Source organism: Phaethon aethereus (genome assembly GCF_964289735.1).
Source record: "Phaethon aethereus genome assembly, chromosome: 19".
NCBI classification, from domain to species: Eukaryota; Metazoa; Chordata; class Aves; order Phaethontiformes; family Phaethontidae; genus Phaethon; species Phaethon aethereus.
This window is the reverse complement of record NC_138595.1, coordinates 6,334,713-6,458,312: the sequence shown is the minus strand read 5'-3', so window position 1 is coordinate 6,458,312 and position 123,600 is coordinate 6,334,713. Positions and strand designations below refer to the sequence as shown.

The window sequence follows — 123,600 nt, the reverse complement described above, 5'->3', positions numbered from 1 at the left end:
CCAATACAGTAAACTTAGTTTGGGTCTTTCTGCTCTGCAAATGAAAATTCAGAAGGGGAGTTAGACAAAATATTACAATTTGGACAAAAATTAATGATTCGGTACATTTTCTCTGCATGTGTAAGGTCCTGTCTCTGTTTATAGACTCTAGCAAAAGTTCTCTAGATCCTGCAAGAATCAAGTAAAGAAAGGAGTCTTCCAGCCTCCGCCCTTAATGCAGTTGTTAGGTGTTACTGACCACAGGATTCTTGATGCAGAAGCCTAAAGTGATGTAGGCTGCTTCTGGGATACCATTGTGAAGGTAGAGGCATTTGGGGCTAGGGATGGGGTAAAGGGGGATCTTTAAGGCTTCAGCCTCAGTTTTGAGAGTATACGCAAGGATGCACAAAGTTTGATCTGTGGGCTGCGTTACAACTCCATCCACACTGTAATTTGTTGAATTCAAATATTACTGGAATTAAAGTGTAGCGGTGTATATCCTGCCAAGGGGTGCGGGGAAAGAAAAGAACTGGTTTTATTGCTTATCAGGGTTATTTGGCTGTGCTAGAAGTTGTCCTCATTTCTTAAAATCTATTCCTAGCTGGCAGTTTCAGGTCTGAGGAGGTGAAGTCAAGCATGTTTTGATATGTGTTTTATTTAAAGCATACTGAGTCTGTGTTCAATGAACAGTACAGAGTCGTATAATTGAATCTCATTTTAGTATATGATTCCATTTTTTTGTTGTCAAACTCTTATCTTATGTGATCTACCAACCCCCATGCTGTAACACACACAGCCCAGTCACTCGGTTGTAATATTCTTTGTTTTCAGGTGAACAATCAGAATAATGTTCAACATAAACCTGTTGGAGAACCTGAAGGTTTACATCAGCAGTCGACCTCCGCTTGTGGTCTTTATGATCAGTGTAAGTGCTATGGCAATAGCTTTTCTGACACTGGGTTATTTCTTCAAAATCAAGGAGATCAAGTCACCGGAAATGACAGAGGTAGGTACAAAAAGTTCCTGAGCTAAACAGTAAGAATACTAATTTGAAACACATGCCCAAAGCTAATGAGTTGGTTTTCTTCCCCCCAAGAACCCTCTCATGGGAGTAGGCAGAGTCTTATGGGAGATTGTCATCTTTTATATGTGCTTCTAATTTCATAAGGAAAGAGGCTATTAATATGAATGTTTGAATAATCTTGGTTTGTTTCAAGAATGAGGCCAAATCATGATATGGATCTTCCCTACTATGGCTAGAAGCCGTTCTTTTTGTTATTCTGTTCTGCCAGCTAGCTTGTTTGTGAAACTTCTGATCTCCTCTAGTAGCACTAGTCTGTACTGAGGGAAACCTTGCTAGAAACCACTCATGCCCCGAGCATGGTGAGAACAGACCAAGTTAGTATATTCCTCTTGTAGTTTAAAGAAGGATATTCTGCTGCCACGCTGAGCCGCTGTCAGGCGGTGGCTGGGATTGAACACATCTAACTTCTGTAAACAACTTGCCCCGTTGTTGAGATAGCCATGGGGGTATTTGTGCTTGCTTTGTGAGCCATGTAATTTTTGTTAAATGGCTTGGGACTGCGGGCAGGATGGTACATAGGCCTGCGCTGCTCTAGAGAAGTGGCAGCCAACAGTTGACTTGCTAATCTGGTTGAAATCTTCACGTTTGTTTTAAGGACTGGAATACTTTCCTCTTGAGGTTTAATGATTTGGACTTCTGTATATCTGAGAATGAAACCTTAAAGCATCTTGTCAATGATACCACAACTCCAGAAAGTACCGTGACTAGTGGACAGGCGAGATCTTCTACACAGTCTCCACAGACTCTTGAGGACTCTGGTCCAATAAACATCTCTGTTACAATCACATTGACGCTGGACCCACTCAGACCATTTGGCGGATATTCTCGCAATGTCACACATCTAAGTTCCACAATTTTTGGACACCAAATTGGGCTCTCAGGTATGAACGACTTGACCTTTATAAATTTGAATGATGACTATATAGTCAAATAAAAATTTACCAGCTTGTTATTGGTGAGATAAATCTTTTGCTTAGAACATATATATGTTTCCAGGTTTGCTGCGAGTATATTCGTGTATAGAGCCCTTCACTTGTTTGCTAGAAAAACTTTTCCTTGCGTTCAGAATGGAAAAGAACCTGCAGGTTTGCCAAGATTAGTCTTTGCAGTTTTAAATGATTAACCTAATGACAATGGAAGGTCATTTCTAAGCCAACAAAATTCCAAGCAGCAAAAGCTTCTACAGTGACTATCTTCAGTTCTATCTTGATACATCTTCAAGTCCTTAACTCACATTTTAAAGGCATGAATGTATATACATTAGAGATCAAGTAGCATCTTGTCTAAAAAAGTAGTTTCTCTAAAATGAATAAGCATGAATAAGCTTTAATATTGCAAACAGTAACAAATGAGATAGTTACAATTTCTGTGGTGTGAAGAGATTGATCTGCTATGTAGCTGCCCTGCCAGTAAGTTTTGACAAGAGACTGTAGAAAATTAGTAGAAATTGATAATAGACCCTCACTGAGTTTTAGCTTTTAGCCAGGGTTGCATTTTATAGTAATGCCTTGAACAGAGACCTGTGAAGAGACATTTGCCATAGCTGTAAATCTGTATTACTGTATTTTATGTTGTTGTTATTTTGTTACTGCTTTAAGAGCTATCAAATGCAAGTTCCATTTCTAGTAGCCTGGATTTATTTTCAGTATGAATATATCCACGTGGAATTAACATACACTACTTAATCTGCAGTTCAATAACTGCTGGCACTTTTTTGCCTACGTGACTATCTCAAATTTGAAAAGTAAGCATCATAAGAAGCAAATGTGCAACAAAGTTTTTGGGAGGAGAAAGGCTAAAGATCTGTGACTTTACTTTCTCATAAAGTTCTTTGAACATGCCTGAATTCACTTATAGTGAATTTTGCATTTCTGAAAGGAGCCTAAGGATCCCACTTCTTCTCAGGGCAAGGGAGATGAGAAAGACCAGCAGCTGGGGTTTTGTAGTTTGGTTTGGTTTGTTTTTTAACTTTCTTTTTGCTCTCTTTGTTGATAGTAAGGATCCTGGATGACTTCAAGGGTACAGATTCAGGGTGACAGTTGCTGCCTTAGTCATTTGCGTGTTGTCCATATCCTAGTGATTGTTGCTCAGATACTTTTGTGAATGAAAACCAGCTTTCCTTCTCTCTCTCAAAGGCAGAGAATCCCACGAGGAAATAAATATTACATTCACCCTGCCGGCTGCCTGGAATTCAGATGACTGCGTTCTTCATGGCCACTGCGAGCAGGTTGTGTTCACAACCTGCATGACTGTGACAGCAGCCAGCAATGTATTTCCTGTCACAGTGTAAGTGCATTTTAAACACTCCTTCACAGACTGGTTACTGGGTGATTAATTCCTCAGCTGGTTCTCTGAGGTTGTTGCTTCTTGATGAACATTAATGTTGACTGTGGAAATTATGTACCTGCCCTCCTTCACCCATGGTAAAAAAACTCATCTTGAGACTTTTGCTGTCTTTTAGCAACACTAGATTTTTCTGTGGATAATTTGAGCTATAGCCCCTACCTGCCTTTCAGTATGCTACCTGTGATTTAAACTTCACTGGGAACAAAAGAATCCATGAATATTTAAGAAAGATAGGCTGTAATTTAGTTTCGCTACCTTGTGTGAGAGCTAAGGCTTGACACTAAGGTTCTTATCCTCTTCCCTGCCGAGAGATCAGTATAAGCCGAATGCTGCTTTCCTGCCATACCCCAGCAGGTACAGACCTTTCATCAAAATGGTTTCCCTTTGTCTTCTCTAGACTCCCTGTCACTATTCAGTACACCCCAGAGAACCACCAGATAGATTCACGTGACTCTCTGAAGCCTTATGAAAACCAGTGTTTTTCTAGTTAAGTTGTGGGCTGTTGACTTACTGGAACAACGTGCAGTTAAATTCTAATCTTAGTATAGGAATCATATGGTTTTTATACACCCTTTTGGTGAAGCTTTGGTTTTTGTTGTTGTTTTGGAAGATCCAAACTAAAACTGTGGTTTATGCTGCTGTTGAAAAGACTGGGCTTGACTCTGGTCTAAAAGTTAGCCTTACTGAACATGGAGAATGGCAACTGCGGCGCTAATTATTTCTGTTTTTCTGCAGTCAGCCACCACATTGTGTTCCTGAAACATACAGCAATGCTACACTTTGGTACAAGATCTTTACCACAGCAAGGGACTCTAATACAAAATATGCACAAGATTATAACCCTTTCTGGTGTTACAAAGGAGCAATCGGAAAAGTGTATCATGCTTTAAATCCCAAACTAACTGTGATAGTTCCAGATGTAAGTGCCACGGTGTTTTTATATGTTATGTTGAATAAATGCTTAGCTTGATTTAATTGAATATCGTTCTGTTCATGTCCTAAAATAGTCATATTCAAGTGCTGGTTTATTATGTAGTGCCAGGGCTGAGACAGGGTCGGGTATGGTTTAGCCCCGGTGGGCGTGATGGTCTTCATGTAATCTCTGTGTGCCTCGCAGCTTTTAATAACTACCATTTATATTTTGAAATCATTTGACAAAAGGCACGGCCAGTATATAGTTAGAGGTCTCTAGTATAGATTTCTAATGTGAGGAACATTTTGGCTCTTTGTGCCACAATTAGGAATCACTTTCATTACTATGCCAGCTGCGTAAAGGGGAGAAAGTTGATACATGAAGTAATTTCTGTGCTGATCTGATAATTATTGCTTTAATATAAAAGGCCAACTATTGGTGCAGTGTCAGTAAATGGCTTTAATTCTCTGTGCAGGATGATCGCTCTTTAATAAACCTGCATCTCATGCATACCAGTTACTTTCTTTTTGTGATGGTGATTACAATGTTCTGCTATGCAGTTATTAAAGGCAGACCAAGCAAACTGAGGCAAAGCAATACAGAATTCTGCTCTGAAAAGGTGAGTCTGCGTAGTAACAAAATATTGACTCTGATAAGAAAACATTAAAACCCTCCTCTTTTACATAGTACAGACTGTTTTTTCTTATCTCTGGAGATGTAGATTTAATTCTCTTTCAAAGAGACGTGGGTGTTTCATTGTGGGCAGTACAGACAGGTGCTACAGAATACAAATACGGGCTTTGTAGATCCCCAGAGTTAGATTTCTCTCCTACAGAAGTGGATTATTGCAGTTCAGTAAGTGCTATAATGCAGCTCTTCTGCCATAATTCTGATATTGCTTGCACTGTTTTGTATGAAGCATTGAATAGATGGCATTGAGTAGTTTTATTTATCTTTTATTACAACAGACTGAAAACCTTGAATAAAACATGATACGTAATTCTAATGGTTGTTAATCAGAATTAAATTAAAACAATGATGGAACAGTCATTATTCAGTACTGCATTGGAGACCTGCACTTTGCTTGAAGGATTAAATATGAATATATTTAACTGTGAAGTAGGAAGCTAATGTTGGCACCTTTTGATCGTAGTGATATTTTGTAGTATAAGCTGTTTTGGGTTTGTTGGGGTTTTTTGAGTTGTTTTGGTTTGTTCTTTTTTAAATTGATTATGCTAAGTACAAAACACCTTCAGACTTACTTTGATTTCCTTTCCAAGTTAGACTTTTCAAGGTTCTTTGAAAAGGCAAGGACAGATATGCCAGCTGCATGGAGATAAGTAATATCACCGTTACGGGATTAAGAATTTGACTTTAATTAAATGTTTTCTTTTTCTTTTGTTTAGGTTGCTTTGTCAGAAGCATAATCCATCCTCTCCTTTTACTGAGAATGACTGAGAACCATAATCATCGCCTGCTGAACCCAGACTGGGTCTTAACACTCTGTGAATACATTATCTTGCAATGTTGGTTTATTCCAACCAAAGACATTTCAAGTGCCTGTAATTGATTTGTACATATTTATAAAAGTATATTCAGACTAGGTGAGATGATGCACTTGTTCCGCATTGTAGTGCGGCTGGAAACTTTCAGTCTTTACCTGTGGACATAGCCGAATGTTGTGTAGATATGTTTAGTGATATGGCTACGTATAGTCAGAGCAAGATATTTTTGTCTAGCTGCATCTGGGCAGGTTAAGATGCCTTTGCAAGTGTCTCAAACAAACCAACAGATCTTTGTTTTTTGCCCAATGATAATGTACAGTGTGTTTGAAACAGTATGCACCTTTGATATAATACTGCATTTCCAAAGCCACCAATCTACTACATGAATTAAATGTGTATTTGTGTGGCCTAATACTTTTTTCCATTTGCTCCTTGCTTGCAAGAAAAGATATCAACATTTTAGATTTTTTTTTTTTTTTGAAAAAAGAAATACATACTCACATTTTAATAGTGCTGTATTTAGGAAAAACCTGTGCTTTTATTCATAGTAAAAAAATTAAGATGTGAAGTCCCATTTCAAAATGTTTCTTACTGAAAAGTGCTAAGTTTGTGAGGTTTTTTTTCCCTTTTTTATTTTTTTTTACTTTATTTGGCTTGCTGAATGCCAGAGAATCAGTCAGCATAGAGACTATCTGGAAAGCTTTCCACTTGGCCTCCCATCCGCAGCCCTCAAACCGGGATTGTGTGTCTCTGCTGCAAAGCAGCTTTCTGTAAACTTTTTTTTTTCCTTTCTAGAAAGTGAAACTTAATAAAAAGATGTATTGTGTTAACAGTCTGTCGGGGCTCTGCACAGCCTTGGGCAAGTGCAAATAATGAAGGAAAGAGAAATCCCATAGACTGGTATAGAGCTTCACTTTGGGACTCCCCATCCATCTCTGAAGGGCAGCTGAAAAACACACTTTTATTAGCTTTGTCTGATTTCCATTTAATGCTGTCTGCTCAGGGGAAAATGACAAGGAGAGGACTAGGGCTGTTGTGATTAAGGTCAAAGAAACCACACAGTCAAACACATACTGTTCTCTTGTGTCCATTCTTAAATCAGAGGTTTTATTCTGTGCATTTCTCCCTTTGCCATTCTGGCTTTTGCTGTTTCTTTCTGGCTTTTTATTGAGTAGCCTCCTTAATTTTCAGGAGTCAGAGTTTTCCTGCAGACATTTCCACCACTGCTTTTAAAATCTCACTGGTTGCCTTAATTGACCTTTCATCTTGTCTTTCGGCTTTCTTGTCAGGTAGTGTAACTGTAGGTCTGCACACATAAACATACGCTTTTTTCCCCTCCTCCTTTTGCTCTAAACTACACAAAAGAAGAAACCCAAGTGAAAGTCTCACAGTCTCAATTATGCTGGCGTAAGATTCTTAGTTTATTACCTATAGACACTGTTGAGTGGTACCCTACTGGTCTGTGTGGATGGGACTTCAGGGAGTTCACGAGCCTTTAGAGCGTTTGAAGCAAAATAGTCACACTTTTCTTCAGAACATGTTTCCTTTATAGAATTTCAGTTACTTAAGTGGTATTCATTAACATGCATTTTTCTCTGGAGATGTTAAGGCAAAGCTTTAGACATGGCCTAGTTTGAAGTCTAGGGATAAAATGGAGCTTCGAGTTTTCTCCTGATGCTGCTATGGGCTAATATGGCTTCACCGAAATGAATCGGGGAAGTCAAAACAGGTAGACAGCTTCTCATGAAAGCGGTCCGAGCTGTTCCTAATTCTCCCAGCCTTCTGCATTAATACTGACTTCTAGAGTTGCCTACGAGGGTGGCTTGATCTGGGGACCAAAGGCAGGAATAGGAAATGGATTGGGGTAGTGTTGCAAATTCCGGAAAGACCTAGAAAACACCCACCATAATGTGACTCCTTTAAAAAGGCAAAGCGAGTCCTTTCTGTTCCAGCAAATTAAAAACCAGGCTCCAAATGTCTGAACTAGAATTTGGTCTGTTGGGGAAAACATTAATTTTTTTTTTGTTTTGTTTAGTCTGGTTGTGCTATTTGGTAATTAGAGGAGCCTGCTTTGCAACTTACCGCCCACCGTACTGAAGTACCCAGAAATAGCTAAGATTGTGACCCGCAAACACGAAAGGGGAAATGTGAGAGAGTTGTATTTTTTGGCCTTAGTTTATCCCTTGGCACGCCTGTATTGCAGCGGAGAGGTAAGGGTGTCCATCAGGTTGAAATGCTGTAATACTGAGGAATATCGGATTGTTCCTAGGCGCAACGTACAAAAGTTAAATGCAGCCAAACAAAAGAGTAAAAACTTTAATATTAAAGTTCAGATCATATTGATCTTTCCTTTTTTGTTTTCTTTTTCTTTTTAACTATGACTTGAATCAGTTTTGATTCTATTTGTACGTGTTTTCTTGTTCTTAGAAAGCTGCCATTTTCTTTGCATTTTTCTTTGGCATTACATAGAAAATCTGAGCCTTGGTTTTCAACCCTCTGCAGGTGATTGTAGGGTTAAGATGGCTTTTTTGTTTTGTTTTGTTCTTACATTTCACTTGTCTTGTTGCATGATGGATAATAGCCAATTTGGAAATGACATTTCTCTCCTAGATTAATTTTGTGTTTGTAAGATGTGCATATTGCTTTGCAGAATAAAAACGATGAAGTTTATTCTGTTGTCTTTATTTCTACTGCCCAGTTGCTGGGGAGGTTTCATAAACCACCTAAGTTGTATGGACCGTCGGAGGAAATTAGTAGTGAAAGTCCACAACAGATTGGAATTTCAAACCCTTTGTGTACCTACGGTGCACTGAGCACCTTACGTAGACTTTTCTGTATGTATTATCGTGTAGGGAACGTAGCTGGTGCCCATCGTGAGAGATGCAGATTTTGTGACCCAGACCTGTCTTTCCTGTTGCTGTTCCTTGACTATGATCATTGCCTTCTGCTGCCTCCTCACTGCAAGTGCTGTGTAACTTACTCAGCTGGACCAAGAGCAGATGCGGAGTGTTTCAGAATGCCGCAGGTGGCTGGAGATGGTTGGAGGACGTGTATGGGTGGCTGTTGAAATCAAGATAATGTGACTCGTTCAATTCTAGCTCCAGTTACTGGGCAGCTGGAAGAAGTTGCACCTGCATGTTGTCAGTGCTTGAGAGAGTAGGAAAAACACACTTAATTTTGCTCTTGGAAGCTTGTTAAAAGCTAGGCGCTGCGTGTTTGACAAGGACAAGAAGGCTGGCCTGTCTTGCTTCTCTGAAAAACAGTTCAAAGCATCCAAATGGTGCCTATTCAAATCCGGTGGCGAAGGGGAGCATTGTTTAAAAGCAAATCTGTGACATTGTTTTATAATTTTTACTGGGGAGAAGGACTCTGAGAATTAATGGGAAAAAGTGATTTTAGTAGCATAGTTTTTACAAATCCCCTTGGTATGGCTCTAGGAAACCTGGCTGGTTCTGAAATGTCTGCCCTGAGGGAGCATTAATGCCCTGAGTTAACATGGTCTCAACTTTGAGTGAGCCTGTCACTATTTTAGTTAGGAAATCAGTCGTCTTCGGCCTCCGCTGAATCCTGTCCCTCAGCCAGCAAAGAGGAAGAGAAAGGCAGTGGGACATGTATTCACTTGTTTTCTGTTAAACAAACTCTCTTTCATAACTCGAGCAGCCACTGTTGGGCAAGCACATAGCTTTGTTCGATGAGTTCTACAGAAGTGCAACTTCCTTGAAGAAAATCCTGTTTTCATAGCTCTTGCTGCATAGAGTTACACTTGAGTAAACTTACAGCAGGATCTACGGTGAGTTCCCCCTGGGGGAAAAGTACTCTGCAAATCGATACGTGATTTGAGTTCATTTTGTTCTAAAGTAAGGGTGAGCAACTTACTGCCTGAAGTATTTCCCAAGCCTCTTACAATGGGAAAGTCTTGCTGTAATTTAGTGCATGACTTTAGCCTTAAGTCAGGTTCTTTCAAGGTCCCCCCTGGCTCAATAGTATGAGCAGCTTAAAACTGGGTGTTACAAGCAGGTAGTACAAAGGGGGGTGGGAAGGCTGTTTTGCTGATATAGCAGGACATTTCCAGGTGCTGGAAGGTTGGAAGGGTGGGGTGAGCAGAAGGGATTTAATTGTTTACACTGTAATCAGGCTGTTTGCTCATAACGATGATGTTTGTTAACAAACTAAAATAAGGGCAATGAAAAATTATGTAAAGCTTGCTCATCTGGAAAAAATGCACGCGCTGTGTGTTTGCAATCAGATTACCACTAACGTTAGCAGGCTGCTACAGATTGGGATGAGAAGTACCATCTGCCGTCAGCGATGGCATTTCTTTAATCGGGTGCTTTGTGCCAAATATTTTGGTATTACGTGAAAGTATTGCTGAAAATGAGGAACAGCATCTGTCTTCTCGCAGCGTCTTTCTGCAAGAAAATTGCTTTAGCCCTCTTTTTATAGAGAGAGTTTCAAAGAAATGTTGATCTCAAAGGTTCATATGAATGAGTATGCTGGCAGCTGCTGAAATTTGGATTGTAAATTCTCCTTTTCTTTTCCCTCCAGCTCTCATCAAAATTTTGCTAGTGATGAATTGCCTGGCAGAGTGAGAAAATAAAGCTGTAGCTAAAGGTAGAAACCCATGTTTCTGTTAAACTCCTGCAAACTTGTTTGTCTGCTGTTAACCAGCTAACTCGGTGACTTTTGATTTCTGAGCCTCACAACTGTGCTGGAAGATTCCCCGAGAAGTTGCACACACGAAGGTCCTTTGTGGCTTCTGTTGCCTGGGTGTCCTTTCTGTTAGATTTGCCAACTTTTCAGAGGTAGCCTGGGGACTGACCTTGAGGTGTCTGTTGACCCCGGGTTGAAAACAGCTCTGGGGAGCAAGGTGCAAGCTTGCTGGATGTGGGTCGTCCTTCGGCACCGGTGCTAAGCGGCGTCCCTGTCCCTTGGTGCACCGCACTGGCTCTCAGGAAATCCGCGTTCCTTGCTGTGCCTCTCCGGGTGACTCTGGCAGCTTGCTTTGTCTTTGTAGGTCTCAGTTTCTCCTTTACAAAGAGCTTTTACAGCTCTACTAAGTGCTATGACCTTTACTGATAGAAGTAACGTATCCTTGGCTAGAAAATGCGTCCAATTGACTCTGCTGCTACAGGGAGGGGGAGGCTATGTCCTAACCTGCAAGGCTTCCTGGCAGAACCACTATTCCCTATTTCCCTTTTGAAAGTGATTCCTTACAGGATGTTGAAGGAACAGTTGGGGACCTAAGCATAGCTTTTGTTGTGCCATCTCAATTGTTAGCTCCTTGAAATATGATTCTTGCACCTTGATGAAATAAGCAACATAAGATTTAATCTGTAGCTAAAGGAAAAAAAAAAAGTAGGGCAATTCATAGACCAGCTTTTTCATAGGCCTTATTAATGTTTGCAAATAAAACATTTCACAATAAACTACATTATAATTTATCCTTTGAAAAGATCCCTTCTGGCAATGGCGTTTATCTTCTAGCAAGAGGTGGCTTTACAGCCAGGGGGATGGCAATATCCTCTCTATGGTCTTGGTATAAGTCACACCATAGAGCTGTGCTGTCTGTGGGGAAAGGCTGGGAGCCCAGGAGCCGCTCCGGCAAGGTGAGTGACTGAAGAATGTGTAAATGGGTAAACCCATTACGTCCTTATACCTGTTTCACCCCAGCGCCCCATATGAACAAAATTCACCTCCTGGCAGGCACGAGCAGGTAAGAAATGTGATTTTTGTGACCTGTAGACGGTGCATCTCCTCCCAGCAGCACTCACCACGGCTCAACACCCCAGGCAGGATTTTCACCCTGGAGTTTAATTCTGTTTTCCCTGGACTTACCCTCTCCTTCCTTTGGCAGCAGCGTTTGCTGAGCAGCTGGGGCTGGGTTACTGCCTGCTCTGTTATGGAGGGTCCCAGCTGGGTGGATTCACCATTTTGCTCATCCTCCTTACTCTGCAGGCTCATGCACGCCACCGAGGGAGGGCTGCTTAGGTTTTGCTCTGGTGTTTAGGTAGAGCCGGGCGGGCTGGGAGCCCTGGCCCAGCACAGCTGGAGGAGGTTGTGCCGTTACCCACAGGAGATGCTCATCACCCCGGATTGCCCCTCAGCTGGGTGGTGGGAGGCTGGGGCTGAACTGGGGCAGCCACCACCCGGCACTCCCTGTGGCTCCCTGGCCAGCTGGGGTGACTTGTCTCCCCAGGGGACCCTGGAGAGGTATTTCGGGCAGTAAATTGATGGTTTGGGTGTGATGGCTTAGTGCCATAGGATTAGCAGCTTGGATGAGAACAGGCTGCACTGGAGCTACTGGATTCCTCCGGCCCCGGTGAGTCCCTGCCTGCCTGTGGGGAGGGTTGTGGGGTGGGGGGGCTGCGGGGGTGTCGTTGTTTTGGGGTGAAACTGGGCTTCAGAGTGAGCTCAAAGGGGCTTTAGGAAACATTAGTCAGTGGGCTAAGGGCTTGCTACAGGGCTCAGAGCAACGGGGATGGCTGAACTTGCTCCTAACCCCTGACCCTCACCCTGATGACAACCTGGTTGTGTTCATTAAGGCTCAAGGAGGGACCAAACAGCTCGAAAATGCAAATTTCTAAGGAAATCCTCAGTGGTGTGGGAGCTAGTGCGGGCGGCCTGGGAGAGCCTAGAAAGGAGGAGACACCGAGAGCTGATCCGGGTCAGGAAAAGAAGCCCGAAACTCCAGCAAGCAAATCATTTGAAGCACTGAGAGAAGCTGAAAATTGCTAGCTGGGGAAGGGGGGCTGCGCCCCGAGCGGGCTTTGCAGGGCGAGGCGGGGGGGCCGGGGGCCCGGCTGTGCCGCGGGGCACCGCTAGGTGGCGGCACGAGCTCAGCCTTGAGCCGGCGCGGAGCAGCCCGGCCCCCCCCGCTCCCCCCTGCGGAGCCGGCGCGGAGCAGCCCGGCCCCCCCCGCTCCCCCCTGCGGAGCCGGCGCGGAGCAGCCCGGCCCCCCCCGCTCCCCCCTGCGGAGCCGGCGCGGGTGCGGCGCTGGGGGCGGGCGACGGCCCTGCGGGGGCGTGGGGTGTCGGGTACACGGACCTCTTTCTGCCCCCTGAAAGGGCGGGGAGGAGAAAATCCGCGCTGGCAAAGCTGCACGCGAAAAAAGCAGAGAGAGAGGGTGTGAGGTGTCCTGAGCCCCGCTCAGGGCACGCAGGCTGGTACGAGCTGTGTGTCTGTCCGTCTGTCCGTGCTGCCACCCCACCTGCTCAGAGCAGAGCTCAGCCAGAGCCTTTGGGCGCTCGGGTCGGCAGCAAGGGCTCGTGGCTCTGCCGGGGGCTATAAGGGCCCGTTTCCCGGTGGAAAGCTCCAGCGCAGGGACCCAGCAGCCCTCCTGGGGTGTCTGCGACCCCGAAGGGAGGTGGGGGGGTCCCTTGCTGGCACTGCTGGGGAGTCGGGGTCCACGTCTGTCGCGTGTTGTGGCCGCGGCTCCTGAGCGAGCGTAAGGAGCAGTGGCGCGAAGGTGGGCTGCTTCCCTCCTTCCCCTGATAAACATTTCCTTGTCAGATGCTGTGGACCCCCCAAAAATAGGGGGGATTCATTTAGGAAGGGATGGAAAATTGCATCAACAGCAGCAGTTCTCCAGCCCTTTTCCCTGATGTTCCCAAGTGGTTCATGTGCTCCTTTGGACTTGGTCAGCACCTGGATTTTTGTGCAGTGAGCTCAGCTGTAGGAGCGAAGATGGGGATTTTTCAGGGGGGTTGACTTCATCTGTAGCTTCCAGTCAAGGCTGTGTCCCTTGGCGTCACCTCTTGCACCAGACCCAGCCACGGTGCTGCTGTGGAAAGGGAGAGCAGTGAAATCTCCCCGTGGAGAGGCGATCCCCGCCAGCGCACCGAGACCGCTGGGCGTCCTGGTGCTGGGGTCAGGGGGGCTCTGGGTGCCAGCCAGCACCATGCCCGTGCTGCTCCCCTCCCGCAGCCCCGCTCTCCACCACGTCCCTCAGCCGCCACCGGCACAGCAGGAGACCACACGGTGCCGAAACACCTACTACCTGACAAACTGCCTTGTGTCTTTGCCTCCATCTGCATTTTCAACAAATGCACCCAGCCTTAGCACTCACATAGCAGCGGGCACATGGTGTCCCCTGAGCAGCATCCGAGGCCACGGATGCACTCCTTTCATTAGAAACAAATCTTTTCATGCAACAGAGGTCCTGTAGCATTCCCAGGGCTGCTGTGCAGGGCTTTTAGGCTGGCTCAAAGCTGGTCCTAGAAACTGGTGCTCACTCCAAGTAGGAGAGAAGCAGCTCCTTGATACGTTTGATGCGGCAGAGACAGCCCAATACCTCAGTTCAGTTCTGCTCCTTCAGGTCCTTCTGCGTCTGCAGTTGCTTGGGGAAAGTCTGGGGAATTGGTTCATTTTTCCTGGGTCTTGCTCCCAGGCAGGGAAAGGGAACGGCAGAAAATTTGTAAGGAATAAATTGGGCTTGTGGACCTCCCCTGCTGAAGCCCAGCCTGGTGGGAGGCTTACTGACCAAAGGTCAAAGCAATTAGACGAGCCTGTTCCTGCCGTTGATTAACAGAGGTATTGCAGAGGATTTGCCTTCCTCTGTTGTGACAGTCATAAACCTCAGCCCCCCCGTCTGATGTTGGTGCTGGCAAACAAGCGCAGGGTCTGCCTTAATTCAGAAGTAATATCAACAGCAGTACGGGGAGGAGAGAGGCGATGTTTCCAGGAAGATGTCTCAAAACCTGCTGGCAGCAAGACATTGTTATCTCTTGACCAGGACCCGCCTCCTGTGCTGGAATGGGAATTGGGTACCAATTGTTCTCAGGAGATGGGGGAAAGCTCAAATCCTCCGATTTTAAATAAAGCTGCAGTCCCTGTGTTTCCCAGCTGTGGTGGATGAGGGAACCCTTCTCTTTTCTCCCCTTGAATGAAGATGCTGCCTGCATGGTTCCCGCTGGCTGTTAGCAGGCGAGGCAAACCACGCCGCACTCGGTGCTCCGGGAGCACAGCCTGCCTGTAACTATTTATGACTCTCCCTTGTGCATGAATAAAATGGTTTGTAGGAACACAGGAAGCCTTCGTTGCGGGAGATCTCCCAGAAGCGCCAGCCCCAGGCACACCGCTCGCACGAGGATGCTCTGCCACCGCCGCGGTGCTCGATGCAGCCCTCCCGCAGGGGTTAATGTCTCCCTGGCATTTTGTGTGCAGAAGACCAACACAAAGCGTTTTTTCAGTGGAAAAGCTCCCTCCACCAAGCTGTTGCCCAGGCATGACTGTACATGCGTAAAACAAACAAGTGGCTGTGGCGCGGGGGGAAGCCCGTACCCTGGCACGCAAGGCGGCCGTCATCTTCTCAAAGCCCGGGCACAGCCGGAGGCCGGCATGGACACTGCTGTCAATTAGAGCGGCTTGAAAGCTGCTGTGTTTGAGCTGACTGGCTGCAGGAAGGAGTCCCCCGGCGTCCAGGGCTTGTTGGAGCCTCGGACTTGCGGCTTGCAGGCTTTTGCTCGGCTGGGGTAGCTGAATACGTTGGAGTGGATAATGGCCCCCTGGAACGGTCGCCCTGACAAAGTCAAAATACTTGGAGAAGCACTTCCCCCTTGTTGAGAATTGGGGTCTGAGCAGATCCGCTGAAAACTGGAGGGCTAAGGACGAGCACGCACTGAATAATACAACCTCGGCTTGATGTGCCAGCTCCTGCAGCACCAAGATCTGCCCTCGAGTCGCTCATGGCATCACAGCAGCAGATAGAGCTAAATTTGAAGTTCATAGCTGCCCAGTGATGAAGCCCAGGCTGCCGTTCCCAGATGGGGTGGGATGGAGAGGATGTGGTGATGCTCCCTGGGAGGAGCGTGCGGTGCAGGGAGGGTGCTCGCAGCCCTGCTGCCGAGGGCGAGGGGCTTCTCCCATCACCTGCCGTCTGCTGCCGGCGTCTCCGCTAAACTCTCACAAGCCCTAAGTCCCTTGAGGCCATCTGGTGCTGTGCTGGTCTGGCTGCCTCGTGAATATCTCGGCCGCCAGATTAGAGCTGGGTGGTCTTCACCCAGGTGTGGGGAGCATTAGCCCCTGGGGGCTGACTGGGATGGAACAGGTCTGGCGAAGCTTTTGCTTATGGGTACAAGCTGCTGCATGCGAACAGGGTTGGCATTTAAGATCACAGGCAACAGGAGCTTGCTGAAACCAACGCTTCTGGTAGTGTTGAATTCTTCTGTGTGTGGCTCACAACCTGCTTTGCGCGGTAGCCGAGTGGCGCGCGTTGACCCGCAGACCAGAAACCTCGGTGGCTTGAGAGCCGCTGCTTCCCCGTGTGCTGGTGAGACTCGGGCACGCTCGTGCCTCCAGGTTTTTGTTTGTTGCCATGCTTAGGGCAAGATGGTAACGTGTTTTCCACTGAGAGCACCTCTCAGAGGATCTTCAAAAGCAAAGAGCATCTCTCTTTGCCTGTAGGCATGACCTTGAGCAGCTTTTAGCACTGGGTCAGCTCTGCTGTGGTGTGAAGGAGGAGGCTGGTAAATGGAGGAGGAGCTGCTGCGGGCGCTCTCCATGTGAGTCCCACGGTGTGACCTCAGGGAGGCCAAAAGCTTGTGACTCTTGAGGTTAGCACAACATGTCTGCTATTTTTGGCCGAATTTCCTGAGAGCAGCTTGCCGATGTTCGTGTTGTCGGAAGCACGACGTCTCCAGGAGCTGCCGTATCTGTATGGGGGCAGCCCAGGAGAGCCGCTTGCTTCCCGCTGGAGAGGTGCCTGCGGTGGGGTCTGTCTTTTCTGGGGCTGCTTAGTAATGCTGGCAACGCCGCCGGACCTCAGCCGGATTTCGAGTGACACACGCCTTCGCCCATAAGGAACCAGGTGGTACCTTGCTGCCAACAGATTTTGGGAAACGTTCCTCCCTGCTGCCCTCTCCGCAGGGAGAGGGTGCTCTGGGCATCGTTCTGCTCATTTCCCCAAAACGGGTCACTTCCAGCCACAAGCACCTGGGGTTTCTGCTGTTGCAGGAAGCTGCCGGGAAGACGGCAACCTTGGGCCTGCGAGCGAGCCCGTTCCTGGAAACGGGAAGCCCTCCGCCGAACCGACCGTCCACCCGTCTCCTCACACCAGCTCCTCCGCGCCCAGCGCTAGTAGGTGCTGCTTTTCCTTCCGGCAACTGGAAGCGTGTGGCTGGGCTGGTTTGTTTGAACCTGCCGGGAGCAGATGCCAAGGATGCGTTAGAGAAGTTTAGTTTAATTTCTCGGGCTTCCAGAGGTGCTGAAACCAGAGGGTGAACCGCTAATCCCCTCCATGTGGGAGAAGGCAGGGATGTGCGTCGTGCCAGCGCGGGTGTCTGTAAGTGCGGCGCGGGCATCCTCGAGACCGGCGTAAGGAGAAAGCGAAGCGATTGATTTATTTGCTTCCGAAGCCACAGCGGAGGAGAACCCCCTCGGCGGCAGCAGCAGGATCATTTAAGCCAGAAATCTCTTTGCTGTCTCTGGGTCGGTTTTGGTGTGTGTGTGTTTGGGGTGGTGGTAACGGCGGGGAGGGCCGCGGGCGCGTGGGGTCGCGTTCCGCGCCTGGGCGGACGGAGGGCTGGCGTGGGAAGTGCCGCGTGTCAGGAGGGGGTTGGCGGTTTCACCGGTTTCATCGGGGGTTTTTTGGGGCTTTGATGATAAATGCCGATGCAGAGCGCCGAAGTCAAGACACCCTGCTGTGACGTAGGGCCTGACCAAGACGGTTTCTACGTCGCAGGCAGCTCCACGCTCTCGGTGGATGGAAGTAGCTCTGTCGGCTTCTCCCGCACCCACCACGGCCATTGGCTGCGACTGCGTTAAAAAACCAGTAGCACCTCTCGTCTTGCAGGAACCTCGCCCGTCTCGATGCCGTGGTGCTGAGGGATTGGGTTTGCCTGTATTTCTATTAAAATTCATGATGCACGATAAAAATTGTGGCGAGACTAACCGCTGTTCATGAAGAATTGAAGATTGCTGTTGCGGGTTGGGAAACGCTTTACAGAGCTAGGGGTGCGTTAAGAGAAAGCAGGCTTGAATAAGTAGCATAGCTGTGCCTCTGCAGTTTAGGGTTTTAAGTAAAAAAAAAAATAAAAATCAACTATCTTGTTATGGCAAAGATATGAGCTTGGGTGAATCTGAGAGAAACAGTGACCTTGGTGTCTGGAAACCACCTCACGCTCCTGCTCCAGCCTGCCTCTTGCTTCATGCCCTCATCTGCAAGACAGGGATAAAACCTCTCTGTCCCGATGCCCGAGAAGATCGAAAGGGCCCCGGGTTGGGACAGCCTCGGTGCTCCCCGCAGGGAAGAGCGTGGGTGTGAGGCTGCCGTAGCCGTAGCCGGCAATCTCGCGTCTCTGTGTCAGCGTTTGTTAAACGGGAGGTTGTGTTTTGGAAGGATTTCACGGGGGTGGCAAGGTCTGTAAGCCTCCCTGGGATGGCCAAGAAGAAAGGCAGGGCTCGGCGCTTCCCGCCGTGCTCCGGGTTAATGCCGCGGGTGCTCGCCGCCCTGCGCCGCGGCTTGAATCCAAAATCAGATGTTCAGAGCCCTCTCTGCAGGAATTCAAAGCACTCCTGGATTATTTCAACGCCAAGGGTTGTAGAGAGAGGGAGAGCTGCAGCTTTTAGCTTTGATTTGATTTCTCTTTCTTGTGCTTTTGAAGACTTTCAGGCCCGTAACTTTCCCTGCTAACCCCCGGGGTCCACCTCGCCACATCCATCTGCTCAGCCCTTATCTGCAGCTGCCAGACAGCCCGCTTCCCCCCCGTCCTCTGCAGCAGCAACGCGGCTGGTTTTGTTGATGGCCATCTCGATAGCAAGAGTGAGGACTAGCAGGTGCCTGAGGGTGGAGGTCTCCCCATGCTCTCATGAGTTTTTCCTCCTATTTATGGCCAGTGCATTCCCACATGACAGAACAGGGAAACCTGGTGTGTCTGTCGCCCATCCATGGGTTGACCTTCCAATGCCGGATCAGCCGCTGGGGTAACGTTGTCCAAGCACAGGTTTCCTTCTGAAGGAGTCATATGGGAATCCAGACTCCATGCCCTGCAAAGAGCCTTCGGTGTGATCCAGAGAGACCCGTGCTTGGCTTTCCCCCGGGGATCTGCTTACAGGTGGGCTTACTTTAGCATTTGGGAGCCTGTATATCCTTACAAACTCGGGTCTAAAACATCTGAAAATGTGAACACACATTGGCAAAAGAGTTATTTCAGGGGTCCGAGCCAAGGTCACAAGTAACTGAAGTAGCTTTGAGAAGCTTTGGCTCTTTTCTGATGGGGGTGTAGGCTGTCCCAGGTCATCTACTCATTTGCCACCACTTACAAAGAAGGGCGAGATTGGGAACGTTTAGTGCAAGATCTGAGGCCACTGCGTCCTGGGATGTCTCATCCCCTCCTCCAAATAGCAATGCTCCCCTGGCTCTCCAAGATTTAACACTCTCATCTTCTTACTGTGGAAAATAAGCTCTTTGCTCAAGAAGTGAGGGCTTTTATCTAGATTAGTGCTGAGAAGACTAAGCGGGGTAGAGGCCTTTGAATTTGGGCCGGATTGCTACCATCTGGCACTTGGATGAGCTTTGTCTGTTCTTCGATGAATCTTTTGGGGGCTTTGGGCTAATTTGTGCTCCTTATGCTGGGGGGAAAAAAACCCAAACCAATTCACCGAGTGCCTGAACTCAACCCCTGGTTGTCCCAGGGCAAGAGCTTCTCAGCGCTGGGGCTGCTCCTGCCCCTCTGATGGCAGCTGGTACTAGCAGAGGCTCTGGGTCGTTGAAGGGCTGTGAAGCGATTGCTGTTGTTGCTGTGCTGATGACAGAGAGTCCTAAAAATGCCGCTCTCGGCATGGCCGCGTGTTGGCTCTGCAGAGGAGCTCTGCGCTTGATGGGGTTTGGAGGATGGCCTCTGTGTTGAGTGTCTGCAGAGGCGTGGGGAAGGTTGGATCAATCGGTGGTGGATTTCTGTGATAGTTTTTAATGTTAATTTTGCTAGGTGATGGTGGCTGTTGCTTTTAATTGCTCTGACATTAAGTCCGGTGGCTGCATTTGAGAACGTTCTTTAGATCCTACGGTACTTTCATGTTTGCATTCCTCGTACACGCAGTATCAGATGCTGAGCAATGCCACAAAAGGAGCCCTGCGGTAAAGGGAAATTAGAGCCGCACTTCACAACGCTGTTTCTCAATTTTCCCCAGATTTTAGGTCTAAATTTTGGGTTGTGGCTCATCTGCACAGCTTGTCTTTTCTTTCTAAAGCGCCCTAAACTTTTGATGCTCCCATCTGTGGAGAGGAGAGGACTGTGCACCTGCATCCTCTTCCTCTAGCCCCATTTTCCTTTTTCCTTAAGCAAGCTGCAGTTTCTTTCCTTCCATTTACCGTCATCAAATGGTTTGTGCTGGGGTTTTTTTTGTCCCACCTCTGCTTGTCATGATGAGAAAAATAATCCTGTTTGTGCTGTGGAAAAAAATAAAAATAAAAGAAAGAGAGAGGAGCAGTTTTTTTTGGATTTCACAGGACTGGGCATCACCTGCAGTGCAGAGGCTGTGGGTTGTGCTGCCCTGGCTGTTTCCCTTCCATTCCTGCCCTTCTGCATCCCCCCCCCAGTTGTTTCGTATTTAGCGTCTGCCTTTTATGAACACATTTTCCATCTGGGCTGGATTATTTAGGCATCCCAAGGAATGTTTTCAGCTGCATCTCACCTCCCCCTCTTCCCAGGAAACAAATATTTCGTGCAGAAGACTTCGCCAGCCCCTGGTACGGTGCTGGTTAAGGAGCTGCCTTGCAGTGAACGGGGCTGTCGGGTAGGGACAAGCCCTGGAGCTGGGCGAGCTCCGGTGCTGAGCACCAGGGCTGGGCCTCCCTGCTGGGCTGGAAAAGGGAAAATCCTCAGTTCTGTCAACTCTTCTGACCCGTCGGGGGTGAGCGGAGGAAGAAGAGGAGCATTTGCCAGCGAGCTTAAAATCTGAGCCATACCCACTGCTGCGCCGATGGGGGGTCTTGGGCAACTTGGCTGGGAATTCGGGCTGCTTACCTGGGGATGTGCTCGGGGACCAGGCTGAGGGCGCGTCGGGATTTTTAATGCCTGAATAAATCCGTTTGAGATAATCTAAAATCAGTTTTGCAAAGCCCTTGGCCACTCTGCTCCCCTGCTGTGGCGGGAGGGGATGGGGGGCCGTGACCCCGCGAGCGCTCAGGATTGCTTGGCGAGTTCCCGCGCACGACCGTGTGTTCTGCCGGGGGAGCACGGAGCGAATATATCGTGCTGGATCGGGTCAGCCTGACTCGCGTTGCTGTGGTTTGCTGAAATGACCCCAAAACCTTTGATTACTTCAGTGAACCGAAATTGAATCTTTCTGCCGGTGCGTTGTATGCTGCAAGTGTTTTTTTTATTGCCTGTTTTATCCCGTGGATGAGACTTCCCAGCAAGGTCTACCCCTTCGCTGCCAGGCAGGCACCCTCTTAGGTCGGCGTGGAAAGAGGCGTCGTGCCGGGCTCATCCCTGGAGCCCGGCTGGGCCAGGGCTTCGTCCCAATAAACCAGTAGGAAAATGAGCGTTTCCAAAATCAGAAAGTTTTCCTTGCACACATGGATGACAATTTTGATTTATAATTATTGGTTTTGAAACATTAACTTTTTACTCCAGGTGGAAAAGAAACCTGTGGTTTAAGCCTCTCTGTGGCCGGAAAGTCTTGGATTTAGGTCAGTTTTACCCCACGCTTGAGAGATTTGAACTGCAAACACAAAGGTCTTTGCTGATTCCTTCTCAGAAGAAGGGTCGTCCCGGTTTTATGAATAGAGGAAGTGCCCGAGCTGGATCATAGTGTCACTGTGGCCTTTGGGAAGGTCCAGATCTTGGTGCAGTCCACGCTGGGGGTCTTATTCCCACTTGGAAAAACATGCCATGCCACTCTTTCCTCTAAATAGAATATAATTCTTTTCAGTTTTAACAAAGTTAAAACGAGGAGGGGAAAACTTAATTTTGCAATTCAGATAAGAGCGGGCTGTTGTGCTGCACAGGGTGGAGTTTGCCTCGTGTAACTCTGAGTTTAAGCCTAAATTTTCTGCTCTTTTGAATGCCCTGAAAACAGTTCCCTCATCCCCAATAAAGCCACCGATGACAGCACAGCTCGCCGAGGACACATCCAGTCAATGAACATACGCAACCCAAAAGGGAGATGAAATGATGAGGATTTATTTGTGGCCCTCCCACTCCCATCTGCACTTATTTTCCTCCCAGGTCCTGTTGAGCAGCAGGTAGCTGAGCCTAGAATTTCTAATTTATTTATTATTTTAATCCTGGAGAGCTGCGCATTTCCAAGCCGTGTGAAATGGGACCCTCGGGTGCTGAGGCCGACGGCAAACCCAGGCTGCAAACTCGCTTTTTTCCCTGACCCTTACCAGCACGCACGCCCAGCCGCTGCACCGGGCAGACCGAAAAGACTCCAAACAAATAAGGGGGTTTAAGCAGCTTTGCACAAATAGGATTTGCACCAGTTTGTTTCTGATAAACAACCCCCCGAGTTCAGCCGCTCCTCGCCCTGGGTAGCTCGGCAGGACAGAGGCGGTTGTGTTCCTCCTCTCCTTGACAAAAGGGGTGTTGGGGCTCGTGGTGTGCGAAACTTTTTGCCTTTGGAAGCCACCGATTCCGACCCGGGGACTGGGCAGCAATGGCCGGCGGGCAGTGGCCGTGGTGTGAAAGGGGCCGGCGAGCTTGGCTGGTGTCCTCGTGGCCCCACGCCGTCCCCAGGAGCCACCGCAGCCGGGCGCTCGCAGCAGCACGCCCGCCGCGCCGGGCCAGCCCTGCCGAACGGGCGTTAGTCCCCAGCAGAAGCTGGAGAGCAAATAACCGGGGCGCTTAATCCAGCGACGCCGGCACGAGCAGGACAGGCTCGCGCTCCCGTAAGGACTGACGACCCCCCTTCCCGGGGCCGAACGTGGCCGGAGTTGGGCTGTGGCAGGGACGGATGGGGTTGGCCCCTCCAAAACATTCGTCTTCACGTCGTGGCTGGGTGCCGGGAAACATTTGGAAACCATCAGGAGCGTGAGTCAAAGCGACTCGTGGCTCTCGGCTCCGACCGGGCGCCGTGCTCGCTTCTGCCCCGCCGCAGGGACGGCGCGGCGCGGCCGGCTGCTGCGGGAGGGCCGGGTGCACCCCCAGCCAAGCGCTGCCCGGGCGCGGGGCTGGTCCCGTGGGGGGTTTCCCCCTTCCCCGTGATTCACCCGTCCCACCGGGCAGCGACCGGCCCTTCGCCCCCCCCGTCGCTGCCGACGCGCCGACCTCGGCTGGCGGCGGATCGACGCCGCTGTCGCTCCTGCGGGTTCGCACCCCGTGACGCGCCGGGTACCGGAGCCCCGGCGGGGACGCGGCTCTGCGGCACGAAGCTACCTGCAGGGAAAAGTCAACACCAGGCTCCCAGAGTTTTGACTCCCCAAATCCGCGTTCGAATTGGCTGTTTCCCTAATAGCACAAAAGGATAATTCTCCATAAAAACGCTCGTTGATCTTTTTTACTGCTGAAGCGTCTCAAGGCGATAATTTTCCCTGCAGACTGAAGCGCAGAAAACTATCCAAGTCGTCTTAGTATTGCTGGAGGGAAAGCAAAGGGTAGTGTTCGAGATGACTCCAGAAAAATATTTGGCAGCTTTAACCTCTTGCTAAACAACTTTTGGACGATGTGTAAACAGTCTTTTGGTTTTATAAACACGGCATCCAGATTGTTGAGTGGAAAAAATGCTGAAGCCGTCACGGGAAGGGAAGATGTATTGCTTCCGGCAGCTTAAGCATTTTTATATTCTCTCAGGGTTAAGGGTTTGAGTTTGGACATATTTTGCATGGGAAATCTGGGAGGAGGGAGAGGTGGCACTGGAGGGGGAAAGCACCTGAATCTGGAAAAATTCAGAGCGTCTCTTGACAGCAATCCCTGACACCCAAGCGCGGGGGGAGGCGCGGGGGCATCGGTTTTGATGCAGAAGGGTCCATCCTGATCCCTCCTCCCAGCACCTGTGGGTGTAACGTGGGCAAGCACCTCTCCAAGCCATCCCTTTTTATTGAGGGAATGCATCTGGTGCCTAACAAATATTTTTTTCTACTCTTCGGATTGGGTTAAACTATTAAACACGTGCCAGTGGTACACCCCCCCCCCCAAAAAAAACCCCAAACCAATCCACCTTCAAACAAATAAAAACCTCAACAACACCTCCCCACACACCCCCCATTCTCTGGGAGATGAATGTAGCCTTCGCTGGATTTTTTATTTAATGCCAAAGGCCCCGTGAACAAGCACTGGAGGGACCTTCTCCAGGGCGGTGGAGGAGAGGCGGCGGCTGTTGGTGGGATAAGGGGGTGACGGCACGTTTTGGTGGCCCCCCAGCGAGCCCGGCTTTGCGAGGGCAATGGGGCATCCGGAGGTGACGTGGTTTGGCTAAGGGTGTTGCATGAAAAAATCCCAATTTCCTTCTGTCGCGGCAGAATCGCTTGGAAGGGGTCCGGGGTTTGATTTGAATGTGAATTCTTTTCTTCTAAAAGCGCTTGCGTAGGTGCAGTTATTCTAGTGTAATAAAAATGATAAGGTACAGCAAATTAACAATTAAGAAGAAAGCTTCCCACGCCACGGTTTGGGGATTTTGGCAGCTCTGTGCTCTTGCTGCAGCAACTCTTTTCACCCTGGAGCCCAGGCTCGGTGGACATGTCTCTGGCCCCTCTCTAACCACCTCTCCTGAGCCGAAAACAGACGCCGGAGCTCGGGGCAGGTTTCAGGCAGCAAGGGAGAGCAGGAGGAAGGTGCTTCTCTCTATATTGCACCAATATTTCTCAGGCTACTCGGGTTGTGTTCTCCCTTGCTTCGGGGGATGAAGACAGGGATTTTTAAATTTTTCTTTTAAATCCTTTTCACTTGCCTTTTCTAGCTGAGCCCAAATGTTGGAGAATTAATTCAAAGGTGAACATGACCATCCATTGCCTGGAGGAAACAGAAGTGCTTCTATGGGAGATTCTTTCATTTCTCCTTAAAAACCTCTCTCAGTACATGTAATGTTTCTCATCATTATATTGCCCCATTTGTCCTGGAGTTTTGTTCATCTGCAATTGCATCTTGCAGCATTTCACGAGGCCCTTCAGCCCTGTCTCGCTGCTGTGCCTTGTCAAAACCGAATTGAATCAAGCTTAGGATATGGATAGCCTTTTGTTCTTTTAAAATTGTATTTTCCAATTTGGCCTTCTTCCCCAGAGATTGTCTGTTGAGACTGACTACTATCCTATTGTTAGATTTGGTGTTGTCTTACAGTAAGGCTGTTTAGTTGTTTGTTTTGTTTGGTTTTTTTTTAAGCAAGAGACAAAAATCACATTAACTCTGGGATTCCTTTAAATGCCATCTTGAAAGTAATATTTCTTACAGTCAGCTTAGTCCTTTCCACATACTGAGTAGTGCTAACTTGAATCTGATGCTGACATTTAAAATTAATCCTAATCATTACATCCCTATCAAGAAAAATCAGCAAGTCCTGTGCTGCCCTCCAAAACAAGAGAGTTTGATGAGAAGCAGAGCTTGGTCCCAACTCCATCTCTGGTTTGAAGTCCTTGAATGTTTGGGGAAGGGATGGATGTAGATGAGATGGTTGGTGTCCCAAGGGCTTTGTTCAGTCCTGCCAAAATCTGGGTTGTGGAAAACATTTTTGGGGTGATAAAATGGTTAAATGCTGGGGGTGTGGCACGCAAAATGAGCAATCGTCCTTGAATTTGGGGGTGTTTCTTCTCTGTTTCTTAGACTAACAGTAACTGTGAAGTTTAGACCAAGACCTGAGCTGCCAAGTAAACGCCCCCCCCAAGACCTGTCAGGTGAGGAAGAACTCATAAACTCCACAGTCTCACGGGGCCGGGTGTCTTGGAGTGTGCAAGCTCTCCGATACAGAAGCGGTGGTGGGGATGTCTTGCAAAACACCCCTTCACGGAGGTCTACAAGTGTTTTGAGCAATACGCCACGTTGGACCGTACTCATCCAGAGTGGATTTTCCAGTTTAGGATGGGAGTCCTAGGCAAAACCTGGGATCGTAAAGGGGGTCTTCTACCTTAGGCAAGCTGTGAAATCCATCTCCCCATCTAAGCCTGTGAGTACATGGGGTAGCTGCAGCGTTTTAAAAAGCACATTGCAAAGGATAACACAAGTGGGCTGGCAAGAGAGAAGCGTAACTAGACTGTGATCTTCCAGTAAAACCAGTCGGTCCTTCCTGGAAGTGGGAAGTTAGTTTTATCTGTGACTAGTCTGAAACCAAATGTATACGTGTACGTGCGTGCAAAGCACTCTGGCGGTGGGTACCCACGCCTGGGGTGGCAGGGAACTGAGAGCGAATGTCTCCGTTTTCAGGTATTTGGTGTTGGATCTCCTGCACGCCAGCTTTTATTCCATCAGGTTATTGACTCATGTGGTATAGATGTTCCCTGGTTTCTCCATAACGCATTGGAAAGCTTGAGTTTCTTTTTGATGTAGAAGTGAGAACGTTCTTAAATCTGAGTTTGTGGGAGAGAAGAAACTCTTCTCTTTCACGATCTCACAATCTGAAGTTATTTCCTTTTAAAGCAGTGGAGTTTTCCAACACACCCTTAATGTTAGATATCATAAAGAGGATGAACAGAGCGGGGAAAAAAAGCGATTTCCCTCAGACAAACATCTACTAATTTGCAGTTTGCACACATCTGCACTAAGGAAAAAATGCATATTGGCCACGGATCCACTAATGACTTTAGCAGAATATTTCATCAGTCAGAGAGCTGCAGAATGAGCTCCAGCCCACAGAGAGCTGTGGGGCAGAGCCGGTTTCCAGCACACAAGTGCTGGGGTCAGGTTTTTTGGTGCTGGGTGGGCTGGGTTTGTACGCGGGTATTTTGAGCGAGTATGGAAAATTGTGTGTGCACATGGAAGCTGAGCGTTGCCGTGGGGTTGGGTCTGTAGCCGGATGAGACCCTTTGGAGGGTGTAGGGGCGAGTAACGCTCCAGGATGGAGCATTACTGAGGGATCTGCACGTCTTGTACCATTGAGCCACCAGTACTGAGCCTGGAGGTTACTCCTGAGTGGTCACGGTGCCTTTGCATCTGCTCACAGGGAGCGTGAATCCAACCCACAGAGCTTGGTGTTTGCTTTGCATCGATGTAACAAGAGCACGCGCTGCGCTCGGTCTTTCTTTCTTCCCGGCTTTGTCCTGTGTGCTATAAATAAACCTGATCAGGAGCAGCCGATGAGCTCTCTGCTCTGCTGGCAGAAGTGTCACAAGTCCAAAGGTTGGGGTTTATTTATTTATTCGGGGCCACGGCTGCTGTGCAGAATCGCCTCCTCGGCCAGGATGCGGCTCTGCTCGGCTGGCTCCCCGCAGGCTGAGCTCCCCTCCCCTCTGGGAGAGCGGACGGTGAGCTTATAGCTCCCGTTCCATTGGGATCCCCAGGGGACGGATACGGTGGTCCTCTACAAATGTGAAATGGCCCACTGGATGGTCCTGAAGAGGTGGAGAGATGTCTGTGTCTTCCCGGCGCGGTCAGCGCCCACAGCCTGTGCCAACACAGTTTGCCCCATCTCGTGGGGCTCGGCATGAGCAGCCCGTGTTCAAGCAGGGAAAAAATCAGTGATGAGCTGAGCTCGGTACTCCACGTGCCTCTAGAAACAAGGCGTGTAGCCTGATGTGGTCTTGGAAGATCAAATGCTGAACTATGAAAAGTTTTCTCCCTGTGCCCCTCGATGGCTTCTCTCTTCAGACCAGGTTATACATCTTGATTTTGCAGGGATGAGCAGTTCCCGCGGGTGCTTCTTGCTGCGAGTAAGGATGCTGCAAACTAGCCTTGTGTTGTGCCCGTGGAGCATGCTGCCGGGTGGGTTCGCTCAGCCGACCCGGTGTGAGCATCCTCCTCCCAGCCCCGCTGGGAGGGTCATGTCCAAGTCTTTTTTCCTGCAGGACAAGCATCTGCATTGCAAACCACTACCAGAGTGGGTATGGACCAGCACGAAGACTGTAATGGGCACAGGACCCACACTGCCTGCTCCCGGCAGAGACAAGGCTTCGTGAGACCTTTGGGGTCTTGGCCATTGGCTGAACGGGCTGCAGGTGACTGGTCTCCTGGCATAAGGGAGGTGGGGGCTTTTCCCTGCATCCTGGACGAGATGCTCCCTTCATATGGTGGTCTCTTCAGAGGATGCCCCATGGCCTCCAATTCTGCAGGAGCGAGGGGAGCGGAGCATCCCAGCCCTGGCAGGGGTTTCTCTTCCTGCTTCTTTTCCATTATTTAATATTTTTATTGGAGAGGTGAACCAACCCGACCTTGCTGGCTTCTTGCTGTACAACAGACTTAAAGATGTATGTGAAAAACAGGCTCCAAGATGAAACTCGGGGACAGGCAGAGGATTTTATGGCTGGAAGCACCTTGCCTTCCAGCTCCTGTCAGGCAGCGAGGTTGTGCACATTGGCAGGCCCAAGCACGCAGTTGTGGCTCAGGAAAGGACTGACAATGCTCAGTCGATTCGGGTGGGAAAACCACCTTATGCAGGATGAACGCGTGAGGTGCCTGGTCCTGTTTCCACTGGCTTTGGGGCACAGCGTCAGGCTCCGGGTCTGGAATGAGGCTCCTTCAATTGTTTCTTCAGACACGGGCCCTGGCAGCGTCTTGCAGGTTGATCGTTTAATGTCGTTATGCGTTATCACCTCACGGCATGGAGAGGTCTGACCCTTCAAAGGGAGGAGGCTGTACCTAGGATGGAGTCTGCAGGGGAAGGTGCTGCTGGGGGGGCCTCAGGCACCGCTTCCCGCTGCCTCCTGTTGACATTGGCAAACTGGCTGCCCCTCCCTCGCTTCTCCGGGGAGATTTACTGCCAGGTGAGGCCTCTGGTTAACCCAAACTTGCGGTTTCTGCAAACCATGTGGCTGCATGTTTCCTCATGTGACTTTACTTGATATGGCTGAACCAGTGAAATGCGGTTTTTGGTTCATGGCAGCGGCCATGAGCTGTCTTCCTGGGGGAAGACACTGGTATTTGGTCCTGTTTTGGATCCCCCGCAGCATGGCTCTGTAAACCGGAGCCAAACCCTGCTGAGGTCAGCGGGGGCTCTGTGCTGTTCTTGTGGTCCACATATAAAAATGCATTACATCAGCTGGCTTTGGAGTTTTAGAAACAATTAGACGGGCTTCCAGCCATTGGGCTATCGATGACAGCTGCCTTTTATTCATCGACCTAACAGGGTATTTGTGTGTTCGTGGATGTGCCATTGCATGGGATGCAGAGGAAGCAAAAAGTTCTCACATGTTGCTTCGACGTTACTTCTCACACAGTTGCAAGATGCCCCCATAGCACATTCCTGTCGGAGGAGGTGATGCTTCCCCAGCCTGGACACTGCGCAGCGTGATGGCTGCCCTGGGTCTCCGGCCCCGGCCAAACAGAGGCGTGGGACTGGACGCAGAGTTTGCTGCACGTCTGCGTGGGAAAACAGCCCCTCGCATCGGGAGAGGGTCTGAGGCGGCCGCTGGGGCCTCGACAGCCCAAAGCTTATTCCTCCCAGGCATTTCTTGAGCACTCTGTCTCCTGCAGCAGGTGAGCGATCCCTGTCTGGAAGAGAGCTGTTCGTCGTGATTTTTAGCCAAGAGTGGCAATCCGTGCCCTCAGCCCTCCGGCGGAGTGCCTGGGAGATGAGGAGGGATTGAATATGGGATGGGGAGTTGCTGGAAGGGGCAGCGTGTGCAAGGGGCGGTTGCAAGCGCTGGATGGGGGTGTGTGGGGGGTGGCTTTAGCTGGGGCAGGGCACAAGAGGTGACTTCCAGCTGGGAAGCTGGGGATGGAGGTGAGGGAGGAGGCCAGGAGGTGCAGGAGCAGCCACGGTTTGGTGTGGCCCCAGGCCGGAGCTGGGAGCCGCGCAGGTTGCCCCCGCCAGCAGCGGTCTCCCCGCCAGGCGCTTTAGTCCGCGGGTGGGCTCCACGCAGGACTCGAGGGGACGTGCCCGCCCCCCCCAGGGCAGAGCGCGTCCCTGCGGGGAACGGGCACGGCCAAGTGCCGGCAGGTCCCTTGGGGTGAGAACAGAGCGGGACCCTCCGTGCTCCTCCCCGGGAAGCACCAGCGGGGATGCCCCACGCTGCCTCCCGGGGGCTGCCTGCAGCCGAGCCCCGGTGCAATCCCCGGCGCTGCGGGGCGAGACGAGGAGGAGGAGGAGGCGGCGGCGGAGGAAGGAAGAGCCCCGTCCGGCTCCAGCTTCCTCCACAAGCCCTGCCTCGGTGCACGGTGCCCGCCCCCGGCCCTCCCCGTTGCATGCACTCCCCAGCCGGGCGAGCCGCGCCGCCTCCCGGGGAGCCTCCGCCGCGCAACAGTTGCCCCCAAGTCGTGGCCGCCCCCGCCGCTCCCCGAGGGAGCCCCCTCGGTGCCGGGAGGAGGAGGAGGAGGTGGCGAGGGCTGCTGGGGGGGGGCTCGGGGGCTGCGCGGAGCCGCCGCTGTGCAGCGCTGAGCACTGCCGGTCTCATCGCTCCGCTGCCGCCGCCGCCGCCCGGGGCCGGCAGAAGGAGCTCCCCGGATCCCGGCTTCTCGCCTCCCCGGAGCGATGGGGCGGGACGGCGGGGCCACGGCTTTGCTGCGCTCCGCCGGGCTCGGCCGTCCTCTCCTCCGCCTGAGGGAGCGAAGCAGCCCCGCCGCTGGGCACCGGCCCCCCTGCTAGGCTCCCGGGGGGCGCCGAGCTCCATCCCGCACCCCCTGAACTTCTCGCGCACCCCCCCACCCCTTTGTGCGTCCCTTTGTGCATTCCCTCAAACCCTCTTGTGCACCCCCCCCATTTGTGCATCCCCCTGTGCACCCCTTAAACCCCTTGTGCGTCCCCCTGTGCACCCCCCAGCCCCCTTGTGCCCCCCCTCCCGTGGCTTCCAGCCCCAGTCCGTCCCCCCCCCCCGCCTTGCATGCAGCCCCAGGGCGCACCATGGGCACCAAGCAAACCAAGGGCTGCCAGCCGGGCAGCGCCGGGGAGAGCCCCCCGGCCCACCACCGCAAGAAAGCCCCCCCCAGGGAAAGGGGGGACTTCCTCGCCTCCCTCGTGGTGAAGTCCGGCGAGAAGTTTGGGAAGGGTGGTGGCAGCAGCTTGCCCCCTTACCACCGGCGGATCTGCATGATCCAGGACATGCTGGTGCTGGTGAAGCAGGGGAAACAGGAGGAGGCCACCGAGCTGCTGAGGCACCTGCGGCAGGTGAGGATGGGCAGATTTCTCCTGGGGGGCTGCCTGCTGGCGGTGGGGAAAAGGTAGTCTAGGCGTGAAACACATCCCGGTTTCGAAAGCCTGCTAGCAAAGAGGGGGCACGCTCTGTTTTTGCGGTGGCGTAATTTTGGGGAAGTGGCTGAGGAGCTGCAGGGTGGTCATGGTGTTAGAGATGGGAAAATAACCCCGGGGAGGTGCTTTGCATTGTCTGCAGTGACAAACCCTGCCGGGTGGATTTTTCTGCTTCTCTTCATTGCTTGCGCTGATAGCTCTGGGGTTTGCAGCATGCACAGCCCACTCGAGGAGGTTCCCACTCAACTTTCCAAAAGTTCGGTGTTTAAAGCAGATCTGTAAAAGCGCTGAGGCAATTGGAACTAGCAGCTTTTGAGAATCGGCTCTTTTCTTCCCGGCTCAGAAATACCAAGGGTTGGCAGCTTTGCTTTTTATCTTGTTCTTTCTGACGCACAATCGCACGGTGGAGTTTTGCTGGTGTTGACTGGGGCTGGTAGGAATGAGGGTGCGAGACGCTGGGTGAGAGCAGGGAAGTAATCGTACGGAGCCCGAGACCTTTCCCCTTGAAAGTCTGTTTGAGCTGGGCATTAGCTGAGGAGCAACCCTACGGAAAGTTGCTGTGAGCAAACAGAAAGGCAGCTGAGGAGCACTGCTCTATATCCAGCAAATAGGCGTTTAACCTTTTCTACTGATAGACCGAAGTGCTGGGCATTTTCAAGGCTCTGGGGTACAGAGGGCTTTGAAAAACACCAAGTTTTCCATGCAAACTGAAAACAGACCCGGCTTCAAGCTCGGTTTTTCGCCCAAGGAGCCCGCAAGGCACCCAGCTCTTTGGCGTAACCAGTTCTACCACCTGGGGAAAAGTTGCTCAGATCTTTGCTGGGCATCGGGAGCTGCTTTCCGGCCCCGTAGATCTGCTCTGTGTTAGTCTGTGTGAAAACACAGCTGGTCCAGAGTCTGAGGGTTTTCTTCTTGTTTGTGTTTGGGTTTTGCTTTTTGCGTTCCCCCCCATTTTCTAGTCCTGTTGGCTTTTAGCGAGTCAGATGTGTTGTTCGGGGCACGTCCCTGACCCCTTCAGCCCACCCAGCGCACCCCTCCCTTTACCCACCAGCCAGGGTCCCTCTGCCCAGCCGCTGTACGTGACTTTAGGACTATCTTTGGAGCGATCCAGCTGAGACATCGGGCGCGTTTCATACGTGTTTGCGGTCCTTTATAGAAAGCTCTCATGACTTACTCTCAGCCTTCAGATAAGGTGCTTTTTCTGGGATGAACGTGCACCCTCCCTGGGAGTTGGGGGTACGGCTCTTTAGGACAATGACCTCTCCATGCAGGATCTGTGCGGCCGTGTGAGTCGAGCATGTGGCCTGGAGAACCCCGTGGGGCAGACGCGGCCGTGGGTTAGGCTGCAGATCTGTGCTCAAACGGGGCACCCTCTCAGCCACGCCAAAGCTTTATCGTGGCACCAGCAGCCTGTTGGAGCTGGCAGAAAGACCGATGCTAATTTTAGAAGGTGTTTATATCACCCCCCTCCCCCCCTCCCCCCCAAAAAACCACCCAAAAAACCTCGGTGCCTGTGAAGTACCGTGGGTTGCTCCAAAGTTCTCTCTGGCTTCAGACGCTGGTTTTTCTTAGCGATGCCCTGGACCGTCCTCTCCCTCCCCACAAGTTGGTCGTGCAGGGTGTGAGGGAGCTGGGACGTGTCACAGCGGCTGCCCCAGCGACAAACCTGACCCTGGGGCCATCCTGTCATCTGACGAGGGTGAAAATAAAGCTAGGAATTAATTTTAAAATGCTGAGGGAAGCGAGGAACCTGTTACAGTCAGATAAGTCTTTGTGAGTGAGTGTTTCTGAAGAGCTTGCTCTGATAAAGTATGTCTTAGAGTGTCAAAATAGGGAACACTTTGTCCTAGATACTATAATAGACTCGGAGCACATTTTTAATGAGACAGTATTATTCCCTGCCTTTGGGTAGCGAATGTGGGATGCCCCACGCAACAAATCCCAATTGCTGTGGTTTTCCACAGGCTGGCTTTTGGGAGGTGGCGTTTTTGGGGTGCGTCGGTGGCTGCAAGGGATGCTTGGTTGGCTCCCAAGGAGCTGGGGCTGCGAGGCGGTGGGAGCCTTCGAGAGCTGATTTGGGGGGAAGGATGAGCTTCCCCCTGCAGGGAGGGATGGACGGGTGAGCCCGGAGGGGCAGGGACCTCCTCTCGTGAGCGCTTAGTACAGCATCCACTGCAGAGGGGCTGTGGTGTTGGTTGGTTGGTCCATGTGGTTGCTAACGTAATGGGTGATGATGATGCAAAACTGGGTTTTTTGAGCAAACCTAGTGACCTGCTGCCCAGCCTTCGTTGCATTTAGACTGTTTTTAAAAAAAAAAAAAAAATCCCAGCCATTTAGGTCACTGGGAGCCTTTCCACTGACTTCACCAAGCTCTGAAGCCAGCCCAGCGTGCAGCGAGGGGGTAGGTGACAGCACCCCTGTGGTTTGGAGGTGCTCCATCCTTTTTTTCGAGCAGGATGAGAATGTTGCCAGACCTGAGGCTGACCGGCTTTTTGGCTGTCCTTGACATAACGTCCTGCCTGACCCACCCGCTGCAAGATGAGGTTTGGGGGGCTTCTCCTCCTGCCTGCCAGCACCCCCAGAAAAGCTGCCTTTGATAATCAGCCAAAGGGCAGGGCAGTGAAACCGGATTTTAGGTGCCGTGCCAGAGCACGGGCAGGTCCTGCCCTTCCAGGACCAGGCAGCGCCGTCCAGTGTGGCCGTTTGCATTTCACCAAATTCATCCATCCTGCTTCCCTCCCCTGAAATCGGAGCGATGCCGTTTTCTTTACAGGCTCTCATAAGGGTTAATTAATGCTTGGAGGTTGCAAACAACTATAACAGCGTTAAGATATTAAGCAGACTTTTTTTGTTGTTGTTTAAAAAGATAAAAAAATGCGAACAGCGGACGGGGACTTCTTTGCTTCGAGGCTGCCGTTCAGAGAGGTCAGACGCGGTCTCTGGTGTGGAGGGCGACTTGATCCCACCGCCTGCCCTCCAAATAACTCCGATGTTATTGCTGCGTGTGGCCGTTCGAAGGGGTACGTGCTCCCTCTGCGCAGCCAGCCGAATTTAACGCCAGGCTCTTGAGCGAGAGGTACCGCTTGCTCTTGCCTTTCGCCGTCAGCTGCCTGGAGCCCAAACCCCCCACCGCAAAATTAAAATCCCCTCTCAAAAAAGTGCCGTCCGCTGCCCGCTGTGGATGAGGTGTCACCGCTGCTGCATGTAGGAAGCTTTTGGCAGCTAAATGCATTGGAGGGTAAGAGGAAATACGCCGAAGTACTGAATATTTTTTTGAGGCCAGAGTTTGGGGTTGCAAGAAGCTTGTTAGTCGCCTGGATGGAGCCGGTTGCCTTTCATGAAAGTAATGCTTGCGCTGAATAACTTTCAATTCTGTTTCTCTGCTATAAAGTGACTTCCTAGATTTACCCGTTGGCATCTTCTCTGCCTTCCTGCAAGGAGCTGCTGCAGGGCCTCACCCTAAGAGAGGGTGGAAGCTGAACGAATTAAGGGTGTCCAGCGCTCGGAGAAACCTGGGACCCTGTACCCCAACCCTGTGGCTGTGATGGGTGGGAGAATTGCAGCTCCTCTGTGCCGATGAATTGCTGTGGCCGATATCACCGGTTGCAGAAATGGATAGGTTTTAATATCATATAGTGTATCACTTTTTTTTTTTTTTTTTACTTTAACGCACTCTTGAGTTTCAGTGGTTAAAGCAGCCAAGCGCTGTCAGTATATTAAATTCTGGGAGTGTCTCTCCTGCTGGGGAGAGGATTTGTGAAACAAAGCATGTTTTCCTCCTCCCTGCTGCCAAACGGATCGTTTTCCCCAGTGAAATGGTGAAGCGCTTCCCAGCACATTACGTTTCACTCGAAGAATTTGCCATTGGTTATGGCTCGATGTGGAGTTTTTGCTGGGCTGTTGCTGCTGCTCCGGCGGAGCTGGGCTGGTGGGAGGGAGGAGGAGGAGGCACCCGCGGCTCTGGGCATCACCTGCATGGGGCAGGAGGTGTACCACGGTTCCAGGAATTAAAACAAAAAAAAAAAAAAAAAGTTGGGGCGGGAGGGGGAAAGAAGATAAAGTATTGTAATAAAACCTCCAGGCGCGGAAGATGGCCAGAAGCCAACTGGCAAGGTCCAAGGTGCGGCAAAGCTTCACAACTTGTAAGGTGGCTTCTCTGCTCGTGCCAGCCTCGCCTGGGCGGTGGTGGGGTGCGAAGGGCCGGTGGGAGGGGTCTGGGCCCCAAAGAGAGGCAAAGACGCCATGGTAACTCTGATGTGCAAGAAGGGGCCGGGAGCAAACGTGCTCTGACGCCCACTGAGCGGCGCAGACCCTGCGTCCATGGTGCAGGCAGCCGCCTCTGCCGTGGACAGCCTGCGATTCCCGTGGTCCATCCCCGAATGCGTCCCTGCCGTGGGTGCAGGCATCCCCCCGCCCCGTCTGAGGCTGATCCCCGGGCTTTGCAGCCAGTGGCTGGGGGGAGCGAGGCGCGACATGTCGCGACATCCGCCCCGCTGGGTCGGCGATTAAATGCCTGCTACTTCTGAGCAGCTGCCTGGTGCCGAGGGGACTGCGTGGTGCAGGGATGCGTTGGTAATTAGATGCTGAATATCGTCCTCGTAAGAGGGGGCTTGGCTGGGAGGAATAGTAAAGAAAAATTTGAAAAAAGCTGATGCAGAGACAGTTCACTTTGGGCTCCCGTGGCCTTCTCCCTGCTACGCCGAAGCACAGAGCTGCGTGATAAAATTAAAAAGCAATTCTTAGGGGCAGTCTGCTTAATGAACATTGGTAAGTGCATTAAACGGCAGCTGATGTAGTTGGAGGGCTATTTATCCCAGTTGTCCCTGTGGTTTACATCACACCTTTCCCTATTTTCCTTCCCCCAGCGCCCGGGATTTTGCCCTTTCTGGGGAGGCAGGAGCTGTTGGGGAGAGTTTGGCGCGGGGCTGCGAAGGCAGCGAGCCACGGCCGACGGCTGGGGCAGCCCGTGGGGGAGCAAAGAGACCTCAAAAGGCTGGCAGCCTGCCTGGGGAGGGTAAGCACCGCTCCCGGAGCTCTCGGAGAGAGAAACGCGGGCGATTCCAAACCGTCCTGGGAAGTCGCCTCCAGCGTCTCATGTGTGCTCGGGGCTGCTGAGATGGGAAGGGGAAGGTTTACCTGAGTTCAGACCAGCGTTGCACCCGGGCAGGCTTGAAGTCACCCACGAAGATGTAATTTGGCCCCTTGGCATAACTTTGTGTGCTGGGCAGAAGCTCCTGAACTACTCCACGGCCCAACATCAGCCTGGTCGGTGTGTTACACAATCTGTACCTTGCAGTGCCCGCTGCGGGTCAGGAGTGCTTTCAGGGTTATTTATTTCCCCAAACTACACTTAAGAGACAGGGGTGCGGTTGCGTAGTAGATGCCCGTGGAGGTGGGCGTGTTGTCAGGCGCGTTTGCGATGGTTGCGGTGTCTCCGGCGGCTCGTTCTTCGCCGCCGCCTTGTCTCAGATTCAGGCTTCCTCCTCGAGGGATGCCGGTCCCTGGCTTTGTACCCGCCTCGAAGCGCGCGCTTCGGCCCCGCCGATGCCCAGGCTGCTGCAATCCTCCCTCTCAGCCGTGTGGCCTGACGTGCCCGCTGACGCCCGGAGCAGGCCTCGGGGAGCGCTGCGGTCTGCTGGAGATGAGGCAGCTTAGGCGCGGCCTGCGGGCGCCTTGCAGCCGGACCGTGCCGCTCCGCGCTTGCTCTCGGCCCCGCGCACACCGGCCGAGGGGCATCGCCCCCGTGGAGACGGTCCCCTGGCCCCCGGGATGCCGGAGGACCTTCGGCATCGGTTCTGCCACGCAAGCGAACGCCTGGTCCCTCCTCCTGAGCGCTAAGAGCAGCCGGTGCGTCAGAGGTTACCGGGGCTGGAGGTTCTCAGCTCCCTCGCGGCCTTCGAGCTGGGATAAGGCGGTTTGTGGCGCTGGGCTTGGTTTTTTGTGAGCCGGAGTCCCCGGGGCCGGGGGGCAGGGGCTGGGTGCCTGCTCTTCCACCCAATGGTGGAAGTTGAGTAACCCAGCGGGGCGGCTTCGGGATTAGTACTTGTTTCCTCTGGTTTGGGTTGCTGATAAAACCACCAGCGTGCCCCACAATTATTTTTAACCCTTAGGCTGCCGGAGGCACGACTGTGCCTGGCAGCGGTGGGGTGTTCTCTCACCTGAACGGGCAGCTCTGCGCTCCTTAATCCTGCTCTGCTGCCAGCTGCTCTCTTGCAGCATCCTTCCTCTGCTCGCTTCCCAGGAGCAAGAGCTTTCCTGGCTCCTTCTGCTCTTTTCTCTTCTCCCGTGGCATTCACAGGTGGATGCGTCCCGGTGTTTCTGGCATCAGAGCAGCCTGGTTTTAATTAACTCTCTGGAAGGTGGCTGCCGCTGCTCCTCCCAAGGAGAATGTGTCTTTGGGGGATGCTGAGATGCAGGGAGGAGAGGGAGGGCAGGGGTGGTACGTGCTTGGCAGCACGGGTGCAAGCCCCCGAGCCCCTGCGCTCCCCGCGCCCGCAGCCGCAGCGCTCGCCCTGCTGCTGGCATGGAGCAGAGTGGGTTTTCTCTGCGAACAGGGATTTCCCCCCGGGACCGGGGAACGACACGCGTAAGAAATCAGCGTTGCTAGTGGACGCGCGCGTGCGGTACACCCAGCGCGGCCAGGCGGGCCCTGCTTGCCGCAGGGACAGCCCTGAGAGCCTGAGCAGGGGAGATCTGTGTTCACATATCTGCTTGCATCTGAGAAGCGTGTCCTGGACTATCTCCCTCCACGGCCAGTTTTCCGAGGGTCTCCGGCTCAGCCTTTCCCCCATCCCAGCTGCTGGAAGCGCTGCCGGCTCCGAGGGCGGCGTGCCTGGGGAGGCGGTGGCTCCCACGCGTGGGATCTGGGGGTGATGCAGCACGAGGCTGCCTCGTCCGAAAGGGTCGGAGATGACACTGCTGGGTCAGACTTCGGGTTCCTTCCTCCGGACCTGCAGAGCTGGGCTGGGTTAGGCCGGGCTGGGCTGTCTGCCGCTGGCCTGGGGCAGCGGGCAGCCGGCTGCTCCCAAACAGGGGAAGAGGTCTTGCCTGTGCCCTCTCCGGAGCCAGCAATCGCCCAGCTGGGAGAGGTTGATGGCTGCAGTTGGCAAGCCAGCCCCTGCTCAGCACTTTTTCTGTTCGTATAACAGCAGGAATGTGTCTTTTTGCTCCCCGCAGGCTGCTGCTGCTTTCACACCTGATGAGAAATGCAGGCAGCTCAGGACTCCAGCCCTCAGGCAGGCTGGCATGCACCTTTTTTTTTTCCCCCCGCCTCCTTTTCCTTTCTATCTTGCTTCCAACTGTAAAACCCCTGTGCTGAGGATGTCTGCTGTCTCTTGCCAGCGCATGGGTGAGATGGCTGAGAGGGGAGAGACCTCCCTGCAGATCCCAGCGCTGGGATGATGTGCAGGGGTCTTGGCGGGCGGGGATATAGGAGAATGCACTTGAAATGCAGTATATTGTAGCTTCTTGATCAATAATAGTATTCCATGTGTTGGGGGGGTTCGTGACTGTGGCCTACTCTTAGGTAAGGGAAATGGTTATCTATTAATATTGATTTTATTCTCATACAAAGAGATACGGGACTTTTTTAGCATTTAACTTCTGCAGGTCCCAGCTAAATGCCTAATGTAATTAAATGCCTAATGTAATTAAATGCCTAATTTCCTTTGTCTCTTTTGTGTGTGTCAGCCTCCTTCTCCTCCAAATTTTGGAGAAAATACCACTGAACGGTAAATTTAATCTTGCCTCTAAACACAAAAGCAAATTGTCCTTTCCATTCTTCCCCGAGCAGAAGGCTTTAGCTCCAATTACTCCCCGCTTTGAGCTTGCCGCTTTGGGAGCAGGAGCTGCTTCCAGCTCTCTGGTTTTTCTCAGATCTTTTTGGGACTCTCTACCTTTCAGACTTCGTGTCTTTCAAAGCCAGCGACGCTTTTTTTGCGCGAGGGTCTGAGCGCACGGCGGCGGCACCCTGAGAGAGAGCCTCGGGCGCACGCTGGGGCTGTCGGGAGATGTCGGCTTCCTCGTGCCTCTGGGTGTCTCAGTGGATATCTTGTTCCTTAGGGCCTCCTTAGGTTATACCTTCCTAGCGGTCTGGATCTCTTTCCATTACAGAGCAGGACTCAGGCTTGATATTGGTGGAGGAGTTTCTTTATGAGATGTTTCTGGGTTTTGCACGGGTTCCAACAGCCTGAACATCCTTGTCGGCGGGTTTCCTTGAGGTCTGCTTTGCAGAGGTGGTGGGTCAGGCTGCTGCTTTCAAGTCCTTTAATGTACCCTTTGCCGTCGAGGTTGGTTTCTGAGAAACGGCAGCAGCATTTTCAGGGCTGCTTCGCTGCAGACCTGCTCCTGCTTCCCACTCGGGCTGCCCCGCCTGCCCGTCCCTGCGAGGTTTGGCAACCTTCGTGGGTGTGCTCGCAGGGCATTATGTTTGCGTGTTGCACAAGAGACTATTTCTAAGGCACTGTCCCTACGCTTGTAATAGTAATTGAGTCGAAATGAGCGTTAGTTAATTAATTAGAGTCCAAGCAACCAGCCTGCGCTCTGAGCAGGACACTCGAGAGCCGGGGACGGGTGTGCGTGTTTCTTTGGAGGATGGGGAAGCACGTGCTGGGTTTCTCAGCTCCTTGCTTTCCATTTAGCCACAGAAAACGAGAAAATGAATGTTAGAATGGCAAGTCAGAAAAGGTGAGCCGCCAGCATGGGCTGTAGGGTGCAGGGCAGCTCAGCTGAGCTGGGGGGGGACAGGGCAAGCGCTGGCCCCCGCCTTCACCCAGCCGGGGGGACGCTGCAGCGCCCAGCGGGGACGGGGCGTCCGGCTACGCGGGAGGTGAAGCGCCGGTCCGTAAACCCCAGCACGCACAACGTGCCAAGGCGCGAGCGCGGTCTGTGCCTTCCTCCTCCGCCGCAGCGTGATGAGCTCGGAAAACACGATATTAAAAACCGAGAATAATGCCTTTAATAGTTCTTGTGTCTTCATCTCTTGCAGGCAGCAATCTTTCCTTTGCAGAGGCAGAGATTCCCCGTGGCTGCGTGGCCGAGCAGCGCGGGGCTTTAAGCAAATCCGTGCCCAGCAGCTGCCGGCGCTGTGGCCGGGTACCACGCTGGGCAGTGCTCCTGGAGCCGACTCTGCCTCTGGGGATGCTTGCGCTGAGCCCGCACGGGGGGTGGCTGGGAGCTGGTGAGCAATTAATAACTATCTCGTTCTATGGAGCTGTTCGTTCGCCCCCATCCTCCCCAAGGCCAGGCAAATTGTTTTGGCACAATAATTAAATCCCAGCAGGGGAATGTAAAATCTGCTGAGGAAGGAGAGCAGACGTGCCCTCAGCCTTTTGCAGTCTATGGTGGGAAATGGTTATTTTAGCTGGCAATGTGCTGAGGGTTTTTGCTGGGACACCTCTCTCCTCGTTCCCACCCTGCCTGCGGAGCATGGTGCTTGTCGTGGGGACCGGCACCGTCCCTCGGACTGTGATTCGGGGGACCCTCACCTCTAGCGGGAGGTGGAAAGCAGGGGGTTGGAAGGGGGTCTCGTGAGATGGCAAGTGTTGGGGTGAGAGCCTCAGGTTGGACCAGAGTGCAAACCGCAAAAGGGAAAAGTGGGGGCAGGGCCCCAACTCCCGCGCTTAGAGGATGCGTCCTACTCGCTGCAGCAGCTACCGGGGGTTTTGCTCGTCTTGCATGAGCCCCAGGAGCTGGTCCAGCCTGAGCTCTCTGAAATCAGGATGGCAAAGCACAAGCTCTCGCAGAAGCAGGACTCAATCCTGTCCCAACAGCCCATCCTTGATGGTCCCTTCTTGGAAGGTCCCTGTTGACCCATGGTGGCACGTAGAGAGAGCTAACGAAGCTTTCCTTCATTCTGGTGTTCCTTCGTAGATCTCCATGTATCCCATCTATTTGGATACAGCTCTCCTCACTCCAGGGTTGGCAGGAGAGGGGATTTGGGGGAAATCTCGCTCCCGATAGCTGCTGTGGCCTTCCTGAGTGAAGGCGGAGAGCGTGAAGCAATTTGGGATGCGAGTGTGAATAACCTACATCCATGGCGGTGCCTGCAGCCAAAAACAGCAAGGAGGGAATCTTGATTTAAGTAGTCTGTTTTTGTGGGTAGGGTTGTGTGGGTTGGTTGTGTTTTTTTTTTTTTTTCTTTTTTTTTCGATCATTCTGTAAGAAAGAGGATGTTTTCCTGTTTGGTTGTAAAAAGCTGCTTCTGCTTGGTGTAATCGGATACTTCCTTTCCTGAGCAAGGGGCCTGGTGGATCTGGGGCATTTATTTAGGCAGCTATTCGGCTGGGTGATTAACTTTGTATGGTTTTATTTTGGTGGGAAATGGTGAATTTTGGGTTTACATGAATGATTTTTTTTTTTGTATTTCTGACTCAAGTTACATGGAGACAAAAACAAGAGTTTAAAATGCAGAAAACTAGTATTTTAATGTTATTTGACCAGTTAATAAACTCAAAATATGCTGGATATGTAAGGCAGACAAAGTAAACATCTCAAAACACATTTTACCTGTAAAACTAGTTGATTCATTAACTGGAGTATTAACTGTACATAATGAATTACATTTCTGGTCACCATAATTAGCGATCTTGACCTCTCAGGTTGCAGTTTTACTTGCAGATTGGAAACGATGCATTTCCCCGTGGTACCCCTGATTTGTTCCTTGGCTTGTTGAAGTTAGGTGCGGAGCCAAACTGGGTGAACTGACTGAAATGAAGATGTTTTCTTTGTCCTTGTGAGAGAGCCAGACTCCCCCAAAAGCTATATTTGTACTTCAGTCTTTTCTGGTTGTATTTTCATCAGTGACTTTTCTTAAAACTTTGGCAGGCGGCACGTCCCGCGTACCCAGGCTAACACAAGCTGTTTGATATTAAAGCATGACCGTAGGTTGGCGTCACCTTAAATCGCTCGTTTGAAGTGAGCATTTTAAAGTAAATGTATGTAACGTTTAAAGCTATTTTAAATAGCAGTATTAACTGAATTTTAATGTCATTGAATTGAATCCTTATGCAACCCACTTCTTAATTCTTCCTTAGCAAGGTTGGGCGTCTACTGATCTCTTTGCTGAGCCAAACGCCTTTACCGCTGGGTTTCTTGGAAGAGAATGAGCGGTCTGGGATCATCCCACCCCTGCACTGCCGTGCCTTGCTTACCCCCAGTTTGGAGGCACCTGCCAAGGTGGGTCTTCAGAGGAGCATCCCAATTCCCTGGTGCCAGATAGGGAAGTTACTATGAAAGTCTTCAAGAAAGATTTTACTTTCCAAGCTTCTTCCCTCTGAGCCAAGTACCAAATAGCAGATCCCAACCCAGAACAACCTCTGCTCTACCTAACGGTTAAAAATCTTACGCTGGAAATAAAAACACACACACAAACATGGGATAAAACATGGGAAAGGCTTAATTTCTTCCCTTAACCCCCCAAAATTGCTGACTTTCCGTCAATGATATATTGCTGTCAGTCAGGGACAAGGTTCCCGGTTCCCCGTGGTGTAAGTCACAGTGCTGATTGAGTCGTGGGGTGGGAAGATGGGAGGCACCCTGTGAAAAGTGGAGTTAATTTGCCCCAACCGATGGTCTCATCCATTCCCTTCCCAGTCAGCATCCCATGTTTCTGAGGGTGTTTTGGGAGGAAACCCTGGTCTCAGCAGTTCCCTCCCTGGGGCTGCCTGGCAGCCTCTCGTAGGGCAGACAAAATCCATGTGTTGTTGTGTGTGCCATTGCCACCCCGTCAGGCTGTGTGATGGGAATCACAGGCCGCCAGCCCAGCGAGCAGGGCAGCAATTCGTACAGCTGCTCTGAGCGGCAGGGGCTTCGGAGGGGGGATCGGAGCCTTCGCGTGGCCCCGTTGAGCGCGGGTACGGAGCCGTGCCTGCTGCCCTCGCCTCTGTTCTCGCCGTCGCCGGGCGCGAGGCTGTGCTTTTCATCTTCTCTTCGGGCTACGAGTGCAGCTCTTAACCGCGCGCCGAAGCGGGTGATGCGAACGGGCTCCTTCCACGTCTCTGTGGCGTTACTTGAGGCGGGGCTGCGATGTCCGCGTTGCGACAGGCTCGGGGAAGACCCCGACCCAAGCGAGCGCTTGGTGGACGTCGGTGAAAGCTCTGTTTCTGCCCAAAAGGAGACGGCGGTGTGTCACGGAGCAGTTGGGTTGGGAGGGACCTGTAAGGGTCCTGCGGCGAGCAGGGGTGTCGAACGCGCCGTGGCCGGTACTGTTCGTAGCAGGGTGCTGTAGCTCCCGCTGGCACTGCCCGGGACCATTCGGGGAGTCCCTTCGTGCCTCAGCTTCCCGGGGGGTGAGGCTGGAGTGTGCTCTGGAACCGCATCCTCGGGGTGCGTGAGGACTCGCATTAGGAAAAGCTCCTCTTCCCCGGGACTTGCTAGTGCAAGCGTGCTTTACGTATTCAGCGGGGTTATTTCACTGATAGCAAGTAATTTGGCTTAAGTGGTGGTGGGGGGAAGGCGTCTTCCAACTTCATGCACACATCTGCTTTCTGACATCCCCTTTTTGAGTGTAAAAACCCCCTCCTTTCCATGGGTGAATGCCGGAAGAGGCATTTCTTCCCTGTCGCCTCGTCGCTTTGGGCCGAGGGCATCAGCAGCTCCGAGAGCTGCTGGGACTCCCGGCCGTCCCTGCTTTTGGGATGCGTACATCCCCGTAAGCCTCCTGGGTGCAGCGTAAGCAACACGGGACCGTGTGTGCGCAGCGTGGGGACCGGCTGTCATCACGGTAGCATGAGCTGACCTTCGGGTATATGGCGCTGGTCCTTAAGTGGGTCGGCTGAACCGCAAAAAAGAAACGGCATCGGTGCTTCCTGACCTTCTGCGTGCCCGGCTGGGGGCTGGCTGCTCTCCCCTCTGGTTTCCTTCCCGCCCTGTTGCTGTCCAGGGAAGGAGGGTGGAGAATCTGGCACGGTGCGGGTGACGGGGTCGGCCTGTCTGCTCCAGTGAACCGCTCCATCCCTCTTCAAACAGATGTAAAGCAGTTCTCCGACGAGATTAACACCCTGAAACGTGGTAAGACATCTATGCTTGGGCTGCTTTCATCTCTTGCCCGTCAGCTGCTATTCTCCACCGACACAAAGAAAATAAATAAGCTAAACTCCTCTCCTGCAAGCCATTTTAAAAAAAATTCTCTTTTAGTGTTGCCGCATCGTGCAAGTCAACTGTGTTTTCTAGAGGGATTTGTGTTTGCTCGTGTGCCCTCCCTTCAGAGGGGACAGTGCTGGGGAAAAAATAGGGAAGCCTGAAATAATCCCAAAGGCGGGAGTAAAGTGCTGTTCCCGCAGGTTTCGTTCATTCCACAGTGCTGCCCCCGCTGATCGCAGAAGGATGAGAATGACGTCTGGCCGCTGAGCACCACGGGCGAAGTCCTGATGGGACCCAGCGCTGACCAAGCTCCATCTCTGGATACTTCAGCTCCAACTGACCCGTCCAAGCACCGGCGGGATGCCGCAGGGCTGATTTGCAACTCGGGTGCTCCAGGCTGTGCTGCTAATTAAACGGAATGGGTTGCACAAAGCAAAAAAAAAAAAAAAAAAAAAAAAGAGTTGGGAGAAGGAAAAGTTGGTTTTGTGGTTGGGTTCTGGGAGAGAACCTGGGGGTTATGAGCTTCTGCTGTGTGCGCATATGTGCGATGCATACACGGAGGCATGCTTTTTTGGCCTGACCCGGCTTTTACAGTGGCTGAACGTGGAACGGAGGAGGTGATACGGGGGGAGCAAGCAGCAGGAGCGTGGGGAGAGACGTGGCTTCACTTTTCGGGAGAAGGCCCTCTGCAAACCTAAAGGGGCTGGTTCGTGGGTGAGAGCAGCTTGGCCAGAAGGGTTCCCAAGGGCTGAACTCTAATAGAAGAGCAAAGGTGTATCACCCTTGGGAAGCGGGCGGATGGGGTCTCATGGCTCCCCTTTTGCGGCACTGGGCATCTCCCGGCCTTTGTCTTCATCGCCCCTCCAAAACCCACATAGTGGGGGAAGGCGTCTGCCCTACTCATTTTGCAGAGGGGCAGGAAGGCTGAGCATCCCTGGCCGCAGGGGAAGGGGAGAACCCACTGGGGCGGGGAAGTGCCAAGAACAGGGACAGCCGTGTCCGGAGGCTGCAGAGCCACAGGGAGGGCTTGGGGCAGCTCTTCCCTCTTGCTGAGCAGGCACGTTGGGGAAGATAAAGTGAAAAAGGAAAGTGATAACACATACCGAGTCTGCTTGTCAGCCTGCCGGCCCTCACGAGTAGGTTTTTCCAGCCTATTTACTTATCAGCAGTGATTTTGGATCAACCCGTGGCATTTCCAGAGCGAAACTAGTTTTTTTCTTCTTGTTTAATGTCTTGCAAAAAGACTTTTTCCTTCAAGCATGAATTTCTGGCATTTCTTGGGGGAGGAAGAAGGTCCCAAGACTTGTGTGGTGTTACTGTGTGTTAAATGCCACCCCAGCCCATTGCAAATGCCATGGTTTACCCACATCTCTTGTGTGGGAGGCTGTAGGTGTCTGATTCGGCACAGGCCAGTTGCTTCTACGCTTCGAAACCAGCTGAATGACTCTGTTAGTCATGTCTCGGTGCTGCCTTGATATTGAAATCAGCTGTTTCATGGCCAGTTGAGGAGTTTCAGCCCAGGGTTGTGGATGTCTCGGTGGGACTGTAGCAGGGAAGGGAAAGCTTGGCTTGCCGGCAGACGAGGCTGCGCAATGAGCTCATCCTGGCTTTGCTCTTGCTCAGCTCATTGTCTTGCATCAGGTTTCAGCAATTATTCGGCCCTGCGGTTGTATCTGGAAAATGATATGAAGAAGTTGGTACTGTGTCCTGAATGCTTCTAGGGTTCTTCTTTTTCTGCTGTTAACTTCAGGACAATCAAAAATATTAGTGTTGGCTATTTTGAAGTCAGAAAATAAACGTTCCTGGCTTGTAACACCGGAGCTGTGGTGGGAGTTTCAAGCCGTAGACTTTGTTCTAGCACCTGTGGAAATATTCTTTGGCCATAGCATTTCATGGGATCTAGTTTAGTTTTCCCAGGAAGGCTCGGCCACCCATGGAGAAGGACAAGGGATTAGCAGGGTACTTCGTTACCGCCGGCATTTCAGGCCTCTGCTTCTGGCTGGGGACGCTTCCTGGGGTGGTGTCGCATTGTAAGGAAATAGGGAAATAGCCCGGGGCATGGAGACAGAGGCTTTTCTTGCTGTGCGCTTTGCTGATGTTCCTCCGAGGTTTGTGTACGGGGAGGTTTTGGCTCTCCCTGCAGACTACATGAGCAGAACTCACAGGGCAAGTTTCCCAGGCACAAAAACCGCTCCAGAAATTGGCTGCTTGTAGCGAACAAGCAAAACCCAGTGTGAGCCATGGGGACACCTGCCCCAGAGGCTGGTGTGCCTTGGACCCCGCTGGAGTTGGCGGCAGCGTTTGGGGTCAACAGCCACATTTAGAGGGTGAAATTCAAAAAGATGTCAGGCACTGCTGAAGGAGGAAGGATCTGCAGCAGGATAAATTGAGGAAAAGCCAACCGCATGTACTGATAACCTGAAGCCATTAGGGCTGGGATGGAGGGGCTGATCTGACTTGCCCGTGTTGTGCCGAAGGGAGAGAGCAGCCCATGCTTGTGCTGGATCACCATGGTAGAGGATGTGGTTTCTCCAGCGTGGTGCCTGAAGGTGTCAGTGTGCAGCTGACAGCTTGGACCTTGCAGGACTGGAGGTGACAAGAGCTGGCCAGTTGGGTGACGGGTGCCTTTGTGCTGGATGTGCAGGCTACAGGTCTTGGGCAACTAATCAGCCATTTGGAGCTGGGATGGCTGAAGGGTTTATCTAGGGCCAAGTTGAAGAGAAAGCCTGGAAAGATGTGCTTGAAATAACACTTCTGCTTAGTGTCGATCCTCTTTAATGAGCCCTCAACACTCATGTCTAGTTCAGTGTGGCTTTGGAGGCTTTGCCAGGTTGGGACAAGGTAGAGGGGAAGACTGGGTAGGCCACGTGTTAACTGAAAAACTGCTTTGCTTCTCTGTGGATGAAGACTGCAGAGTGTTAAGATGAAGGACCTGAGGGTTGCCCTGACCAGCTGACACGTTGGATGCTACAAGCCTTCATCCCAGAATCGTCCTGTGGAGGTTTATGTCAGCATCTTCGTTGGAAGCGCAGGCTCTTCTATCTGAAAGAAGAGCAGTGCCAAAAATGACAGAGTGAAGCACCAGCTGTCCTTTCATCCTTTCGTCCCTCACTGTTGCTCTCCAAGAAGGAAACGCCTGGAGCCTGTTGGCATCTCCATCCCTCAGTAGAAACTCCTGCTTTGGCTGGTTCCAGGCTGGATATCTAATGGTTGAGTCAGCAGTGCCCATTCTGTGCAAACAGCGACTCTTTGCTGATGCGAAGGCTTTACCTTCCTAATGAGGGAACCCGTTTGTGTGGAGCTGGGAGTTTGGGAGATGCAGATTGGCCCCAGGTGGAGGAGGAGGCATGGTGCTCTGGGCCTCGCTCAGTGGACTGCTGTGAGCCACCACTGTCTTCTTGCATCTTGGCCTCTCTGACCATGCTAAACTTGTGAGAACCAACTGTGCAAGTCCAGGCTTTTCGCCTCAGTGCCAGGGCATGGAGCTCAGCTCTGCTCCTGTGGGTGTGAAAATATGGAATAGGAGCTGACACGGGACCCGTGCTCTCCAGCGTAATCCTCTTCTGCAGCTGTCTTCTGCCTTGTAACAGGGACTGACCGGTGGTCCTTTTGGTCCTCCTCTTGGACTCCAACAGTGGAGGCTGGGTAGAAGTCCCTGCTGGAAGGAAGGTCCTAATATGGTTGGGAGTGATGAGAAGCAAAAGCCTGTCCTGAAACCTGCATTGCATCAGCTAGAAGGGCAGGAGCGCTGGCATGACTCGGCAGCGGAAGCAGTGGGGTTTGGATGAAGCCCTCTCCTGCAAAGTGAGCTTAAGGCGTGGTTATTATCACGCACAAGCGTCGGCTGATAGCGTGCTGTCGTCTGCTGGGCATTGCACTGCTGCAAATCCATCACGTGCTGAATTTCCTTCGCGGAAGCTTCCCGGGCAAAGGTACGTTTTCTGTCTCGGTCATCCCGAGTTCATTTGGCACGGCACTGCCGGCATCTTCGCTGGGAAATGAAATATCAACATGAGCAGCTTAACGGCCCTGACTGTCAAACAAAGCAGAAATATTCTCATTTTTAGTCAGGGGGGGACTTCAACACCTCTCATTGAAGAACAAGCCGTTCTGCCGCTTTTGCAAGCAGGAGGCGGCTCCTGGGTGGGCAGGAGGGGATGTTCTTGCTTCCTCCCGCTGCCACCTAGCCTGCCCGGCTTCGGGGTGCTGCTGAGGGCTTGGGGGTGCAGAGAGCACCCCATCCCCCTTGTAGAGGACCCAGAGCCTACAAACGGGGCAAGAGGCGTGGAGCACAGCAGAAGGGCTGTTTATTTTCTGTGGCCGTTCAGCATCCCCAATGAAACCTGGGATGACCTTCTCTTGGTGGCTGCGTGCCGGGGCTCTCTGTCCCCGTGTGGGTTAATCTGTCACATCCCGGACAGCCACCACCCTCAAGCCCTTCGGAGCGATGTGTGGTGAAATGAAGAGGAGGATCTTAATAGCACTTACTGGAAATGTCTGCTGGCGAGTTAGTGCTTGGGCTCTCGAAGGGCAGAGCGCTTCTCGCACCGGCCCAGCCTGCAAACTGCCTGCGTCTCCTGGGGCCTCGCTGCCTGATTTTGTGCAAAATGCTCTTCCACTGATCGCTTAAGCTGCGTTTCGCTCTGAGGAGCTGATACTCGTGTCGTGGCCGTCGCTTCTGCAGTCGTAGCCCGTGCTGCCGTGAGGGCACCAGGGTGCAGAGGGCAGTGGAGGAGAGAAGTTTTGCTTTTCAAAAACCTGTATTAAGTGCTCTGCTAATCAAAGCCCTTTGGCTTCAGTGGGACTTAAACATGTGCTTACAGTTAATCAGGTATTTAAGTGGTTTTCTGACTTGGCAAGCATGAGATAAGAGATCCCAAAGGCGAAGGAGGAGCGCAGAGCCGTGGCCTCCCAACTAAAGGTGTTTGCGAGTGTGGACGTTAAAGGCAGAAAGCAGCAGCCTGTGAGTCTGGGGGCCTGGGTATAACTTGCTCAGACTCAGTTTCTCTGGTTTGTTCAGGGGACTACTCGCTGCCTGTACCCCACAGGGGCTTTGAGGCATCAAAGATGACGAGAAGGGCAGTGGTTAAGTGAAAGAGGAGACGAGCTGGGGTCGGTGTGTTGCAGTAGATGCATCTGAGCCTGCAGTGGAGGACAGAGGAGAGATCCCACCAGCGGCTAATGAGCTCCAGGAGCAGGCACCTCCCGGAGAGAAGGGCTCTGCCAGGCACCCAGGGAGAGACCAGAGAGGTTTGAGGAGGGATTTTAGGGGAAATCATCTCCCCTCTCCCCTTGAAACGCCGCTGAGCATGAGGCACTCGTGGCTGTTCGGTAGAGCTGCACAGGAGAGGCTAATGCAGTGCCTCGCCTGCGGCTGCTCCGTGGTGCACGGAATGCTTTCCCTGCCCTCCCTGGTGTCACCCTGCAGGGCCCAAGCAGTGTGGTTATCGGGATGAATTCAATCAGCTCACGCCGCCCCAGGCTGGGGACCAGGCTCTTCAAAATACGGGGGGGAGCTGCCTGTGTCTTCACACCCGTTTGCACCACGGAGCTGCTCAGCTTTCCACTGGATTCGCCTCCATCTTGCTGCTGGAGAACCTGAAGAAAAGAGAAATGAAATTGCTTGCCCAAGACCGCGCAGCAATTCAGCAACTAACGTGAGGAGCCCTGGCTCCTGCTGCTGCTAACGAACGGCGTTGGGAGGATCCCCCCAGAACCAGAATAACTCCGTCGTTTGTGAGGAGCCTTTGAATTGGGAAAGTCACTTAATAACCTGCCCGAAAGGAAAAAAGAAGCGGTGGGGCAGCGGGTCGCAGCTCTCCATCAATGCCTCTCTGCCTGGAGTCGGCTCCCACGGCTTCTCAGTATCTCTTTGTGCAGGCGTGGGGCTCAGCGGTGGTGGGAGCATCGCAGGCAAAGCAGCGCCGGTGGGAGCCCCTCACCGGGCGCGGGTCTTGGTGCCCCGCATCCTTTGGGGCTTCAGCTGGAAGCAAGCGGTATGGTAGCCAGCCACGGGTGTGCATCTCCGTTCAGCGATGGAGGCCTTTTTTTATCATAATCACAAGGATATGATGGCACACCATATCGTTTTTTCTTTTTTTGGGTGAGGTTAGGAGAGTGCCAACCCTCTGTGTTAAATAGCATCCTCCCCGATTTCTTCTCCCTGCTGCAACCGCTTCGTGCACACGTTTATCTGATTTTTTCTTGTTGGGTATTTTTGCTGCAGCCGCTCAGCCCCAGTGCTGGCTGCATCCCACCACAGGAGAACAAACCCCACTGAGCTCATTAGGTGGCTTGGGCTGGTCTTGAATATGTCTCTGATATATACACAGCATTACAGCTACTGTGATTATTATGCGAAACATAGATTATTCTAGCAAACGACTGTGTTATGTATTGATTTGCCATTGCTTTGAATTCCATTACATGAATCTGCTTATTAATGGACTTTGTCCATGCTTGAGATTAACTGTGATGCTGAATTTGCAAATGAAAGAACTGAAATTTATGTTGTCCATATTAATTACTTGTGCGATGCTGGCCTTCTTGGCAAGCCGTTAGAAGCTGTGGAAACCTTTATTTTTATTCCATTCCCATTGCTCTGTCTTAAGTAAGAAAATGAGTTCGGTGCTGTGGGAGTTGTTGGTTTTGCTCCTTTGCTGGAAGCCTCTTTTAACTGTTGAGAAGGTACCAAGTGTAGAAAGAGGCTTTATGCTTGGTGTGGAATAGGCTGCTGTTAACTCGGAGTAAGCCTCAATGCAGAAAAAGGCAGGAGGTTTTATTTCAATGTTGAGTTCAACCCTATTCTCTCATCTCTTGCTTTGAGCTAAAATCTACCTGTATCTTGTTCCCTCTAAGGTTTTACAGTGCAAAATCTGTAATATGTGTCTTCTTGCAGTGATACGTAGCCAGATTCTTGTGTTTAAGTGCAGCCAGGTAGCTGTAAGGCATAATTCCACTCTGCTCGCTGGGAGGAAACCAGTGATGTACCTGGACTTGGGATGTCTGTGTGCCTGCAAACCAAGACTGAGGTGAGAAGACTTGTTGTGGATCAGGGAATCCAGATTGCTCCTTCAGCCACATTCAGGTGGTTGATGCTTAGGTCTGGCCAGTGTGGGGTTGCTAGTGCAGTTCACTTGGGGTGCATTCAGTTGGGGGGAAGAGAAGACGACAGAACTCTGGTTTTGGGAAGAATGAGGTCGGGAGTGACACGTCAGTGCAGCAGCAGGACCAGCGTGTGGTGCTTGGGGAAGGGCAGCAGCCCTTGTGCACGTTGCGGGATAAGCACGTGCTCCCGCTTCTCCTCCTGCGGGGTGCACCCATGGGTGCCTGTGCAGAGGCCGAGGTGCTCAGGCTAAGACGGGAGAGGAGCATACCCATTGCCTTGCCTACCGGGGCTTGGTTTTGGCTACGGCGTAACATTTCACCTTCTGACTCAGCTGTGCGTTTGCTTTCTGGAGGTACCGATGGCGGCCCAAGAGCGTGACAGAGCACTGGAGATGCGTGTAGCGTGCTTTGCGTAGTGCCAGTGGTGCACGTTGCAGCGTCTGGCTCTTCCCTTGCTGTTGTCTATCCAAACTCATTCATGTCCCTGCTCTCCTCTCAGCCAGCCTTCTGCAGTGGTATTAATGGCACAAAAAAAGGCTTGACGTGTTCTCTCTGGAGTCAGCTGCAATTCATTTAAATGATCTTTTTGTAACATTCGCATCGTTCCACAGAAGCCGGTTTAAAGAGTTAATTGAATATCTGTCTCTTTCAAAGATGTCTTAAATTGATTCCCTTGAATAACCTGCTCTGGAAAAGAGCTGTGTTGAGGAATCATGGACGCTTATTTTTACTAGAGCCTGTGTCAGTAAGATCTTAGGTTTTATTCTAGCACCTATCTGCTTTGGAGGATCCCAAAGCAATTGTCGAAGCATTTGTGTAGTCTTACACCACCGAAATTCACTCCCTTTGAAGTAGAGCTTAGCATTCATTAAGCGATAACAATACGTCCCTCCGTAGCTAATGCAATAATAATCAACCCAGGGCTTGGAAGTGAAACCAGGTTTTAGATAGCAGTTATTGGATTGCAAGCTCTTATTGTATGTGCAGTAACGGATTGATTTCTTTTGGGCGCTGGGGGGGTCCGGGAGGCTTCCCGGTGATACGCTAACATCATTATCAACGCTGTGGGTTCAGCGTGATGTGCCTGGGAGCTTCGGTACTTGGGGATGATGTGGGAGTGTCTCCCGGCGGCTCACACGGCTGCCTGCGTGCTCGCTGCTTGGCAGAGCTGTACAGAAAAACAAAGCCCTGTATCGGGTCTGTGTGGGTAATCCCCGTCTCGGCGTTTTTGGCAGCACTGCTAACACAGACCTGATTGATCCCCCGAAATTATCAAGTTTCTTTTTCCATCATTGGATTGCAACAGCTCTCCTGGCTGAGGAGAGGAGGGGAGATCTTCTAAAAGCAGCATTTTGAATGGGTAGAAAAGCAAATGTGACTTTTCAAGCATGATCTGCAGTTTCTTCTGTACTTGGCTGTACTGGGATCACCTTCTCCTGGGAGCAGCTCATTATGCTGTCCTCGGAGAGGACTTTTCACCCGGCGGGCAGGATTGCATCATTGTGCATCAGAGGGAGACCTGTGCTGACCTCCTCCTGAAATCTTGCACGGTGGCAGCTGCTGGAAACAGGAGATGGGGCTCAAGTGGGCCAAGGCAATAAATCCTGCTTTCCCACTAACCGGAGGCTGGTTCAACAGAATTAATGCCAGAGCCGGGCAGCTCGTGCTGTGTTGTGTTAATCTGTGAAGCGAGGGCAACTTGGACAAAGCGGCTGGATTAGAGCAAGGAAGAGTTAGTGGTGAGAACTCCTGTTCTCTCATCTTTTCTGTTAGAAAAGAGGGTGGTCCCCAGTGCAGGGCCAGGTGAGGCTGGCTTTCCTGCAGGCTTCTCTTGATTGTCCATCACATCAGCCAAACTTCAGCTCTGGGAAAACCCAGCTTCTCCCACTGTCCTCCTTGAGGTCCCAGCTGGGAAACCCTGATGGCAGCTGTAGACCATCTGGCCCAGCTGCAGACCATCTGTCCTCCTGTCCATCCATCCGTCTGCTGCCATGTGGGGTGCACTGCAGCCAAGTCCTGGTCCTTCCTTTACTGGGGTCTCTTCCTTCCCCTGACACCGATTCTCTAAAACTTACAGGACCTTAATTACCCTTGAGACTTTTGCCCCTGTATAGAGTTTAATGAGACTGGCTGACACAGAGGTACTGGGGGAAGGATGGAGCAGTGGAAGGACGGAGAGACAGCACAGTCCTCAAGCCTTGTTCCCTGTTTGATTCATTATTAAGGCTGGGCCGTCTGAGTCATGATTTTTGGACTCTCTTCGTAGCGTATCCCTTAGCAGAGATATTTGCAGAGATGTGTAAAGCGAGGGTGTTTGGCTCATTACTGTTAATGATGCAGTACGTGCAGGTGGGGGATAAGGAGCAGATTGGGTGAAGTGTGTGCAGATTTGGTGCTGCTCGAGGAACTCTCATCAGTTGTAGTGTGTGTGGGGAGACTCGTCTGTAATTTCAAACAGGGAAGGGTGTGTGATTGCGAATGCTGCTCTTGTATCGGGAATCGTTCACTCGCTGCGTGCCCAGACACCGGGGCCGTCTCCGACAGGCAGTGGAAATGATGAAGAGGAGTGATTCTTCCCTGTCTGAAAGTGTCACCTTCTCATTGGAAATCTCTTCCCCTTTCTTGTAAGGGTCTCAGTTCTGCCTTTTTTTTTTTTTTTCCTGTTCCTGTAAATACTTATAAAGATGTGTGTGTGTATTTAGAGCATGTGAACACAACATGCTACAATATCTGCGTGCACGTCTTTAGTGCCCATAAAGCATCAACAGTCGCCTTCCAAGAACGAGAGTTGTTTGAGCTCCTCCAACAAAACAGTGGGGGCCCTAAAACAAGACTTAAAAATGTAACTAGTATTGATGAATGATAACCTGCAAAACTGATGGGGCTGTTCTTTGGCTGGAAGAGTGGGTGCGAAAGCCACGCAGAGCTCTGGGCTTGCTGTGCTGGAAAACAAAGGTGCGAGCCGCACAAGTGGGGTTTTCCTGCTTCAGTTGCCTAAACATTCAATGTCTAGGATCAGCTAATTAGGGGGGCTTTTCGTGGTGGATGACTGATAGAGACAGCCACATTCAGAGACTGACTCAGCCCAGCTGCCTTAGAACAGGATGAATCATCATCTTTGTATGAATTGGCAGTAGACTGAGCTTAGGTGACAAGCCTGGGATCCTTCCTCGACAGGACATGAAATGCATCCCGTCTTGTAAGTCCATTTTCCGACAGAGATCTCAGAGACTTTTGCAAGGGAAAATAAGTATTTTTCTGCGTGTGGGGTGGCAAGGGGGAGAGGTGCGTAGCCTTCGTCCTGGGGATCAGCCACCGACCCGTGCTGGGGCAGGAGAGCCTGTGCAACCCCTGCTGCCTTTAATAATCAAAGGTACTAGTCACAGAGCAAAAGGAGTGATAAGTTGAAGTTCTGCTTCTGACCTGTGGTTTGGACACTCCAGTTGGCATCTGGGTTGCTCCAGTAAGCTCCTTTCGCAGACACGCGAGGATGGAAATGGCAGATGCTTGATTAAATTTGTCATATTTCCTTTTCATGCTTCACCCTGGAGTTGTTAATGGGAGTTCCAGCAGCAAGAGTGGAGTTAATAGGGTGGGTGTCTTGCAGGGTTGATGCATTAACCTTTTTCTTTGGATTTCAGCCACGTAGTGTGATGGGCTCTGGGAGGAGTTGTCTAGCAGGAGGTGAGGAGGCCACGAGAGTTGCCCTTTGGTGTTTGCACTCAGCTCTCTGCAAACTGGAGAGACCGGTGTGTTTGCTCACAGCCTCCTCCACATCTTGCCCTTGATGCACTGGGTTGGATGGGCAACTGGGATGCAGGCAGCTCCCACTGGTTTAGAAGGAATGCGCGAATAACGTTTTGTGAGCTTAAGGCGAACACTTGTGTTAAAGGCAGCGATGGATCGAAATTGTTTGAATTGTTCAAAGCAAATCCTGGAGTCACCTTCCCCAAATAGTTTTTCCAAGCTTTTTCTATACTGGCATCCCACTGGCTCTGTAAATCAAGATGAGATGGGTAGCTGAAGCTATCTATTCTCATTAAATATCCACAGGCACTTCCCTGAAGAAGTCTGTTAGCTGTGGTCTGGCCAAACTCCAATTGGGGTAATTGCATTTGCCCCGCAGTCGAAAATAAGCGCAGCACATTCTTCTGCAAATCTCTTATTTGCAGTTGTTTATCTGGATGGCGGCCTCATATCTCTGCCCATTAATCTGTCTTTCCAAGTTTCTATAATTCCAGACTCCTGGAGGGGGTTCAGGCTGCCACCATTTATTATTTGAGTCAATCTGCCAGGGAAGTATTTATTCTTCCCTGAAACATTGACTCTCTTCTCTAACTGCACCCTCACTTGAGGCTTGAATGAGCAATCTTTGGTTCCAAACCGATATTTATTCTCTTACACAGAAAATATCCCACATATTTAAGCTCTGTTTTTGCACCATTCTGGTGGATTAGACATAGAAATTTGCAGCAGCCGTTGCTGGTTTGTTTGAAGGTTCCCAGGGTGCCTTCTGCAATGCCCCATCTAGACATATTCATCCCACCACCGTCTGCCTCGGCACAGCCACGCCACGGGTGGCTGCTGAATGCTGCCTGCCCTCTTCGAAGCTGCAAATTTGGGCAGCTCTGCATTGCTGAGGTATCTTTTTTTCCCCAAAACCTGTTGGGACGTCATTGCCTTTCAGATGCTTTACTCCTCTCTCAACGTGTGAAATAAGTTCCTGTATTAAAGAGCTGTTTGGAGAAGAGGAGGAGATAGGTGGACAGTGTGACTATTTCAGCCTTGTTTCCTTAGCATTCCCAGTCAAGAATTAAGCTGTTTATAGCATGTATAAAGCACCTTATCGCAACGCACAAACGGGTGGTTTGTAGGAGGTGCACAAGGATGACCGGGGCTGTTGGGCTACAATAAATGCACCAGGCAGAGAATCTTTCCAGCAATGCACTTCCACACTGCACGGGCTTATCTCAGAGGCAAGTAAAGCAGTGTCAAACTTAGCGGTGAAGCAAATGCCAGAGGGTTCCTCATGTGCAGAACAGGTGGAGGCTGATCTTGGGTGCTGTGGACAGCCAAGGCTGACTGCAGCTGGCAAATCCATAAATGCCACGTTTTACAGCGGCTTACTAACCTCCTGAGTCAACCAGACATTGGAGGTATTGTGATGGAGTGGAACAGCCTAAGGATCGAAGGCAAGAAATACTTTGTTTGCTTGTTTTCAAGGGAGTACTTCACAAGGCATGGGGGCTGAGCACCTAAACGTGTCCTCCACCAAGAAAACCAACCCTGTCGCCATTGAGCGACCCACACGGTGCTTGCTGTTGAGTCACATCTCGCGTGCCTGTCTCTCTGAGCTGACCTTACTCACCGCCTTGCTAACGCTCGCCTCATGAAATAATTTTTCCCAGATAAGTTGCTGCAGATGGTTGATTGCACACAATATTAATCCTTCTCTTCCTTCATGCCTGACCCTTGTTTATAATGCCAGCCTCTCCGCTTGGAAATTCATTATGCTGCCCTGGCTATCAGTGGCGATAAGAAGCAGTTTTGGAAGAGGTGCTGGCCAAAATAACAGCTATCAGGATATTTATGAGCAGCCGTGATTGCAGGAGCTTGGGGTGATATTTTACACAGTAACCTCATTTGGGCAGCCAGTAACTGCATTCGCTCCATGTTAATGAAAGCAGTAACAGCATAACCTGCTTTCTCGTATGACCTCTCACGTGGACCTGCTGAATTTTCCTCTAATTGCAATTCAATTTGTAGTCTTAAATAGTTTAATAAGCTAAAATGGGCTTGACTTCCGTTGTTTGTGGCTCCTTGTGGCTTAGGGGAGTATTACACGATGCTGCGTCTCACGGAAACGCAACTTGGAGCTTCAAATGCCAGTTGCTCAATTGTCACGCGGCAATTTTTGACGGGCAGCAGAAGGGGAATAACGAGTTGTTTTACCTGGCGCTGAGGAAAGATAAGCTGGGGGTACAGCTCCCAAATGCCTCGCTTGCATTTATTTTTCCTTTTTCTCTGGGTAAACGGCATTGCTTGTGTAGTTGTTGGCCTGGGGAAGTCAATGGTGAGCTCTTAGTTTGGGTTGGTTTTTGAGTGGAAGGAATGTTTCTGTAGTTGTTGCTTGCAAAAGGCACCCAGGCTGAAGAGAGCACCTAGCAGAGCTCCAGCCCTGTGGGGCAGCAGGACTGACCATGTCTGGGCTCTCACTTGGCTTGGTGTTTTTCCAAAATAATTGCGTTCTCTTATGCTTTTCATGGCTATAGCTGGGAAGTTTTTGTTGCTGGCTGCTGTGGAGGGAGGCATTACATTTTTCTCCTGGACTACTATTTTTTTTGTTTGGGTTTTTGATTGTTGGTTTTTTGGTTGTGGGTTGTTGTGGGTTTTTTTTAATCTAATAGCTTTGCATTGCTACATTTGTGGAAGACTCTTCCTGCGGAGGCTGAATGCAACTCGTTGGTGGCAGGAAGCTTTCCTTCCAGTGGGTAAGCCATCCCCAAGGACTGATGAGTGGTTTGGCTCTCACTCGGCCTCCTAAAGCTGGAAACAAATCAGACAAATTGCAGGAAGGGCATGGGTGATGGCAGGGAGGATACGCAGCAAAATGAATCAAGCGAGACTATTGCTTTTCTACTTAGTCCCAGAGTGATCTCCTCTCCCCACTCCTTAGTCTTGCCTGGCAAAGCAAGACTTTAGGTGATGGGCTCAGTAAGTGGCACGGTTTGGTGAGACGCGCTCGGAGGCAAGAGCTCAAGTTTGCAGGGAGCTGCCTAAGGTCAGGGTTGGCAGCTCCTTCCCCGGTGCTTTTTGATCCACTGGCAGTCTTTGTGTTGCTTTCAGCCACTTCGGCATTCCTGACTTCCTCTGCTTGTTTTGTGTCATTAATCCCAAATCCTGCTGGAGTTGGGTGTTGGCACCGGCTGCGTGTTCTGCTCTGAAAGGTCTTCTCGGCCTCCTCCTGCCACTGCCCGTGGGGATGTCAGAACTGGAGGCGGCTCAAGGATGCAGAGATGTTCCCCTTCTCCTGCCGCACGCGCGCAAACCTTCCCCGAACCGTCTCAGCCCCGTGCAGCGTTTTGGGCACGCGCTAGAAAAACACTCCTCCAGCCTACACCGAGAAAGCCGTGGTCCTGCCTGGCTCATAAATACCAACATTTTAGACCCTTATAGCCTTCCTAGTGAAAGTTGCACTTGCTATCCAGGTAAAGATCCCCCGGGAAAAGGGAACGTGCTGAAAAAAACCCAAGGGACTCGAGCCAGACGCTGGGCGTTTTCTCCCAAGCTAGCGATTCGTGATCTGCTGCTGACAGCATGAACTGGTGCTAAGTTATTAAATTGCAGATGAGGTCATCACTTGGCCTCGAACAAGTTTCAGCCTTGAGTGGCTTTAAAATATTACATGCGGTGGAAAAGAGACAATGCTGGTGTGGCAGAGAGATTTAGGGAGCAGCTGAGAAAGACATCTGTGCATAAAAAATGTGTACCAGGAAGGAGGAGGGAATACTTCATGTGAAAAATGTAATTTCTTCCAGGAGAGAGGAGGACAAATTCTCAGATTTATCAGTTCTACGTTTTAATTTTAGCTTAAGAGAAAATTCTCAAACTTTTGAGATGCTTAAAGGGAAGTGGCAAGATGCTAAGCCTGCTTTGATCCTCAAAGATCCCAGCCTGTCGAGAGCTGGGGGGGGGGATTACTTCTACCTAGCCCCAAAACTGGCTGCTTCGGTAGTGCGTGGTGTTTGCCAGTGATGCCGTATGACCGTGGGCCAAATCCAGCTTCTACTTGAAGTTTTCTTAATCCTGATGTTGAGCTCTACCAGACCGGGAAGGTAACACCCGCACTGCTGCTGGGAGAGGTGTTTCTCTCCCCTAAAGAGCGGGATTTTGCTTTGGGGATCTCCCTGCCCCACATTATTTGCACAATTTCTATTTCCCCGCCTTTTTTTCCCCCTCTTGCAAAGGAGCCTGAGCTCCTGAACCCACCCAGTTCTGCGCAGTCGCCTGTGGATCCGTGCGGTGCTGAAATACACGAAGGGGAAGATGGTCTTGAACGAAGGACTTAGTTTTCCAGCCTAGTTAAACCCAGCCACGCTGGCGCAGCCTTGGTGGGCTGGCCTGGCAGTCGCAGCGCTGCTCCTGGGGACCACAGCGCACGCCCTCGTCTTAGCTCTAGGTCTCGATGCCGAGATTAATTAATTTTTTTTTTTAAGTGCCAGCTTGGCAGAAGCCGTGGGATAGATGACAAATTGGCCCAGCCTCTTTATTTTTCAAACTAGATATGTTTGCAATCAGTGGGTGCGTTGGCCAGTTGTTTTTTGTGGCTGGTTGGATTTGTTGTTTTGGGGCTTTTTTTGGTGCTCCCGGCAAGGGAGAACAGCCCCACACGTGTGGGTTTTTTAACCACCTCCGCTCTTTTTTACCAAACGGCGTGTTTGCAGACAAAGCTTCAGCAAAGCCGGCATTAGCTCAGTCAGTGCTGCGACGGTGCCCCTAAAAATAACGAGGAAACCGGAAAAATAAAGACTTGCCACCTCGTTTGTGGCGCGAGCTGGAATCGCACGCGACGTCAGATCCCCAGGACTGCTACAGCCAGCGTCTTAAAATGAAATAGATTTTTTTTTTTTTTTTTTAAGTGACGATGATAATTCCCAGCCAGTCTGAAGTCACAGAGCGTCAGCACTTGCACCCAATGCGCCTTCCCGCGCGGTTCTTTGGGGCTGGAGCATCTCTGAGCTCAGGACAGGCTGCAGTTTAGCGCTGAGCTAAAGGTGTGCCTGGCCTGGGTTTGCTGTATTAAAGCACCGGGGGCAGGAGAAAGGGAACTCGTTCATGTAAATTATTAACAAATTGCGTGTGTGGCTGTCGTTAATGAGCTGCAAACCACGACCCTGGAGCGGCTGAGCTGGCGGGCGCGACAGTTGTCGCGGGGTTTTTAACGCAGACCTAAGCTGGTGGAACTGCAGAGCGTTGCCAGGACTTGGGGGACAGTCCCCACCCTCAGCGACGTGTCTGTGCCCTGGGTCTGATGGGGATCATGAATTTCTGGTGGTTGAAGCTCCTGAATTGTAGTTCTGTTTTTCCCCTGGCCTTTATCCGTGTGTAAATGTACAAAGGGAGGTTACTCAGGTCTGTGATTATCTTTTTTTTTTTTCCCCCCTTTTTTTTCTTTTCCTCCTCCTTTTTAGACCATGTAAAGCTGCTTTCTTGCTGCCGTGTTGATTCTTTTTTTTTCCCCACCGTAGCAGCTGTATCCAACCCTACTGCAGTTCTACTCGTTTGGGCAAAAGCTGCATTTACACGGCGAGGGCTGGGAGCTGCGGTGCCTTGGCTGTAGCGCAGGTCCGAGATGGACTCCTTGCTCACATCTGCAGGGCTTAACATCTCACTGAGCTGCTCTGCTCAGCTCTGTAAGGGAGATAATGCCTCTGTGTGATGCTTTCCTTCTAAATGCATCGTTTCTAAGTGTAAGGGCTTGTGGTTGTGGGTGATAAGTGCAGTTTGTGTTTGTGAGATGCTCTAATGTCCTCACATGACAAGTTCTGCAGAAGTGCAAAATGTTCAATAAATAACAAGTTATTAGTCGAAACTATAAATAAAAAGAGAGTCAGGAAGGACTGCTTTTTGCAAGATGATGGTGAGTAAGATTGTCCCAGCCCTGTGCTCTGTGTCCGACACTTTTCAATTTTATTTTTTTATCGAGTCACTTGCCCAGACTGAGACTTCCACATGGCCAAATAGCACCTTCCTATTACTGGTACCTTATAATTAACTTTAATGTTTCACTTTCCTCAGCTCCACACGACAGCAGCCCCTGCCCTCAGGGTCCCCTCCTATATTTTATCCCTGTAGCCGTTTGCTTTTCCCTAAGAAGAGGGCCAGAGCACCAAATGCTTTCCCCTTTATGCGTGTTTCTTGCATTGCTCATTCTTTCTTTACCTGAAACTTCCATCTCATTTTTGCAGCTCAGCTCTTTTCAGCCTCACATTCTTTGTAGAACTGGACCGGTTTGGTTTGACGGCACCACAGTCAATCCCTGGGAGCGCTGCCATTGCTGGGCAGCAGGCCTTTTCACCCACAGAGACGTCGTGAAACTCTTCATGCCAGATGCCACCAGCTATGTGGGAGGAGGGCTTGTCATTTGATGCAGTTGTGGACACGTCTCTGTCTCCAGTGTGGCTCTTCCTCTGGGTCAGAAGTAATTTTCCTCGGTGCTAGTGCAGATACAGATACAAGGATTTCATCATTGCCTGATTTATCATGGATAGTTGAAATGATTCCTCATTTCTGCTGTGTTTTGCTTCAAGAAGCAGGAGTAGACACTCAGAGCTGGACCAGCCCTCCAGCTTACAAACCCAGCACCCATCGCCAGTGAGGGCTTGAAGGACCAGAGGTTGTGGCTTCCTACACAACACCAAAAGTGATTGCAGGAGATGTAGGTGGCCTCAGATCAGATGGTACCATGCTGACAGTCAGTTCTTCCTTACCAAGGTACATCTCCACTCTTCAGTGTTGGCTGTCAAACAACCACTTCCATGGTGTTTTGGCAGCGTGGGGACTCTATCTTGCCAGAATTCAGGCAGGGTGGCAGGCAGGTCGCAGAGTGTGTATGTCCCTGCCCACTGAGTCTTCTAGAGGTCATTTGGAAAGTAAATGCCTTGGGGTAGGTGTGATGATGTCTCTGCCATGGGAAGGTGGACACGTTACCCAAAGGAGAGATGAATTTCCTGGAATGCAGTAGGACCCATGGGTCTTCATTTTGATAAATCCCATCCATACTGAGTAGAGGAGGCTGCTTCTGGGCTTCATTCTTTAAAAGAGAAAGCGAGCATTTGAAAAGAAATACAAAACATCTTATTCCTGTCAAAAATAGAAGGCAAAAGGGAAATGGCTTGCTCAAGCTCACTCCTAAAAGGCAGGACTGGAAAATGAGCCCAGCTCTCCTAGAGCTCCAGCGTTGGATGGGATCTGTGAGGCACGACTCCTTGATGGACACACTTTGGCACAGGGTTATCCTGTGGGGTGGCTGGTGGACCTCGCTGCAACGTGCGTTCATCTGAGAGTGCTGTCCTGCGCCCGATCGGCTGCTGCTGAGGAACAGAACATAGTGGAGATAAAATATTTGAAGTAAAAGGAGTACACTATATATAACCCTTCCCCTCCTTGTCCCTGTGCACTAACATATTTCATATAATGATGAGTTCTCTGCCAAAATTCCTCAAATTATTATGTCTAAAGATTGAAAATCATAAAAAATAGTCTTGGAGGAGACCTCAGCAGGTCTGATCCATCCCTAGGGCAGGATCAGCTAGATCTGAACCGTTCCTGACACATCCTTGTCCAGTCTCCAAGGACAGAGCCTCCACCCCTTCCCCAGGCAATCTAGTCCAGTACTTTGCTCTTCCCAAACCCTGACAACTTATCCTCCTGTTTCTCTTGCTGCAATTTTAGGCTCATTCTTCCCTCCCTATGCACAGCAGACCGAGCACATCTGTGCTATATTTATTCTTTAATTCCGGTTTCGTACTGACCAAGCTGTCATGTTTGCTGGAGTCATCTTTGGTTTTACCTTGTTGTAAGCATGCTGTTCTCTCGGTGGATTTATGGCTTGCGAGGGGCATGAGGGTGTTCATCCTGCAGCTCTAACGCCTCTTTGCAGGGCAGGTAAAGCATGGGAGTGCAGCATTCCCGAGGGTGACATGCTCACGTGTCCCTTCCTTGTGTTGGGTGGTGGTGGGAAAGTTCTTGGCTTCTTCATGGGGACCACCACTGTGGGCTAATTTTAAAGATCCATGCTAGCACTGGCTTTTGTAGCACATCTAATATTGCTCCTTTACCCTGTTTTCTGCAGGATTTGGGAATGGAGTCGACATCTCTGGATGATGTCCTCTATCGATACGCCAGCTTTCGAAACCTGGTGGATCCAATCACTCATGACTTGATCATCAGCCTCGCTAGATACATCCACTGCCCTAAACCGGTAGGTGCCATGGTCACATCACACCTCCATAACTCTGCTGGCTTGGGAAACCGCTCTGCTGGGAGTGTGGAGCTTCTCCCTGAGTGCCAGGGAAAAAGCTTCCCGGTTACTGCTGTGCTTGCGTGTCTTTGGACCAAGAGGACGTGCTCAGAGATCGTGGTTTGATTGCACAGTGTCAGGCTTTCCTGCTGACCAAGTGACATTCATCTGATGTTAGTACTTTGGGCATTAGCACTTTGTGTTGCAAGTTATTTCAGCTTTCTGCCGCTTTGTGTTTCTGCGTTCAGGACCTCACCCCACCAGGAGCACGAGGATAACAGACCGTTCCTCGCCCTTGTGCGATGTTTATCCTGACCCCGAACGACGAGAGTCCTTGGCTGTGCCTTCGAGGCCAGGTTTCCAGAAAAGCACAGCGTCCACGGGCTGCTGTTGGGACTCGGGCGTGAGCAGGTTTCTCCGTGAGCGCAGCCCCACGCAGACGTGGGCTTTCAAAGCCCTTGGCCCTATTTGCTCACTGGCAGCTATAGCAGCGTAAGGGCTTTGGAAAATCCCAGGCTGGTTCCCTCCCTCCCCTTCCACAGTAAATATGACTTCGCGTGGTGGCCACTGGCTGTTTGGGTAATTAAAGCTTCTTTCCCCGGGCTTTCTTTTAAATATTGCCAGCGTCTGATTCGCAGAGCAGCGTAGGCTTAGAAAAGTGTGAAATGTTTGATCTCTCAAAACACTCTGGATGAGGAGGAAGAGGGGTAAGCGAGAAGACCAAAAGCTACCGGACGTTGTTCGCAGGAGATGTGGGTGGTGTCAGATCTCTGGGCATTTTTGATCTCTTGGTCCTCCTGCGCTGCCATTCCCCACCTGTAGCTGTGGGAGGATAGCACAACTAAATCGACGCGACATGTCCTGGCACTACGGTCAGGGCGACGCGTTGTGCATCAAAGATGAACCGGTTGCAAACATCTAAGGTACGCACCTTTCAGGGGAAATACGTTTCTTCTGCAAAGTCCCGTGCGAGCTGTAGGGCGAGCAGGAGCTGTAACTGGTGATGCTCCCTCAGCTCCTCGTGAAACTCCCGTCATTGGGCTTCTTCCTGAAGACGCGTTTCTGTCTGTGTTTCATCTTGGCTGGTACGGGTCGGGGTGGGGGGGGCAGCTGGAGGCTCCTCTGTCACGGTTGTGGTTTTTTCTCCCCTGCGCATTGCTTGTCAGGAGTTAAGGTTGCGTTTGAAACGAGTGATGTGAATTGGAGGAGGAGGCTGAGTGATGTTTTCCGGTAAGCCTGAAGGAGGGTTTGCAGAGCTTCCTGATGGCACATCTTCATCATAACAGCTTCCCTGGGAGGGTGGGAGTTGCGTGACTTCCCTGAACTTGCTGTCTGGAACCAATAAGCTACCAAAAAGTTTACTTTAAGCGTAAAGGAAGCCCTTCCACCCCTGTAACCTGCGTTTGGCTCTGGTCACACTTGCAGATGTGTTGGAGCTCTGTTTGAGGGCCACCAGGAACCCACTCCCAGGCCATGTTATTCCCAAAACTCTCCTTCCTTCTCCTCCAAACCCTTCCCATGCCTTTTTGTCCTTGGGAAAGAGCTGCCTGGAGCAGCGCCATGCATCAGTCATCCAGGTTCATTGCAGCACGTAAGCTTCATACGCTGACGTAGCCTGGAGCAGGGAGGAGAGGTGCAAATACCACAAGCGGGGTGTGTACCTGACGTTTGGGGGTCCACGCCCTGTGATGCGGAGGGGTGCAGCCCTCCTGGGTAGCAGCACCACCACTGTCCCAGCCACATCTCAGAGGGGAACCTCTGAGCAAGACCCAGCCCCTGTTGGGGATCACACGCGGAACCCCAGATATTTTTCAGGTGCTCCTGGAGGGGATGTGTGCATCTCCCAGCAGGTCCCAGCGAGCTCATCAGGCCTCTGAATTTTTGCCGAGAGCACACTTGCTGCACTCTGTATCCTTGGATTTTGTTGCGGGGGTGGAGGTGTGTGTTTGTTTTTCCCTCCTGGAGACAGCAAACTCGGAGCTAGCTCATCTGTTCTCACCTCCGCTCCTGAACTGCAAGGCGTTTACCCACCTCATGCCTCCTTTTGATTTGCACGTCGCATTTTTAAGCTCTTCTTGGGAAGGGATCGTCCATAGGTGTGATGTGCCTGGTGCGATAGGGCAGGGGTCTGAGCTGGGACCTGGGGGCATTGCTCTCCTGTACTTACTGCTGGTAATGGGTCTTTAATTTCCTATAAAGTGTGTGAAGGGATAGTCATTCACTGCTGCTTCTTGTAGCTGCTTTACGTAATAATAACTTCCAGCACTACTTAAAAATGAGGGAAACTGCTTTTGGGAAATATTTAAAGATTTCTTTAATTTTGCTGAGGAAAAGCTGCGGTGATGCTTGAGTTGTGTCTGCCTGGGCTACAGTGTGAAACTGGCTCTGGAAGCGCTTCTTAAAACTCCCTCTCTCAATAAACCGCGTTGGGAAGGGTGGAGCGGGTGCAGCAGCGTGCGGACGCGGCTCGGGGACGTCAGGGACCCAAATCTCCTTCTCCAGACCTAGACTGGGTGTCCCATGTCCTACAGCGTGCGCTCAAGATGCAGATGCATCCCTGTGCCGCGTAGCTAAACCCGCACAAGGACACCAAGATATCCCTTTCCCTTTTCTTACGGAGAATAAGATCCTTTCCTCTCTCCTCCCCCGTGGGCAATGAGATGGGAAACCGGAGAAGCCTATTTTGACGGGCCTGTTTCCAGGCAGAGGCCCCGTTCCCCCGCCGAGGTTACCCTGTTCCAAAGCACCGTGACTCAGCTGGTTTCTCCAGGAGGAGAGAAAATTAAGAGCTGAGGGGATTAGTGCCAGCGTAAGCGTAGAGGTGCAGATCCCTAATGTGAACCGTGGTGGTAAACCACGCAGCGGCAAACCTGCGTCAATCCAGCCCGTGCGGCGCCGAGGCTCCTCTCCCCGTCCTTTGTGCGGCTCGGGCTTCGCGCCGCGCGGCCGCTTCGGCGCTGGAGCGAGGGCTGGCTTCTCGGGGCCGGCGGCCCCCGGCGAGGCTGCCGCAGCAAACGCTGGCCGGTGGCACGTGCTGGCGCGGGAGCAGCAACGGCTGTACCGCCGCGGCGAAGAAAACAGCGCCCTGTGCTCCCGAGCAGCGAGGTGCTCCGCCAGGGATCTGCGGGGACGGTTGCTAAGCCCTGGCCACATCCCTGGCCAGCCGCGCTTTAAACCCTCTTTCTTCCGGCGGCTCGGGATGCGGGGCGAAAAGTAATTTCACCCCGATGTTTGGTGGTGGTTTTCTGAGACGCTGATTTTCTTTATGTCCCCGAAAACCTGCACGCCTTAGTCACCTGGGTTATTTTCCAGCATCCAGTCTTCTCCCAGAGCTCTTTCCCTTTGACAGAGACTTGGCAGCAGCATACGAGAGCAGGAGAAAGCTCGGGACCAGGAGCGTTGCAGCAGTTTTGGCTTCTGCTCTGCCTGCTGGAGGTGTGCCGTTGCATCCCGTGGCACGAATATACATGAATATGTAGGCTGAGGCAGCTGTGAACTTGCCCACATCCATACGGAGGTGGGACAGATGGGGCTGAAGAATGGCGCTGACCTGGACCCTGGTCCTCTTAACCTGCTCCGATAAATACGTGTCTGCTTGGGGTTGTGGGGTCTCGCTTTCCTCCTCCCTCCTGGAGAGAGCGCTTCCCTGGCTTTCTGTACGTTGCTTTTTTCACTCAGCCTCTATTAATGCCGCCCTTGGCTTAAAGGTGACCCCTTGGTCTCTCCTCTGAGCTAAAATAAAAGTTGAATAGTTTTTCCGAGCTCTGGGTAAACACGTCCCAGTCCGTATGGCCAGGAAAAAGTTGGCCTGGGCTCTCCACCGTGGCTGTGGCTCAGCACAGTTCAGCGGACGCTTATTCCAGCAAGTAAATTCAAACCAGCAGCAAGGCAAAAAATTTAACTTGTGCTGGAGGAGCCTGGAGTGCTTTGAATGAGTCCGAGTGTGGAAATCGTTTGGGTGAGCTGTTGTATGGCCATCAGGGTATGTTCGAAGGCTGGATCGAGTCTCTGCAGACCCCGCTGAGATCCCCGCCTTCCCTGCGGCGCTTGTGTTCGGGAGACTTTTGCTAAAGGAGCCAAGTGAAAACTCTTTTCCAGGTCACTTGGAAGTCGGGGTTCGGATTTGGTCCCATCCCTGCGTACAAACGTGTAATGCAGCTCAGCGGAACCTGGGTGTCTCCAGTACCCCCTCCTCGCGGGGCCGGGGCGTGCCCGCGGCACGACCGCGCGGCGTCTCCAGAAACGCCGGCGGAGCCGCGCGGGAGCGGCCGCCCGGCTCTGGCTGCGCCTGCCCGGGTTGCTCGTCTGGCGGGGAAGCTTTCAGGCGGAGCAAGCACTGCCATTGCACGTGAACGTTGCGTTGAGCGGTGGCCGCAGGCGTTGCACTCCGTATTTATCGCCTCGTGCAGCTGGTGTAAAGTCTTTGGGGTTTTTGTGATGCCTTAGAAGGGGCAGTTTTCTCTTCAGAAAACTCTCATGTTGTGCAGCAAGTTTTCCGACGCCGGTTCGAGGGGGTGTTTGCATAGGATCAAAGACATTTGAACAAGTGTTTTCTTCCCCATGGCCATGACCTTGGGGCAGTCTTTTATCTTCCTGCCTCTCTCCGACCCCAGCCCTGTGGAAAGGTGCCAGGCGGGTTCCTGGGAAAGCGGCTGCGCTCCAGGCACAGCCCGCAGCGGCCCCTTCCCAAAACGCGGTGCCAGGGTGAGGAGGCGGTCGACGCTGCTGGTGCTCTCGGCCCCCGGGGCGATGTCTGTCTGTCCAGGGTTGCCCTGTGAGCGGGTCAAGGGGACAAGATGCTTTAGCAAAGCTGGGTGGCGTGGGACGGAGCTGCCCCGATGCCCTGTGCCTTTCCTGCGGCCGCTCAGGTTTCCAGCGGGAGTCGTTCCAGGCAAAGGAGCTGAAAACACAAACGCGTAAGGAGCAAAGGGCCCCTGTAAAAAATTCACAACTCTTTTTGCCAGCAGGAATATCTGGCCGTAAACCATTGGAAAATTAAACCGGTTTCTTTTTCCACAGACCAAAGCCACATGTATGGATGACTGATGACCGTGATAGGCAGTGAGTCAGGCTTTCCTCCAGTTTGGGGACTTGCTGAACGTGGGACGAGTGCTGAGCGGAGCGGGGGGAGAGGAGAAAGTGAAGCCTTGGGCAAATGCTGCTTTTTTCCCTTGCGACCTTGGGGTGTTTGATTGCACCAGCTCTTACTGTCCTGGGGATGTACCGTGGAAGCTCCTCCAACCCCTGAAGGCTGCCCGGTGTAAATCCAAAGTGAGATTTGGCTTTGCTGATCCCCATCCTGCTGCTTTCTGCGGAGGAAGGCTTTTCTGCTGGTCAGTGGCTGAGGAAGGGCTGGCAAAGCAGCTTAGCAAAACCCCATCCTAAAGTCCAGCTTTGCCTGTATGTTCTTCTGCCGGCGCCGGCACCTCTTAGGCTACGGCTCCACTAAGAAGACGAGGTGAAAGATGCAATCCCGTTTGCACGTGGGGGGCTGGATATGGGCAAATACTTCAGAGTGGAAGCTATGTACAACCGATAACGTGGTCCTCGGCTTCCCCACCAAAATACACAGTGTTTCAAGGTAGATGGTGACAGCAGTGTGTTTGTGGGGGCATTTAAAAACTCTTCCAAGAAGTTGGTGTAGCTGGAGAGGCGATATGCTGGGACTGGAATTGAAGTGGATTTTACCTGTGTAGCTCTGGAGAGTGAAGATCTATTTTCTTGTTCGCTTCTTTGAGAAATACATGCTTAGCCGCGTCCCTGGCTTGGACGTCTTTTCCCGCGTAAGCTCTAAATTGATCAGGTTTGCAGTATGGGTTTGGTCACATGAGTTGTCACCCATGAAAACAAGAATGTATAGAAGGAAAAAGCGGTGGTTGTGCCCTGGATGAAATAACCTATTTTTAACCCTTCTTCAGCCCCATGGTATCAAGATTGAACCTACAGATGATGCTGGGGTTTTTCTGCCCTGCATTTTTAAAATGTGTTCTTTCTGATGGGGCTGCATTGAAGCTAAAATGAGCATTTTTCCTCTTGCTTACTATCCTGTGTGTTGTGACATGTGGCTAAAACTGTATTAATAAACCCAGTTTATACAGGATGAACATAATCACGATACCGTGACCACCAGCTCGGTGCCTTTATCCCCAAACCAAGCACATGATCCAGCGCCTCCACCATGCGTGTTATTATTTGATCTTGAATTCAAATTATCATTCCAAGTTTCTGACATCGCGCTCATTTTTACAGCAGTATGAGCTGAAATTACAGGTATGAAGTGATGACACGTTCAGGGACGCTCAGGCACAGTCTGTCAGGTAAGCTTGGCCGCCTCGACGAGTTTCTTACCTTTCCCTTTTGCTATTAGGTGCACAAGGAAAATGCATCTTGCGCATCTTCTTGCAAAGCTCCCAGATTCCACATGCCAAGTGCTGCGAGAGCGCTGAGTATTATTTGTTCTTTGCTGTAAGAAGCATCATAAAATGAATGAAAACCCTATAAAACCCCAAATCCCTGAAGTAAAAGCAAAGGGATGATGGGGATTCAGCTAAGTCAATCGTATTCTGTGTTAATGGCGCTTTTTTGCTTTTGTTTTGGTTTTTTTTGCTGGTCTTGCTCCAAGTGTGAAGATCACTCTTCATGGGTATTTAAGACATCTGCAATACATTAAAATATCCTGCAGTGTGAAACAGGCTGCGAAGCTCAGACCCTGCTAATGACAACTCTGGTGCTTTCCTAACGTAACGCGTCATGCCCTCTGCTCATCTCTTCTCTGCAAAAAGAGAGATGTTCTCTACAGCCCCTGCGTGTGAGCTAAAGCTGAGCAGAGTGCCTTGGAAACAGGGGAAAATTGCACTTGTTGGGTTTTTTAAATACTAAGGCTAAAAGGGAATAACGGTGAGGTCTAGATGGGCTGTGATGGTACCACTACTGGCAAATTACTGGTTTCGTATGTGAAACGGGACTGCAGAGGGAGAGGGGACGAGCCCTGCCTCAGCCTCCTTGTCCAAACCCCGTGCGATGTGGGGAAGCCTCCCTGTCCTTGTCCCTCCCTGCCTGATGACTTTGCTCCCCGGCACTCAGCCCATTTGCACGTGGGGATGACGAGCGATTAATCATAGTCTGCTCCATGGCACTGTTCTGCTGGGGTTTATTTTGCTTCTTTAAAAAAAATACACCTCGCCAGCGTAGCAGGGAAGCGGTGGGATGCCACCCCTTATTTAAACACCCTTCGTGGCGTGGGAACCCAGGGAGAGTATTCCTGTCTTTTAAAAAAAAAACCCCAAAAAACCACATTAAAATGTCAGGTAGATTAACTATGTTTTGAGCAATAGCACCTTATTGCTATATAATAGCAACTAATTTAGCTATAGCTAAATAGCACCTAATAGCACCTTATTTAGCTATATGCTAAATCCGCATTCCCCCGCAGCACCAGTGTCACGGCTGTAGGATGAACTGGCCACCGTTCGCGCAAGACACTGTAATTTTTTGGTAGGGGCATGTGTGCACGGGGTTGGTCTGCCCTTAACCCCTGGGCTGCCTTGTTTTCCCCTCTCTGAGGCAGTGTGCGATGGGGTGACCCCCCTTTCTGGCTAGCTAGGATCTCCCCTGGATGCCTCGGCTAATTTCCAAATAATCCAAAATAGGGATGGCCTATTTATGAAAACTAGTTCTCTCGTTACAGACTGGTACAGGAGTTATGTCTCTGAGGGAAATCCAGCTTGTGACGGGAGTCGAGCCTGTTTGGTGCAGAAGAGGCAGGCACGGGGGAGCAGCCTGGGAAGCCCACCTGGTACACCCGGTTAGCAGTGACATAAAAAATTCCCTTGGATTAAAAAGTATGGAGTTTTTAACGGGGTTGAGGTAAGGCATGGCAGCGTGTGCAACTCCTGCTGCAGTGCGGAGAGACAAAGAAGTCTTTCTCACGTTCCCAGCTACCTAACCGGTACCATGTGGGGGTCGATGAATAGAGAATCTGTGATTTGAAAGTCTCTGAAATGCTGCAGCACGATTTTGGATAAAATAGGCTATATAAACACAAATCGTTACTGGATGAGCTGACTGAGGCTTTTCAAAACAGAAGGGAAAAAAAAAAAAAAAAGTCCAGTGTGGCCAGGGTGACTTTTATCAAACTTTTGTCTTTTTATCTCTTTTGGGTTGCTTAAACCCAAAATCTCAACACCGGCTGGCAGAATTGACGGGCCCCTCGCTCAATTCCCATGATAATAAGACGACCTTTCCTAACCACCGTGTAACCATCTGCAAACCCTCCTAAATGCCGCGGGGTGGATTTTGTCAGCTTGGAGATGGATTTTGCAATGCCTCCAAAATGTCAGGCGCCACACGAGCCGGCGAGCAGTTGAGAACATCTTGGGTGAGGCCAGTTGTCAGTGGTGGGCATCGTCATGCGGGTCGGAGCTGGAGCAGAAGATTAAAAGAAGAACCAGTAGCAGGAAAAGATATTTCACTGTGGCCCCACCTTCTCTCAAAAGGCAGCACTTGCCAAGCACCCAAAGTAAACTTCAGAGCTGAATCCGAAGCAGAAGAGAAGGGAGGAGGGGGCAGGTCAGCACAAGTTATTTGAATGCCAAAAAGAGAAGGAAAAGGTCTGTGGCTGCATTTTGGAACAATCTACCAATTCCTAACAGTGGGTCAGTTGTTTCTTCCCCACCTCCTTGTTTCTCTTCCCAATTTCTTTTCCTCTAGAGAAAAAAACCCCATAGGAGATGACATAGACCCCCACTGCTTCTGCTCTTGACTCTCCCATTGATGCTCCATGGCTGGACAGAGAAGAGGCTACTCTCACCTTGCTTCTTGGTGGCTTCCCCTTCATGGTGGGCAAGAAAAAGAGCCATAAGAGCCGCTCTGCTGTTGGTTGTGACGAGCAAGGCTCAATTCCAGGGGAAGTCTCTTGGAGAAGGGTCTAATATTTGTCTTGTGGCAGCACCTGGGGGTCAGCAGCTCTGCCTTGACATAAAAGAAAAAAATACATTTTTACATGAGGTTCTTGGGGATTTCAGGTTGTCTTCTGGAAAAAATATTTTCCTCACCCCACACTTGCCCATCTGGGCCATCTCCTGTGGTGAAGCCAGATCTTACCTTCCTCTTCCTTAGACCCTCAAGTCTGTATAAGAAATAGTTGTCACCTGCGTGATCTGCTCCTCTGCCTGCAGAGTGATACCAGCTTTTCAGGAGGCTTGTCGGGGGCAGCAGTTTTTGGTCTCTGGATGAAAGTGCTCTGAAATTTCAGAAAAGTCTGTCTGTTACTACAGGGGAAGGGTTTGCTGCTCAGCGCTGTTGATGTGATAGAGCATGACAAGACTGAGAGAGCATGAATGTGGACAGCACCTGAACCAAGTCCCTGATCTCTTGCTCAATGCATTGCTCCCCTCCAAAAACGTCACCGAAGCAGCACGTTGAAGAGCCACTCGCATGCAACCCACACCACAAAACTACCTTGGGTCAAGCAGACTTTGCCTGATCCTGTCCCTTGCTCCCAGAGAATCATAAGTTGGGGAATATCACTTGGAAAAACTGCGATGAAGGATGAACCGCTGAAGCGGAGCTTTTTTCACTAGAGCTGGCAGGGGCTGTAGTTGCCCTGGTTAAATTTAAATCTTTTCTATGGACCCTTCTGGCAGAGCTCTGGCAGCCAAGAGTTGTGTGTCGTTGCACAGAAATAGCGGTGCAAAGGCAGGTTCCCATCCCGAGCGGAGCATCTGGGACGCGCTTCACCTGCAGCCTCCCCGATAACGCCAAGTGAGTGTCTCCGAGGGAGGTGATGGATGAAGAAACAGGTACCTCTAAATTAAACGGTAACAACGTATTTTATTGATGTTTTCTGATGGTAATTGACGTTTGCGTTCAGCTCATTTAGCTTTTAATCAGCACGTGCTTTACCGCGAAGGAAGGAAGCATATCGATCCCCTGCCGCCTCGCGGGACCGTTATTGATTCACCTCGAGCTCTCCTGCGGTACGGCTGGAGGGGAGAGCTGCGTGACTTGGGCGCTTGGTTGGGTGTTTTAATACCTACTTCTAACCTAGCTCACAGGTGTGTGAATCCTACGCAAGCACACGGCCCGCTGGCGATGTGGATTTGCAGAAATGGGTGGTTCAATACGGAGAATTTGAGGGGTTTAACAAGGAGGGGGTTCCTGTCTGTTGACAGGCCACAGCTGATGGCAGAGGGGTTGCCCAGCCGTGGCTCATGGCCACGTCAGACGTGGTTCAGGCAGAACAGTCCTGCTCACTGTTTGTCAGGATGGGTGAAAGCAGCTCTAACGGGTATCCCGACCCGATCTCAGCTGTTCTGGGGCTGCAGGCGACTGGCGCACCCGTTTGTCAACCCCGGCCACCGAAGGCTGTCGGCGCCCAGGACACGTTTTGGCGAGCCCTGCTGCACCCCTGCGTGACTGCTGCTCTCCTGCAAAGCAGGGGCAGTTCCCCAGCGTCGGGGAGAAGGGACAGAGATGGTGACGTGTCTGGGGTCTCCGGAAGGGCAGAGAAGCGAGCCCTGGTGCACGTGGAGCTTAGCCAGCGAGGGCTCAGCGGCACGGAGAGGTGTAGGTATGGGGCCCTACGCGGCGGTGCAAATCACCTGCCGCAAATCCTGCCTTTGCCCCGTGCTCTGGACTTGAAGCAAAATACATTGTTTTGCATGCACCCCAAATTTCAGCTGGTTTGCTGGGTAGCTCGCTGAGCCGTCGCCGAGGGGTTCGGAGGTGGTGAGTACCTGCGATGCTTCAAGGGTGACCTGGAAGCCCTGGGGGGTAAAACACTGTTACTGCCAAGCAGCTCTCCGTGCTGGTTCCTCAAGCCCTCTGTGAAGAAGGGAAAGAGTATTATCAGCATTTCACAGCAGGGGAAAGCGATGCCTGGAGTGGGAAGGGCTGTGCACAGCACTGCACCCATCAGGGCTGAACCAAACCACCTCTGGATCTTGGAAGCGCTCGCATTTCCAGCGCTAATCCTGGAACTGGAAGAGTTACGTCTAGCCTGTCTGCAGTATCACGGCTGTCTTGTGTGCTTCAGGATATTTCTCGGAGGAAGGAGAAGTTTGGCCCTTTGCTGCTGATCTCCAGGCTCTGCCTTTGCAGCCCCCGGCACAGAGTCACCTTGCCGGGGCAGCTCCACGGCCCCTCGGGGGTTCGGCTGTGCCGGGTCTCAGGATTGTTTTCACCCGGCCAAATAAAGGTGTCTCGGTGGGCAGCATTGCAGATTTGGGGTGGGTCAGGGCGCCGTGGGGTGCTTGGTGAGGTGAGAAGAGCCCCTCTGGTTCACCCCACGTGTGCAGTGTGTCCCCCCTCCCCAGGCAATCACCAGCTGACTGCTCCTTCCAGAGGGGATGCAGCTGCACTCTCTCCGATGGGCAAAAAGTGATAAAGAATTGCAAAGAGCCAAACTCTTGCAGGTAGGGGAGTTGCCAGCAGGACTTTCAGCGATTGCTCTTCATTGATGACAGGGGCTGTGATTTCTGGCCGAAGTCCAGCAAGTGATTATCTCCCAGTTTGGGGTATTTGAGGATTTGGGTAAGAGCTTTATCCCACCCTTTCCATCTTCAAAGAGTTTTGCAATCATTGGGTAATTTGCTGATCCTCCCAATTTCTCTGACACTTTCCCTTTCCTCCTTTTCATCCAGCTTTCCAGGAAATCCCCAGTACAGCTCTTGTGTCTGCATTTGTAGCTATGCATCCGCTTGGAGCACTTGATGAAGTGGCCCCGCTCCCTCAAGCCCCGCTGCATCCCGGAGCTGTTGCTGGGAGAGTTTGGCTGGAGCACAGCCACTGCTGTTAGCTTGCTGCTTCGTTACTGTGATCTTATCTTTTTTCAAAAAAAAAAAAAAAAAAAGATAAAATTCCCAGCTGTCTTGTGCCTACGAGGGCCCCACAGTGTTTAAGGAGCTGAAGGCAGGCGTTGCTCTGAGGGTTATGCCCGCGCCCTGGGATTCAGGTTTCTGCGCCTGCCCGTAGCAGGGAGCAGTGGGGACTGATGCGAGGGGGTCGCTGCCGCCCCTTCCCAGGCTCTTGGGCTCGTCACGAGACTCCCAGGGGTCATGGCGAGGGGCTGGGAGCCCCCACGGAATGACATAAATATTTGCCGTGGTATCCTGGGGACACTCCTGCTCTCCTCCGACAGCAATAACAGACTGGACTGGGGTTTGCTTCCCGTGGGATCCAGTGCAGTGCAGCTGAGACACAGGCTCCGTAGGAGACTTCTTGGGCTGGGAAAATCTCTACGTGCTGTCCTACATCTGGGACGTAAATAACCAAATAATCTAGTGCTGGTTTAACCCTGGGGTGAGAGGAGTGCAAAGAACGGTGAGCGGTTCCTGCATTTAGCAGCAAAGGCAGGTGCTGGGCTCCGGCCGGCGGTTCCCAACGGGATGGGCAGGGTCTGGCTGAAGAGCCGCATTTGCCCAAGGCAGGGTGGTGGGAGGTATCCGGACACCGTGCAAAGGCCCGTGCACCCATCGCTCTCCAGCATCCATCTCCATCCCGTGCGCGTCGCCCCGAGCAGGCTCTGAGCCCGCAAAGCAGAGGAGCCCCCCAGGAGGTGCAGCTGGGTAAGTAGTGACGCCGGGTCTGAAGGTGATGGACGACGCCGTTTGCCAAAACACGGGGCAGATTTGCCTACAAGCCGCACTCGGACAGTGGCAGCGAGCGGTGGGGAGCAGCTGAACCCCAGTGGGGAGGAGCTGCCCAGGGGCTCTGCGTCCCCCAAGGCTCCAAAATCAATCCTCCCTGTCAGTGCATGTAGGAGGATGGTGGGTGGCATCACCCACTGAATACACTGACTTCAGTAGACGTTAGAGGTTGGCACCTCTGACCCCCCTTCCCACTTGCAGCCCGGTCGGCACAGCGCCCTGCGTGTTTTTCTGTCTTTGCTGTTCTACACCCGCTACAAAGATTAACTTGGGAGTCGTCGTTCGCTGAGTTATCTCCAGGGTAATGAATGGCTCTTCTGGATTTTCAGCTGCTGGCTTCGTTTTATGATAACGCCCTGCGTCTATCTGAAGGATACTGATGCATTTGTCATTAAAAGGATGGTCCAGTGACCCTTCCAGGAGTGGACACTGGCATCTAAACGGCCTTCCCGTTAGTGATTTTGTTTATAGCACTGAAGTGGGTCCAATTCATCTGGCTGAGGATCTTGCTGTGCGCGTCAGGAGCGCGTCATGGAGGGGTGATGCTCAAAAGCCTCTTCCACAGTCGCGGTTTTGCGGTGCACATCTCGGCTGCGGATGCAGTCGGTGGCATTAGGCATCGCAGCGCGGGGCGATGCCACTGGCGGCTGCGAGGCAGCGCGCACATCCCCTGCCACCCCCCAGGTCGTTTTGGCTGCTGCTCATTTATCCTGTGCTACAGAAGCTAAGCTGGGTACCCTCCAGTAGCTCGCACAAAAGATTTTTATATTCTTTTTTGCAATTTCCCTTTATCTTACATGCTCCCCTCAGGGCCATCTATCACCTCGAATTTTATTGCCACCTTTAATTGCCTCTCTGAAGTCCAAGCGTAATATTACTCCAGGATCCTTTTGAATAACTTCCTGAGTTGCTGCGATCCCGTTCATCTTGTACTTCTGGCTCTCTCGATAAGCCCTATTGTACATGGCTTTTCATTTCGGTGTGTCAACGCTGAATCTAAAGCATCGCACTTTGGCCTGCTGTCAAAGCGGGGGATCAGCGTTTCTCATAGCAGTATCTGAGCTGCAAAATTGGTTTCCATTTCTTTTCTTTGTTTCTACAAGTTGCCTCTTCCAACCTTCTGCTGCTGCTGCTGCAGCTTCGTCAGCTCCTAATTTGGGCTAGTTCAAAGCCGGATTTAATTGCTGGGCCCCTTGGTACTCTGTGATTGTCCTGCGTGAGCACCCAGTACTGTGTTGGGATGCCCAGAGGTGCCTCAGCTACGGGTTTCCCGGGCTTGGCAGTGGCTTTGTGGTCTCAGGTCAGTCCAGAGCTGGACCGGTCTGGCTGGTTTTCGTAAGGGTTGAACAGAGCAAATCCTTTACTGAGAGCAGAAGAATTAACCTTGCTGGTGCTCGGTCCCTTGCTGGTCATCTTAAGAAGGTTGATGTCCGCTCCCATCTCTGCAACCAGTATGTGATGGCGAGACGTGGCCATCTCGAGCCTTTGTGGTTTAGGCTGAGATGGGGAAAGGGTTTGCACCAGGGTCTTCCTGGAAGCAGAGGATTTGGGCGTTTTTGAACCGTTCATTTAATGCATGTGTCATGTTTGATGGCTGAGTATTTGGTTAATTTGATCAAAGCCAGTTGCTCCTTTTGGACCAAGGAATTAATGTGACCTTCTGGAGACCGGCTGCAATGAGCATGGCGAGGAGCAATGGCTCAGGCCGTTACCCTCAGCCGAGAGCCGGGGTGTCCCTGCAGGCACCTCCTGCCCAGAAGTCCCCAGGCTGAGGCCACTTATGTTTTGCACCAGTTGTTGACTTTCTCCCTCACTGAGTTTTATGCTGCTGCCATCCAGGACTCCACAAAATGTTAATTTTGCCATGCTTGCTGCCGGAGCTGACGCTGTCTGCCCTGGCAAAGACTACCTGCCATCTGCTAAGGGACTCCTTCAGCCACTGCTCCTGCCAGTGTGTCAGGCCTCTCCAGTAAGGTGGTGAGGATCAGCAGTGCTGGCTTTCAGCTCAGGGCTTGCAGCTCATCATGGCCCCAACCTGCAAGGAGTCTTACGGAAAAGCGTTTTCAGCCGGGGGTCATGTTGTGCAGTAGCTGGGGCTGTCATTGCTGTTCCTGCTTACCTGAGCTGGTTGCTGCAGGCCTGGGCACGGGGTTTGAGATTCTGCTGGATGTTTTGGTTGCTGGGTTTGGGTTTTGCCAGATAATGGGATGAGTTTTCTGATCAGGAACACTGATGAGAAGTTGTTCCTCTTCTAAGTTCTGGCAAGATCTCCAAAATGCTCCTTCCTGAACAAAAGGGTTGCTGCTGGGCGGGAAGTTTTACCTTCTGATAAGCTTTTATCAAAGTATAGTTTATTGCTTGATAGAAGACCGGTCCTTCTCCTCCTCAAAAAAAAAGCCATCTTTTTCTTTGCCTTTTATTTATGCTGCTTTAGGCAGCTGCTTTTACCTCTGCTCTTCTTTAAGAGGGAATTTTTGATGGTAAATCCTATATCTTAGCAAACCAGAAAGAAGGGCGTGGGGTTTCAGTACGAACAACGTTCCTTACCCAAACAGCATCTGGAGACGTGTGGTTGGTTTGCGTCGTTTCTGTGCAACCTCTGTGCCTATGCATCTCTATTTCTGTGTATCTTTTAACATACAGTAGAATTTCCCACAAACCACTTCCTAATATTTGAGATAGTTTTACATGAAAATACCGCTACGTTAGGTGATTTGAAATAAGATATAGTACCTTATTTGATGCTAGGCTTACAGACCGTCTGTAAGCCCTGTTGAGTTTCTGTGGACCCACCGTGGTCATTGTAAAATATGACATTGCAGAACAGAAATGAGAGATTTGTCCAAGGTAGAGACTCTCCTTTTCTGGCAGAGAGCCTCCAAGAAAAAGGAGCTGGCTGTACTTGGTAATTTGACAGCTCTGCCAGGGTCTCACTGGCTGTTCCCAGGTCCGTGACCCAAATCCTGCACCCCGTGGACCCAGCTCCACCACCAAGTGCCCTTCCAGGGTGGGAAATCGGCAGCTGGTTTGTTTTTGTTGTCCTTTCAAACCTCCTGCTGCTACACGGATGGCTGGAGAGAGCTTGGGAAGGACTCTGCAGTGAGCTTGCTGCTGGAGCCGTGCTGAGAGAGAGGTCACCAAGCCCAAATCTGAACTTCCCATGCCAAAAAAAAAAAGCTTTTTTTTCTGTAAGAAGCCAAATGCCTCTTTTCATATGAGAGACCTTCATTCTCTTCCAGGACCAGCTGGTCTGGGCCATTTCATAATGTGAATTAATCCTGGGACACATCCTTCCCTTACAACAGCCATCGGAGCGTCTCTGCTGCCGGGGAGCGCTTGGCCCTAACCTTGAGCAGGGGGAGGCCGAGGCGGTGGGTGGCCCCATGGCTGCATACCTGGGGAAACTCGGGAAAGATCAAGTGGATTAGCTCAGCTGCAGCAAATCCTGCTGGGAACAAGCTCATTCTTATTAAAACGGCCTTTATTAAACTTGTTCCATTTCTCCTCTAACTTGAATTAAAATGGCTTTGATTTATTTTCAAAAGAATTTCTGCACGGGGGTATTGGGTGGTTGAATGGACCCATTTAAAGCCATATTGTCACTTTATTTAGATTTTGTTTTCCTCCGTGTGGACAAGATGTATCGCTTAACATCCACCATGCCCGCATCTGCTCGCCTTTGGGTATCATCCACCTCATCACTCAGTCCCCACGCACTGGGGTCCCTTCCCAGAGGGGTCTGAAACGATGGAGAGGGAACTGCACTATCCTTACGGTGAGATTTTAAGGACACCTCCCTGGAGAGCTCTTCCTTACAGCACGATGGGGATTCTTCCACGTGCGTTTTCATACCTCACCCAAGGAGCTCAATGACCAACCCACCATGCAGCAAGAGGGGTTTGTTGCCGGCGTGGATCCTCCCCTGCACACCTGGATGGGGCTGTAGGTAGGAGCAACCACCAAGCCTCCTGTGGTGGGATGACCTCGCACAAACCGGAGCGCTCGCTGCCGGCTGGGTGTTGGCAAGTCTGGGCCTTTGGTGAGAGGGAAACCGTGGATTTCAAGCCTTCCCTATCTCCTCGGCTCCTGGTCTCACAGGATGAGGACGATTTGCTGGAGAAAACTCCATTAGGGCTTCAAAAGGAAAGTCTGGCAGTGGCTTGCTGGGGCCAGGGCTGGCTGCGGTGCAGATGTCTGTGTGCAACAATAGGCTGCAAGTTAGCCCCGTGATTTGAAAGCAAGGGGGAGGGAGGGAAAAAAAAGAAGAAAGGAAAGGAAAAAAGAAAACCAGAAAGCCATTAGATGACTTCAGCTCTGCGTGACTACATCAAAAGGGAAGGCGTCGTAAATTCAGTTTCTATTAAACGCCAGGGCTCCGGCGCCGGGGAGCAGGATGCCGTTCTGGTGCCAGCGGCCAGGGAAAGCCCTTTGTGGGGCCGCAGGAGCGGCTGCAGGTTTTGGGTGGGCAGAGCTTTCTTCCAGCTGCTGCATTGACCTAGGTTGGGTTCGGCTGCTCTGCCCTGATGGGTGGTGGACGTGGCTTTCACTTACTCATTGCCCGAGATGTGTCCCTGTGCCTTCTCTTGCCACCTTCCTAGTAGGTATCTGGAGGTCCTTGCGGCCCATCAGCTTCGGCACGTGTTAAGGATCTCCCAGAGTGTGAAAGCTTTGCACGTGGGGACATTTCACAGTGCCGAGGTAACGTTTCCCCGTCGTTTTGTTGTCATCCTTTGCAAACCCCAAAGTCTATCCCTACATCAGCATGGGTTGCTGGGGATTTGCTCTCCATTGCTGCATGCTAACTGGTAATAACTGATCTGACGCATGTCAAAGCCATTGAGGATGAGCTATCCTAGGGCTTCCTAGAGCAGCATCTCACTATTTTATGTTTTGTTTTATTGCGTAATAACTCTGCGTGCCATTGTGAACGTAGCTGGGTTTTTTTTCTCTCAACTTTTTCTTTTTTTTGCTTAATAGTGCAAACTATTATCCTGTTGTCCTAGCTAATCACCCAAGACAAATAAAACAAGGAGGAGGATTTGGAAGGAAATCTGTCATTCTCTGTATTTTCTGGGTATGAAATAGGTCATGTTTTAAGGGTCAGTGTCCACTGATCTGTATGGAAAGCAAATGTCTTCGCTGAGGGGTCTCTGCACCAAATATTTGATATGCAGGGAACGGTGCTCCCAGGATGACTGCAGTTTCCCTGGCCCGTGGCTGCAATGCTTTGTGCATGGACTGAGCTTTTTGTGCATCAAGGCAGCAACTGCAAAACCTGCAGCATCTGGAAGAGATCTTGCAAGTTTGAAAAGTTTTTTAAAAAAAACAGAAAAGGGGAAAAAATGGTTTTGATTTTTAATTAAGTCAAAATCATTATTTTGGAGGGCCAATAGGGGACTTCTTGCATGTTAAGATTTGCAGTACAGCACCTTTTTTTTGCCCAGGGATTGATTGCGAGTGACAGAAATGTGGGACCGTGTTACAACACGAGCAAAAACCTGTCGCTTCCTCCGACCCGAGACAATGGCTAATTGTTCTCATTTGGGTCAAGCCCCTGCTGTGCTGCAGCAGGAATGCTTTACCAAGGCTCTTTAATCATTAACGTTGGCCTATTTTACACGATGTTTGGCCTCGGTGCAACCCCCCCGGGGCTCTGCACACCACCAGGGATTCCGCTGCTGGGGAGAGCGGGTGATTCACTTCTTAATGAAAACAAATTAATTTGCAATAACAGCTTTATCGCAAGACTTTCATAGGCTTTGTGTCCTCCTCTGAGCTCTCTGGCTGCTGCTTTTGGGGCAGAAATCCGGGTTGTGAATACAGCTCTTACCTCCTCGCGTGGCCCGGGTGTCGTTGCCGCACGGCGACGCAAGGGGAGCAGGCAGTGACGCCGTGGTTGTTTCTCTCCGGTGCAAAGACGGTCCCGTTCATCCCATGTTGGCTTTCCCATGGTGTCGGCCCTCTGCTTCCAACTACCCCCCTTCCTGCGCCGGCAGAGCGGCGAGGAGCGCATCCGAGGATGGCTTGTTTGTGGTTGAACGTGGTGCGGAGGTGCTGGGCGACACCTCACCGATGCGCGTACGGGACCTGTCGGTGCGCGGTGCCGATGGGAGATGAACAGTTTCTCTCCCAGGCTGCAGGCGAGACCAGCAGTGAGGGTAAAACGGGTCCTCCTGCAGAAACCAGGGCAGGTTTAGCAGGAGCCAGTGGGGGTGAGCCTGGCTCCTAGCCTTTACCTGCTCTCGTTTATCCCCGGGGTTTAACGGGTTCCATTTCAAGCTCTGTTGCTTCATCCCTTCATCCGCAGCTCTCCTCTCGGGGCCGGGGCCAGAGCTGGGAGCTGGTGGTCCCCGGCACGTGCCCGGCGCCCCCCCCGTGCCGTGGGGACAGATGGGGCTCGGCTCATGCTGCTCCCCCGCGTTCTCCAGTCGAACGAGATCCCCTTGGCGCAGGGCTGGTTGGGGATAGCAGATGGGGCGTGTGCCATGAATCCCTCTCCCAGCTGAAACCTGTTAAGGGATTAAAATCTCAAGAATCTCCAGGCTCTGCCCGGCAGCGAGCATCTCTCTCCCGCTCCAGAGGGCTGGAGGCAGGCGAAGGCAGGGCAGGAACGGCGGGGAAAGGGGCCCTTTGCAGGGAAGAGCCTCCGCTCTCGGCATTCCCCTCATCCCGCCTCCGTCCTGCGCTCGGCATCGCATCTGACGGCTGGGAACTGCCGGCTTGGAGAGGACGTGGTCGAGTAGGTGCCAAGGCATCGCCCAAAAACCGCCTCTGGGAGCCCACGCGTGCCCCACCTGGGTTCGCTCTCCGTGGTCTCCGTGCGTTCCGCCGGGGGCCGCGGCGCTGCAGGAGCATGCTCTGCGGGGCACGTCTTCTCCTCCAGCTTTCCAGCTGAGCGGCCAAGATGAGTTAGAAGGAAAGAGGGTGCCGTTCCGCTTTCTTGCTCTTTGCAGAGAGGGTTTGCCCCCCGTTTGGGTGCTGCTCAAAGCAGGTTTGCCGCATGCGTGGCACGGGTTTCTCTCCCTGTTGACGCAGGAGCCGCGCCGGCGCGCGCAAGATCACGGCGCCACGAGCTTTTGCAAACTCGCAGATGTTTCCAGGTGTGTAGCTGATGGGTGTGCAGGGAAACCACTCAGCCGAGGGCTCCTCACTGGCATTTATCCGCTGGTCTGTGAGTGCAGTGCTCAAGAGAGGGGACATGTCCCGGCGCTATGAAACAGGCTTTTTCCCGGCAGCATCGCCAGCTGGGAAAGCTGAACTCTCGGTGTGGTCTGTCCCACCTCCCCAGCCCTGAGAGGCTCCGCAGTTTTCCTCCTACACCTTGGAAACCAGGGGAAGAAATGCACGTTCCCATGCACGTGCACCCTGAGTGCCTGATGCTGGAAGGGATCGGGTCTCCCGTGGTATCACCGGTGATGCCTTTGCCGGAGATTCACCCCTATGTGTTATTTTGGGAACGGTTACTGCTGCGCTTTAATTCCGCTGGTAAGACAATACACTTGGCGAAAATGGCAGCTCTCGTTGTGTATAATGTCTTGTGCCGGATTATTGCCCCTTCTACGGAAAGAGCGCGTAGCATTTGCCAAAACCCAGTGCTGTGGGTTCGGATTTCCGCAGGTTGAGGTAAGTCTGCCTTGCCACTCGTGTGCCCTCGGACCGCAAAAAAATCCAGCCTTATACTGACCGTGGGGCTGCGGCGGAGGGCGTGATGCAGACTGACGCAGGTGGGGCAGAAGGACCTTTTGGCCATCGCTTTTGGTTTCGAAGGCAGCGGTTAATGGCCGGAAGCAGCAAGGGAGGGCGGCGGCATCCGCCCGCGCCCGATGGGGTTTGTGTCATCGCTTGCGTTGTGCCCGGCGGTGCTGGCGGTACGGGGCGGAGAGGAGAGCGCTGGGTGGAGAGCGGGCGCGTTACCGCGCACCAGGTAGACGGTCGACGCCACGGCGTGACGCCGGTGGGGTGCCAGGGACCCTACGGCACGGGGGTAGCACTCAGGGGTGTCACTTCTGCCGGAGTCATGCACTAACCCCCAGCTCTCCTGGCAGCGCCGTGCACGGAGCTCTCCCGTACGCTGGGCACGGAGGTTAACGCGTTGTCAACACACGTGAGCTGGGCCGACTTTTAAGCTGACTCGTTTTTCAAGCAAGCTCTTGGGCTCCGTCCCCCGCAAAGCTCTTAGGAGGAATTGCAGAGGTTTAGGAAGGTACCTAAAAAAATCCAAAAGTGGGTTTCTGAAACAGAGAGGTTTGCATCTCACCCGTGGGCAGGGGACGTGCGGTGGTGGGAATGAGATGGGCAGAAGCAAGGAGTCCGACCCCAAAATCGCTTCTCTTACGAAGGCTCTGAAATGGGCTGTGTATTCATCCCAGTGCTTAACTGGGGCATTTATCTACAGACCACTGCAGACCACTGTGGAAAAGACCATACTTCTGTGGCTGTCTTAGACCCTCGTGTGGTACCGATACAGGAAGGAGATGTACGTGATGCTGTGTGCGGAAATCTTGTCCTCTCAATCCTGTTTTAAAACCTCAAAATAGAAGTAGTCTGGTACCTGCAGGGCTTGTGTGTCGAGCTTCCCCATGAAGAAAAAAGGGCGGAAAGAGCGGCCCCAGTCCCCGTGGGACAACCATGGGGAGGATGAGCTGGCTGTGGCCACTGACCTGGAAGGATAAGGATTAAAATACGCGTTGCCCTGCTCTAACATCTTCTCTTGGAGCCCCGACGTGCCGTGTCGGTGTTGACGGCCGATTCGCTGGGTTCTGTTGTGGGGATTTCTTTGTGCTGAATTTCTCAGCAGTTGGCTTGATATGAAGTTCGGGTCGGAGCTTCCCCCAGCCGTCTGGACGCCCCGCTCGGGAGGTCTGGCAGCCGCGCGCCGAGGGCCGGCGTGAGCACGCTGCCTGGGGGGCAAGCGCTTATTTGAGAGATGTGGTCCTGCCACATTTCTCCCAGCAAAAACTCGTTTCTTTTACTTCCTTTTTTGCCACTCTCCTCTTGTAAATCATTTCACTTCCCTGACAGTGTAGTTGTTGGGATAATACTGGAGACAATTTTAATTGTCTTTTTCAGGATTATATCGGACGCAATATGCAGTGGTGAACTGCAACACGGTGACAACTGATTCCACAAGTGTTTTAGTGTGTTGTTTCCTTTTTAACAAGAGATTTTCCATGTGAGGCATCGAGGGCTGGGAGATGGGAACCCCTGCCCAGTGCTGAGGGTGGACACTGTTGTGTCAGAGGCTGCTGCAATGTTTTGCAAGGGTAACAGCTGAAAAAAAAAATAGATAAATTAAAGCTGATGGCACCAGGCAGCTTGCTGTGGATATTATGCAAAGGTAAAAAAAAATAGGGTAGGTGTCAAAATTCACGGTGTTTCCTTCTCGCATTAGGGATGCTGCTTACACAGCGAGGAAGGTGTTGCTGGCAGAGAGCACATGGAGAGCAGTTAGAGGCAGCGGCGTATGCCGTTGCCTTCCCAAAATGTTTTGAGGCTTTAGTTAAAGAATGGCTGCAATGTGTTTCCAGACATTCCAGTGGAAAACATGAAATAAGCCCTTCTCTTTCATTATTTTTTCTGTGCTAATTTGACAGGCTGAGCCTCCTAGGGTCCGTCCATCCCCAAGCCTAGAACACGAGATATTTCTTGCCGCAGGGTCGCCAGTGGGAGGGGAGATGTCAGCATGCCTGAGGTTTAGCATAGCCTGACATCCTGTTGAAATTTGTGGGATTAAAACTCTTATTTCAAGTTAAGTTGTGGTGATAAATGAGGTGTTGAAAAGTATGGGTTTAAATATGCTCTTAAACCCGCATTTCCTGGGAATCCGGAGGTCCGGCCGTCAACCGCTGGCGGAGCTCAGATGTGAAACGGCTCCTGCCTCGCACTGTTTCCAGCTCGTGCTGACTCAGCGTTTTCTGTACGCCGTGCCCTGCTGGTGTCCGTGGGGCTGGCGTTGCTACCCGAGTTGCCGAAATCCCCTGCCACCGCACGCCTGGTGGAGGGCGTAAGTGCCGGTGCCGTCGCTGCGCTGCCCGTTGGCGCAGCTGGAGCTGGGCAGGCATCGCCCCCGAGTTAAATCGGCTTTTGATTAACGTTAGTCACCGTGTCGGCACCTGCACGTGCCTGGGAACAAACTACCCCGATTTCTGTAGAGGCTTAGCAGACTGGATTGAACAGAGAAGCTAAAGACCACGAGTCCTGTGCCGTGGACTGCTCCAGCCATCTGCGGATGTGCCCTTTCTGTCTTGGTTTTGTGGGTTTTTTTTTTACCCTGAGAAAACCTGCTGTACTTGTTTCCCTGCACACCCAGAGGCGATTTGTCAAAATCCCTGTTGCTCCTTGGTTAATTCAATATTTATAATGTCTTTATAAGGCTGGTCCCGCTCTGCTGACTTGGAGGCGAGCTGGGAGGCTACGTTGCATGAATTAGGCTGTACAAAACGTGCAGCTCGCAGCTCTGCCGGGGCGCTTGGGCTCGAAGGGAGCAGCTGAAGGCAGCAGCGGTTGGGTGTCGGGGCAGCGAAGATGCAGCCTCTTCCTCGCCATCCCTGCCCGGCACGTCCCAGCACACGGCAAACCCCTGAGCGATCGGCGTGGATGAGGAGCAGCGGCGAGCCGAGCCCAGGCTGACTGCTTATTTCGGGGCTTCCTATTTGGTTTCTGTGTCTTCTCTAAGACGTTTCATGATGCAGCAATTTCATAAAACCAAGCAGATGCCACAGATTGCCACATCTTGATTTTTTGGTTTTGTTTTGTAATCATTATTATTCTTTAGGTCAGGTTAATCTCTGCTTGTGACCTTTCAGAGAGCAAGCCGGGCAGGGCAAGGCAGGCGGTTTACATTACTGGATGCCATATCATGCCTTAGTATAAAAAGAACTTGAAATGAAACATGATTGAACAGTCCAGATACTGGTATTTGTATTTTATTTTTAGGAACCAAAATGTCTACAGCCAAATATTCTTAGAATCTTTTAAAGTTTTCCAAGCCACTGTCCTTTTGTGTGGAAATTTTCATTGAGAAGACTCTGCCAAAATCCCTCTTTTCCTTGAAGTTTTTTTCTCCCTGATAAATACATGTTTTGAGAATTTCTGATGGGTGCTGTTCCCGAGACCTCCGTCAGCTCACAAAGCCTCTTGGTGTTTGCTATTGTGTAAAGCAGCTTTGATGGTAGCGGATGGGTGGTTCGGTTTATTTAATCACTCTTGGCAAAACTCGAGTGCTGAAAGCTATCGCGTAGCGTCAGATGAGAACAGGGACCCCGTCGTCTTCGACCAGGCAGGACTCGAGCTGCCCCGTCCCCGCTCCCCAGCAGCAACGTCCACGGGCGTGCGGGACTGGGTGGCCCCCGGTGAAACGCCCCGTCCTTGCAGCACCTCAGCAGCCGGCGGGGTTTCTTTTTCTCCCTTCCCACGCAATTTTTAGCACGGTCCCTCACGGCTTACCAGCTCCTAGCAGGGAGCCGCTCCGGGGTGGGAGCGTCCTGCGGGGGTGACGGCAAGGCTGCAGACACGTTACCGGGCGTCCCTGCCTTGTCTCCACAGGAGGGGGACTCCCTCGGGGCCATGGAGAAGCTTTGCCGGCAGCTCACCTACCACCTCAGCCCCCACTCGCAGTGGAGACGCCAGGGCATCGTGAAGAGGAAGCCGCAGTCCTGGTGAGTCGGTTTTCGAAAGCCACTCTCACGCCCGGGGGTCACCGTCCCCTCCCCGGTCCCTGCGTCCTCAGGGCCACCCCAGGCTCGGGGGAGCAGGACGGGAGTTTTTCCGTGATGCTTTCGGCCGCGGTGTGCCAACATGGGCGCCGGCGGGAGCTGCCTGTTGCGCACCTGCGGCGGCAGCAGGGACAAATCCACCGCGAGGAAGGAAAGCGCCTAAAGCCGGGAGCCTGGAGGGAGCCAGGAGGTCACAACCTTCTCAGCTTGCCGCAGCCTCCAGAGTCCTCAGGTTCCCCCGTCTCACCGTGGTTTCCCCCACGCAGGGTTGTGTTACCAGGCTGCTTCGCGCTCGCCCACGGGCGTTCTCCTCCTTTCCCATTTTCCTTTCCTTGTTGCAGCCCAGTTGCGGCGAGCAGCACGGGAGGGAACGGGCTGGAAATCCCGAGCCATCCGTCCTCCAAACCTCCCCATGCTGGGTGTTGGAGAGCAGGAGACAAACTGCTCCAAGACATCCTAATTAGCTGGTAATTAATATACATGTCACTGTGCAGGCTGTGGCTTGCAGCGCGTTTACACAAAGGGAACTGTCGGATTTAAAATAGGGAGTAAATGACCCCAGTGCCCTCCTCACCCAGGTCCTCGGCAAAGGGTCCCAGCTGCCGACATCCTGGGTCCACGTAGCTGAAAGACCAGTGGATGAAGCTGACGGGAACAGAAAGAGCTCCTTGTTTTCCACTATGTCATGCATTACATATTTAATTTATTACATTTAAGGAAATGAGAAATACAAAAGAAGGCGCAATCTGGCGGAGTCAGGATTCGTATCCAGGTGCTGGCTCGTGGTCCCAAGAGAGTTTTGGTTCCTGTTGTAGTAGATGCTATTTGTAGCCACAGTGGAGACTAATCCCGTGAAAAAACATAGTCTGAAAAGAGAAGGAGAAGGGAGGAAAGCAGACACAAGAGGAAAACAGACACAAGGGAATAAAGGACTGTGTGGCCAAATAGGATTAGGACCACATCTCCCTGAGGTCTGGTTCAGCATCCATTGCGCCCGCTTGTGCTTAGAGACCTAAGGACAGAGGAACGCCTCCATTTTGTTAGCAGTGGTAACCGTACTCGTGTGTTGAGCATTTTTAAGGTGTACTGATGACTTAAATTTGCTCTTGCCCATAAAGCAGCAGAAGTGGAGGGAGTACGTTGGGGCTGCATGCTGCGAGGCTGTGCCCCACCGGCTGGGCTCGGCGCACGGAGCCGGATAATGACCCGGGAGCTCGGTTACCCTCCTGGGTTTTTTTCTTAATTAGAATAGGAAATGCACACCCCTTGTCATCCCGTCAAATTATTAAAGTTGCACTGATGTGGCAGTGGGGAGCTCTTTAGAGCCCACAGGACAAGAAATTCTCGAAAATGGAGAAGTTTAAAGCAGCACTTTGTGCCACTCTGTCTTTCATTACCAGTCCCTGCCCCGAACCATCAGCTTGAAGCGGTTGTGCGAGCACGTCCGCACGCCAGAGATCTGCGAGGCTTTGTCTTACGAGCCTGGCGTAACGCTTCCCTTTCCTCGGAAGAGCCAGGAAATAGCTGAGGTTTTTCAGGGTTTTAATAGCGGGGCTGAGGTTTTGGCCTGACCACACCGCAGCGACCCCGGGGCTGCGAACACGTGGCGCTGGCTGCTGGCCCTGCCTCCGCAGGGGGTTGTAGGATGGGGTTTGCTGGGGTTTCTGGTTTAGATGCTCGTTTAGGAGGCGGCTGTGAGTCAAAGCCAACCCTTTGTTAAAAGTTGAAGCCAACCCTTTGCTAACGTCTAAATGCCTTAATATAGAGAATATAGAGAGACCAGGGAGAGCGTCTGTCTTGTCTTCCCTGTGCTTGAGCACCCGCCGCTTTATTTGTGCGCCAGCGGTTGCCCTGCTAGGGATGCTCCTGATTTTCCATGTTAGCTGACAGGTAATTCCTTCCTCAACCAACGACCGGCAGGTCTTTCCCCAGAGCCCCCTGCTCTGGGCTGGGGGCTGCAAGTGCCCTGCAATGCCTCCAAGGGAGTAATGGGGTCTTGTTCCCAGGTGTCGGCGTTGGCTTGACCGAGCCCTGCTGTCAGATGTTGCAGGAACATTCAAATATTAAGTTTCCACGCTTTTTTCTATTTCTGTTGGCCATCCACAACCCATCAGTGCTCTGCCCTGTGGTGTGATTAGTAGCTGGCTCTAATGACCAGGGAGCTCCAGAGCTGCTCTTTGCATCCACCTCCTCACAAGGAAAAGAGCTTCGGCTTGGTGCAGTGATAGCAGAGGGACTTTGCTTGATGGAGAAGGAGAGGGCAGACCCGTTTTATTAGAATTAAAAACAAAGCCCGTGGGAATACTTTTCCAGCTTTTTCTGTAGCCGATTTTGTCACACCGCATCTTGTCCTGTTCCCTTGCTTGGATGGTTGCTTTTCTTTTAGAAACTAAATAGAGACAATAAATCAAGTGATTCCTGGGCTTTCTTCAAAGTTCCCATTCGTCCCGTTCCTTTCCCTCCTTGTGTGCCCTTTTTTGGGGGATTGATGACTGTGCCCCCATGGAGAAGGGGTTTGGTAATTAGCCGTGGATGACCCTTGTAATGAGGATATGGTTTATTTTGATTTATTGAGGGCTACCCTTGTAAAATCCCTGTTTGCACAGGCACAGAGGCAGCGCGACCGGGTACCTGGGAAGTCTGGGACTTGTGGTGTGGATCCCATTAGTCTGCGGATTAACGGCTCCTCTTACGAGGCCGGAGCTCACTTGCTATCCCTCCTGGATGTTTGGAGGTACTCCGTGGTGGCCCGCTGCACCGCACGGCCGGTCTGGAGCAGAGGTTGGGTGTCACAGCTGTCATTCGAAAAGGAAAAGCCCTTTCCTTGGTTTTTGGGGGAAACTGGCTTAAATTCACAACCGTGACAACGAGCTTTTGCTTATAATATGGACCGAGTGCGGCAGGGCTCTGCCGGTGCTTTCCGTCCTGGGTCATTAAGGGAAAAGCACCGGAAAACGCACTGGGTTGTGCATACTGTTGTGTTGCAGTAGCAGATTATGGAGCAGGAATTGTCCACAAGAAGCGCAGCCGTCAGCCCACAAGTTGGCCCGCGCCGGTGGCGGGATGCTCGGCGTACGGCGGCTCCTCTCGGTGGCAGCAGCCCCCAGCAGGAGGCTGTAGGCGGAAAGAGAGGTCTGCCCCGGGGGCTTCGGAGCCCTAAAACCGGCGTGTCCTTCTGAGAGCTGCGTGGGAGCCCAGACGCCGCGAAAAAAGGACGAGGTGTGAGAAATCGCCTTCCGTAGGGGTCTGCGAAGGAAATTGTGTCTCCTGCGGGGCTGGGATGCACGCATGAAGCCCACTCGCCAGGACCAGCCCCGAGGCTGCTCCTCCCGCGGCTCCCGGCCCTGCCTGGGGAAAGCAAGGCGGGGGCTGCTGCAGAGGTAGAAGGTGGCTTTTCCTTTCCCTCCTTTCCTCCTCCCTGCGCTACCGACCTTGTAACGTCCGCAGGCCGCACCCTGCAAACGACGCTTTCTTAAGCCGTTTCTTCTTTTTCTTTGCTCTCTTTCTTTCTTTGCCTTTCATTTTCTTTCTTTCTTGAGTCCTCTGACTCTCCTGCCAGACGGCTTTGGGGTCAGAAAGGGACAATTTGGAGTCACCCCCGGTCCTGTGGTGCAACCTGCCTGGAGGATCCGTCCGCAGGAAGCGTGTCACCCCGTGCTTTGGCTGGGGAAACCTGCTCTCTCGTCCCCTGCGCTCTGACTCTTGACCTCGTCATGAGTATTTTGGCTTTGTCTCTGGTTCCCCGCTGATAATGAGGGGTTGCAGCACGACGGCAGGGCTTGGTGGAACCCATTGTGGAGAAAAAACTCCCGGTTTTTGCAGCTGAAGAGTTACTTGAAAATACTTTGTTAATTAGAAATCTGTATCTTTGTGATGCGTTTGTGCTCCTGGGTCCCGTCTGCCAGAGGCGCGCTCGTTAGCGCGCTGACTCGTAACAAGCGGGACCACGCACGTTGTAATCTGTGCCGTGGCTTCGTTGGGCTCATGATTGCGCCCATCTCCCGACGCTCCTCAGTCCCCTGTGCCCTGCAGCCGGGTTAGACGCGTTGGAACGGTTTGGGAAGGAACTGGAGTTTAATTATCCCTACGAAGAGGAGCGGTGGGGAGTGCGTTTGTAGGAGATGGATGCGTTGGTGCGATGCTGATGCCTCTCTGGTTAAAAGGTTTCCCCGGTCGCGAGATCAAGGGGGTCTCGGACAGTAGTGGGACGTTTCTCTTCTCTTGCTCAGGGCTAGTGAAGGGGTGGTGGCCTCCGGATGTCATTGCATTGCCACCTCCTTGGATGCCCACAGACAGATTTTTAGCGGGGTAGCATCCCTTCTTTGCCAAACGCCCACTGGCATTTCCAGCACGTGTCGGGGGCCGCAGCTGCAAGCAGTGGGGTGAACCAGCCCCTCCTGGACCAGCCCACCCCGGGACCTGCCGGTGCCTCTGCCGAGGCCTCGCCGGCATGGTGAGCGCGAGCCCCACACACGGGCACGGCTCGTCTCGGCGCTGAGCAAATCCACGTCGCTGTAATTGGTCTCCCCAGAAACGCGGTGAAATAATTACAAGGGAAAATTGCTTTTCTTTATCCTGCAACTGCTGTATTCGTTACAGGTGATAATTGGAAGCAGAGCAGCCGGAGGAGGAAGATGGGGACAGATGATAGAACTGGAGCTGATTTGGGTTTTTTCGGTTGGACCTGCTGTGGCCAGGCAGCCTGCTGCGCAGGCAGAGGGGGAGGTCAGCGCTCTCCGTGCCCGTCTCACCCCAGGCATCACGTTCGGCGTGTGCACAGAAAGAGCCAAATTGAGGGAGAAGCTCTCGGTGTTGGCTGCCCTGCTCTGCTGTGCTGCCTGGCACCGGAGCACCCAAACCTGTGCCAAATAACCTTTTTTTTTTTTTGTCCCCAGATTAAAAATCTGTCTTTCACTTGCTGTCTCCCTCTCCGTACCTCCCGCTGAACCACGTGTATTTACATTAAACGTTCAGGATGAGTATTAGTGTTTTGCCTGGTAGGGTAGCCAGGAGGTATTAAAGGTAGCAGGAGGATTAAAGCAGCCTGCTAAAGTAATTTGTACGTCTCTGGCTCTGCCTAGGGATGCGATGACAGTCCAATGTTTAACTAGCAAGTGTTGAATTAGGTCCCGGAATGTCCCTGCTCCTCCTGCTGCCAAGCGCGCGCCTTCCAGCATCGCAAAGGCGAAACTGGTGATCGACGCTTCGCGCGTCCGTAATGGCGTTGGAGCGCGGGCTTGCGTGCTCTGTGGGGAGGGAGGAGGTTTCTCCCCGGGAGAAATGGCCTTTGCCGTCTGCAGAGAGTCGTGGCCGGCGCGTGACCTGCGTTTGCTGCCCGCGTCGCCTCTGCGCGGGAGCGATAGCGAGGAGCCAGGGATGCACCGGGGAGGGGATGGGGTGGCGGTGCCTGCGCGGCCGGGCTGAGCAGTGGGCGGCATCTGAAGGAATATCAGTTATCCATATCGTAACCCCAAATCTAGCCCCGTTTTACATCAGATAAAACCTTTTGTTTTGTACACAGTTGCTGTTGATGCCACTGGAGCGTGAAGCGTGGAAGAAGTTTGGGTGGAGCGGCTTAGTCTGAGCGCTGGAATTAAATGGGGTGGATCTGGACCTAAATAGGTGGTTTTTTTAACACTCCCTTTCATTGCACTCTATGGTTGCTCTGCGATAGGTGGAGAAACACCCCAAAAAGAAGCCTGTGCCTTCCCTGAGCCTGGTACGGAGCTTACGGGGCGGCCACGCTGGGGTGAGCCAACGTGGCGCTTTCTTCATTTTCTAAACCCATTTTACATTTCAGAGCTCCCAGCGCTCGCTCATGCAAATCCTCCCCCCAGTGCTGGGACCTCTGAAAAGTAAGGATCTCTTTTTTGTTTGTTTGTTTTTCTTTCTCAATTCACACGGGTTGTTCAGGTGGCTTTACTTAGCTCCAGCCAACTCTCTTTTCTTTGCCAGTTGTCCTTGTTGCTGGTGGCGGGGCCGCCCGGATGCCGGCTCGGACGCGCTGCAGATGTGGGCGGCAGCTGGGAGCGTTTAGCACAGCACGAGGGCGAGGGGAACGTCAGCCCCGGTAGGAGATCTGCTCCGCGGCTGCACCAGGAATGCACCCGATGAGGATTCGCAGGAAGAGGGGCCGCTCGCTGTTTCTCTTCGCAGGGAGCGCAGCGGAGCGGCTGGCCAGCTTTCCCACAGCCGTGTGTGAGCTCATTCCTACAGCTGAGGGAGAATCTTAATTATTTCCCAAGTATTTATGTACATAAAGGATGAACCGTGCCCATAGTTGGTCTAAACAAGGTCTTAAACAAGGGCAGCATTCTTTGCTGGCTCTGGTAACACCAGGAATATAATTTATCTATATTTTTTTTTCCCCTAAATCCAAGAGTTTCCCTTCTTTGAGACGTAGGTGCTGGCATGGAAACCAGCTCTGCCTGCACGTTGCCTGCTGCATATGGGCACTGTACATGCAGGGCACAGCTTCACAGATTTTTGATGTTTAGCTTGGGAACACCGATCACTTGAACCCTACGGGCCAAATCCTGTTGTCAAAGAGAGTCATAGAAGCATTTAGGTTAGAACAGCCCCTTGAGATCATTGAGTCCAACCATAAATACAACATCTGTAGGTACCCTGCTAAACTTTCCCTCCTGCAGGGAGCTTTCCGTTATGGACCGTGGAGCAGACACCTTCATCCAGCTGAGTTCCTTGGTGAAATGAAGATGCCGTTACCATTAACACCATCCATCCTCCCAGTGCAAGAAGTGGGCACGGTTGCTCTGCGCGGCCCAACCTGGGGCTCCAAAGTGGGTCAGTCAGACCTGTTGCTCCCTCGCTGCGATGGGCTGTCGCCATCGTTCAATGGGCTGTCGCCATCGTTCGATGGGCTGTCACGTCGTTCAATGGGATGTCACCATTGTTCGGTGGGATGTCACACTGTTCAGTGGGATGCCACGTCATTCCCTTCTCTTCTTGCAGTTTCTTGCATCTCTGCGGCTGTGATTTTCCCCACTGCATTTACCCCATCCCTTAGCAGCCCCCACCTCATTTACAGGCTTTCTGGGCTGCATCTCTCCTTCATTCTGGTCCAAAAGCCCCTTTATTGCTTTGTTGCACTGGATCTTGTTCAGCTAAATTCTGGTTTAAACAGAGTATTCTTTCATCCCCGCTTGACAAGCAGCGTTAGTCTGTGCTAATTCACATTCCTGCTTCATTATGCATTACTCGAACATGTCAGTCTGCAGAAAATGACATTGCTCCTAAGGCACTCGAGGAACAATCTGGTTTATACTAATTTATTGTGTTTTACCACAATAGCCATTGGGTTCTTAAGATAACTGTGATAGGAAGGGACAAGGTCAGTGAAGAGAAGGAGCTGTGGTGCTTGAAGAAGGTGGCACGAGCGCCCCAGGAACCACTGAGGTCTTTGCATTTGGAAAAGTCAGGTCACTTCTCAGGGCCCTGCATATGAATTTAGCACCCAAACATTAGGTACCGTTTTTCTTCACTCTCTTAAAGTTTAAGCCTAGTTTTTCATGTTGTTGTTTTCTGGACACACGTAAGGGACTGAACCAAGCACCCGCAGGGATGCCCCGCTCATGCGTAACCGCGATACGTCATTGCCGGTGCGAAGGGTGAGCCCCTGCTCCTCAGCGGGGGGGACCTGGCAGCCTCACATATTTTCGCTGTGCTCACCACTTGGGCAGCGTTGATTTTTCTCCGGTTTGGAGGGTTTTGTGTCTCAAAAGCCATCATTTTTCTCTCGGGGCAGGTTAGGAAAGTTGTATTGAATGGGTTGTAGTTCTCGGAGATGGAGGTTATATTTAATCATAAACGTGTCTGACAGTAGCTGTCATTTCACGTCACTCTGTGAGGGTTGGTGTGAATAGGGTGAATGCAGCAAACAGATATTTTTTCTCTGTTGCCATACGTTTCTACAGGGAAATTACTGCCTGTGGCCCTGCCTCAGTGGGAACCGCATTGAGGGTGTAAAAGCCCTTGCATAATAGGTACTTTGCCATGTAATATATGCAAATTACAGGTCTATGCATGATAAAGACAGACAGAATATTGTGTTTGTTTTCTTTGATTTTCCCAGCCTAAGCAGGGCTGAAAATGCAGCGACCGTTTCCTCTCGCTTTCTGCATCCTTCCGGCACCGGCAGCGCCCGCGTAGGAACCAAGTGCGAGTTCAGCCCTGCGAGACGTTGTTTTGCAGCAGCTGCTGACAAAGCAACAAGTCAGAGAGGACATTTGGTAGCCCGGGGTGGAAAGTAAGCCCTCCTGGAGCTGCCTTAAAGGGCTGATGCCTCCAGCCCCTGGGATCTGCAGGGTTTGCTCCAGCGGCCGCAGTGTGCCGTACCCATTGTACGCCAGCTCCGTCAGTGTGACATAAAACACGGCGGCTGAGGGCAAAAGTCCTGCTTGATTCATCCTCCTCCAGCTCCTGCTTCGTCCCCGGTGCTCAGGCCCATGGCGCATTTGGGACTGGGGCCATCTGGGGTTTAAGCTCGGCTTTGCGCATCCAGAGGCTGGATCTGTTGGGCCAGGAAAACAGGCACTGCCAAAGCAGCCGTGCCAGAGGGGAGGATGGGGCCGTATCTGCGGCTTTGTGGAGGTAGGAATTGGCTCTGCAAGGGGAAGTGCAGAGAATAGGTTTTCTCCCGGTAGGTTTTCCCCACGGAAAGGTGCTGTGTGCCTGGGACGAGGCCGCCTCGCTCCCTGTCTGCATGGAAAGCTAAACCGCCTTTTCTTCAGAGTGGAAGAACGTGACACGTTGCTTTTTCCTGAGCGAGACCCTTGTCAGTTATAAAAGCAACGTGTTGCTTTTTAACCCCAAAAGGGGAAGTGCAAACACCTCTCCTGGACCCCTCACTCACCTCTCCCATTGCCTTTGCATCTCGCCGTGGTGGGACGTGAGAGTCCGTCTGCCCCTGTGCCACCCTGGGGTGTTGCCCAGTGCTTTGCAAAAGGCGTTACCAGAGCATCAAGCATGACGCCATGGAAACCTGCCAAAATATCCGACCGGAGCAGGAATAGGGAAGGTTTGGCAGGCGTGCCCGAGAGGGCACATTGATGGGGTTTGAGCAGAGATGGGGTTTGACCTGGCACGGTCCCTGGCTGCTGAAGGCAGCTGAAAATGTGCTCTTCTCCCTTCTTTTCAGGATCAGCATGGCAATAATTTGAGGTACTTCGCCTCAGTGGGAGGCAGAGCTCCCAGCCCCCATTTGTAGCACCTAAACACCGAGGGCTGCCCATCCTTGCTCTTCCCAAACCAGTTCACCTCCTCCAGCGGCGGCACCACTGCTTGCCCGGTGTTCCATGGTATTAGAGGAGGTGTGGAGACACGCCAGGAAGATGCGTTTCGCTGAGGAAGAACGCTTCGGGGTCCTCCTTTACGCCTGGGAGTCAACCTGAACTCCCTTTTGCTCTCTTGAGACCTTCTGATGTAAAATCGTTAGAAATGATCTTACAAATACCCATCTGAAAGTGCGAGCAAATAGTTCGGGGCAGCTCTTGGACGTCAGGAGGCTCCATCAGGCTGCAGCAGTTTTTAACCCATGGTCGACCCATGGGTTGGATGTTCTCCATTGCACTTGGCGGCCGGGTACGGAGACCTGTTAAAAGAGAAGAGAAGGGTGTTTTGATTTAGTGATGAACTTACGGAGGTTAAGCAGCCTTATTTTGTTGGTAGGAATGATCTTTGAACACCCCACCCCTAATTTAATCAGAGGCACAAAACATTTCTGTCCTGGAGGAATGCTGGGTGCTGGTTTTTCATACTTGCTTGCAGCGCCCGCTTGCATTTCTGTGCAAAGAAAATGGTGAAGCAAAAACAAAGGAGTTTTCATGGTGGAGAAGCCTGGTGCATGAATAATGTGCCCTTCCTTTTGAAAACAGAAGGAGAATGAATGTTTGTGGATGAAAATCCTCCACTGCTGCCGGCAGCTCGTGGGCGAGCGACAGGAGAAGTTGTAGCTCCTGCAACAAATGGTCTCTTCAGAGCATCCAACACAAAATCTGCTGTCGGCGGGAGGAGGCTGGAGCGAGAGTTACGCCGTCTCTCCTCTCTGTTAAAATCCCATCTGTGGGTATGCGTGTGCGCGCACGGCGGGCGTGCTGGTAGCTGCTGCGGAAGAGCAGAGAATTTGTGCTGGAGACCTCTGGGACCCGTGCGTGGGCGATCCCTTCTGTGTCAATGGGACTTCATTCTGCCCTGTGTTCGTGGCTGTCCCGGACATCAAAAGGGACACAGCAGCAAAGGGCTTTCTGGCACATGGAGGAAATGCTGCAAAAACCAGACTGGGAGTTTGCCTGGTGCTGTGATTTCGGGGCGTGTTGCAAATCACTCTGCCTTTGCGGTGGGAAGCAGGTAATTTCCAAACCTCTCTGCTCTTCCCTGCACGGCCTGAGACTTTGTGCATGTGTTTGGGACGGAGAAAAGTGAAACTGGTTCTTGGTGGTTTTTCAGGCTCCCTGGGATTGGGGACTGAGGCCATGAGGCTCCATCAGTGGGACGCTTGGCCGTGGCTTACAGGTAGGGTCCTGCCTCTCGCAGGAGAATGTGGGTGCGGGACAGATGCGCTCTGGACCGTGGTGGATCTTCTGGCCTTTGCGGCAGCCTCATGGCATCTGTGTGGTCACCGCGTCTATAAATCCTTGTGCTGACGTCCACCTCCAGAATTAAATGCCTGCTGCGATGGCTGCCCTTCGGCGACGGCTCAAGAAGATGCAGCGACCCCCCAGGGTGGGACGCCGTGACCCTCCCCGGCGGACGGCCGCCGACGTTTGCCCTTGTCCTCACCCAGGTGCGCGGTCACAAAGCTCCTGGCCACCTCCGGCTGTCCGTGCATCGGCTGCGGCTGCAACATGCGGCTCGCGCCGTCTCCGAGATGGTCGCAGTCTGGCCGCGGGCGGAAAGCGATTTGTGTCCCAGGGCGGGCACTAAATACCGACTGCTCCCTGCCTGTGCCTGGCAGTTGTTAACAAGGGCTCTGCGGGGGCCGAGCGGAGCTTTTCCCTGCACGTATCCTGCAGCATTAGAAATATTGTGCTCGCTTACTACATTTTTTTCTGTTAATTGCCCTAAGAGCACAAGAGAGGCCATCTCCAAGCTTTTCATACCCTCCTTTTGTGATTGTCTGTCATCAAGGGGGTTGGAAATTAGAATTTAATCTCTGCATATTGCTGTGGTTCAGCATTCAAATCCCAGCCTGGCCGAGGCAGACCAGACTTCCCTCTGGAAGTACTAAATGAGCACCAGAAGTGTCTTGCAAGGTGTCCGCTGCCTGGTTGTCCCATGTCACCGTGCCAGCAGGAGGGAGTCCCAGGGCAGCAGGTCCCATTTGATGCGAAAGGGTGTCCCTGCTAACTGGGGATGGTGAGGGTTAACCACGGGGATTGAGTGATCCTCCAGTAATGGAAGGATGACTTGATGTGATGGGAAGACCTGGTGTGACGCAGAAGTCAGAAGGGAGCTAAGATTTTGGGAGAGAGAGTAGAAAACAAGAGGAGGACAAGCAAGACAAAAAAACCCTCTCCCTTGGCTGCTGTCAGAGATGGGCCAAGTGATTTTGCCATGTCCGGTCTGCCCCGGTGCTGCTCCGGAGCTGCCAAGTGGCTGCGGCCAGCAGTGCCACCCGCCACGAGCATCAGCCAGCTCGTGGTGCATTCGGCATCCTGCTTACCTCATTTTGTCTTTTTGCTTGGCCTTTCTTCTGAGGCATTGGTCTCAGACCACTTTGCTCAGCCTTATTAATGAATGGCCCCTGTAACGAGAGCAATAGTGGGCTGAGGTGTGGTGGTAGGCCCTGGATCAGGCAGATGGGGCTGGTACCCAGCCGGCACCCGCGGGTGCCACCACCACCGTGCGGTGCTGAGGGTGCCTGAGACACGGGTACTGCCTCCAGCAGCTCCTGCAGCAGGTACCTTCGGTTTGGCCTGGTACACGCAGCCCTCGGCCGACATTCCTAAAACCAGAGTCTTTTCTATAGTTTGGCAGAAATGTTTGGAAACTCTTGCAATGCTGGAGAAGACCACACGGGAGGGGGCTGCCTGCCAGCACACTGCGACCGGCTGTTTGGCGTGGCTCGTCGCCACATGCAGCACAGCGAGCGGGCAGGTTTGCTGTGGTTCAAGGCATACGCCCTGGTGAAACAAAAAGGAAGAAAAAAATAAACTTTTCGAGGTACCGGGAGACATGAAGGAGTTAGTTGGGAGAAATATTCGGCTGTGAGTGATTTTACAGCACTCACAGGAGTGCACTTCTCATCACCTCTATCCTTCTCACCTCTGTCTCCTTCGTGGCCACGGGCCATTTTCTACATCTGCCAATCTGGGACTTTTTAGAGTTACTGAAGAGATGACTTTATATCTGTTTTATACCTGGGATTGAGACAACCATGATTTGACCTGTCAGTTGTCCTGTTCTCAGTGCTCCTCCGCGTGAGGCTGCTTCTGGGCTCCTGCCTCTTGCATTTATTCCCTTTGGCACATGCATGACTGGAAGCACAGTGACTTCTGTATTTTTGCTCTCTGCTGGTCCGTGAGGCTTCAAAACTGCCCGGTCAGGGGCCGCTTTGTTTGTGGAGAGACCATTTTCCAAGATACCTGAACCAGAGCAACTTTTTAGGGCTGTTTCTTTGCATGCACTGAGGTAGCTGGCAGGAATTTTTTGCCCTGTGCTGGCACCCCAACAGATGTGTTTGAGCGAGTGGGGTGGGCAGGTTAAGCCTGGGGTTAGATATGGCTAAGCCACTTCCCAAAAATGAGGAAGATGCTGGCGAGCGGCGGTGGCTGTGCCCTGGCCCTGCCCGGTGCTGTCGGGAACCAGCTTATCCCCGGGGAATCGCGGCCCGGGATACTGCGCCAAGACGCAGCTATCCACAGGCAGGCACGCGTCGCGGCACTCACTCCTCTTGCCGTGTAGAAAATCTGATGAATCTCTCCTCAAAAAATGCCGTTTAACGTGCAGACATCCCGCCTGGCAGGTCCGGCATTTTGTGACCGTGCGAAAACCTTAGCGAAACGTTTTGTCCTTCTCATGGGAACGGCATGTGACGCTGGAGGGGAGAGGATGAACAGGCCAGCAGTCATCCGCCGCAGGTCAGCAGCGCAGGCTGAGCTGGATGGGAAGAGGGGAAGGATTTCATCCAGCTGGAGAAAGATATATGTCTGCTGAATGAGAGGGGAATAAAAAAACCCCAAGCTAAGTCATTTTAAAGCCAATAATGTACGGCAGTAAGCGTCTTTTGCTTTAAATAATGCTCTTTTAAGGCTATCGGGGTATAAATACCAGGGCGTGAGGTTGTCCCTGGTGTGTGCTTTATCCCTGGACCAGCGTGTGTGCATTAAACAGGGAGGGATGAACCCGGCGGCGCAGCGAGGATGCTCAGAGCTGGCTCCCAGCTTTGCCCCGCTAAGCAGCCCAGGGAGTGTGCCATCGTTACAGCAAGGCTTCAACATCAGCCAGTGGCAGGCTGGGAACAAAGAGCAGGGATTGCTTTTTCACCCAGCTCTCCCTGCCGAATGATGTTGCAGGGCCCAAAAGCACCGAGAGTTCAGAAAGGAGTTAAGGACAGCTTCAACACCATAGTTTGGGCTCAACCTCTGGCTTGAGAAGTCCCTAAAGCGCGGGAAGCTGGCAGGATTTGCCAGGGAAGAGTAACTGAACAAAGCTCTAGATCCTTTACCTAAACATTAGCATCCAGACGCAGGATCTGGACTCAGTAGACCTTGATGTGACCCGGAATGGTTCTTCTTTGGCGTTGATGCTTTGTAGCATTCGTGCAGTGTGGAGGCGAGGTTCTCCCGGGGTCTGCACTTAGATCTGCGGAGGCTGTAACTCACCCAGCGCATCCCTGCCCTTCTGCCTTGAGTTTTCTGCCCGCTTCTTCTATCTATCTCCAGTGGGACGGACCTATATTTACTTGCTCGTATGCTTTGGAGAGCCCTCAACAGTTAAAAGTGCGGTCCTCAGAGGAAATCTGTGACGAGGCTGACCCGAGGCAGGATCCAGCCTGGGAAAAAATGATGCCTTGCAGAGGGGAGAAGCGCTCCGACGCCGATCGAGCCTGGGGCGTTGTCCTTTGCCATGTCAGCGCACGTCAGTCTGCTCTAGCTGGCAGGGTGGCCTGTCTTTCCCAGCGGCTTGAAGCGAAAGTGCGGCGATGTTTGTTGTTGAATTTAAAGAGTCACTGGAATGACCTTTGGCGCGATGAAAATGAGACTGTGGAGCAAATTAAATGCCTGTTGTGGAGGGAAAGGTGAAGCACTGCAAATGTGGGGGAGCAAATATTTTTGGGGGCTGTGATAAATAACTCTGCAACACGCTGTTCATGGCAGTTAAAGGAGCTGCCACCCTCTTTGCTCGTTGCTGATATTCAGGGAAATCTGATTTCTCCTACGCCCGTCAGAGCGAGAGCTGTCGGTCTGCTCCCCGCATCTGCGGGGACATGCGGGCATTTTGCACACCCCAAAACACGCCAGACAGGGAGGATGAGCAGTTGGTGAAATCACCCATTTTGTTCTCCGCTTCCACTGTGAGTTATCTGGCCCCCAGATCGGCGAGTTTGGGATGGAGATGAGTTATTTTTGCTGAATATTGCAGCAGCCTCTGGAAGGTGACTGTTGCTGGGCATTGCCCAAATTCTTCCAGGCCAGGGCTGCTCACCATGGGGCCCTATTTGTGCAAGGGAGATTAAAGTGCTGGTTAAATTTCCCAGATGCTCAGCGAGCTGAAATATTCTGGCTGAAATCGGATGATACATCAAGCTGTTTGCTGCAGGCCAGCGGGTTACGGGCTGGCACGCTGTGACCCGCCTGCCCGTACCTGCGTCAGCGAGGGATGCTGTGCCCCTTTGCACCCCAGCCCAGTGCATTCAAACCCTGGAACAGGCTTCCTGGAGGGGTGGTCGATGCCCCAAGCCTGTCAGGGTTTAAGAGGTGTGTGGATGATGCCCTTAATAACAAGCTTTAAGTTTTGGTCAGCCCTGAATTGGTCAGGCAGTGGGACTAGAGGATGGTTGTAGGTCCCTTCCAACTGAAATATTCTATTCTATTGCTTCCTTTTCCTTTTCCTTTTCCTTTTCCCTTTTCTTTTCTTTTCTTTTCTTCTCTTTTCTTTTCTTTTCTTTTTTTTCTTTTCTTTTCTTCTCTTTTCTTCTCTTCTCTTCTCTTTTCTCCTTTTCTTTTCTCTTTCCTTTCCTTTCCTTTCCTTTCCTTTCCTTTCCTTTCCTTTCCTTTCCTTTCCTTTCCTTTCCTTTCCTTTCCTTTCCTTTCCTTTCCTTTCCTTTCCTTTCCTTTCCTTTCCTTTCCTTTCCTTTCCTTTCCTTTCCTTTCCTTTCCTTTCCTTTCTTTTCTTTTCCTTTTCTTCTCTCTCCTCTCCTCTCCTCTCCTCTCCTCTCCTCTCCTCTCCCTCTCCCTCTCCCTCTCCCTCTCCCTCTCCCTCTCCCTCTCCCTCCTCCCTCCTCCCTCTCCCTCCTCCCTCCTCCCTCCTCCCTCCTCCCTCCTCCCTCCTCCCTCCTCCCTCCTCCCTCCTCCCTCCTCCCTCCTCCCTCCTCCCTCCTCCCTCCTCCCTCCTCCCTCCTCCCTCCTCCCTCCTCCCTCCTCCCTCCTCCCTCCTCCCTCCTCCCTCCTCCCTCCTCCCTTTTATTCCATTCCATTCTTATTCCGTTCCATTCCATTCCATTGACATGAAATAGAGTTGTCTGAAGAAAGGCGCATCCCAGCTCCTGCCCCGAGGGCACTTACAGCACGTTCGTGCTTTGCAGCATCAAGCCTTAAGCTCCAGCCACTGCCGCCGGCGCTGATAAAGCACACGGGGCGAGAGGGCAGCCACGAGGTTTGATGTGCAGGGTCGGTTTGCTGCTGCCCCAGCACGGCTTCCTGAGCAGCGCGGGGCCGAGAGAGCCGTCGGCGACCGCAACCGTGTTTCCCCTAAAATCTGCCGCAAGCATCGCTCCGCTGCGCGCGGGAAGGCTGGGCATTTGCTCGCTGCTGTGGCTCGGAGGATAGTTGGACTGATGAGATTTAGGGCGGATGACTCGGTGATTAAACAGGCCAAACCCCAACGCTGCCCGCCCAGAAAAGCCTTTTTGGCAGATGATGAGGAGGCACTGAGAGTGCTTCTGCTTGCAGAGGGCTCATAACCATGGGAAGGGAGCAGAGTGTCCTCACTTCAACGGCAAGTACCGTGGCTGCCTTGGGACTCTTTCAAAACTCAGGACACGGGTATGCAAACAGATTATTAGGGGCTGAGCCCGGGCGTGAATTTGCAAGTTTTCAGCAAATCTGGGGAAAACAAAATGTAGGCTAGCGTGATGGTGCAGCACTCGGAGTACGAGAGCCCCAGGCACCGGCGGCAAGGGAAGAGACATTTTGTGCCATGCGGGGTGGGATGAGCATCCGTCTCATCTGAGAAGTCAGCTGGAGGTTGGGCCTGCCAGTCGCCCGTGGGGGAAGCAGTTTGGTTTGGCTGTTGGGGAGAACATGGCTCAGCAGCAAAGTCTGGTTCTGGCATCTCGGATGCGTGGGGTCAGATTTGGTGTAATTTGACTTGGAAATTGGGAATTTGCCTCAGCCGCCGAGAGCTTGCTGCTGAAGCAGTGCTCCTTTGCTTACCAACAGCAAGTGCCTCTTCAGGGGAATTTCTCCTGCCTGAAATAACTCCTGGCAGGGATGTTTTGAAAGAAGGCATCAGCCAGCATTGATTTTGGCTGGGACCTGGATTCACCTATCTCACACCAGCGGTAAAGCATCACTTGGGGTGGTCAGAGTCAGTGGGGCTCAATGCCCTTGGGTTGGTATCTCCCGATTTTGGGTGCTTTGCCGGGCAGCCTTAGGGATCCTCATTTACAGCGTTACGGAGCGCAGGAAGTGCCAATGTGTGGTTATTATCCCCGCGACTGTTCAGCAGATTCAAACGATGTGCGTCGCAAATAAGGCTTCCCAGTTATGATCCAGGTTTCTGTGCTGTGTTGGTTGTGATCTCTATTCCTTCGGTGCATCTGACCTACGAAACCTTTCGGTGCGTAACCTGCTGCCTTCCCGGCTTCGCCCACCTCATCCAGCATCGGCGCATCCCGGCGTGGTTGGTCTTGCTCCCTCCTCCGGATGTCGTCTCGTGGCCGTTGTTCTGCTGGTGGGGAGGTTATCCCGTACAGCTACCTAATCACAGCTCGGCTGGAAGGAGCTGCTGTTGGCAAAGACCTACTTTTTAAGCTGTTGGGGCTAAACTGTAAATAACGCCTGCGTATTGAAACGCCAGCGGGATAAGGGCTACGGGACGAGCTGTCACGTTGGAAGGGGCTTAAGGTTTTTCATTGACTCGCTCTGTAAAATGAGCCCGTACCTGTCGTTGCCCTCCGCAAGTCGTCTGGGTTGCTCCAGAATATAAAACAATTAACCCAAACCGCAGAGTACCATTTTTTTTCCCCATTGATGAATATTGACCCTGACAAATGCTTGAATTGCCTTTGCTGTTCCCTCATTGAGCAAACGAACTGACAGCCAGAAGCACTAGAGAATATCCTAAAGTAGAAAAAAATCAGGCAGTGAGGCTGGGATGAGGTGATTCACAGCAGCAGGACATCTCTTCCCACCTCTGCTCCCACTCTTGCTGCAGCCTTAAAAGCTTCAGGTGGTCACAGGAACTACTTGTGATTTCAAACGTCCATTTCAAGCCACCCTCCTCCTCCTCCTCCTCCTTCCTCTCCCCTCCTGCAACTGGACTAAGGAATAACACAGTAGTTTTCCTCCTCTTGGAAGGAACATCCATCCTGTCTCCTTGCACTTAGGTGCTTGTGGTCCCCTAAATATGTTTTCTAGCCCCATGCCTGATTAGAAAAGGCCTTTGACTGTGAAAAGTGTGATTTAGAAAAACATTTTTTAAAAATAATTACTCCTCCACTTCCTCTGCTTCTGGGGGGAGTGGAAATTAGATTTGCTTCTGACACATGGTGGTGATTATTTAAATCTACCCTCACAACATGGGCTGTGGAGCCGGGAATCAACCAGTCGAAATTATTAAATGAGGGAATCGGCTGGTGAAATAATTAATCCTCACAGGCGCACGCTTCCTCCCTGCCTTGGAAGACCTCCAAGCAGCCCGAGATTATTTGTCTTGTCTAAAACAGCCACGGCTTTAGTCCCTTTTTTGCTGGTGAGGGGCAATTCTCGCCCTCGCCTGGGGCCCAGCTGCTGCTCCCGCGCCGGGCTGGTCTCCTGCCACCTCGCAGGAAAGCCACCGCTCCCCGAAGCGGCGGTGCCCATCTAATTACCAGCCAGCCCCGGCGTGGCTGTCGCTCCCGGCTATATTTCCCAATTAATTAGGAGAATCAAGCTTTACGATGAAGCTTTGATAAAGGCTTTTTAAATTATTTTTTTTTTCCAAGCCCTTTCACATCGTTAGCGGTGGTTAAATGAAGGTGTTTAGTGAGCTCATTCATCACTTCGACTCAGGGCTCCGACTCACTGTCGGGGCAAGTTCCCACCTCCCATGCCTGCTGCTGCTCTCTTTGAATGAAAATAGTGTTTTAAAATAGTGGTGCGAAGGAGGACGGTGATAGGAGCACTGGAAGTGCTGCTGCTCCTCTCTGCTGTGTGGAGGCAAAGGGCTGGACCAATGTTTTCAGCACGGTTTTGGATGGTGGCCGCCGGGCATCGGGCATTTCGAGGGGCACCGAGGTGTATTTGGGCTGGATCGGGGTTGTTTCTTGTTTCTTGTGCGTTGCTGTGGGGCTGGCAGGAGCGGGAGAGCCCACGCGGGGAGGGCTGGACCAGAGCAGGCTGCGAGCCATGCACGAGGAGATGTGAGCGGTGGGGTGCAGGTTGCAGCGTGCGAGCGTGCCGGCAGCCAGCGTGGCTGGAGCTTTCCTGCGTCTCAAGCCCAGCCTACTCGCAGCCCAGTTTGCTCCAGTTGCTTATAACCAGGCGTTTCCATCTGTCCCCCAAGAGCCTGACCCTGAGGTCCCTGCTCACCCCATGGGTGACCCAGACACAGACTTGACTCATCCCCTTCCAGTTTGACACTTCATGGTTAGACGTGGTGCAGTCCCTTGGCTCATGGGTGATGGGGTGGAGAAAAAAGCCCCCCTCAGCCATGGGCCGAGCATCCCAGCAGCGCTCAGGAACGGTGTAGAAGGGCCTTTTGCATCTCAGAAGGGGCTGGTTGGCACCTCTGAGAAACGGGAGACCAAAGTGCAGAGTGTGGACCCTTTGCCCGTGTTCAGTTCGCAGGTTTGGCTTTTGCGTATCTTGCCAACACACGGCACGATGTGTTTTGACACATCCCGGTCCCTGAGAAATGGGGCATTCAGCCCCAAGACTGGTTTCTTTCGTCTAGTCAATGGGTAGCCCAGGGTGGCAATATGGTCTTCCAGGTGTTTCACCCTCCCCTTGGCCGGGGTTAGCGCCAGACTGGGGAGCTGGGGTGGTTTTGGGGGGAAGCCATCCTCATGTGCTGGCCTCCCTGCGTGCTCGGTCTCTCGTGAAGGTCGCTTCTCACCTTGCTGTTGGGGATGAGCATTATTGCTCGGCAGCATCTTGGCCAAGAGAAATGCCCATCTGGAGTGAGTCTTCTCCTGCGTTCCCCAGTTTAATCAGCTATTGGGTCATGCTGGCCCCTGAATGCTAAAATGTGGCTCATTACCCCAAAGGTGAGTTGGGGACTTGGAAAAAAAATATGCATGTGTGTGTTCACATAATACGGACAAATTACTTACCTTGGGAAGGAGGACTTGCTGTTGGGCTGATCTCCCCAGCATCGCTCGTTCGCTCCCCAAGAGCCAGCTCAGAGCACAGCGACATGAAACCTCATCGCTGATGGGTACGGAAAACAGAAAAAAGGGCAAAATGTTGGCGTTCGGAAAGCTGAGTGGGAGAGGGTGATTTTTTGTTGATACAGCTGATAACAGGGCTCGTCTTCTGTCGGAAAAGCGAGTAGGTTACACAGCCAGTCAGGGAAAATTCAGGGACGGTTTTTGTGGTTTTCCTGCTTGTCCGGCAGAATTTGCGGTGCCGCAGGGACGCGGGGAGCTGGGCAGCACTGACGTTTTGCTGCAAAGAGCAGCATATCAAATGACTTTTCTGTTATGCCCAGCTGAAAAGGAACCTTGGCAGCCAGCTTCACCTCTGATAGGGGCTCGGTTTTCATCTTTTTAGGGGAGATGAATGCCAACGTTACCAGGGAAATAATCTGCCAAAAGCAATGAAGCGCTGGGGGAAGAGGGGGGTTCCTCTGGACGGTTAAAGATGCTCGTCGTTGCCTGTTTTCTTTTGTTTGGCTTTGCAGCCCTAGAAATGGTGGCGGCTGCTTTCTGCTGACTCCGGGCTCATGGAAAGGGTCTATAAAAATGAAATAGCTTTGTGAGCGGGTAGCAGAGGTGCACGAGAAGCCGTGCCCAGCAGGAAAAGGAACCTACAGGATGCAAATAAAGCAGGCTCAACCGCCCGCTCCGGTGAGCAGCTTTTTGCTGTACTTACAAAGAGCAGAGGACAGGGGTGCTATTAAATCTTCCCATCGGAACAGAATATGAAAGAGCTACAAAAAACATCCCTTTTTCTTTTGAAGACACGCGCGGGGAATTAGTAGCGGATTAAGTTGTATCCTGTTATTCCTCAGTTGGTGAGGGCTGAGGTTACAATGGGTGCTCTGTTCTGCCGTGCTAAGTGCGACCCATTCCTCCCCGTGCAGGCGGACGTAGAGCAGATATTGCCTCTCCCGGCGCGGGACGGGCTCGGGGAAGCAGCCACACGCCGGTCACGTCTCGTTAGTTTACCGCTGCCTAATCCCCAGGGGTGCAGAGGAGCAGGACGGGCACGGTACAAGGGTGTTCGCCGCCAGCCTAGTGTGTGTTTATTGAAAGCCACCCAGAACAGAACTTTTTTGACTCGACAGATGTGCAAACTACAATTAAAAACTGATAGCAAGGCCAAGCGGCGGGTTTTCACTGAGAGGGTGGTCAGGCATTGGAACAGGCTGCCCAGGGAGGTGGTGGAGTCGCCATCTCTGGAAGTGTTCAAAAAACGTGTGGATGTGGCGCTTCAGGACATGGTTTAGGGGACATGGTGGCGCTGGATTAATGGTTGGACTTGATGATCTTAAAGGTCCTTTCCAACCTAGTGATTCTGTGATTCTGTGAAAGGCTTTCACCTTGGCTTTCTCACTTGGCCCGTCTCCTCCTTGGCAGCCGGAGACCTTCCCCCCGCGTAGCTCCTGCCGACACGATGCCGGGGTGCCCTGTGGTCTGTCAGTGCTTGCAGTGAGAGCTGGGGGGGCTCCTTCTCTCTCCTTTCTGACCCCCGAGACGTGGCTGGAGGACACCAGCCCCATAGCTGTGGGGCGGCTGCAGCCTCGCCCGTACGCGTCCCCCCGGCACTGGCTGAAACGCGTCCACCCCCGGGCTGAAACAGGAGAAGGTGGCTTCCCCTCGACCCACGCGCGAGAGCGGGACCCGCGTCGTGACGCAAACCCTCCCTTTGGGCACCGCAGGCGGCGGGGCGGCGGCGGGAAGGGCGGGCGTCTGGCCTGGACCGGAAGGCGTGCCGCGGGGTGAGGGGGAGGCGGGGGTGGTGTCACCCCTGGCCCTGGAGAAAACGCCTTCCGACGTCGGCAGGAGGGACGAGCAGGGACCCCGGGGCCGCGCCGGCGGCTGCGCTGGCGGCTCCGGCTCTCGTCGGAGCAGCGCAGGCAACAGGGCCCTTCTGCCTGCCCAGCCTCTGCCAAGCGGGATCCGTGCGCCAGTGACGTCAGCAGCGCAGGGGAGGCGAAGCCCCAGGCACACGCGTCGGCAGCTGATCGCTCCCCAGTTGCAGGAAGAGCTGCTGGGAGCCGGGTGGGCTTTTTTTTTTCTTCTCTGGGCTGGTTTCTGATGAGAAAACTGGGCTGGAGGACCGGTGTTGAAGCGTCTTTCCCCTCACCCTCCCCCAAACAAAGATCCCGTTTTCTTCCCCCATTTATTACGGGAATTCAACTTATTTCAAGGAAGAGGAGACACCGACGGCCTCTACGTAGCGCGAACGCCGCCCCTTCAGCGCGACCTGTTCGGCGCAGTCCTCTGCGAACTCCTCCGGGGCTTTTTGTTGCTGGTTGCCAGCACCAGGGGCGGGTTCGGGGGCTGGGAGAGGGTTTCGGTGGGCAGAGGTAAACCGGGGCCGATGCCTCTCAGGCCGCCCTTCCTGGGGGTGTTTCCCTCACCCCAAAGCTCCCTTGGCCGCGGTTCCCTCCTTACGAAGAGGAAGGGACGGTGATAACGAACAGCAGCCCCTTTCACCTGCAAATAGACGTGTCAAAACTCCTTCCTTTCTCCCTAAAAATTGTGGCAAGAGGGAGCAGCCATGCTGTCCCACCCCACGTTGGGGGTCACATCCAGCCTGCTCGCGGGGCCGTTCCTGGCAACGGTAAGACGGAGCAGCCAAAGGGAGAAGCTGAAGTGAAGGATTTCAGGCAAACATCCACCCTGGGTTTGCAGAACGGGGGAGCCCCAGCCAGCGCCGCCTCGCCGTGCTCCGTCCATCCCCACGGGTCTCCCGTCCCGCCCCGTCGCAGCCCCCTCCTCTTGCCCCCGTCCCTCAGCCTCCCTGGCCCTTTCCTTTTTCCTCCCCTTCCTTTCAGCTCACCGGTTTGGAACGGTTTTAAACGTATCGGCAGCAAATCGTATGTTTTTATGAGCAATTTACTGGTGATTTCTCTTCCTATGGCATCTTTCCTTTGGACACAGAGGACAACCACCCAGTCCGAAGGTCCTTTTCCCAGTCAAACCAATGCGTATCAGCTTCCTTTCTCTGTAGTGGGGAGTTGCTCGTGTAAATCCAGTAGTTACTTGGGTATTTTTAATATAGTCAATCATAAAAGTCCCTTTCCAAGAGTCTTTTCAGCCTTTTTTTCCCCCCCCGTGTTAGAATTTAAAGAAAATGTTGTTTATTTTATTGGAAACTATTGTTTGTGTAATGCAAACTTGAACAATTTCTTGTTCTGGTCCGTTCTCTTCCAGGAGATCATTTACAGAAGCAACAAGCCCAACATGTTGCTTTCTTTTAAATTCTTGATTGTTCTTCTGTTGGCACTTGTGCAAATTGCTTTTTCTGCAAATGCTTATTATTAATGGGGCGTCAGCTGCAGTTTCTTATTACGCTGGAGTAGAGTTTGTTGGAAATACTCCAGCACAGTTTCTCTATAGGAAAATGCAGGTTTCTTGACTGTAAAAAGTATCAAAGGAAGGAGTACATAAATACATTTCATTTGGGGGAGGATGGGGAAAGAAAAATGGAGTATTCCAACAGCAGAATATTTACTTCTTTTCTGCAGTGAGTTAAATAGAGTTATAATTATAGCAAAGCATTTTGATGGATCCCAAATGCTTATTTTTAGAATTTTCTTTAGCAGGAAATTAAAAACAAGTTGGGAAAAGTCCCTGTTCGTGTAACACAAAGATGGTAGCTCTCATACAGAGCAAAAGACTGTCGCTTCACTAAATGTTTGAATCCAGCCTCTGCGGCTCTGGACTGTGACGAGGAGCTGGCTGTGTGGCATGCAAATGAAAGCACTTCTGCTTAATTAGCCCTATGGGAGATACTTATCAAGTTGCTTCTTTGGATAACAGCGCTTCATTTTCCAAGAAGCTTGTTGCTTTTAAAGGTTTAATTGGGTCCCTTTACTAAATACCACAGAGACGCCGTGAAAGGACGACGCAGCAGTAACCTCGCAGCTGTAGGCTGTTGGAAGCTACAGGGAAGAGCGGTTTGCGGAGGGAGCTTGGCCGTGGGAAGGAGTGGGTGCTATTTCGGTCCATCCCAGATGTTTTGTTTGGTTTAACCCGACCACTGGACCTTCTCTAGAGGTTATCATCGTAGGGCCCCATCAGTGGCCCTAAGCCACCAAATATCTACCAAGCGCAGCGGCATCTCCAGCAGCCTGGGCGTGAGCCCCAGCAGTTGGACTCAGATGGACCTCCCTTGAGTTCCCAGGTAATGGGTCTGTGACCTCCACTTGGCCAGTGTTAGCGGGTCAAATTTATGTGGTTTGGACTGAAAAACAAAAACGTTGCACATTTTTTCCCCTTTTAAATTCATTTCAATAACTTGTTCAATGTGTCTGGTTCCTTTTTGTATACCGGTATTTTTCGCCTCAGCTTCCAAAATCAATGCAGTCTTTGCACGTCCCACGGCCTGTGTGCCATGAAAGACGGTGCAGAAGCCAGTCCCTGGTTTTTGCAGTTTTTGCCCGAGCTGCCTGATCTTCGTTCCCCTTGGTTTCCGGTCTCCTCTGTGCTAGCACAAGATTGAGGCACATCAGCCTTAAAAAGGGATGAAATATAACACTGACAAAATCTTTAATGCAAAGAAGAATTCTGTCCTTTATTTCTCTTCCTCAGAAACGTGCTCTAGGATGGAATTAGAGGCGTTTTGGGAGACGTTAAATTAATCCACCCAGCCCCAAACAGAGACCTTCTCTGTTTCTTCTGTTCTCTGTTTTCTGCTGCATTGTGTTTCTCCTCAAAGAGGTGCTGCACCCAAAATATCAGATTCCTTCCTCCACTCACATATTACTTTGAATATTAGGATGCATTTAGAGCTGGATCTGGGTCTTCAAAGTCTGAGTGCAGCCGTCCAAAGCCACGCCAGCTCTCAGATAACTCAGCCCGCATGACATGACGTACCCAGCAGAAGAGCCGAGGGCCGTGCCACAGGTAGGACATCCGATGGCAGCACGGTGACATCTCATCCCTTCACCGCACCAGGGATGAGGCAGCGTCCCGTCCCCTGCAAGGTGCGGTCTGTGGGCTGCGTCCCTCCTGAGCTGGGTTTGGGGTGATGTGCTGGCTTTTAGGCACCAAGGGCTGGGTGACACTGCTCTCTAGTGGATGGCTTTTCATCAAACGGGTCGAGATGAAGGAGCTGAAGCTGGTGGAAAAGGGCCAGCACTCATCCAGGGATAAAAATGACTTTTTCTTGTTATTTGTAGCACAAGCTTTTTGAATTCAATACGAGTCTGTGGAGACATTACACAGGCGTGGAGTAATTTAGTAAAGATACACAAATCAAAGATGCTTGACTTCATCTCACCACGATGGGAAGGTTTTAGCGGTAAAGATCTTTCCGATTCCAACGATCCTTCCACTACCGTGCCGTCACTGAAGCCGCAAGACCCGCGTCAGTTCTCCTGGTGCAGGGGATGCTCTTGCCTGCACAGAAATTACTCTTCCCATCAACCACCCCACGCGCTTACCAAGCTTTGCGCCTGGAATAGGGGAGGAACAGGCCTGTGTAACTTGGTGTGGAGCCAAAGAAAATTCAGTGGGATTTGGAAAGGGAAGGCGTGTGAACGAAGAGCTGTTCCGGGAGCAGCCCGTGCACTTGGGCACGCAGAGGACGTACGCTGCAAGCATCACACACGCAGCCACCGGCAGCTCGTAGCGCTGGGGGTCCCGCTGCAAGAGGGGACTTTAGAGAAGATTTTAGCATTCCCTCCAGGTACGGTCTTAATAAGATGTTTAAAAAGTGCGGTGCTGGATCTGAGAAATGGCCCGGTGTTTGGTCCTGCAATGGCGATGGGATAGGAGATCCTGTTTAGGGATGTTAGGAGATGTCATTCCCACCGCGCCTTGCCAGCAGCCACAATTATTTTTATAAATGGCCATATTAAAGTCAATTTTGATGTCACGCATCAAGGCCAAAATTAGGAGCAAAGCCCCCAGATGATGAGCTCCGAGCAATCCGCCCTTCCTACCCCCCGAATCGGATGGTGCTCGCTGGAGGAGCGGGCTGGGATTTTGGTAGCAGGGGAAGGAAGGTGACACCAGATCTTACGATCTTATGGCATGAAAACTGCAAACCTTAGCAAAACCGGGAAGGTTCCCGGAACAAGAGGACACCCAAAAAATGCATACTGGTATTTTCCCTCTTAACAGTAAAGACTTAGGAAATTCTTATGTGTTTATTGGTAAGTTCTAATGGGGCTTTAAAACTACATTTTAAAATATTTATTTATTTTAAAATCCTCTTTAACCTGGATGCCTCTAAGGAGAGGAGTGAAATCTTTCTAAGCTATTCATTTGTAAAGGCAGTGAAAAACAGAGACTTTAAACTGTTAATAATCCTCTAAACCTTTCTGTGCCAGTAAACAACGAGCTAAACCAGCTAATGACTAATCACAACAGCACACACACACGCTGGGGTGTTGACAAATAAAGCTTCAGAACGAAGTGAAAAATGAGCGTGAGCCATGGTAATCCAATGTAGGAATCGCGTGTCTCCGAATTTTGGAGAACTTGGCAACTCCAGTTATGAGCCGGGCTCTGTCTACTTTATTTTTAGATTTCATCTTTCATGTTTTGATGTGTTGGGTTGTGGGTTTTTTTAAACAAAAGAAAGAAAAAAAAAAAAAAAGTATTCAACCAGGCAGCATCACAAACCTGTTAAAAGGAACTTTTTTTTTTTAACTTAACTTGGGAAATACAGCCCTTTCCTTGCCACTGGCTAAGTAGAAGCATTTTTTGCTCTGGGACTGTAACGCCTCTCCCTAGTTTAAATAAGGAGCAGCTGCAAAAGACACATACACAGGAACATGCGTGTATATTTTTATATTCCCTCAGCCTCCTGACACAACCTTTGGACCAGCCAGTCCCACGGCCGTTGCTGTTCAGCAACAGGCTGCCCGCATGGGATCAAACCACCAGCCCTTGTCCAGGCTCCTGGCAATGAAGCAAAAGGGCCCCATTTTGGTGAATTATAGAATTTCTGCAATTACGCTCCACGGCATAGGCCCAGCCAATCCCTTTTTTTTTTTTTTTTTTTTTTTAATCCTAACGTAACTTTTGATGTTCTCAGCCACAGCAGTGCCGTGCCCGCTTTGGACCTCCCACAAAGCCCTTGATCTCGGTGACATCCCATGGCTGGAGCTAGGTTAATTTGAGCTCTGTGTACACACGCCTGCCTTTTATCCACTGGGAATTTAGTCCTTCAGCATCAGCGGGTGTCCCTCGGTCCATGCATTAAGAGAGACAAAGACAGTCTGTTCTCATCTCATCTGTTTTACACATCCTTATTTTTACATATACATTATGGATAGAATATATTATTATATACACCTCAGTCACATTCTTCATTTAAGCTAAATAATCATATTTTCTTGGCTCTGTTCCTCCTTTGAGGCTGGGGGAGCTTAACGCTTTTGTCAACGTGATTACTAACAGAGTCCATGCATCTGCTGCCCGTGTTTGTATGCCTTCTTTCCCTTCCCAAAATATCTATTCCAGTGTTTGACTGTCATCATTTGAAGCAGGAGTCGGGACTTTGAAAAAGCTATTTAATACTTATCTTTGATACCACCAGTTTTTCAGGACAAGTCTTTTATCTCAAGACTTCACTTTTTTTCTGGTGACCCATTATGTTCAATAAGTTTTTGCTGACATTTCCATAAATAGTTTTCTCACCAGTGATACCATATCCATTTTGTACCGTAGTTCTTCACTCTGTGGGGCTACCTCTTCATTTCTTGAGCTATTCCTTTGCCCTCCAAGGATGTGGCTCGATAGCCCAATTATACTTTATTACGTGACACATCGGCATCTCACGTCCCGATTTGTGCAGTGCTTTAGAGAAACGTAATGAACTTAAACCAAGAAGAAACCCCTTCCTTTTAATTCTCTTTGATCTAAACATCAATATTCTCGTTCATGGGAACATTTTCTGATCTGATTCAATGCTGCACGCAAAATAACTTTCGGTTCAGCATGAGCGTGTACAAATCGGCATCCTGCCAAAGCATTACTGGGGCTTAGAGCATGGTTGCATACCCAATCCTGTCATTACATTGGTCAAAACCCCATATACTGTTGCCATCTGGGAAGAAATCTGTGTCTTCCCCCATGGAATATCCTCATAAAATGTGAGGATGAAACCAAGAGGGTGTGACTGATCCTCCACTAAAGCTCGTAGGGATTTGTTTCATGGTGAGTTCTTCCTACAGAGATTTGGGGCCATTCTGTGGCAAACTTTATGGCAGGGATAAAAGTTTTTACAGCTGTTTGTTAACATAATATCCTCCTCATTTCCATGAGACGGTTCAGAATAGCCACAGAACTATTTTTATTAAACCACGTTTGAGGTTGGTTGGTTTGTTTCCCGAGGGACAGACCGAGCGTAGGCTGCCGCGGAAGAGCAAGCCGTCCCCCAGCACAAGCCGCTCTGACCCGCTGGTTCGGGGAATTTCCTCTGCCTTTGATACAGACGGCAGATCTTCAGGGCAAAAAGGCTGTTTGTACAAGATAATCAATGCGTTTCAGTAGGTATCATCAGCTAAATCCCTCTCAAGGGGAAAAGAATACAGCCCTAGTGAGAAATTCTCTTTTTCGTGCTGGCAGTAATTGTATGCATGCTCCAAGGACAAAAACAAACGTGAAGCAATATTGAATGCAGCTCTAAACAAAAAAAAGAGCTGCCCTGAAGTTTTAGCCCTGTTCCCCCTTTGTTATCTTCTCAGTTTTGCTAAATTAAAGCCACACTAGAGGTCCCACAAGAAGCTACATGAAGGCAAGCAGGCAGCACCGCTCCATGCAGGGGATATCCGTGCTGCATAAAAAACACGGATCAACTCCTGAATGCTTATTTTAGCCATGGTTATCACTTATTTGCAGGGATACTGTGTGCTTATTTAAGAGCAAGATCCTGCTATAACCAGCTCTGGTGACTGCAAGACGAGTAATTTAGGGTTTTTAGGTGGGAAGAAGCTTGTTACCGAGGCATCGCCCTGGCCCCAGCCTCACTACACCTCGCTTGTTGGGGCCGCTTCCAAAAAATGATGCGGCAGTACCTAGGGGAAAGAAGTAGCTGCCAACGTATGAACATCCATTTATTTTTTTTATAATAAATATACTATTGCATTGTTTTCTTTCCCAGCGTTGCCAGAAAATTACCAGTAAAGAGAACCACGTCACGTTAACAGCTGTCATTCTGCCCACAAACGGGTTAAATGAGACCTTGTAGAGGGATAAATATAGATCTTGGTAAATTACTGCGGAGGTGTGTGTTTGAGGCTCCAGCTAACCCAGCAAACCACGAACTGTCGCGAACTGAAGTGCCACCGCAGCAGTGAAACGGGTCCCAAAGCACAGGAGAGTTTAGTGAGAGTCCAGATGTGTTGAGCACCAGGACATTATTGATGCACCCACTGCCGCTTGGCACCGGATCGTTTAATAATTGTTTTTGCACAGGGTGATCTCTCTTGCCATAAGAAAAAAAAAAAAACAACAAACCTTTTATATTAAACAAGGAAAAACCTCAGTAACTTTTTTTAAAAGCCCTCTTCTCCTGCTACCGAGGTGTGCTTGAGGACTGATCCCCCACCTACGTAAGTTATTTCTAGCAGAGCTTCCAGGGCTGTTTGCTCCTAGAAATTTTGAGCTATTTTCTTATGTTAAATAAGCTTTAAGACTAACCTAACACTGTTAAAGTGAGGGCCCAACTCTTTGGACGCATGATGCTTAGATTCACCCTGGCAGTTTTGATTGAAAACACATCCCTGTGGAAGAGCAGCTCAGGATCTTACCTAAGACGAAGGGGATTTGCATCAATTCATCGACATAAGTTTTCTCCAGCTGGCTTTAGGCTGGGTACAGGTATTTGCCCTACAGCTGCCCCTGCATGAAAAACAAAGACCAAGTTAGTAATTGCCCTGAGCAGCCTGGGCTACCAGAATGAGCAAAATAATAGCCTTATGCCTTTGCCCCCTTGCAAAGCCAGGCTTAGCGCTGATGGCAGGGGATGAGGGAGCAAGCCCAAGCTCCGACTCTTCCTCCAGCCCCTTTGCACGGCCCCAGCTCACAGCGTGGAATAAATCCAACAACCAGCAGCGTTATCCGTCACTCCTCTCTCCACTTCGCGGTGCAAGTTTGGTAACATGTTTAGTTTTAGGGCGACATAGAGGGGTGTAGCAGCAGCATCCAGCTTCACTGTGTCTTGCAGCTGAGAGAAGCCAGATGGGAAAGTGCTAATTGCACCACTGCACCAAGGCACTAAAATGAAAAAGAGATTAAAATTATAGAAATTGTTTGGCCAGCCTTTTGCTAAGCAGCCTGCATGAATAATCTTTCCCAGGGCAAACCAGCAACTGAAACGTGCAGATAATAATAAATGGTAGCAGCAGCTCTCATTAGACTTTCCTGCCGCCCCAGCCCGACCGTTGGCTGATGTGTGTAATAAGTCACTTAATGATCCAAGATTTGTTTAAAAAAACAGTTTCCAATCAGATTTGCGTGCCTTTGAATGGGCCTAAATCACAGGTTCGGAGCCTGCCATGGGTGATTATAGGCTGGGGCTTCTGTTTATCGGTAAAGCCCCAGCCCACTTAGCACACCGCAAAAACACTTTGCGAAGGGCAGCTCATCCATCAGGCCGGTTTGGTTTCTTCTCTTCAGATCACAGCTCTCCTGCTAGGATGCCCAAAGCGAGTGCAGAGACTTGGAGCACCCAGCTGTGCTTATGGTTCCCACCGCATTGCCTGCGGCCGTGTAGAGATTTTAACCCCAAAATCCCACTCGGCTCTGTAGGACCTTGCAGGAGCAGAGCTCTGTGCCGGGGCTTCAGTTTGTATCGGCTAAAGCCGTTCCTGCAAAGCCAGGGGAACGACCCTCTTGGATTTCATCCAAGCTGGAGAAGCGAAACCACATATTAAATAAATAATACGCTGATAAAAGCCCAGCACGCTGCCGCGCTCTGGTTTCTCTGCTGCTGGTGCCGTACGCAGGAGGAGGTGGCTTTCCACCGGCTGATTTGGTTTTGCTCTTGTAGATCTTACCCCTTCTGCCATCACCCATCTCCTCGGAGTCCTACCTCACCGTGCTGGCTACGTCCCTTTTCTCCTGTTTTCTGTTCTTGAGACTCCATTATGGATTTTTTTTGCTCCCCCACACCAACGGACGAGAGGTTTCTCACGATCTGGCACAGCCTCGTAGGCAGGACCGCATGTCAGGAGGGTGATGCTTCTGCAAGATGTCCCAGACGTTTGTCGCTCTCCCCGTCTCCCACGGCTTCCTGAGGCTGGGTTTGCTGAGCAGCGACGAGCTCCCACAGCCCGGGGCCTGACGGACCCTGCCCCAACCTGTGGCACGAGCGTGGTCACCGCGGATGGCACGTGCTGAGCTGCCCCGGCCTGCTCACCCGATGCCGGATCCCAACGCTTTCTTTATGGCAGGGCTGCGGTCAGGAAGGTGGATCAAAATTACCCTCAGGGCTCTCGGGCACTTAGAAGGTTCGTAAGAAGTCAATCACTCTTCTTAATGGTGGTAAAGAAACTGGCCAACTGCTGCACAAACCTACATTTTAAGGACAGGAAATTAATTCGTGCAGCTGCCATTTGGACTAGTGCCACCCAAGTATTTTTTGGGAAGACTCGCCGTCTTCCCTAGATCCACCTGGCTGGAGTCTGCTCCAGCCCACAGCAACGTACCCCCAGTCCCTGCCTGCCCCCAGCAGCAGCGGCCGTGGCCAGGAAAAGTCCCTCTCTTCATAAAAATTAAAATCCCCGATTTTCACAGTAACACAGACGCAGCAGCTGAGCAGTTTCTGGGGCATGGGGTGGGGGGAATTGTTTTCCTTAAGGAGACCTTAACATTGCACAGCCTCATTTAGGGGGAATTCAGTCGTTTTGCTTACTGCACAACAGGAAGGTGCCTTTCTATGAGAGCAGGAGGGTTGCACTGGGCCACGTGAGCCCATAAAGGGCTAATAATATATAATAATAAAAAACCCAAATGTAGTTCTTTCCTATGGGGTGCTCCCTGAAAACAAATGGTTCGTGTGAAACGACTGCGATCCAAGAGCCTGAGATGATAAAGGCCTTTCCTTGCGTCCGGCTCCGATTTCGGTACCTGCTCAAGCCGAGGCGGCTCTGTGAAATTACCTCCCTTTCTGCCACGGTGCGCTATCAGAAAGCCACGGCTTAAGTGCACACTGAAACTGGGAAGGGAGCTTGTTTTCCTTGTTTAGTCAAGCTTCTAGATGGAAGCTGACTTTAATCCCAGTGTTTGTCTGCATCCATTTCTTCCTTGTAATAAGATCTTCAAAGGAGCAGTAAGAACAAAGTACTGCTAAACAGACCGTGCGGCATGATCCAGCATCACCGAGGGAACTCTCAAATAGATCTTTCATCCCTTCCAGCCTCCCCATCACAACCAGTGTGGGATTTGGGAGATGTTTCTGGTCTAAAAACAGCACCCAGGAGTTTGCCTGCTCTCACCCTGGCTCAGCTGGGTCACAGCCAGGTCTCCATAGCCAACCTGTGGCCGTGGGCACCCAGTACATAGCCCGTGTGTCATTCAAGAGAGCAGAAGAGTAGCTCCGGACTTGGAGACTCTCTTGTAACTGGCACACAACCTGTGGGCATGGACCTTCGGAGAAGACCTCTGATTTTTTTCCCCCTTATTTTGAAACAGCAGTCTCCGGGCCGTCAGGTCCCACGGGCAGCTTGGAAAAGCGCATCCGGAGGAGACAGCAGAGCAGCATCCTGGCCCCGAGTCCTCCACAGCATCTCGTTATCCGCCCAGCAGCTGAACCCCAAGCGCAAATGCAGCTGCTTTCTCAACCGGCGCTCGCGCCTGGTGGCGGGCAGGACGCCACGGCAGCCCTTGCCGCAGCGTGTTCTGTATGTGCTGCCAAAGCCAGCGTATGGCCCGTGAAGCCAGCCGCCTCGCCGACGGCATCAGCTGCGTCACCCCACCAGACAAGGTGGTTTCCTTCAGCCATTGGGGAATCGCTGCCTGTTGACTCGGGGGCAGGCAGCGAACAGTCCGCAGGGCTGGGAAGACGGACAAGTGAGGCACTGCAAACAGCTCCGTACCCTTGGCAGAGCGGACACGCGTGGCGCATCATCACCCATACGTTCAGGATACCTCGTACAACCCCCACGCTCCCAAATCTTATTGCCCTCCTGATGACTACAGGTCTTTAAACTTGAGCACGGAGCTCCTGCCCGTGCACGCAGCGTTGCAAGTGCCGTCCATCGTGGCGGGGGCTCCTCGCGGCACGTCCCCTTCTGCTGCTGGGCTGAGCCAGGCTTTCTGCTCTCCCCGGCCCTTTCCTAACACCTCGAGACGCGCTGGCTTGGAGCAAACTCTGTAGGTGTACGCCGTAGCAATTTCAGCCTTCCTGTGGTTATTTAGGAACATTATCCTGCTGATGGTGACTGTGGAAACTACACACACACACACATACATACGCACACCCCCATGCATTTTTTGCGTTTATTTCCATAGGAACTGCAGGAATTTCACCTCTCCTTGGCTTGCAGGTCTCCAGTATGTCAAGTGGCCATGGCAAACTCCTCATATCACAGTGGTGATCGCGAGCATCGATCAGCCAACACAAAAAAAATCGCTTTGGTGGTTATTAATAACCTTCATTTCCTTCCACCCTGCCTCTATTCTAAGTCTCCCAAAGTCTAGCGGGGGGCTCACAACACCTTGCAAGACCATTATCCACGTGCGGTATTTACAAACTAAAGCTCAGCACAATGCACCACTCTCTAGCCCGGTTACTTCTGAGTCCTCAGGGGAAGAGCCCAACACCTACCCGCTGCCCGCACGCAACCCCAGGGCACAAACAGCTCACGGCTTGGGTCGCACATCATGGCACTAGACGTGAAACATCTTACCGTGCCACGCAAGAAAAATCTCAGACGAGGTGCGCCGGCACCGGAGCAGGCACACTTGAGCAGCGGACGTGCTCAGCGGCTAAGAAAAGCAGCGTTAGCGCTGGTTTGCATTTTCAGCTAGAAAAAGCACCAGGTGCCGGGCTCAGGCTATAATGAAAGGCAAAAGCATTTCCACAGCTGGCTGAGTTGGCGTGACGCTATCGTTGTGTGACACCACGGCAGATCAGACGTGAGCTCACCAAGCTGACACGAGCAGTTAGCATGCATGAGGCTCCTTCCACCTCCTAATTCCCTCAGAATAATTAATTCGCAAGAAGTCCTCAGCAGCGCTAGTCTGCCGACAGGCCCGCATTGTAGATGTGTTCTTTGATTCCCTTTAGAAGATAAGTTGACCTGTGAAACTCCAGTCTAGCTCATGCTAATGAGCCTCTGTAGGGCCATTGTGAGAATCAATGTATTTACCTAAGGATTTCTCCATAGTGCTCATCTCCTCAGCAGCTAGACTGAAGAGACATAATAGGTCTAACACACTGGAGTACTTTACTAGAGCAAATCACTGAACCCTAGAGGTGTCTACCCCGTATTTGCTGTCTTGGGCTAAAGTCATTCTGGCCTGGGGTCTCTGTTTCCCACCTGTACAGCTGAGAGGACAAACATGTGTCCTCCTGCTCAAAGAGCTTTGTGATCAGCAGCATGAGAAGTGTTACACCAGCACCAGCACTTCCTGTCCATCTCATCAAGGGCTTACTCACCCTTTTTTGCACCTTTAAAATCAGCAGGACAGCCTCTTTATTCTAGGGTTTTGCAGAGGCTACAGAAAAGAAATCTGTACTCTTTCTGAAGTATGTTTTTTTAATATGCTTTTCTTGTTTCTGGCCATATTCTATCAATGAACAGCCTTGAAATGTCTCTCTCCCCCAATTGCACAGATGCACTCCTGGCCTCTACAGAAGAGATAGTTACTCCCAGCTGAACATCTTACCTATAACTCATGTTCCTGCCCCCTCCGAGAGTGGCCAGGGAGCCCGAAGTGATGCCACCAAGCAGAGACTTCCCCAACATTAATGTCCTTCTCCTTTTCTTCCCTTGCAGCTTGAAAGCTGTCCTGATGGGGAAGCCTCAGGACAACACAGTGGACTTGTCGGGCATCCCACTGACGCTGAAAGACTTGGACCGCGTCACGTCCTACCTCCAGCACAGCTCAGAGCACATCGACACAGTGGAGCTGTGCTTCACGGAGCTGACGGACGACATGCTGCTGCAACTGCTGCCAGCGCTCTGCGTGCTGCCCCACCTCACCACCCTCTCCCTCAACGGCAACCGGCTGACCAAAGCCATCCTACGAGACCTCACCGAAACCCTGAAGGACCCCAAGAAGTTCCCCAGCATCACCTGGATCGACCTCGGCAACAACGTGGACATCTTCTCCTTGCCGCAACCCTTCCTGGTCAGCCTAAAGAGACGATGCCCAAAGCAAGGCAACTTGCCAACCATTCTGGAGTTTGGCGAGGGTCAAGTAAGCGATTTGGAGAGCCAAGATGGCCTGGCCGAGAGCCAGGAGGACCTGCAAGCTGGACCAGGCAAGACTGACAACATCAATTTGCAGCAGACGGACAGAACAGTCGAGGCCGTGGAGCTCCCCAACTCGGAGCAAGATGCTGCAACACCACAGACATGATGTCCAGCTCCGTGGCTGTTGGGCAGGCGCATTGAGCAAGGATGACTTAAAACCAAGACCTCCGCATTGGAGGTCCTGGTGGAGGGTCAGTTCACACGGTGGGATGCTTCAGGAGTCCGGACTGCTGCCTTCCTCCCGTATGATGAATGTGAACTTTCTTCTTTGCAAAGAACACATAAAGGTGATCGCGTTGAATACTTGTATTTTATAGAAGCTGGCCAGGTATTTCTAAACATTAGTGATGTGCTATGCTTTTTAACCTCCCAAAAATGCATCTCCAAGGTAGTGTAATATGAGGCCCTTAGAAGAGGATAAAAGGGGAGAAGAAGGTGCCCAGACTTTGCGGGGAAGGGCTCCCTTTCCTTAGTGCTTGATCTAGCCAGACCTCAGCTGCTCTCCCACGCGTGATGGACAGACAGCAGCCACCCCAAAGAGGACTGCCACCGAGATAAACCTTAAATCCTTTCCGATCCTGACTTCAGGAGTTGCTGATGAATAGCATATCTGCTGAGATACAGCACAAGTCTGACCACACACTAACCAGGGCTGTTTCGCTTAATACTGTGAGCCAGCCCAAAGGGAGAGCTTTGCTCTCCTGGTGCCGAGCTAAATCCCAGCCCGCTGTGTGCCTGGACACTGCTCTCACCTTCCAGCCTTGCCAAAATCAGGCTGGCATTTGTGCCTGT

At 51.7% G+C, this 123,600-nt stretch overlaps 2 protein-coding genes across 2 annotated transcripts; both read left to right on the top strand.

Moving 5' to 3' along the window:
• Positions 1–826: 826 nt before the first annotated feature.
• Positions 827–5,749, top strand: TMEM248 (transmembrane protein 248; the record flags this gene model as incomplete). Its single annotated transcript, XM_082008744.1, has 6 exons — positions 827–985; positions 1,659–1,944; positions 3,199–3,349; positions 4,145–4,328; positions 4,798–4,941; positions 5,729–5,749. 6 exons carry the CDS (start codon positions 827–829, stop codon positions 5,747–5,749), a joined length of 945 nt encoding a protein of 314 aa, XP_081864870.1.
• Positions 5,750–30,682: 24,933 nt separating this feature from the next.
• On the top strand, positions 30,683–122,914 carry LRRC75A (leucine rich repeat containing 75A; the record flags this gene model as incomplete). The annotated part of the gene is made up of 4 exons (XM_082008546.1): positions 30,683–30,946; positions 63,069–63,197; positions 87,428–87,540; positions 122,329–122,914. The coding sequence occupies 4 exons, from the start codon at positions 30,683–30,685 to the stop codon at positions 122,912–122,914; spliced, it is 1,092 nt and encodes a 363-aa protein (XP_081864672.1).
• Positions 122,915–123,600: the final 686 nt, after the last annotated feature.